Source organism: Syngnathus acus, chromosome 12, assembly GCF_901709675.1.
Source record: "Syngnathus acus chromosome 12, fSynAcu1.2, whole genome shotgun sequence".
Lineage (NCBI taxonomy): Eukaryota > Metazoa > Chordata > Actinopteri > Syngnathiformes > Syngnathidae > Syngnathus > Syngnathus acus.
The window spans coordinates 10435992-10551794 of record NC_051097.1 but is presented as its reverse complement, the minus strand read 5'-3'; the positions used below and the strand labels follow the sequence as shown (position 1 = coordinate 10551794).

Genomic DNA, 115803 nt, shown 5'->3' with positions numbered 1-115803 from the left:
AATTTACTTTTGATATTATTGGTATTAAATAAAGATTTATGTTAAAACTTGTCTGGTGTATTATTCCTTGTTTTTATATTTGCGGGTGTGGCACTTTTCACTTTCAGTTATGCTTTGACCATGATTTTTCCCTAATGAAGTGGCCTGAAAATGGCGGTGTACCTAATGGAGCGCCCGAGTGACGTCACAGATCAAACAGCCAATCAGAAAGTGGGGGTGAGGGCGGGTGTGGCACTTTTCCCTTTCACATAAGGTTTTTCCCTAATGAAGTGGCCTGTGATTAGGGACACCTCATGGACAGGTACACTACACGAGGTAAAAATAAATGAATAAATAAAGTGTAGCGAACGATTTGGTGAACGATTCTTTTGAACATATCTTTTGAGTGAACCGATTCTAAAGATTCAGTTCTTAACTGGAATGCACATCATTAGTACAAAAGAGTGCAGACGGCTGAGGGTTGACAAGTCGAAATAGCCGACTGGTTGGTGACGCGGGTTCTTGCTCCGTAGGAACCTGGTTCGATCCCAGGTTTGAGCATATAGTCAGATGTGATTTTATACCCAGTGATTTTACAATTGGAACCTCGCTTTGTATGCGTACGCATATGCAAACAAATGCAAGTATTTATGTGTAAATACATAAGGTGGCTCCACCTCCAAGTTGGCGGCGCAAACCAATGGATCACGCCCACTACCTACCAGTGAAATCCAATAGTGTAGGGGGCAGGCGAGTTAGGGTTTAAAGCTAGGGTTAGGGTTTCAAAGTTTCAAACTCTAACCTCAACCCTAACCCTAATAACAGGCCACTTTATTAGGGAAATATCATGGTCAAAGGTGTCAAGCTCTAGTCCTCGGGGCCGCGTTCCAATATGTTTTCCAAGTTACCCTCGTTAAACACACCTGCGTGAAAAGATTTTGGTCATTTTCACGTTCCGCAGGAGCTAAAACTTTTCACGCAGCTGCGCTTAACGAGGGAATCACACGGACACTCCATTAGGTACACCGCCATTTTCAAGTGTACCTAATAACAGGCCACTTTATTAGGGCGATATCCTGGTCAAAGGTCACAGGTGTCAAGCTCTAGTCCTCGGGGCCGCGATCCAATATGGTTCCCAAGTGACCCTCGTTAAGCGCACCTGCGTGAAAAGTTTTAGCTCCTTTCACGTTCTGCAGGGGCTAAAACATTTCACGCAGCTGCGCTTAACGAGGGAATCACACGGACACTCCATTAGGTACACCGCCATTTTCAAGTGTACCTAATAACAGGCCACTTTATTAGGGAGATATCATGGTCAAAGGTCACAGGTGTCAAGCTCTAGTCCTCGGGGGCGCGTTCCAACATGTTTCCCAAGTGACCCTCGTTAAGCGCACCTGCGTGAAAAGTTTTTGGTCACTTTCACGTTCCGCAGGAGCTAAAACTTTTCACGCAGCTGCGCTTAACGAGGGAATCACACGGACACTCCATTAGGTACACCGCCATTTTCAAGTGTACCTAATAACAGGCCACTTTATTAGGGAAATATCATGGTCAAAGGTCACAGGTGTCAAGCTCTAGTCCTCGGGGCCGCGTTCCAACATGTTTCCCAAGTGACCCTCGTTAAGCGCACCTGCGTGAAAAGTTTTAGCTCCTTTCACGTTCTGCAGGGGCTAAAACTTTTCACGCAGCTGCGCTTAACGAGGGAATCACACGGACACTCCATTAGGTACACCGCCATTTTCAAGTGTACCTAATAACAGGCCACTTTATTAGGGAAATATCATGGTCACAGGTCACAGGTGTCAAGCTCTAGTCCTCGGGGCCGCGTTCCAACATGTTTCCCAAGTGACCCTCGTTAAGCGCACCTGCGTGAAAAGTTTTAGCTCCTTTCACGTTCTGCAGGGGCTAAAACTTTTCACGCAGCTGCGCTTAACGAGGGAATCACACGGACACTCCATTAGGTACACCGCCATTTTCAAGTGTACCTAATAACAGGCCACTTTATTAGGGAAATCTCATGGTCAAAGGTCACAGGTGTCAAGCTCTAGTCCTCTGGGCCGCGTTCCAACATGTTTCCCAAGTGACCCTCGTTAAGCGCACCTGTGTGAAAAGTTTTAGCTCCTTTCACGTTCTGCAGGGGCTAAAACTTTTCACGCAGCTGCGCTTAACGAGGGAATCACACGGACACTCCATTAGGTACACCGCCATTTTCAAGTGTACCTAATAACAGGCCACTTTATTAGGGAAATCTCATGGTCAAAGGTCACAGGTGTCAAGCTCTAGTCCTCTGGGCCGCGTTCCAACATGTTTCCCAAGTGACCCTCGTTAAGCGCACCTGTGTGAAAAGTTTTAGCTCCTTTCACGTTCTGCAGGGGCTAAAACTTTTCACGCAGCTGCGCTTAACGAGGGAATCACACGGACACTCCAGGTCACAGGTGTCAAGCTCTAGTCCTTGGGGCCGCATTCCAACATGTTTTCCAAGCTAATAAAGTGGCCTGTTATTAGGTACACTTGAAAATGGCGGTGTACCTAATGGAGTGTCTGTGTGATTCCCTCGTTAAGTGCACCTGCGTGAAAAGTTTTAGCTCCTGCAGAACGTGAAAGGAGCTAAAACTTTTCACGCAGGTGCGCTTAACGAGGATCACTTGGAAAACATGTTGGAACGCAGCCCTTTGAGGACTGGAGGTCGGCACCCCTGGTTTAAGTGAAAACTGCCACACCCGCCCTCACCCCCACTTTCTGATTGGCTGTTTGATCCGTGACGTCACTTGGACACTCCATTAGGTACACCGCCATTTTCACGTGTACCTAATAACAGGCCAGTTCATTAGGGAAAAATCATGGCCAAAGCTTAACTGAAAGTGAAAAGTGCCACACCCGCCCTCACCCCCACCTCCTGATTGGCTGGTTGATCTGTGACGTCACACAGACACTACATTAGGTACACCACCATTTTCAGGTGTACCTAATAACTTTATGTATTTTTTGTACATGTCAAGAATGTGTATTTGACTACTTGCTCTTTATTTTGGGGGACACCAACACGTTACACAACGTAAAACACATATACATATCATATAAAGCAGTTAACCAAATGTCAAATTTTGGTTTTCATGCCCCAAAAAATAAAAACAAGGAATAAAACACCAGACAAGTTTTAACAGGTTTTTAATGTTTATTAAAATAATAATAATAATAAAAGTAAATTTCAAACCAGCAATCTAATGTGAAATTGCAGTAGATATACATACACATATTGTCATATATATGTCAGATTTTTATGTTTTAATTGGCGATTATAAAAACAAGGAATAAAGCACCAGACAAGTTTTAACATATATGTTTATTTAAAAATAATAATATTAAAAGTAAATTTCAAACCAGCAATCCAATGTGAAATTGCAGTAGATATATTGGAAACAATATTTAGGCGCATATATGCATACACGTTATTTAAAAACTACTATAAGTGTTATAAAATCAAGATTACCTAAAGAGAAGCATAATCTCCCCGTTGTTGCATAACGGCGCATCCCTTCATGCAATAAAGTTAGCCGTTAGCTTGGAGAAAACATGCATAAAAGTGGTTAAAAACCCAATGATGCTGAGTGCCAAGCAAGGAGGTAATGAGTCCCATAATTCTATAGTATGACTCGGTCGGGTTTTGAACCCACAAGCTTCCAGTCTCAGGGTGGACATTCTACCACTGGGCCACTGAGATGTTTCAGTGAGCGGTTCTTTCTTTCCTTGGAAATCGTAAATCTACATTCTGGCTTACACAGTTCACGCCAGCAGGGAGACGCAACACGTTCACTGACTGACGCACGAGAAGGAAGGCAGTTCACCCATTGACTCGTTCGCGAACGGGAAAGTCCGGATTCGTTCCCTCACTGATCCCTTCTCGCGATGAACTGGAAATGCAAATCACTCACTGACGCGTTCACGCATAGATCCGTTCGGTTAATGAACGGGAAGTGACGTCATTTTCTTCTTCGTTTTGTTTTACGGCAAGGTGGCACCAGCTTCAATGCGCATTACCGACACCTACTGGTTGAAGTCGTATGAACTGAAGAAAAAAAAACCGAATCACTTTAGGAAGTGATTCGTTCACTCTCGTTCACTGAAAAGATTGGTTCCTTTGAACGAATCGTTCACTCACGAGTAGCCTGAGGAGAAGCTGCTTGCGTGGCCTCGCACGCCAAGCAGAAATCAACATATGTTGTGTGTTCTTTTCTTTCTAGGAATCATCGTGCCGAGAACCATCTGTGAAGTGACGGTACATAAATCAACACATTCCTGAAGTGCATAAGAATAACCCACTTTGAAACCTGAAATCTGATTTGGAGCCATAGTTTGAAACCTTAACCACTGCTTTGGCACACTAACTTCAGTGTAAAACAAACGAATATAATTCTTAGAAGAGATAGTAAAAATGTAGGGTAAGGGTCTTTTTAGTGAAATAAAAATGACCAAGGCTTTTTTTTAATGACCTATACCCCTGACCCTTGACCCCCCCAACCCCTACTTTTAACACGTAACCTTAACCTTAGTTTAAAATCTAATGTATTAAATCTTATATATTTTGATTTACATTGTAATGTGTAAAAACAAAACAAAATTGTGAACATATTGGACACGTTGCAATAATGGCACCAAGAGTTTCTTAAAAAGAAAAGGATTTTATTTTGTAACGGAGCCCAAAACAGGTTTGAAGCAACACTGGTAAACCATCAAGTTAATCAACCAAAAATGGGACCTCCCGCCGAAAACAATTCCAATAGTCGTACAAAGCCGGAGAAGAAAACAAGAATGGTGATGCTGAGGAAACTAGAAAAAAAAATCATCATACACCATAACATGAAAGAACAAAATCAGCAGCTTGTTTAAAAAGGTGAAACATAATGTCACATGTGACACATCTAGTAGCCTTGATGAGCATTTTTTTTTCTCAGTCAAAAAGATTTTAAAACAAAATAAATGTACACGTGCTATGGTTAGCAATGACATTCTTGCATTCTATTAGTTAGCTTATGACTTAGCTAACACAGGATGTTGGAAATGATCCAATTTTGCTTTACTTGTTGCCTGCCACTTGTACATCAAAATTTCACACAGTAAGTCAACTTGTAAGGGAAATGAGCTGAAAATTGAAATTGTGACAATTCTTTCTCGTGGTGTACAAAAAGTTAGAAGTACTGTATTGGTATTTTTCAGAAATTGATTTCCAAGGATGTAAGCTTGCATTGCTTTCTTTGAATGCTCCATCCAGTCTTGCACAATGTGCTGTCACACTCTTGCCATTGTGCAAGTAGACATCCTTGGAATTTTTTTTTTTAAATACGCATAACTTTTTGTGAGTCTTTAAAAACGAATGTGGACGGCAGATGTGATACGTCATTTCAGAAGATAACGCTAATAACGTTAGCATGGAAACGGTAGGCGAAATGAGCTAATCCACGCGGTCTACATATGTCTATTTCTGATACAGAAAATTACTTAAGTGAATGGTGAATGTTAATCTTAATTTGCCACTCTTGTCTCATGTGGGGGCACGTATATATTTCTATTTATATATATTTGTTGTATGAAAATAAATCTATACTGCGGTGTTCCGCATCAACTGCAATTGCGAGTGAAGCGGACTGGACCATTCTGAAAGTTCTGCCTGAGAATGGGAGCAGTTTGAAGCAACGCAGGATTAATAAAATATCTTTTCCCTCCGCCCGTTGATAAATTCATTCAAAATAAAGTCGGACTATTATTATCTTTTCTAAAAACTAAATCATACGTTGACGGTAGGTTGGCATTTGTACATTAAAAATACCGTTGTGGATATTTACACAAGCTTATATCACGGTTTGCAACAGAGTGTGAACAAACAATTGCATAGCAGATCAGAAACCAAAAAGAAAATCAAATCAGCTGGAACTTTTTTTTTTTTTTTTTCAATGGGATTTTTTCTTCTTTTTTTTTTTTTGCTTTGGTGCGCTTGGTTCATAGTTTCATCACTTCTTCTGCCACCAAAAAGTCCATAGGACTCATCCAAAATGAACCAAAAAATACAAATAAAAAAACTTTAAAAAGTGCCATTATGCTACATTGATCAGCTGATCCACGTCTGCTATTCGACAGGTCATACGAGTGAGTACCTCAACACGCACGCACACGCAACACTCTTCTTTCGTGATTTCCCGAGTTTTGGTCACATGGACAGTGTCTCCAACACATGCATTCACACGCACACTCTCACCTCTACTCTCATACGTACACACGAACACCAAAGACAAACAAGAAAAACACACATTACCCCAAACACACTCTCCCGTCGATACTGTCTTGCACACGTGCTCAAACACACACACACGAACAACAGAGGAGTCGAGTTCCATCACGGCCGGTAAAGCGTTATAGAGTCCACAAGCACCGTTTAGGAAAAGGCCTCAAAAGTGTCCTTGGGCAGGGGGTCCAGGGTGGGGGATTGGGGGGTGAAGCTCCATCCCGCACACAAACGCTTCAACCAAGATCGGTCGGGTGTACATTCAGACTCGTCAGGCAGTCACTGAAAACGCTTCAAGTGTCCTTTTAGTCGTTTGGCCCGCCCCCCCTGGCCAATGAGGCCTCGTCACCCCCCCACCCGCCTCACCGCCTTTGCTGCGCGTAGACCGGGTAGGCAAGCGTCACATTCAGAGAGTCGTTGTGCTGCACCAGAGATGTGTGCTGGTAGTGGAGGACCAGTTCTTTCAGTGAGCCGTACAGGTTGTACGGCTCGGCAAAGCCGAAGCCCGACGGCGTCTTGTTGATGACGCAGTGCTTCACCTCGCCTTCCACGCTGCACCACAAAGAATACGTTAATGTCACGTCAACGGGAAAATAATTCAGTGCTTTCTGAGTAAGTGGGCGGGATACTCACACGACGCTGCAGGCGTAGCATCCCGCCTTGCTGCTCTCGCGCACCAGAAACGTTCCGTCTCGCTTGTCCTGGAGGAGCGCCTCGGCCTGCAGCCGGTTGATGTTGCCCAGTTTCCAGGAGCGCTCGTCGTGATGGGGGAGGTCTTCGTCGTCATCCACCATCGAGTATTGACTGCGGGGACAAAAAGGATGACCGTTAGCATGTTAGCCATTAGCGTGAGATTTCTTGGCGCAAAGTTGACGCTTACTCTTCGGTGTTGTCGTTCTTGATTCCCAGCCAATCGTTGAGCTTCTTCTGCCGGACGCCCTTCTGGGTCAACCACCTGCAAGACCACACTTGGATGTTAATCGCAATGTACACAAATCACGCGTCAGATTACAACAGTAGCGCAAACAAAGCTTCATGAGGCGGGTCCACTTACATGAGGTACTGGTCTCGGGTCTTGCGCAGCTGGATGAGGTCCGGCTTGATGCTGTTCATACGCTTGTCGATTTCCCGGTAGTCGGCCGCCTGCTTCTTCAGGTCCTCCTCCAGGCGGCTCTTGCTGTCCACAATCTCGCTAATCCTGGATTTGAGCTTCTCGTAGTTGCCCATGATCCTGAAAGCACAGGTTGCCCCCGTTTAGTTCTACTGTTCACAGCTCCTGGCGGAGCAGTGGCTGCTAATGCCAATGGCTTGTTTACCTCTGGATCTCCTTGTCGTTGCCCTCCCTCCTGAACTTCTCGATGTACTCTTTGCTGTAGCGCTCTTGCGTTTGACACTGCTCCTCGAAGATCTTGATGGTTTCATTGAACGCCTCAATGGCGGTCCTCTTCATTTGGATTTCCTGGACGAAGACGAGGACGCGTTTAGCCCAACGCCTTCGGCTCCGCGGATGGAACAATGCCAAGAGGACGCGGCGCTTACTTGCGACGTTCTGGTGTACTCCTCGTACAGACGGTCGTACTCCTTGTTCTTCTCCTGGTACTGCTGGTGGTACTCGCACAGCTTCCTGCCCACGGCTTCGATGTTGTCCTCTTTCACCACTTGATCCTGAGAGCGGAGCGCACGGCGTCAAGCTTGGCGTGGCGGGATCCCACCGGCGGCGGCGGAAGCACAGCGCTAGCGGCGGAAGCACAGCGCTAACGTCACCAACCTGCTGGTGCTTGGAGACCGGATAGAGTAGCTTGACGTCCAGCTTGGGGTTGTACTGCGCCAGCGACTCGTTGCGGTAGTGGTTAATGAGCTCCACCACGGAGCTGAAGGTGAGCGGGTCCGAGAAGCCGTACTTGCCGTCGCGGTGGAATATCTTGATAAGCTTGTTGTTGCCGCCTTTCCTGTCAAATGGAAGAAAAAAATAAATAGAGCAAATCAATACTAGCCGCTAAATGGAAACGGCCAAGACAGGAGTGAGTGCTTACCTCAGCGTTAGCGTGTAGTCGCCGTGCATCTTGGTGGACGCGTCGCGAACCAAAAAGGTACCGTCCGCCGTGTCCCGTAGCTTCTCGTTGACCTCCTCGCGGGAGATGTCTCCCCAGTACCATTCGGCGTCCTGAAGCGCCATGCTGCTGTTCTGAACGTTGTTAGTGACGGGGGCGGACTTAGGCGGCTTCGGAGGAAGAGCTGGAGGAGACAAAGACACACAGCTGGTCAAGTCAAGTCGTTTTTTCTTTTTTAATAATAAAATCATTATTAATTCCTTTGAAGTAATACTTTTAAAGAAAAAAAAACAGTATGCAAAAATGCACGGGACACGGAGCAAACAAAGTTTATGTGCCAGTCATCCATGCAAATATTCAATTGATCTTGAGACATCCCTCCGGTCGCCGCCCCCGGCGGAAAGACGTCGATTCATGAGAGTGAATTCCATTGAGAAAAGCCGCCCATGAATCCACAAAGCCGTTCATGCTTTCATTGGCGGAACATTCCAGACCTGAGTCTCATTTTTGGAACGGTGCGTGCGGACGGGCGGCTTTTAGGCAACAGCTGGCGACAGCGATGGCGTGTGACCCGTCGGAACATTGCGAACGGCGGAAATAATCTTAAATCCGTGACGGTGCCCCTCGCCCGTTGACAGTTTAACGGGTGGTGCTAAAGGTGCCGCTCTATTTATAACCAGCCTTTGCGGCGGTGGAGGGGAGGGGGGGGGTGTCTTCCTGCCTCTGCACAGCCTGAACACCACTTTTACATTTACATGCCATTAAAAATCCAGTCCTTCCATTTTCTTTAACACTCCCATGTGGGACTGGTCGCCAGGCAAACACGCCACTTTTTCATACTCTGCACAGCTAAAAAGCCTGTCCATGTATTTTACACCAGCTACACAACTATTGACATCGTCCAATGCAAGAGTTTCCAACACAGAACCTTTTGCCACACACGCTATCTTATAAAATTACCACAGAGGGAGAAAAAACAAAAAAATCCATTAAAGAGAACCTGCTCGGTAACGCGTTACATCACTCACCGCAGCCAATCAGGCGGGAGCTGTGTCACCGGGCGCTCCGGCATCCTTCATTTCCCAGCGGCATGAAGTCATCCCAAAAGCTTTTCCCTGTGTTCCCTTCTCGCTTTGATTTCCAACCAAAAACACTCAAGAGGATCATTAAATGACTCCTAAAATGTTCCGGGCGTCTTGCGGTGACGAGACCTCGCGTGCGTCTGACATCTCTCGTCCTCTGGCTGCCTCACACTCTTCCTCCCTCGCCATCCTCTCCCTCCCTCTCTCCCTCCCTCCTGTCCTGTTTCTCTCTCTCTCTCTCTCTCGCTCGCTCTGGTCCCCGCAGCCCACCCGGCCCCTCCCCTCCCCTTCCCTTCCCTCCCGGCTGTGGCCAGCACACAAAGCCAAGCTGGCTGTGCTGCGGCAACGCACGTCCACACAACCCCCCCACCTCCAAAATACGCTGGTAATCCCGCAGCGTGACACGGATAACCGCCTCCATTTCCTGAGCGCTGCTAAAATAGATGGAGCTTCTTGGAAAGGTGGAACAGCTCAAGTGGAATGCCGTCAGGTCGTCAAAGTGCAGCGACTCAAATAAGCGTCTGAAAATGCGACCTGGTTGAGGCCGCAATTTCAAACTGAAACGTTTGGATTTGTCGATCTGTCCAGTAGTCAATGAATCTGATAAAACAAAAGTTTGAGTCGCAAGAGTAACAAGAATGAATTACGGAGAACTTAGGTTGCTGTTGAGAAGCTGGAATTGTGAGGATGAGGACCAATCAAATTTGATTATAAAATAAAGTTAGGGACTCATTTGAGAATGTAATTCTCACGGTTACTTTTGCTCAGGCTGCAAAGTTTCGATCATTGATTGTAATTGCTGCCCGTGGGCACCAGTTGCTGTCAGGAGACTTACGTTGCAAGTTGTGCATGCTTCTCTTGTCGGCGTCTTGCCTTTCCGACGGCAACAAAAAAAATGGCATTAAATCCAAATGGAGTTCACGTCGCGTAGTGTTCCATGTGCTCCCTCTCTGCTAGAATCCGGATAATCGCCGGCGCGCGAGGACAGGTGCGGCGTGCCGAACGTTGCCACGCTAATAATTAGCCTCCGTCGGGGCGCTGAGAGCTGCACTCTCGCTCGCTCGCTCTCTCTCGCAGTCCCCGCCCTCTCTCTATCTCTCTCGTGTGTTTGGAGAAGAGGAGGTAACTTATGATTAACTTGCAAACTTTCAAATATTTGCTGAGCTGGACACTCAGGGCGGGTGGGGGTGGCGGCTGGGGCTGAACAAGAGGCGCTCTGTGGCAGCTCCGCTTTCCAGCCAACCAAATCTAAGTGGACCTTTTGTCGCAAGCTTAAAATAGATGAGCGGTCGTCGGGAGGAGGCGTGCGCGCACGCACACACACACACCTTTCACTTAAAAATGTGTGTGTCGAACACTTCCTGAGCCGAGTGGCGCTGCTTTAAAGCAAAGCTCCCCACCACCTTTCCCGAGACTTTTATCTAATTTAAGCACTCTTGTTTACAATACACGACCAATGTAATCACGGAAATTAATTAATTATTGCAATTTTATTCTGCTAAATATCAAAATCGCCCGCCCCTTCGACACAAAAAAAAAAAAATATCAAGATTTGAACACAAAAAATTGAGGGCTACTTTTCAACTGGGTGAAAAGTATAATTATAGCCCTCATTTTGGAATTCCAAAGCCGCTCACGTCTCCTGCGCTCGCCTCTTCATGAAGTAACACGGCTATAAATAAAGCAAGCAAGCAAACAAATGCCAGTGAAAATGGGGAAAGTTCACTGCGTGACATCAACGAGTGGCGTAAAAGCATCATTGTGCCATGCGCCACCAACAACGGACAGCAAAGCAGCAAAGAGCCAGCCTTAAAAACCAGCGCGACATCGGAACGCCAATTAACATGCACACGTGTGCGCAAACCGCTTGGAAATCCCCGTGTGCAGACTTTGTTCGCAACCCGGACGAGATGCTATCAAGACTTTTTTTTAAAAGCTCTTAACGATCCATATCTAGGCCTACTTTTCACACAGCCTGTGCGAGAGATGTGGCTGTAAAAAAAAAAAAAAAAAAAAAAAAGTGCATTTGAGCACAAGACACATTTTAACAACGTGCCACAGAAAACCAATTCGGAACCATTTGTCAAATTTGTGAGCTAAGCTTCTTGGAGATAGTTGAACGGGTTTAAGTTCAACTTTGCACGATAAGAGGGGAAAAAGTACCTGGAGCCGCCTGACTTTCAGTATTTTCGCTGGCTATGAGAAGCTCGATGATCCTGACGTGTGCGTCCAGGCTGGGCTCGCAGCTGAAGAAAAAGAAAAGGACAAAGAAGACGTCAGCAGGCGTGTTGGCTGCCGCCGTGCTTGTTCCTGCTAAGCAACGGCTAGCTGCAGCCTACGGGAGGCATTTCTTCGACTGCTTTGAGACCTTTCTGGGCACCGGAACGACAACTAAGAGAATGCTTGTGTGTGACTTTTTCTACTCCACTTTTGTGAATGACGAATGAAGCAAAAGTGCATTTCTGCGACGACGCCCCTCCCTCCCTCCCACCTGCTGCTCTGCTGCCTGAAGAAAACCGGGCTGAAGATCTCGCCCAGCGCTCGGGCGTTCAACAGGTTCTTGGCGGCGTTCTGGCAGACGCGAGCCAAGTGGCGCAGCACGCACTGGAGGGCCAGCCAGTACTGGGGGGGCAGGGCGGGGCTGTTGGCCGCGCGACGCAGCTGTTGGCCACACTCGTCTGCATTGGACACCTCTGTCCCAACGAAAAAACAAACAACAACGTGTGAGAACATAGCAACCGGACTTGAGGAATGGAACAAAATGAGCACGCGTATGAAGTTTTTTTTGCAAGCCGCAGAGGGGACACGCTTGACAGAGAGTGAAAGCTACACTAGCGGCTGATTGGCTGCCTGCCTGCCTGCCTGCGAGCGACTTGTTTTAGTCGCCTTCAACCGCACATATCCTGTTTCGGGCCATGTGACAGCCTGTCGAGCAACGCCGATGATTTTGCCCACAAGCACAAGACGGGCCGCCATCACAATCGTTTGCAATGAGTCGACGAGAATTTCGCCGCTGCCTTTCTTGCAACTTGCCATTTGTAAAATTGTCTCTTCACTGGCTCAACGTTAGACGCATTTTACAAAATAAACACAAACAACTCACTGTGCATTGGAAGCGGCCTGCACAATGGCAAACAGACTATTGAGGAAACTGTGCAGCAGATAGGAAATGATTCTCGACAGCGCCGGAGTGTTTATGTGCGGCGGAGAGAAGATTAAACAGTTTGGAAAGGTGTCTGGAAATTCAAGCGTACTCGGGCGGTCTGGCGGTTTGCGCTCAGAGTACTCCGTGTTCAGCACAGTTGTACATGACGTCAGCGAGGAAAAGAAACACATGTTCACCTTTGGCGGTGTGCACCAGCTGCGCGTAGACGGCGGTGGGGACGATGGGCTGAGGGAGGTCCTGAAGGTACCGGCGCAGGCTGTCGCACAGGGCGGGAAGCTCCATCTGCTCCAGGTCGCCAGAGGACGGATCTGCAAACATGGCACAAACCGCAATGTTTTTTTCTCAAAAGCAGGTGCCTGAAGCGGACCTGCCAATTTCCCAGCGAGTACTGGAAGCGGGACGCTAGCTGGGGCTAAAGGAGCAGCGGAGAACAGGTTTTGGGATTTTAACATCTGACAACGATTTAAGCCACAAATTGTTGCTGATGGAAAGGTTTATGTATGCTAATTGATGCTAATTACCATTAAGCATTTTGCAATTGATTTAATTTTGCATTGTGTCAAATCTACTTACCAGACTCCAAATATTGCCTGACTTCATTACCGCCCCCTGCAGTAAAGGTCCGGTACAATGTGGGGTTCTCAAGACCTATAAAAAAAAACAATCGGAGGCTTTGTTTATTGAGGCCAGTATTATCCCGCAGGTTGTTTAGATAACGATAATGAGTACATAATGGACGCTGTCCAATCAAACGCACCTTTTTTCTCGATGGCGTCGAGCAGACGGGCCAGGTGTGGCGGCGCCGTCTCGGGGAGCGAAAACTGCTCTGTCAGGTCCAGCAGCCACAAGCCTTTCAAAAGAAAAGAAAAGAGAGAAAACAAAAAGTGAAGATTTGAGAAGAAATAGTTAAGTGGCAAAAAGCCAACGGGAGAGAAGCGTGCTTTGCGGTTACGGTTCGAGTTGACTTCAGGCCTATCTGACGGCGGAAAGCCGCAGCGGTTTCCGAAATTCCGTTTTACCGATATGCGGCGCGAAAGGCGCTGCTGCGGATTTTATGCTGTTGCTTTCACGCACGGCGTAGAAACAAAAACTCTAGCGGGCAAAGCTCAAGTGAGGACAAAGCCACAAGCCTCTCGGAATGTTAGGAATGAAACTGTTATGAGTCCATTTATCTTCAGCAACAGGAATTATTCGCTTGAAGGCAATTATTCGCTTGTAATTCTTTAAAGGACTTGAGTGTACAGTCGTTGGGTGTACTTTGGGTTGGCTGGCAGCGCTGTGCCTTTCAGCCAACTATTAAATAAAGCAGCACGTTGCTCGACAGCTGCCGTGCTGAAATATGCAGCAATAAGAAGAAAAAAAGCAGAGTTGTGGTTGGAAGCGATGCACAGGAAGCGCCGCGCTCGGCTTACAAGCTGGCAGGAAGTTGAAAAAGTCGCGGCCGGCCCCCCCAAAAAAAAGTGGAGTATTTACAAGGGCGTGAGGCGCTGAATAAATACGTTTGCCGTGATGAGAGGTAAGCCAGGTCGGCAAATTTTTTCCTTAAGCGCTTTAGTGCCAGGTGTGGACATGAAAGCGCAGCGCTGAAAGGCTCCACTGTCTCCGCTTTCAAAAAAGGCCAACAGACTATGAATGGAAGTCTTTCTTGAAAAGCATATTTTGCTTTCAAAATTCTTTTTTTTTTTCTTCCCCATCCTACTTTTTAAACCTGGCCAATTAAACGCAAGCTTTGCTAGCTGCGCCGCACGTGTTCAAAGAATGAAGCGCTTCATCCGAAGCCACTTCCTCTTTGGCCACCATCTTGCGTGTGAAGAAAACGCTTGGCGACCGAACTCAAATACTTAAAAAGTGCATGTCGGACAAGTGCGAAGGGGGGTCTCAGAAGCGGTGAACTCTGAGACGGAATATTTCCCGAAATAGCGGCACAGACATGATGTGCTGCCACGGGGCACCTTGACTCGATATCCAAAACGGATGACGGCTTTTTCTCGGAAATTAATTCACAAGCTATATTTGAAGCCCCACCTTCCCAATTGCAGCCATAAAAATGACTGACTGCAATGTCTGGGCTCGCCTTACCGGAGATAACGTTTCGGACAAAGTCGAGACGTTGCCGTGCTGTGCCCGCCGACGCTGCCCGGATTGCCTTTCTTCTTGGTACCGCGGATGGGCGGGAACTTTTAGCACGACTGAAAAGTCCAGCGCATGTGTGTAAAAAAAATAAATAAATAAATAACGTGTTCTCTCATCACATTGCCACCACGGGTTTGGACAGGCCGCGCAAAAGGGGCTTTCCGTCCCAGACAGATGGCAAGGTCAACATGTCTGCAGATAATTGCGGACCTTGACGAAACTTAAGCACCCATAATGGAGGCCGTCTCTATGCAAAGAGGCGCCCCCGGACGGGTCCGAGCAGGTCCGCGTGGTTGACTGAGTGAGCCCGGAGGCAGCTGCCGCCGCCGATGCTACACGCCACATCTGAACCGGGCGAACTGCAGACCGTGTGGGCAAGACTGGGCCGGACGCTAAAGATAGTGCGCGCCGAGGTAAATATAGAGAAGCTGCTCAAGTGACGGCCATTTTCACATTCTAATGTTTCTTCTCGTCTGGGGAGGCCAGGCGGCGACAAGCGGCAAAGCTCACGTGGTGGCCGCATGTTTAGAGATATTTTGCCCGACGTGCAAGCAAGTTTGGGACGCGGCGCGCCGGAGCGCATTCCACATCCTGGTGAGACGCCGGGCCAGCGGAGACAGCAGCTCGCCCTGCAGGCCCAAGTGTGAGCGAGCGACCAATGAGAGGACTGTTGCCGGACGGCGCCGCTCTCTGCTCCCGTCGAGGTCTGCTCAGGTCACAAACATTTTATAGAGAACCTTCAGTATTTCACGGTCCTGTCAGAGTGACTGGAGCGAGCGCTGCCAAAGTGTGCCCTGTGGTTATGTTATTCAAAGTATTTATTCGCAAACAAAACGCAGAGAAACGCCCCCCCCCCCCCCCCCCCACACACACACACACCCTTGAGCTCTTGCAAACGGCGTGTCATGCGCTGGCCTGAACAAACAAACCATTTTCATGTCTTCTCCGGGGCCTGGGCTCGACTTCACCCTTTTGAAGGCGCGCATAAAAGCGACGTTGATCAAATGGGCGCCGTGGACGGACGGCGCGGCTCGAGAGCTCCGCCGGGGTTTCTTTTTTTGGTGAGGTTTTAGGGCGTCGCCGCGCTGTGAGCGTTACCAGATGTGCCCGGCCAGCGCTGTGCGGAGGAGACAGGATGTCGATGGAAACTTAACCATTTGAGCATTTAGCGAGGTCCATCCGTGTACTAGTGTGCGTTTTGTCTTCACTGTTGCGGGTGTACTGGTGAGACGATGCCGTCATTCCACAACTGCACTGAAACATCAGAGCTTAAAGTGGCTATCAAGGCCGTGGTGTAAAAGCTTCCCATTTGCCGTCCAGCGACCTGACAGCCAGTGATGGATGTCGGCGGAGCGGTTAAGTGAGGCCACGCCCCCTCCCCGAACGTGTTCCGCACGCTCAAAAGCCGTCGCACCTCTCGTCTGCGCGGCGCCTAATCCCGCTCTCAGACGCCGCCAAAGAAGCTTTGCTGGTCCAGTCTCTCCGCGCCATCCGCTAATGAGGCGGATCCGACATCTTTGTTCAGATATGGCGGCGAGGCTCTTTGCCGTTGGTGCGCCGCACTTTGACCGCGCGGTCAACAAGGCGCTCTACTTTGAGCAATGTTTGTCTACTCGGAATTTGCTTTTGCGCCGAAGAGTATCAGGTTGCTCCCGAGAAAATGAATCAGTAACTCTCAGATGACTGCGTACGGGCCCAGTTCAGCAAAAATATATTTGACTGTTTTATGGAAGATCCCTTGGACAGCACGCCAGGCTTGCTTTGGGGAAACGCCAAGGTGATGCGGCCGATGTGTATTTTGCAAAATATTCCCTGGCACACTGAACCGTATCGCTTGGAGGAAATGCGCTTTCAAGCAAAACTATCATTTTCTCTGTCAAAATTCAGTCACCAAGGAAATCATGAAAACATTTGTTGTTGTTGAGGAAATCTAAGAAACAAAAGCAAAGCTTCTCGGCAGAGGCAATCCGGTGAGACGTTTACGGTGGCCGCTAAATTGTTACGACGATGCTTCAAAGTCGCCAAGCAGTACGCTTGCCACCAAAGAAGAACATTCCGGCAGCTCGCCACATCACACGTAGAGAGCCGCGTTATGCAAACTCTGCCCATCCGGCGGATTTAGTAATCTGGGCTAAATCCTTTCCCGGCCAGTTTCAAAGCTTCACGATTCAAACCAGAAACGCGAGAGATGTGCCGAGCGGCGGATCTCGATGCGGGCTCCCTCGCTGGTTGGCAAAACCTCAACGCCCCCCCCCCCCCCCAGCCTCTACGAGATGCAGCCCGGGGCACTTTATCTCAAACATGCATTGACGTGTTTTGCAGCGATAAGTTACACTAAAACGGCTGCATTCCACCAAGCGACACAAACACACAACGGCGCAATCCCGGCTCCAAATCGGACATCAAGAATTCCGCCCTTCAAAAACGTACAGTTGATAAAGTACAAGGCAAAACAGTAAGTTCGGTGAGCGTGGGCGACGTTTTCACTTGGGGGTGTGCTCGCTTTTTCTTCGGAGTTGTCCCACGAAAAGAGATCAGACAATATTTACACAAGTGTCAGGTGTGCGCTCACTTTTTTTGGAGAAAAAGCAAATAAACTTTAAGCACTTGAGAAAACATCGCACATTTCTCCACTCGGCTCCAAAAACAGATTTCGCAAGCGTCACGTCGGCGTGGCCCCGCGGAGAAGACATGAGCGGGCCTCCTTCATTGTTCGCCAAGCGGGCGAGCGGGAACGACACTTTCGTGTTTTTGGGAGCTGAGGAATGAGGCGGAATGCTTTCTCGGCCTCTTCACATCTGCTGCACTCATGTAGGCTCCCGTGGCCCCCTTTTCCCAGCCTCAATCATCCTCCTCCCCCTGGCAGTCCAACTGCAGGAGTTATCCAAACATGCAAACTGTAGAGGAGGATGGGGGTGCTGGGCGATAAATCAAAACGCCCTAACCCTAACCCCCCCCCACCCGGAGCTGGAATGGTCCTCCCGAGCCTGTCGCTCAGGGCCCTCGCTCCACTTGTGTGCTTATCCTCTGTACACACATTAGCCTTTTAGCTGAGCTCCCCCCCCCCCACCCAGATAGACGAGGACAGTGAGACTTTTCTTCTCTCGGTGCTACGTTTGCCACAACGCCACTCGTGCGCGCTGCGGGTACTAAACGCCGCCCCGCCCGGACACTGCTCCTGCTGCTGCCCGTAAAACCGCAGCAAAAAAATGTCGTCATCATCGGCCACAAACGGCTGCAGGAAGCTGAGGCCACACTCGGCTCATTCTGATCAAGAATGTCACTTAAAGCCCCTCGCAGTCTCAACACGCGAGATTACTTTTCACCAACTTAGCACGAGATGTTAACTAGCACAAAACGTCACAAGTAACAACCAAACGCTGGGACTCACCTTGTTCCGAGTCGGAATCGGCTTCGGTCCTGAACCCGGCAGGGGCGACGGGCAGCGGGCGCAGAGGGCGGGGCTTGGGCGTGGGCGGCGAAATGCGCTTCTTGCCGATGTACTCGACGTACGTGCCGGGGAAATCGCCCTTCTCCTGCGTGGTCTCGTTGAAGCCGGGCAGCCAGCCGATCTCGTCGGGCCTCTGCTCCAGGCCGTCCGTGTAGGCCAGAGACGCTAGGCCCACCAGCGCACCTTTGCTCACCAGAAGCACGTCCCCCACGTGAAGGTCAATGTCCTCCTCGCGCTCCTTCTTGTAGTCGTACAGCGCTCGATACTGGTAGCCTTCCGTGCTCATGTTGTCCAAAAGACGTTTCCCAAGGGGAAAATAAAATAAAAACTCAAACTGCAATTCTTTTTGGGAGGGACGGGACACGTCTAGCTGGTCTTCATTCTTTCGCACTTGTCATCTCGGTTGGGTGATTTGCGGCTGTTTCTGTGTGTCGCCTCCTCGCAGTGTGCACCCATCAGGGAAGAAGGAGGCCTCGCGGAGATGCTGCAGGGATGATGCTATGTAGACCTGCGGGATGACACGCTGCTTTTAATATGGCTTGCGTAATGTACACGAAGCACGTACGAGGCACTAAACTATGTATTAAATGCAAATGGAATTGATTATATGTGCCGGCATTGGATTTATTACAATAGTGATACTTTGAGATATGAGTGATAGCCTAAGTTCCCGATGGGGTCGCGGACCAGTGGTTTGAGACCACTGACTTACACTACCTGTACTTCAGATGACTTTGAGAAGATTTCAAAAAAGACACTCACAATTTTCTAATATTAAAAATTGTGTGAATGAGCCAAACTGCGAGTATACCGTCAAAGTTATATAACTTCCGCGGGGGCGGACAGGGGGCGAATACTACGACGTCGGCCGAAAGTCGTGCGGCGTTAAAGACCAGGTGGGGCACTTTGGACTTTTTCCCGTTGCGGTTTTTGAGGGGTTAAAAGTGAAAATTAGAGAGTGGCTGACGAAATGCTAACAGTTAGCAAGTCGGGGGTGGGTGGGGGTGTGAGCCCCCCCTGTAAAGAATTACAAATTGACTTACTTAAATGATCTTAAGTTCACAATTGAAGGGGAAAGTTGACGTAAAAGTCGTAAATAAATTCAAATATCTTCGCATTTTAAAATCGCGTCGAGTGCGGTCGATATACATTAAGCATTAAGCATTTTGCGCATGCGTAGTAGCGTACACCACCTACCTACCGAGCCAGCATGAATGCCCCTCGCTCCAAGTCGTTCTTTTCCGTCCCGTTTCCTCTTTTTTCCACTCCACGAAGTGCTTCAATATCGTGCTTGACCCGCGCGGAGGGCGTCGGAAGATGAACTCCCCCCTCTCGAGTTGACGTGCTTCACGAATAGTACGAGCAGCAGCTGCACGTCGACGTTGCGGTGCTGGCTGATTCGGAGTCCGGGACAAGCGTTGCCCTGTGCAGCCAAACTGGAAGGGAGGGCACGAGAGGAACGAACGAGAGGGGGCGAGCCGTACACGAAGGCGCTGATTGGTTCTTTCTTCTTGTCAGTCACACTCCCGACCAATCGGCGCAGCGGCGCCGCCCTTTTGTTCTCGCTGTCCTGGACGCGTGCAACCCGAGCTGCTTGTGGAAGTTACGTAACGACGGCAAAGTCCTGCCGCGTTTACGACGCGCTTCTCACTTACGCGCCATTAAATCGTGCCCACGTATTCATAGTAACACAACGTTAAAATGTGTTGCGTAATCGCAGCATACATATTCCGTTCAGGTGTCAATACATCAACAGTTAATTACTTGTGTGCAGGGTGGGAACGTTTGTGTGTGTGTGAAGGGGGGGGCGTTGTAAAGAGCGCATTGCATGCTGGTTAACGCGGGTGGCCTAATTACGGCAAAAAAAATCCCCATCAAGAGTAAAGCTCCGTGTACTGCTAAAGGAGGCCGTCTAAGCAGATTTGCAGCAGGCCGGACCCACGCGGGACGGCCTAACAGCGTGGGAAGTGGACGTTGTGCATTTCTAACACACTGCTGAATATTGACAAGATTAAAATGCGTCAAGAAAAAGGGTTGCGTGGCCAAAAAAGTTTTGCGAAAGTCCAAAAAGTTCCCTCCTCTGCTATTGCGTGCGTATGGTAAAGGTTTTTGCATTTGTGTGTTGTTAGGCCGCTTCCTTCCTCTCTCTACCTCACTCAATGATTCATGAGCAACAATTCCCCATTTGGACATGACCACGACAGTCTGACCGACTTTGCCAGCTCGTTGGGCGTCTTCTCCCTGCATGATTCATATGCTGGGCTCCGATGCTTTTCTTCCTTACAGACCAAAAAGAAACAACAAATTTGCTTAAACTTATTATTATTGTGACCCCCCCCCATCACCACTCCTCCAAACTGTACGTGTATGAAACAATACACTGTTTTGCCCAAGCCTCGTAAAGGTGTTTACCAGCACGTCTCTTTTTTTGTCTAATCATTAACTGGAATGTGGCGCTTTGAAGACACGGCGTGAATAATTCATGGCGCTTTCGTGTACTGTGAGGTTCCACTCAGCGTCCTGCCTCCGTCCTTTTGCTATGCAAATGGGGCTCATGTGCAGACCACCAAGCGAGGGGCCCATGTTGCACTTGACTCATTGGGGTCACTAAACATGGCGTCGAAAATATGAAATTTGCACCCTCGCACTCTCTGCGGGAGGTGCATTAGACAGGAATAGACAGACCCAGCCAAGAAAGGAAAAGAGGAAAACTATGGGAGTGCTGAGGGGGGGGCCTAATTTCCAAAATTCGACTGGGATGAACAGCTCTGCAGAATTGATTGAGTTTCACAGTGTGGTAAATCCGCGTTGGTGTTAGAGGTCAAAGGTTCAAATGTGTCAGGTGTCCCGGTATCTTAAAAGCCGGTGGGGCCCCTTTAAACTTTCAAGCTATCAGACTCTTTCAAAGTACTAACATTGAACATTTTGCTTGACGTCCACAAACACAAAAAAACAACAACATTCAATTATTCTTTCACGTACGCACGTTTGAAAACTGTCAAGATGCGTCCATGTCAAGTCGTGATGTCTTTGAGAGGGGTGCTTCAAAGAAACGATGGAGGCTGGGGGGCATGAGGAGATGGAGGAGGAGGCCATGCATCAGCCATAAACATGTCACATGAAGTAGGTCACGCCAAGAGCAGGAGCAAAACGGGGCCTCCGCCGCCAGCTCGGCAGGCACCTTCATCATGTGACCCATTTCCCTCCTTTGTCTGCAAGACACGCCCACCACCATCATCATCAATACCATCATTTTAGAATAGAGAGTTTACTGTAAGTAACCAAAGTGTTGCAATTATATTTTTGGTCAGTGTCAAAGTTTAGGCCTTGGCAGAGTTGTCGTTTATTTCTGGCTGGTTGGTCACTAAAATAGGACAAAAAGCAAAGTGTACGGTGAGAGGAAAAGGAAAGCCAACGGTCGGGACGCTTGTCCAGTCAGTTGATGCCAAAGATGTGGGACAGCCTCAATCCCGCTCTTAACGCTAATCTTCCACCAAAGCTGATTTGTCACCACTCGTTCCGCCAACTCTTACGCAAGCTGCAGCTTTTTGGGCCCACGTTTACGCTATGCTGCCAAAACTCACAACGGCCCCTTTCACACTGCCTGGCTTTTCCCCCAATGTCACCTTTTGAGTGAAAGGTACCAACAAGTTTCCACCTTTGGAATCAACAAATGGAAGTAAAAATAAAAGTAATTGAATTAAAAAAAAACACACAAACCAGAACGAAATAAAACCTATGATGGAAACTCCAAAACGATTATCACCCAGGGACAGACTATATTGACTAAAGGAAGTGACCCAACGCTGAACCCTGTGGGACACCATAGGGGGGGGGGGGCATTTTCCCCGAGGTAATAATAGAGGCAAAATGTCCGACTGTATGTGTCCACTCTTGTTGTTGTGAGCATGGCGGGAAAAATAAGACACCCACCCGGCTGTCTTGCAGAGTGGATGGTGTGCGTGGAATGTTAGTGTGCTGCAGTGGAACACAGTGTGACTTGGGCCCGGGCCAACGCTACCGCTCGCCAATCTCATGTTCCAAAATTCACGGCCGCTGGATGAGCTTTAGCCTTCGCCGGGGGAGGGAGGGAGAGGAGGACGGGGTGGTTCAGTCATAGGTTAGATTTGTGTTACTGTGTATTTTGTTTTTTTAAATTAAAGTTTGTACATTGTGTTCATGTGCTCTGAAAGGCATCTACTATATATAAAACACACGAGGCTTATCAGTCGACCAGACTGATAGCTTGATGCGGTTACCCAACATACTGGTGGCTATAGACTAAGTAAATGACTGACAGGCAGGCAGATACGCTTACATAGTTTTTGATAGCATCAATCATACCACACTGCAACAATTTGCAGGGTGAGGCAAAATGGTGCCCAGAAAAACCTGTTTTATTTGATCTAAATGTCCATCGTGTGAACATGCTCACTGTAACCAGTCCAGGGCATAACTTTCTTTTAACAAAAATCAGGAAGAATTGTTCATGAAATGGAAGATAATCTTTTGTCAGTCTTGGCTAGACATGGATAAACACCGCCACCTAGTGGTCACCGGTGAATCCTCCGCTATTGTGACTGAGAATAAGAGCCAAAGGCCAACGTGTCATCTGATTCAGTTTTATTCTCGTTATGACGCAACATTAGAAGTATATAAATATCTGTTTTCTTTTTTTTTTTAATATACAACATCTATGACATCCATAGAGCGTTTCTCCTCGGGCAAAATACAAAAACTCAATAACAACTTTTTATTGCACATCTTCTAAAAGACAAAAAAGCAAGTGGGAAGCAAACGTGGCTAACGCTAGTGTTTACACAATGGAAATAACAACGGCACAGTGGAGACAGGACGGGCTTCGAGACGACTTTTTTTTTTTTTTTTTTCTTCTCCACGTCAAACCCAGTGGGTGACACACAACAAACATTTTGGCAAATGAGCACTATAAAAAAATAGACAGCGGCGAAGGCGAGTAAACAAACATCAATGTGCTTTCGACTGGATGCTTTAATGGCTCTGTTCAAGACAAACGACGTTTTTTTTTGTTTTTTTTGTCTCGTCATTCATTACGCCCGAGCTGTGAGCATTTAAGGTGCGTTTGTTTCTTCCTATGATAAAATGCCCAAAAAATCAATCCCAAACTGCTATTGACTCGTGCTTATTTTTTAAAGGCCTCAAAATGCGCAAATGACATGAATCCTCCTAACTCGAGGTAATGTTACATCTTTTTTAACCAATTGGAACAACTAGTCGGGCGGCACCAGTGCAGTGGAGCGTCCCTCGCCAAAAAACATGATGTCCATCCAGTACGTTAGACACCGACCACATTCTTAATCCGTTTTATTCGCAAGATGCTACATTATCACGTACTCACTCTCGCCTCACTTTCCCGACGAGAAAGCCATCCGCGGTGAACGCAAAACTCCGAAATGAAGCAACCAATCCAAACCACACAGAAGGAATGTGAGGACGACTTTCACCGTTGGTGGACGCCAAGCAACGCGACGGAGGCTGTACTGCATTAAAACAACAAACAAGCTTTTTATGGCACCTAACCGGCGAGGCGTCTCACGATTGGCCGGGCTCCGGCGTAACAGCTTGTCCGGTCCTTCGTTTAAAAACAAAATGTTGATGAAAACGCACCAATGTTATTTTGTCGTGACAGGAAGTCACACACGACGCCTTCCCTCGAGCTGAGTCTTTGTCCGTGCGCCTGCACGGGTCTCATTTGTGGTTTCCCGGCGCGCCGGTTTCTTCTTGGCCGCCTTGTCGGGAGGCAACGTTTTGTCGGGGGGTTCCGAGGCGTCGCCGCTCGCCTTGGGTTCGGGGTGTTTTGGCTTTGAGTCGTGATACTCCTTAACGGGGGGCTGCTTTTTGGGCGAGGGATCTTTATGCTTGGGCGGCACCACGGCTGGCTTGTGTGGCGCCCCCATGGGGATGCTCTTCAGAAGTTTGCCCTTTGAGTTTGTGCTTTCTTTGACCGCCGGAGGGGAGGCTGCTACTGGACATTTTGGTTCCGGCGGCTTGGCGGCGCTGGGCTGCGTTGATTCCTCACCAAAGGGCAATGTAGGCTCCCTGCATTTGGACTCGAGGGCTACGCGAGAAACAGGAGGGGCTTCTCGAAATGAATGTTTTGGATCGAGGACTGGGGTGGATTGGGGGCTTGACCTGGTTTTGTTTCTATGGACCAAAGTGCTTTCACTAGGACCTGCCGTGGCATCGGCGCCTTCCTGCTGATTCGAGGTGCAAATGTCTGGAATCCTCAAGACCTGTTCTTCCAACAGCTTCGAAGAACCTTCGGCCTTGGAATAGACTGATGGCAGATGCTCTTTCTTGGGCATTGGTGTGACACCCACTGACATGGCGCCTAAATTAAACACGGACACTGCTTGTACACCACCCAGTTCCACTTTTGGATCACTAACCTTTTTCGAGGTGGACCCGTCACAGTGAACGGGAAAGCTCTGACCGGAAGAGGTTCTGACGAGCTTAGATGAAGCAACATTTGGGCCGGAACTAGAATTGTCACTGGGTATGCTTTCTTTGTCCAGACCCAACCTCGCAGGAGAACAAGCATCTGCTCCCACAGGGGAAATCCTCCCGTCGACTTGCGGCTGATCCGTTTCGTCATCCTGGTCTTCGTTGCTGACTTCCCGAATGGAAGGTGTCTTCCCGCAGGAGAAGTGCGAGCTGTGACGGGAAGCGGCCACCTTCATGCAGGTTCTGCTCTCCTGCTTGGGGCTGTCACCGTCATGTCTGCTCTTTGTTTTCTCTCCGATCGAGTGCTCCTTGGGAAATGGAGTTGGGGAAGCGGCGGTGTCGGGACTCGTGGGGCACGCTAGAGGACTTTTGGGTTTGTCGGGAGCTTTCAGCTGTCGTTCCGCCACATTCTGGAGCCACTGGGGAGGGACGGCTAATTTGCTCTCTGCCATTTTGGATAGACACGAGTCCGTTTTGGAGATTCTGGGGCCCGAGAGGAGGCCGATGTCCAGGGTGCCCTCCAGAGGCTTGAGAGGGGACACGTGCCGGCCCTCCAGTTTGTAGTCCGACGACGTCTTCCTCAGAGGGCCCTCGCCTGACGAAATGAGCTGCAGTTTCTCCACGGCGCTCTCCCCTCGTCCCGAAAACATCTTAGGGCCCATCGGCCCTTCACCGCCCAGGCCGGCCTTCATGTGCTCGTGAGCAGCCACGGCCGTGTCCAGCTGGAGACTTTTGGAGCGGGTGGCGCCGAAATGGAGGTTGTCATGGATGGTGGGGGAAAGTCGACACACAAAGTCGTCTCGCTCTTCGAAGGAGAGCCGCTTCCTGGTGAAGTCCATGCTAGAAGCCTTGAGCTCCGACCTCTCCATTTTGTCTTTGGGCGCTCGAGGATGCGAGCGATCTCCGTCGCTCGCAGCCGAGTCGCTGACGACGTCCGAGGCGCGGCTGAGTTTTTTGTACAGGACGTCTTTCAGGGCCACGCTGGCCGTTTCGGTTTTGCTTTGAGTACGGGAAAGGAAGTCATCGGCGCCTGATGGATCGGATTCCCGCTTGGTGCTGGTTTTGTCGAGTTCGTCCAGCGACTCCTGCCGTTCCCTGCGGCCCGCCGGCCTTTTCAAGCAGCCCTGCTCGACGGGCCGCACTCGGGGGACGGCCGTTATCGCCACCTCGCAGGCGCTCCCGTCCGTGGCGTTGCCCTCGCCGGTGTCTCCGTCCTCCTGATCCTGAGCCTCCTCCTGCGTCACCTCCAGGCTTTGCTTGCGGGCACACAGGTGCTTCTTGTCCGCCACGTAGGAGGGCGACAGCTTCTCCTCGGACTGCACCCGTTTCAGGAGCGGGGAGCGCGGCGGCTCAGCGCTTTTAGGCCGCACAATGTGGCGGATGATGGTGGGTGGCGAGTGGATCTTGGTGGGGAAGGCCTGGGCGCTTTTGGAAATGGCCACAGAGTGTCCGCTGAGCAGCGGCGAGGGCGAGCGCTGAGGGGAGGTGGGCTGCGGGGTCGGCGAGGGTGTGCGCGCCAAAGGGGAGAGAGGAATGCTCCCTGCGGACTTACGCCGCCCCTGACGGAGCCGCTGGCCCGGTAGCTTGGGACCCAGGCCGTGCAAGGTGCTGGGCCGGATGTGAGTTGAACCGGCGGGGGAGTTTGGCGTGCTGGAGCTGGGTGAGCTGCTTTGGGAAGAGTTGCCACCTGCAATCCCCCAAAGAAAGTCAATTGAACAGACTGCCGGCTGTGTAAGCAAAAAGGCGTCAACTTTCCAGGCTTGCAGTCCCGCTATTTTGCGTATTTCTTTTGTACTTTTAATAACTATTTTGGGCTTTTGTTTTAATTGGGTGTAATTCTCCTCTTGACCAAGAGATGGCGGCACACTTAACTTTAAGACTTAATTTGTTAATAATGAAAAAGGATGTACTTCAGCATGGCCTGTTTTTTTTTTAATGATAGAATGGGGGACATGCAACCTTTACCTGAGAGGGTGAAGTCAGGAGGTGGGCGTAAAGCGGCGGTGGGCGAGCGGGGCGAGAGGCTATGCGTGGGCGAGCCGGGCAGACTCTCACCCGATGACAGCGAATGGTTGAGCGACGTGAAGCTGCGACTGGTGTGAAGCAGAGGCGACGGCTGCATGGCAAAACGCCGGAAGAGGGAACGCCGCCTAAGGGGAAAAAAACAAAAAACATTCAGGGGTTTGGAAATTTAAACTCTGGACAAAAATCCTTGCCGACTTACTGGTACCTTTCCGGTGTCTTCTCCTTTTTGGCTTTCTTGGCGCATCGCACCATCTTGCTCTTGTAGCTGTTCCTCCTGGCGGGGCCTCTCTTGATGGACGTGTTTTCGAAAGGGGTGGTGGTGATTGACACCTTCCTTCCGCTCTGAGGACGACCAACAGGCAAAATGAGAGGCAATGGGAGAATGTTCCAGGACTGATTTGATAATAGGGTAGTGTCAGTGCACCGACCTTAACTAGAAGCTCCACCACCTCGGTGTGGACGAGCCCGTGGACCGCCTCGCCGTTGACGTGAGTGATGAGGTCGCCGGCTTTGAGTCCGGCTTTCTGCGCGGGGCCGCCGTCTTCCACGTTCTGTCAGGCAAAAGGGGTGGGCGCTCGTCATCACGCCGCTCCAATCCGAGGACGAGCGTAACGGAGTCTGCGTCCTTACCCAGACCATGTGGTAGACGGTGTAGACGTCGCTGTCGCAGGCGTACACGCGGATGGCCCGCAAAGTGAAGCCAAATTTCTTGCCGCTGCCGTGGATGACTACCGGCTGCCGCGCCAAAAGCGAGGAGGAGAACGAGTCTCGGCTGGGCGAAGAGTCTCGCGAGGAGGAGGGATCCGACGACAGCGAGTAAGGGGACAGTGGGCTGGCCAGCGGTGAAGCGCCAAACATGTCTGGGAGGATCAACCAGGGAAGACTTTCAGATCATTTCAAACAAAACTACTCGAGTGACTTTCGTTGCACTAACCTGAGGGGATCATGAGCGACAGTGCACCGGTGGAAACAGACTTGGGGACTTTGGATATTTGCGGCTTCTCGTGCCCACCGCCTCCGCCGGGTCTGGGAGAGAGCGCAGACGTCCCCTGGTCTCCGACCGGGCTCTGCACGCCCTCGCCCCGGGGCGTCAGCTGGTCTAGATGCTCAGAGAAACTCCCTGATTGGATGCGAAAAAAGTCAAGCGTGAGACACTTGGCTTGCTACCAAAATGAATTAAATCGGGCAAAAAAAAAAAAACGGGTAGCTGGTCCGTTGTAGTTTTTTGGTTGTTCACTTTACCAGAGAGCGTTGCCCCACTGCGAGTGCTCCCAGGCGTGGTGGCATCGTGCTCGTCCCGCGGCAGCTCCCCGACAGACATGGACGTCTTGCCGGACGACTCGTCTACTTCGTTCTCCGAGGCCGAGATGGCGAACTTGGGGAGCGAGCCGGCACCTGGACTCTGCGGGAGCGGCTCGCTGTCCGCCGGCAGTGATGGCCTACGAGACGGAGGCAAATATAAATTTAGTCCTACTTGGGAGGTACGTGGGTGTATTATTTGAGGGAGGCATTTACATGTCTGTGAAGTCGGGCGTCCAGCTGAGCGTGTCCAGCATGGGCGGGCTCTCGCTTTTCTTGTCTTCCGGGGCGTCGCCTTTCTCCTCGACGTGGCCGCGAGACAAGTCCAGACTGCTGTACACCTGACCACCAAGGACACATTTCAATAATGATCACAGCGGTGTCTCATCCAGTGGTTCCATAAAGACTGTTTCCTTTTTGATCCACTGAAGAGACGGTGGCGACAGTCACCTTGGAGAAGCGGTGAGAGCAGGAGGAGAACTGGCGCAGTTCCACGTTGAAGTCCTCGTCGTTGGTGTCGTCCTCCTCCGTCTCCAGGTGGTGGTAGCGCTCCGAGCGAGCTGTCGAGATGAGACAGAGTTCGTTTTTTTGGCCCAGTTTTCAGAAAAAAAAAATCCCCCAAAAGATGCCCAAGCCTACTCACTGTCGAAGTAGCTGGTGTCATCCTCGGACTCCAGCTGGGGGATGAACTCGGCCTTCTGCCGGAGGAGGCCGTTCCAGTCCAGGTGGTGAAAGAAGGAATGCTGCTTTACTTCGGCAGCGCCACCTACAGGCACACGGTGGGAAACCGTTTGCGCTTTTTCCCGGCTATCAATGTGAAGGTGTTCTCTACCTGCGCCCATCCTCTCTAAAGGATTCTGCCTGAGCAGAACGCTGATGAGCTCTTGGGCATCACCAGGCGGCGCTTCTTCTCCGTCGGGCCAGTTGATCTCATCTGCGCACACGTTTATTTTTAAAATTCACCTAAAATGTTGTTGCTCCTTTCAATTGTTTGCTTTCCACTGACCGCTGATGACCTGCCCAAAGAGCTCCTCGGGCGTGTCCCCGAAGAAGGGCACGCAGCCCACCAGGAATTCATAGAGGATGATGCCCATGGCCCACCAGTCCACCGGCTTGCCGTAGCCTTGCCTCAGGATCACCTCGGGAGCGATGTACTCTGGCGTGCCGCACACCTAAACGCAAACAAAACAAAAGTTGCAACCAGGAGAAATCCGAAACAGAAAGTAAGCCGTGACGATCGCTCACCTGCTTGTCGGAGAACTCGCGAGCGTCCTTCTCGATGTGGCCTTCGTACAGGTTTGTGGTCATGTTCATCAGGCCCACTTTGGACAGGCCGAAATCCGTCAGCTTAATGTGGCCCATGGACGTCACCAGCAAACTGAGAAACAAAGAGGACCGAGCCCTGCCGTGGTTAGCGAGAAATAACAGAAGACTTTCACGGAAGGGCGGTGGGAGTCGCTCACTTGTCTGGTTTGAGGTCTCGATGCACGATGCCGTAGTTGTGCAGGTACTCCAGTGCCAGCACAGTCTCGGCAAAGTACATCCGGGCCATGTCCACGGGAAGCGGGCCCATGTTCTTCAGCAGGGTGGCGCAGTCTCCTCCTGGGAGGTGGGATCAATCATGTCATCATCACCATTATTGTCATATACCATCTCAGAATCATCATTTATTTTTGTGTCATTTCTGTGGCCGCCCACCTTCCACGTACTCCATGACCATGCAGAGGTGCCGTCTGGTCTCAAAGGAGCAGTACATGGAGACCACGAAGGGGTTCTCTGCAAAGGTGAGGATGTCCCTCTCCACAAAAGCCTGCTGGATCTGGTTCCTCAGCATCAGGTTCTGCTTGTTGATCTTCTTCATGGCGAAACGCTGCTTGCTCTCCTTGTGCCGCACCAAGTACACCGCGCTGCCCGACAAACACGTCTAATTAGGCTCACTTTGTTTTCATATATCTTGTTTGCATTTGGTGGCCTTTATTTTTATACAGACAGATGTTTGGTCTTACCCGTAGGCGCCGTTGCTGATGAGTTTGGTCAACTCAAAGTCCAATTCGCACGGTTTGCGTCTGGACCTCAGGGCGCCGCTCAAACTTTGGGACTGAAGCAAAAAAAAAAAAGATATATTGATGTATGAAGAAAAAGAAATATTTAAGCAATCGATAGGCTTATTTGGAAATCTTACGCAGTCGTCGGTTTCTGGAGTTTGTGCAATGCCGCTGTCACTGCTGCTCAACTGAGCCATCTCTGTACGAACAAAGTACAAATGAGCAAAATGCTAATTTCAGTCGGCCCATCTATGGCGTTTCGCATTATACGCTAGCAATAAGCTGACAGCCTTTCATTAGATGAGATTTAATGAGTTGGAAGAGCATTTTGGTGTTCAAATACACATTCTAGTTCCATTTTCATTATTGCCTAAGAGGGCAAAAATAAAGTTTTTTTTTTTGAGTGAAACACAAAATGGCAAGCGGTAATGGCGCTGACTGAGTTGATCTGGAGTGAAAGTAAATGAGGTGGAAACGAGACTCATCTAAAAGTCATTAGCAGCCACCTTGCATCATAATAAAACACACCAAGGTCCATGTGCGCCCATTACGCCAGGGAGCGCACAACACGCGTCTGCCGCCATTTAACATCTGTCCGTGTGTGCGTGTGCATGCTATTCCTTCTTCATGGACATTGTGGAATGAGTAGGGTCATTGGGGAGACAATCTGTTCACGAGCAACGTTTCACTTTTTTTTCCCTTTACAGCTCAACCGAGACATTACACACCGTTACCTCCGCTAGGGAGCTTACGTTTTCATCCCAGCGCAGCTCCCCGTCTACATTTTCCCCCCATACGTCAACATGGATTGGTCAATGTTTAGTGTGATTGACTTTATAATTGTGTTGCATCTTAATTGTTTATTTTTTCTTCAATATTTCTTATATTTTTCAATTGGATTGTACAGGTTATAGGTCATATCAATGGTGGAAAAATTTGATTGGTGATATTGGTCTGTTATTTGAACAGGGGTGCGTAGACTTGTAATGAATACCATGTGGGTGAGATAAGAGAATGGAGTTGCAGACCTTCCAAAGGATCTCTGGTCAGGCCCAGCTGGCTGATGATGTAACGCGGGATGTCCGTCTTAATACCCTGACCCTCCTTGGCGTGGCCCTCGGCCGCCTCCAGGAGATGGTAGAACTCCTCGGGGTCAAACTCCTGCACAGGGGAAAAAATATTTGACTCGAGTCGAAATGTACAAAGCGTGCTTCCCGAGTGACATCGGAGGCAGCGTACCAGACATTCCAGCAGTCGGGCCGGTCGGGCGATGACCATGAGGATCTTCTTGGCCAGCTCGCGGATGAAGTTGACCTCCTCGCTCTCAGAACGCTCGGTGGACTGCGGCGAGAAACGCGGTGGAAAAGTTACATTTGGTGGAGCGGAAAAGGTCCCCCCCGATTACGAGCGCACTCACCTCCTGCACGAGCCTCTCCAGCTTGTCGGTGAGCTCGCAGAAGTAGCTGGACGTGACCAGGCCCAACCGGCTCTTCTCCAGACAGTCGCGTGCCAGCTCGATGATCTGGTGGTGGGCGAAGCCGAGCACGCCGTCGGCCAGCGGCAGGACGCTCTCGGGAGAGTTGCCGCGGATGATCTCCTGGATTTTCTCTTCCATCTGAGCGGTGGCCTAAAGACGAGAAGTAAGGTCACGTGAGGTCAAGTGACAAAGACGGCGCGAGAATGTCGGCAGCCCACCTTGGGGAAGCGCTCCTTGTAGACGTGATTCATCATGATGATCTCGTGGTCGTAACAGGACGGAGACCTCCCAGGGCTGGCCGAAAACAACACAGTCATCCACACGCGAGAGTGTGTAACGGGACAGCGTGGCGTTGGTACCTGAGGCTGCGCGAGCGCGGGCGCATGCCGGCTGCCCGGCGACACTCGTCGGCGGAGATGTTCTCGGTGCAGAAGTGCTTGGAGAGGAAATGCAGCTCGTCCGGCGTGGGCTGGAAGGGCAGCTGGTGCAGCTTCTCCTGTGATGAACAGGATGACTGGAAGTGAAACAAATATACATTCAACAAGAAAACAACACAAAGGAAAGCAATGGCGTTAGCGTTAGCACTTAGCATGCACTGAAGGAAAATCTGACTATGAAAATATTTAAACAAAAGTTTTGGGATGCTCACAGAGACGGTGGAGTTGGGCGTGTTGGTTCCATATCCAGAGGAGGGAAGGGAGGCCAGCGACCAGCGGCGACCATCGCTCCTGACGTCACAAACACCAACGTCAAAACAATAATGCGCAATTCGTCTTATGAGCCACGACAAAATAAATTACCTTCGTGCAAAGGAGAAATGAGCGGAGGCACTCGGGGAGAAGTTCCTCGGGCTGTCCTGTGGACTCGTGCCTGCGGGAACATATAGTGATGAGTTTCGTTGCTCAAAAGACATCAACTGCACTTTGACTGAAATTTAGCATCAAGTAACACAACATGGATGCCAAAAGGGATAAATGCTCGCAAGGGCAGGAGCCAAATAGCTAATTAGACAATACTTCCCCCCCCTGAGTGCAACGTAAACAACAAAGGCCGTGTCCATATATGGGCATAACAACAAAAGAAGTCCACCAATGAGAAGCAACGGCAAAAAGCTCCCACTCATCCAGTTCCTTACCTCGACTAGCAAGACCGCGCCTGAGCCACACAGTCAAGTTGTCGGAGAAAACATTTTGCGGATCCGAGCGCATCTTTCCCCCGCTGGGCTCAGACTAAACACTGAGTCGCCAGTGGCGACACGGCTGCTTTTTGCACCGCCAATGGCAGGAAATAAAACGCCCCACGGTCAATGAACGAATCCCTCCCTCCGCCGTAGCAGCACTTCCTCTCTGGAGGGTCTTGGCTTCCTCAAACGACACAATCGTTTTGGTGGCGGCAAGCGCCTCTCTTGCATTTTCGTAACAATAATAATTTAAAAAAAAAGCCTTTCTTGCATTTTAGTAAAAAAATAAATCGAATTGGAAGATTTTTGTTTCCAAATATTTCAAATTGTTTCCCCAAGTAAAAGCAGTAAAAAAGAAAAAAATAATAATCACCTGTGTAAAGCTTTCAGGGGGGGGGGGGGAAAAAACCATGAATGAATGACTGCGGTACCTGTGAAAGACGAGAGTGGTGAGTGGGGTCGGGGTAAACCTGTGGACTGGCTGCTTCCAATCAGGCTTTTCCTGTTGCTTGTCCGACAGCTGGAAGAACAGATTAACAGTCAGTGACACAGATCCACACAAAAATATGAAGACTGTACTGGGAATCACTACCGCCCGAGTCAGCCATTTTAGAGTGAATCATTCTTGGTCTCATTTTGTTATGTTAACCCAGTTGCTACATTTACAATCATTCACTTGTTCCCTATTTAATGATTTTTTTTTTTGTAAACTATATTGCCCACTACTTAAAATCCTTAGGTAGATGGATAAGATGATGACGTGATTGAACACAACGAGACGCGTAAGAAACACGTCTGGCGGGAACAATTCAGCCACGTTGGCGACCTTTCTGTACGGCCAGGACCGATCAAAAGAACAATGGGACGCTCTGTGTACGTGCGTAGAAATGCCCGAGTAGGCAGACTCGGCGTGGTTGTCAACGCATGGCTGCAGAGGTCACGCCGAGGGCCCGTGACACGCTAATGTCACGTCAGCGGCCCTGCTGAGCTCCACACTTTTATGACATACATATCATACTACAATGGTACAAAACGTTTGAAAATGATACTCTTTCATTATGTAAAGGACAAAAAAAAAAGTCAAATTGGACTAAATTTAAATGAAAATAAAATTTCACAAAATTCCCACGTATTTAAATTCGGGACAACACCAAGCGAGGCGCTAACGTGAGCCGGTTAGCTCGCTATCTTGTTGGCTAGGTGTTGTCGTCCTTGTTTGGCTTTGGCGAGATCCATCCTTTCTGCGCGTTCATTCACGGTGACGGCGTGAAAAAGCATCTGGTACACAGGTGCGGGCGTCAAAGCGGATCAGGTTTAACGGCATCTATTTATACGCGCTCGCTGCGGATTAGGCCAGCGGATGCCACGCCGCTGCCCAATCAGCCCTCGGCACGCTTGATCCTCGCGCTTCCTGCCGCCGCAGTGTTTGGATCAAAGAGTTGTTGAATGGTTAGCGTTGACTTACACTTACGGGACAGTGAGTAGCGCCCATTCACGCTGGCGTCCGGGTAAAGCGCCGCATAGATAGAGCTCGCCAAAGACTTCAAACCACAGGCCCAATGCTAATGGTCATAAACAATTAAAATCAGGGGGAAAAAAAAAAAGATTTTATTTTTAGACCATACAAAGTAGTCTCAATCTGTCAAAAAGACCCTTTTAACTTATTTTGGGAATCAAGCGAGGCAAAAATAGACGAAGATGAATGAAACAATTTTAGCCTGGCGCAGAGACTTTTGCGTTTGTGCTGTCAGAGCTGTCAGGTGCGCCGACTCGCATCAACGACAAAACTACAACTCGATGTCACAAATCTGACATTTACCGCTTCTATTATTAGTCTAAAAAAAATAAAAAAATAATCAAACACTCCCAGTCAAAATTGTGCATGTTAAATTCATACAATACAAATTATTGTAACTGTAAATCTGTGTATGTAAAAAAAAAAAAAATTCTTGTAGACTTTTTTTTTTTTTAATTTTTGCTCCTTATTGCATGTTTAAAAACTCCACGTCATGTATCTCCACAACCAATATGAAACACGAGTGTTGGAACGCAACATGGAGTGCAACAAACCAGCCGCTATTTACTGCTAAGCCGTTTTCTAAGTAGGTCATGAAGAGGATTAAAAATGAAATGAAAAAAAAAAATGCATTTCTATAGCAGTTCAAACCATTTCCAAAGACCTTGCGGGTGTCGCGCTGTCGATTGGTCGCTTCACTCTACATATGACAAATGAAAAGTGAGGTTATACGGGGATGCTGGCGTATGCAAGACAGCACTTTTCACATTTTCAATGGAGCGAGAATTTCAAGCGCTGAGCTCCCTTTGAGGGCCAACTATCTTCAACAGAACCCAGCCAGCATTGAGGAATGAAAGCACGCTATCAGCGGGATTAGGGAAGCCAAATTTAAGACTCGGCAAATGTCTCTCAGGTGTCTTCAAAGGGATTTTTGTTGTACTATACCGTCATTAATTTCCTTGTTTTCTTTTTTTAGATTTTGGGGAAAAAAATACACGAGTGTTAGCACAATTTATTTTGCAAAATTATTTTTAAAAAATTCTCTCAAAACACCATTCTGATTAACTGTTTAAAAATCATCATTATGGTCATATTTAGACAATTTTCTTGAAAACGATTATTCTCCTTACAACAAATCGGATTTAAGTTTTTCATATTTCAATTATCTGGGAAAAGTATAACTTATCTTGTACATTGTGACTAATCAGCGTGATGACTCTGACTTTAGCCGACTTATTTATAAAATTCTCTTCCGTCACCTCCCCGTTGTTGTTTTTGCAAACGGAAACCAAAACTCTGATCTCAGTGCGGGTAACATGACACATGGCAACGGGATGTAAACACTCCCGAGTCCAGAAAGCCCGTTGCGGCACGCTCCCGTGTCAAGTTGAGTCGCTCGCGGGTGGCGTGGTTACTTTTGGGAGCGACGCAAGCGAGCTCTGCCCGAGAAATGCGGCGTGATCAAATTTGGACGAGCGCTACAATCCCACATGACGTCCGAGTCGGGCCACATGAGTCGGAGAGTAAAAGAAAATTCATGTACAGTGTATGACATTATTCTCAAGTCATATAAATTACAATTTTGGATCAGGACATTTTGTCATTTCCCGTTTCTATTGGCGAGCAGTCCCGCACAGGTGCCCGTATGGTCCCGACACAAGTTCTGACGAGCTCTCACGTTCTTGTCTTTCCTTCAAATGGGCCAGATTCAGCTCGTGGGAATGCAATGACTGTTTAATAATGAAAGTTTTCTGTCAACAACTAATTCACGAATCCATTTCTTCTATCAAAACATGCAAAAGAGCCTGTTATGTAGACACACACAGTCAAGTGGACTTGACTCAGTAACTACGACTTGACAAAAAAACCCGTCTCCAGTTCCTTCCAGTCAGTAGAACATAACACTGCCCTAAAACACAAGCAATAACCGAGCGGCTGTAAACACTCCCGAGAGCAGAAAGCACGTTGCGGCACGCCTCCGCGTCAACTTAATTCCAAAGCAATCTTTCCCCCCACGAGACGAGGGTGGAGCGGGCTACCTTTGGGAGCGTCGCAGGCGAGCTCGTCCCAAGAAATGCGGCGTGTAAAAGTTGCCCATCGGCGTCCACAAACTACAATCCCACATGCCGCCGTCCGAGTCGGGGCAGAGGAGCGGGAGCTGAGCGGCGGGACCGCTCGACTCAAAGCGGCGGCGGCATCGGCGTTCCGTGTTCGGCTGCGCCGTCCTCATGCCGCGGATAAAAGACGTAATCCTGGGAGGATCCCGAGGGGACGATCCAGGTCAGGTTGCAGCGGAGCTGCGATGTGCCAGAGCAGCTGACTCTTTGTTTGCACGTAACAGGCACCTAGCGCTGATTACGCCGGAGGAGGAGGAGGGAGGAGGAGCTGCTGCTGCATCATCCCTCCTTTGGGTCGCCGCCAAAAATTTGACAGGTCAGCGTATTAATGTGGGAATTCCTCCAGTTGTGCTGTAAACACGAGTGGCCACTCAAAAGATGAACAGTAAAGGAGAAGGGTAAAAAACAAAAAAGATACCAAACAATCTCCATGACACGAACTTTGACCTTTTGATCCGCCTGGGATTTGGGACGTGCCGATTGGCCGCTTGGCGCCAAAGTGCGTGCACGGTCGCACCACGGCGAGCATTGTGTCAGGACGCCGATGAATTTGACGGCTGGGAGAAGCTCGGGCAGGGAGGGGAGAACTTTAGGAAGGAGGCACGACCTCACGGATGAGAGCAAAGTCCCAGCTGCGCAAAAATGAAAAGTCACCCGCTCTGCAATAAAAGCGGAGCGAAGAGACTCACGTGACTTTTTCTGAACTGCCGCTTTGCGTTGTTTTGACATCCACATACAATAAATGGATGACATCATAAGACCAGATGGGTGGAATGTTCATATTAGACCATCTTTAGATTTATTTAACATCCATGCATTGTTAATTCCCTCAAACGTCCTCACACAACTCGGTCGTCTTTTGGGATCATTACGACTGGAGAGAGAGAGAGAGAGAGAGAGAGAGAGATAAGCCGTGTCGTTGACTTCGGTTTGACCTCGGCGTGGCGGAAAGACAGACAGTAGGGGAGCCGTTGCTGCATCAAGGTCTGACACGAGCAGACTTATCGCGGGCTGATAAGACCGGAATATTCGTCTGTGAGTTTCCCTTGTGTGTGCCGTGTGTGTGTGTCCCTGCTGGCCTTCACTCTAATTGTGGCTGTGCTCTCCTTTGGTGTTCCAGTTAGGACGTAACGCTTCACATGGGGCCAAAGTCAAACTTACAGCAAGAACATGGACGTCACTGGCTGGTAGCACCAACTGGCTAACAACTTAAGTCTCTGTCAGCACGACAGCAAAGAGCAAATGTTTGCGAGTAATAAACGCACCCAAAGGTTTCAAATTGCCAGTAGAGGCCACAAGATGGCGGCAGAGCATTACTTTTTCTATTCAACCGGGGTGACGGCCTGTCTGAATGAAACTCCTCTGCTCACATCAACATAGCTCGCTGGCAGCAAAGTGGCGCCAAAGCAATACTTGTATATTAGACTTCTGAAGTAGGCTATAGCATCAAACGAGGGAAAATGTCAAACGCGGCGAGGAGTCTCTGGATACACTCTATCACCACGTGGCTATTTTGATCCCATGCGGCAGGTGGTCGGTCTGTCGGTCGCGCGTGGCGACACTCTCTTACCTCCAGAAGTGAAAGGCGTGCAGCGGGCTACACGGACTGCAAGGACTAGTGGGAGTGGGGCTCAAACTTCGGGGCGTGAGGCTGCAAGTTAAACGGAGCAAAGTGAAACGGAGATGTTTTAGCACGCACACACACACCGAAGCGCATTAGATATCTAAAATCGGACACGTGCACTCGGCCGAGGCGTTTGTCTCTCTTCTGGAGCCAGATAAATGGCTTTGACATTGTGTCTCCTCTGTCGTAGAAGAGAGCGGAGGAAAAAAAAAAAAAAAAAAGACGTCACACCGTGTCGCTGCAGTGCTGAGGTCACGCTGAGGTGAGCAGATTTTACTGCAGTGGGTTTAGGAGCTCATTAGCATCAGTTTATGCCTGCAGGAAAATGCCTCAAAGCCTAATTTGGCATCTTTTGTAACAAGTTTAAGGTGTGTAACAAGTAACAAAACGTCCAATTGGAAAAGATTCAAAGGGTCACATTTGTCATCTTAGCAAACGAATTAAACCATTTTTGGACTAATAGCTCTCACTCTCTTTTTATTGAAAAAAATAAATAATAGTAATGACCTCCAGATGGAGTTCCTTTCCCTTTCACTGATGATTCATCCACAGATTCGCATGCATCCCGACCCAGTTACTTGCATAAGAGGAAACTGGAACTTCCCTCCAGAAACAAACAACAATATGTGCTTCATACACTTATTCACTGGAATTTTGACTAGGTTAGCGAAAGACTATGACGCAGTGTCCCGTGACTCAACTGCGTCGTGATCCATGGACCACCTGTGCTATGGATACCTGCTGTTGCCGTGTCGATACGGTCTCGCGAGATAATACGACACTGCGTGTCGCAGCCTGATTTGAACTAGTTGACCGTGCATGTGTACGGTAATCCTATTAACGCGGAAAGTGAAATAACCTTGACGGTGTGTCCGTGAAAAACAGCGCACACACACGCACACGTTACAAGTGCAGAAAGAACTGCATCCAAGAAATATACCCCCCCCCCCCCCATTGCGGATTAGAAACGGTGGAGACAACAGAAGGGGGACAAACGCCTCAACGATGCCGACAAAAGGACGGCGGGGAGCAACCACCGTAGCCGCTCGCGCGCTAACACCGAGGTCGTTTGGAACGTTTACATTGCGGCATGGGGCATCGCGCGCACACGTGCAGCAAGCACACAAACACGCACGCGTGCAGGCAGAAGATAAGAGACTTCCTGCTGCAGATGCTAAAGCTAGCAAGGCAGCATACTCACTCGAGCGTCAGACCAGGAATTCGCAGCCGTTCCCGTTGGGCTTTCATGGCTGCTGTTTTGCTCTATTGTGATCATCATAAGCGCTCCCTGCTTGGCTGCAACGCATGCATGCCGTCAGCCAGACCAGCCCCCCCTCCGTCCCTCCCTCCCTCCCGCTGCTCGCTCTCCCTCGCACACGGACAAAGAGCAGTCAAAACAGTGCGATGAAACGACGAGGGCGACAAAAAACCCCACTCCCCAAAATTAGAGGGGCTTAAAAAGAAATAGACCCCACTCCGGGGCTTTTCGCGGTTGTTGTTTTGGTCCTTCCACCTTGAAGCTGTCAAACAAGACCCTCGGCTGCCTGCGGAGGGACAATAGCCCCTCCCTCCCGTGCCTTCATAATCGACTGCGCCCCCCCCCCCCCCCCTCTTTTGACAGCCCCCCAACAGCAAGTGACACCACCATCTGGTGACGAGGTGCAATGACTGATTATTCTAGGACATTTTTTTTTTTTGTATTCTGATACATCATATTGACGTCCTATAAATGGGTGTTGTCTACACACAGTTGGGTCTCTGTAACGGTGTGGAAAGTTTCCGATAAATATTCATAACTTAAGATGGGGATTTTTTTCTTCTTTCAAATAGTGATTGCCCCCCCAACCACTCAAAAACAATAGTGACACTTTCATCCATGTTCAACCACAGCAGTTCCTCAATCTAAATGCATTTGAGGCCGCCTCATCAAAGACCTGACACCATCGCCATGGTTACCGAGGTCATTGGAGGCTGCGGCAACCTGTTTGCACAAGGAATATTTGTCCAGGAGGTAGGTGACACCCAAATGGTGTCGCTGGACGAAAGTCCTTTGTGACTCAAAATTGATGTTTAAAAAAAAATAAAAAATGTATACGCAATAGAAAGAACTACAATTATGGTGGACTAATAAGATAAATATAAACCTGTCAGATTCACAGGAAAGCAACCATTTGTAGTCAAATGTTTCTTTTAACTTAATATTGTTTTTGGTGTGTACTGAAAAGATGACAGACAACATCTGAATCAATAACAACAAATTTACCACACTTGTTTCCTCATTCACACTTGAGACCTTGCAACACTAACAAGTCACATGACACCGGAAAGGGGGGGGGAAAAAAAGGCCGACATTTTGGACATTTTCACACAGGGGTGTACTCACCTTTTTTTCCAGTGGTTTAGACATTAATGGCTATGAGTTGAGTTATTTTTAGGGGACAGTAAAAAAAAAAAAAAACTTTTCATAGGACATAAAAACTTCACCACAGCAGGGTGACCAGCAGAAATTTGATTGACGGGTCACATCAGTCATGAGCGTACTTACAGGCTGCCTCTCCGGGGAAGACTGAGCTCTTTCTGTGAACAGAAAAAAAAAAAGGAAGCGTTAAAAGAGCAGCATTTAGACCACGTAGTGCACAAGGTTAAACTGAGGTCAGCCTTGTCGTGAAAAAGTCCAACAAAGAACTCACAGAATCGCTCAGGAATTAAACGCCCGCGGCACTCGTTACGGGAGGGATAAGGCAAAATCCTCACAGCCGTAATCACCTGCGACTCACTTTGATTTATACAATATTGAAAACCTTGACTATAGAAAAGGGAACATGCACGACGTTAATTAGCTTTTACTTGGAACAATGCATATGCAATGCTGCTAAAAATTGTTTTTTAAAAAAAAAAGTGTTAGAGGCAACTTGCAAAATTGGCAGGCCTTCACTTGACTAAATGTAATTGTTTAATGGCCCGTGTAATTATCTCAATTAATACAGCATGAATCATTTGTTCAAACATTTTACTCTTAAGTACTTCACTGGATGTTTATATTGGACAATCCTCCAATTTACTGGCCTTCAACACAAGGTTCTCTTTGGGTTGAAACCTTTGCCCTTGAAGCAAAGAAATGGACGTGTTAAGGAGGCGCTGTCCCTTTGCTATCAATTACCGTCACGTCCGGTCATCAGACGAGCATCCCTGTTTCTTTGGGGAGACGAGACGGAGACGCGCGAGACGCTAATTAGCAGCGGGAGGTGATTTACAGCCGCGACATATCCACCAATCACAGCTCGCCGGCTCACAGCGGGAAAATCTGCTGCCGAGCATCCCTGAGGCAATTTGAGGGGGAAACGTAAGCCCGTCTGTCTATCCCAACTGTTATTGAGCCAAGGCACATATTTTGAATTACTGAGCAAAGATGGCGTAAAAAGTAGCTACACTGAGTCTGATGTGGCTAAAAAAAATCCTGATTCTGCAACAAGTGGCTACATAGGTCGTCAACTATTGGAAAAAAAATGTTGGTCACTAGACATCCCAGGCATAGATCAAGTAGAAAAACAAAAAGATTATTTGTCATGAATGAATAATTTTCAGATGAGAACCTGAAAATTGTCACATATACGTAACTTAGACTCAGCAAAATCCAAGACAAGCAAATTAGTGTCCGAAATCTATACAGAATGATAACGATACTAACAGACAAGGGATAAATTAAAATTGTTCTGCAAAGACACAAGATATAGTACCGCCGCTTAGTCTTTGTGTCTGTACATCAAACCTGCGTATTATCTACATATGAGCACCACACCACCTCCTAGAGGCCAAGGCACACACAACAGAAACAGCACATACAATATAGCAAAACCGCTTCAATCAAGTGGCAATAGGTAATTTTTTTTTTTTCTTCAATTTAATGTTTTGTTTGCAAAGATATTTGGGTGAAAATTATATTTACATTTTATGAGCAATACTTAAAACATTTTCATCACTCTGCAAGACCTAACACCATTAAAGTATTGGAACTCTGCAATGGCTTAAATACAAGTATTTGTACTCGAAACATGTCGGGGGGGGACAAGTGGTACTGGCGCATCCCTAGCGATAACAGATCGTTTTACTCGTTAGTGTGTGAGCTTATTCGTTATCATAGCGTCAATAAAGTGTCAATACCACAGCAATTCTTGCCGCTTCCTTTCGCGCACACACGGGAGGATGTAAAGTCCCTGACTGTGGTCAACACCAACAAAAAAATGAGTGCGGTCTGCTCGCCTACCTGTAGCCCCCGCCGCCTCAAAATGCTGGACTCGTCCATGGCAGAGTCACGGCTCGCCTCCGCATGCACGCAGCACCGGACAGCTCAACTTCCAGCCCGGCTACCTCGCTAATATCGGATTTGTGACGCCGCTCACTTGTCCCGTATGCCTCTCCCGGCTGCTCTTCTCTGCGACTTCCCCCCCGGCGGTAGAGGAAAGGGAGGCAGGACGACGACGGGTAAGGTGGGGGGCGAGGGGATGGGAAAGGAGGAAGGTGGGGGCTTTGGGACGATTCTCTCAAGGCATGAAAATGAGAGGATGTCCTTCCGTGCATTGTGGCGCTTCACAAGGCGGGTGAAGACACTCAGGGTTTGCGATAGGCGAGAGTTTAACTTGGCGTTCCGAATGCCGCACGAGGCGCCTGACGGGAGAGCCGGTTTCAGACTTAACGAGTACACGCGGCGGCGAGAGGATTATCAATTTCGGATTTTTCACACCTCTGGATGTGGCCTGCAACCATAATTCTGTATTCCGTGACTGTGTGCCCCCCCCACTGTTATTCATACGGTGTGGAAGCACTGCACGAATATTAAGTGTTCCTCTCACGTTATCCTCATCAGCAGCCAAATTCCCACAGAGGATGGCCGAGGGGGGTAGCGGGTGAGCGCGTGTCATGTGACAAATAGCTTGGTAAAGGAGTTAGCAATATTGGAGGGGAGCCAAAAATAAAGCCCCAAATAAATCACAATACTAAAAGTATTCAGAATAAAATAAATGAATACATTAATTCGAGTAGGATTTGATTCCTTTACAATCTGCCATTCGATAATGCGCAAAAATTTCAATACACTTAAATAGTTAGATATGCACGCCAATTCATGTTCACTTCTCAAAAAAACTTTCGAATAAAATGAACTGTCCAGCTAATTGACTTCCTTCGTTAAAAACCAAAGCAGCTTTTCATGCGTAACTTATTTAAAAAAAAAAAAGAATAATTCAGTTTCAAGCCACAATCTCAGAACGGATGATTAAGAAAATTTCCCCATCTGGCTCTGAAAGGAACGTGAAAACACAAAAGAGGCCAATTTTTCTTTGCCTGTGTCAGAATCCTCCAATTATCCTTCGCACCCACGCTGCCACTCAAGTCTTTTCTATTCATCCATTCAGAGAAACCGAAGGCCGAAGAAAAAAAGAAACTGACATACCACTTATCAAATCTATGCAAAGTGGTTTGAAAGTTTAACATCATTTTGCGCAACATGTTAGCATTAAGCTAGGAACATACCCCCCCCGATTTATCAGAACAAAGCAACAATGGACAATATATGTCATTGTGGCGTTATCTTGCTTTACGCCTCCGCCCGTGTCAGCCAGCACACCTTGGCGCCGTGGCATTATTGCGCCCCGTGGGTGCCGCGTCCTGCTCGCCGGCAGCAAATCAATACTCCACTTGTGCTGCGATATGGAGATAAGACTGTCATAATCCCCGCACCACCATGTGGTGCCTTCTCCCCTTCTACTGTTGTTGGGAGATGTCCTTGACTGATAACATTGACGTGTGCACGGTTTATTAAGGAACCTTTCAAATTGACCACTGACCATTTGCACTTGGCTCAGACAAACACTTTTTCTGTCAAATATTGCATTGCTCACAAATGTTTACTTTTTTTAGCTCATGTTTACTGATATTAAAGTAAAAACTTCGGTTTGACATTGTTCAATTCTCTTTTAAAATGAACTTATCCGGTCTATTATGACCATTCATGATCTGCCAGCAGTTGCACAACAGCGCCCCCTGGTGCGCACAAGCAGACTGGCACTTTTGTATTCACCATGGAGCACGAAGGGGGCCTTTCTCGGCTGTTGTTTAAAATGTTTCGAATTTAGCCTTGTGAAGATCTGTACTTTTGTTTTGTGCTTCGTTTGAGTGTATAATGAGAGATAATGTTATTCAAGAAAGGATGATGTCATGAGCCAGCAGGCTCACCTTTAGCGTGTCCAATGAAAGCAAACACGCAAGCGGCACGTTTGAGGCGCGCATTAACCTTTCCTTCGCCACCGACTCATCGGATTAGCCGCTGCTTTTGATCAAATCTCCCGGGGAGAGAACCAGATCGCCGCATTGATCCAAGGAGCGTTGAATGTCACCTTTACACCGAGCTTTGTGTTTGAAGCCCTGGCTTGCAACGAGCATACATGCCATGTTTTTAAATAAAAACGTTTAAATAAAAGTCATAAAAGGTCTCATTCATGTCGGTACTGCACTGAATATTTTTTGTATGCCGTTAGAATGTTCCAATTCAGAAAACGTGAGGAAAAAAAGAACATTTGTTGAGTTATTTTTTGGACTCTTTATAAGGCTCATAACCTCCTTGATGCGGTGTGCGACTCACCTGGCTGGAGGTGAGGGACGGGTCCGACTTGCCGAGGTTGAGCGCGCGCATGCGGACCAGGTTAGAGGAGGTGTCGGGAAACGACTGCGGCGGCCATGATGTTTGCTGGGCGTGAGCTGGGAGCAGAAGGTACTTGCCTGACATCACACATGAAGCAGACAACATTTTAGACTTGTGGCTTAGTAAGCAGTATTTCCCTCACGAGGCCCTCGCATGTCAACACAGAGGAAACATGCTTGGGGGCGCTTTTAAAAGCGAATGCTAACAACGGAAGCGCTGTAAATCCCCGTTTACCTGTCAAACCGCCGCCCAAACTGCGTCGTCTTATGTTCTTGCCGTCGTCGCTGAGTTGGCGCTTGAAGCGTGGCGGCAGCTCGGGGTGGCTGGACTTCCTGAGCCACGACGCGGTCGAGGGTGGGTAGAGGATGTGGTCCAGCTGCACGGAAAACAAGGTTATCAAATTGAACGTATGTAAGGTACACCAGAGGCGTGCGCATGATAACACGGTACATTAAACATGTATCAACATTGAAAATGCAAATATGCTTTATTAGGTGTACAAACATAAAATGATACATTTGGTTGCGCAACACTCAACATGTGAATAAGCTTTGCCTTCTTGACACGGTTTAAACTAAAAAAAAAAAGGTTTGACCAGATTTTGACTGCTGATAAGCTATCGGAGGTTTCCAATAAAGAGCACTGCTAATGCTAGCCTGGCTAACGCCATCAGCTTACAGGCGAGACACACACACAACCTTCCACAGGGTAAGTCTCAGGTGACTTTTGACCTTCCCCGCAGGGTTCCCGAAACCTAAGCGAGCTCTCTTTCCTTCCTTCCTGGCTGGCCGGGCCGCCTGCTGTGGACACTGCCAACAAGTCTTTATTTCCACAGCAAACACCAGCGGGTCACCGTGGGCAACCTCTGCTGCTGTTAACAAGACACACGCGCATGATCGTTTCGCGACAAACAAAAAGGGCCTCCTTTGAAAGCCAAGAAAATAAACATCATTTTGCATACGAAGAACTAGCAAACAATATCGACAGCCATTAATATTCCTTCCGATGATTAAAGCTCTTTGTAAGGACGCCCGTTCGTGTATGGAACTCTTCACGGGTCGGACGGTAACGGCAATTTTGTTGGCGTTTCTTTCAGACTGTTGCTAGGACACGGCGAGTATACACAGGCGCTTAAAACGGGAAGCGAAACGGCCGATCACGACTAACCTCTCATCTTGCTCTCCCGCCATTGTCTTGCGCATATCCCTTCATGTTTCCTGTACGCCTGGGGCGGGGGGCATCTCTCGGAAGAACGCAAATCATCCCGATCCGAATACAAAAATGAATTTTGCAATGATTGAAAATGTCAATAACGTATAATCTGATGGCACAAGAAGGTCATAACTGTTTCTTGGAGGCCAAACTGACTTCCAACCTACTTTGCTGCCCAAACGGGTCACAATAAACATGAGTGATAATGTAAGCTAAGCGTAATTGACATGCTAAATACGACTAGTCAATTCAGTGTGCGCATAACTACATCAACATGGGCTGACTAAAGGTCCTCAGGCAAGCCAAGTTAGCAAAGCGAATCTCTGCAATAAACTTGACTTGAGTGTCGTAATATTCACTGCGTGACATAAACATCATTAGTCTCACTTTCTGGGCCCACGGTGGTAAAGTAAACTCGAGTTCCGCCAGACCTCGTCTGTCTTGTTTAACCCCCAAGAGAGATTTTTTTTTCTTCCTTCAGTGTGAGGAGAAAAATAACATTTTTAAAATCAAACTCTCGCAGCGGGAACCCAACCGGCTCCGAAACGATGAGCCGAGCGGACGCCGACACTTTACGCCATGTCAACTGGCCGCGGCCTCGGGTTGTTGAACTCTGCGAGCGGTCGCGGGGGGATTGCGTTTCCTGTGTCGACATGATTTAAAGTTGGAAAATACAGGAGGCTCTTTCCAACCGTGACTTCACGCTGCAGCAGAACCAAGTGTCAAGAAGCACAGAGAAGTGCTTCAACGTTTTTTTTTTTTTGCCCTTCGCTAATTCTGACCCAACATCTTGAAGCATTATTCAGAAAATTGAATATAATTTACATATATCAACATTCCCAGCAACTGAATTAAGACTGCAGTTCAATTCAAACTCCGCCTACCTGGTTTCCCTCCGGCAATTGACTGCAGGGTAAATTCCGACCAAGCGCCATGTTTGCCGATGTTTGAGCCCAAATGGGCCTCCGTCGCGTGTGTCCGAGTATCAAGACAGGTGTCAAAAATCAAAAAGATGGCGCGCCGGGGCAGCAAACACTCTCGGGTAAGATGAGCGTTAATCAGATTGCGGTAATCCTCTTAGCCGCTAATGCATACACAGAAAGTGGACGCCCGCCCGGCCAATGGCGATAGAAAGTTAAACATTGTCCAGTGTGAGCAAATACTAGCGTGAAGCACCGATGGCCGGCAATCATGCAACTTGCTGGAATAAACAATTTGATCGGCAACAAGTAGCAACATTTTTAATGACGGCCATCTTGGTGCCAGCCAAACAGAGAGCCCAAATAAAAGGTCGAGTCGATTTGGATCTATTTCCAAAAATGTTTTGATATGGTCTCTACCACATTTTACTTATTGCGAGTGGGCGTAGAACGTATCCTCGTGATAAACGAAGGGTCACAGCGTATTTTTTCAGGATTCGCCTTATCAGACGCACGCAGGTCACACCGAGGCGGTGCAATCATTTACAGCCAGTTGCTTTACTTCCCCCAAATGTAAAGTCCACACATGCTTGGGGACAGAAAACACCCAACAAGCCCCCACTGGAGTCTGTTTTCAGACGCACGAGCCGCCCGTCGTCATCAGACGGCGGCGGCGACAGCCCCAGGATGCTTGTTCAGCTAAGCAGGATGCTCACGCCTATGAGACCAGCAGACAGGTTTTTGATACTTCAAGCCCTCCGCCGAGCAAAGTCAACAATGTCGGCTTTGGTGGAATAAGAGGGATTTGAAAACATATTTTTTAACATGTCAAAAAAGCTGAAGTGAAGTTTTCTTGTTCAAAATTCACTGACATTGAAAGAGTCTGCATGAAAGCACTTCACAGTCTCGCAGGTACAATTACTTTTCTTGTATGCACACCTGAACCCCGAGGCCATCTTGAACAATCCATTTGTATTTTTTTAATGGAATAACCACAGCTGGAATTCTCCACATTCACAAGCAGCCTGGTGCTTGTCTGAGCCGGTCGCGATCCAAAAGTTCCCTATTTTCCCACCCGTCTATTTCTGGAATAAATGTCAACTAAACATTGCAGACACACACGTAGGCATAGAAACACACACTTTGCAATCTGGAGGAGAACACAAAAAAACAGTCCTGCCAATACCCACAAATTTAAGAAAAATAAAATATGCTAACTTCATATTGTGGGCCTGAAATGTATCATGCATTATTACACTCACAAATCAGCTTTAAGTAATGACTGTGAAAGGATCTGATTTACATTTCTGGTGTTCAAGTTGTCAAATAATGGTCCTTTGTGGCATGTTGTCATACTGTAAACAATGCTTTTGCACCTGGGAAAACTAGGGAAGAGCACACACGTGGGAAAAAATGACAATATGCAGATAATAACCTCAAAGCACTTTGTCAACTTGACACAAGCTGAGGAAGCGCCAAGTCACTGTTGGTGTGGCTCTGGGAATTCTTTTTTACCAAAACGAGTTTTGCTTCTTTGAATGTTTGCGCTAATAAACATGCCTCATGTTTTCAGCCAGCTTGCTGAATACATTTGCATTAAATCAGTGAGCAAGTAGTTCATCATACATTATTTTAAGGGGGACATATTGGGATTTTTTTTTTTTTTACACATCAATAAAGTACACGTGACCTGACCAAATTTGAATGTAAACAAACTGGTTTTGTGAAGTGTAATTAATTTGAAACCTGATTGGTGCTGCCCACGTTAAAACTTTGTTCATCGAGGCGAACTAAAAGTGATGTGGAGGACCCATGCAGTGACCAACAGGCTTGCTGAGTGAAACACGTGGAGGGAGATGTTGTCTTTTAGGTTCAAAAAAAAAACTCAAGTAAGCTACTTATTTGTTTTGTTTACCTTCTCGTCTTCGTCACACTCATCTTCGGTACTCTCTGTATTTTGGTCCTCTCCCACTTTGGACTCGCTCCCGAAATCCGAGTCGAAGCGGCTCAAGTCCACTTCGGTGGACCTGTCTTCACACTCCTCCATAGTCGTCTCATTCGAGGACGAATAAAAAGAGAAGAAGAAGAAGAAGAAGACCCCCCCATGGAGGACTTCTCGAAAAATGAGCGTTAGCCGCTAATTAACCTACACCTGCGAATTGACTTCATTCTCCGCGCGGGGGGTACAAAAACAATAAACGACCACGGAAGTAAGTAAGTAATTCTGGCGTCTCCGCACCGAGTGGCGACGACGACTCTCAACGACCGGAGGAAGAGTCCATATTTCAGAGAAAGTTCTTCCCTCGGCCGCCGACGTCCTCGCCACTGGAACCCTCACTACCTTGGCGTCAACTAGTCCGGAGAACGGCGCTCAAAAGAGCCAAATGTAAACCACGCCCAAGGAAACAGAGCCAACCAATTGCGTCGCGGCTAGTTTTGACCAACTTTCGTGATACGGAAGTCATTGCGAGTTTAGCGTGTCACGTGATTAACAATAATGTACTTTTGACTGTCTGCCGTAGTATCTAAATAAATATCGAATCCAAGAATTTAGATTGTTTCTTAAACATTTATTAAAACTGGTCTTATTAAATCAATTAATCTTCGAAATGTCACACTCGGACGTTTGACTTTTTGCAGCAGCAACAGCGGCCTCTGCCGGCTTAAGTCTGAACTGTTCACTCCATCGTGCTTTTGCTGATACATGCTGCGCCTCAAATTGAGTATAAAGTCGATGGTCGGAGGTTTTGAGACTACGGCAGTGGTAAGTGTGAAATATTTAAGGCAAATGAACATTTCGCCTTAACTTTTTTAGTGGAGCTAATAGTCGTTAGATAGCCACCGGGTAGCATAGCACTTCTTCCTCCTGCTTGCCCCGCCCTTACCCGTGCGCTCCCCTCAGGCCGCGCATGCGCACAGTGCCCCGCTGTGCGCCGCTCTCTCTACTGTTTGCATTGTCTGAGCTGAACGGAGAGCCGGACCGGCGAGCCCGTCCTTCGAATATTAAAAACCCCCACCGCGGCAATGTCGGGCAGGTCGGTCCGAGCGGAGACCCGGAGCAGGGCCAAGGATGATATCAAGCGAGTTATGGCCGCGATCGAGAAAGTACGAAAATGGTAAGCGGCGGTGGTGGAGGGCAAGGCGGGCGGGGGAGACAAAAAGCCGTCTCTGGTTATCTAACGAGAGAAAGCCGTGTTGGGGGAGGAGAGGAAACCGAATGAAAAGAGACAATCGGGGGGCTTTTTACGGTCGAGCGAGTTCGCGGCGCATGTGTGTACCGGCGGAGGGCAGCTGTAGCCCGGCCGCCGAGCAGCTTCTCCTCGCCGCGCGGTGGAAGCCAGGAGCCATTTCGAAAGCAGTCACATGAAGCCGCCTGACGCCGAGCACACACGGCTTTGATCGCCCCGGAGAGCCGCGGTACTCGACCCGGCGTCGTTTGGACGACGAAGCCCTCGACTCGCAGCACTTTTAAACAGTTTTGGGGGTTTAAACCAAGCGCTTTTTGATCGAAGTGAGTAAGCGAACAAGGCTCCGGGGTGACTGTGGGGGTGGGGAGGGGAGCGGGAAGTAGGCTGCTGGGACGGGCGGTGAATGGCTTGACAATTATTTCAATTATTTCTAATTTCTTACTATTACTATCATATTTAATTAGCATGTACACTTGTGTGTGTGAAATCGTCACCACATCTGACCACAATGTCATTTTTGGCTTGGGAGCATATACCCTTGGTCAAAAGGTAAAAAATAATAATAATTGTAAAAGGTCATGCTCAATTAGCATTTACATTAGTAATAGAAAACCAAATATTAAAAACAAGATTTTGCTTCATTTCTCCTGACACCCATTAAACTTTAAAACCCTTTTCCAGCCATGTTGTCAAGGCATATTTAAACTGGGCTTAGTATTGTGCAGTTTTTATGAATATGTATTGCTAACATGGAATTCTGATGTGTCCAGGGAGAAGAAATGGGTGACTGTGGGAGACACGTCCCTTCGTATCTACAAGTGGGTGCCCGTGACGGAGCCCAAGTCGGATGACGTGAGTAGGCTTGCAAAATTCCTGGAATTTAGAAAATGGAATGGTTGCTTAAAAATAGTTTATATCCAGACTAAAACCACATTTTATGCAATGTGTCCCCCTCACATGTGGGCAAGTTCTTGGTTTTACATGGAGGACAAAACAAAATGTTTCTATTTATGTACACTGTTGATAGTAATCAATGAAAGCAATGACAAGGAGTTTGATCGGTGTTTTGACTCTGTTTTTTTCTTCCTTTTTAATGTCTTGAAGAAAAACAAGAACAAGAAGAAGGGCAAGGATGAGAAATACGGTTCTGAGTTGACCACTCCAGAGAACAGTTCCTCTCCCGGCATGATGGACATGCACGGTGAGCGAATCATAAATGCTTTCCTGTTCTGCATTTCACCTTTAGAAAATGTCAAATATTTGTTGTCGAATGTTTAAATGGTCTCCAGATGACAACAGCAACCAGAGCTCCATCGCCGACTCGTCGCCCGTCAAACAGGAAACAAGTTGTAGCACCAGCCCAGCACCCGAGTCCACGGGGGCGTCTCACCGCGAAAACAGCGACGTCAAAACCGAGCAAAGTCCTGACGCTAAGAGGGGTGAGACGGCCCAACAATAATATGCCTTGAAGCAGCAAGAACCAAATCAGTGCAGAATAGGGGACAGGCACAAAGTCAAGAACCTACTCTGCCGTTGTTCCCCAGCACCAAAATACATTTTCCTTCAAGGAGCTCAAATTGGCATTCTTAGCTCATGTCTTGCTTCTGTTTCTGCCATCCTCTCAGTTAAGAGCGTGGCACCGGCGGAAGCGTTGGAGCGTAGCGTCAAGCGAGACGCCGATAAAGACTCCTCCGACAGCAAAGCCGCTCAGGTAACCATGACAACAAATCATCTTTTAACTGCAATGGATGACAAAGCCGCCAATCCAACGTGTTTTTGTTTGGTCTCAGGACGTGGACCAAGAGGCTCCGCCCACCAAGAAGTGCAAAGTGGAGTCTCCGGACTTTGAGGAGAGTTAAAGGTTCCTCGACGCCTCCCCTCCATTAACTCTATTAGGGCTAATGGACTCACACAGACACCCCCCCAACTCTGCCCTCAAACCCCCCCTAGTACCAAAGGGAGACTCAACACCCCCTCCCCAACTAATCCCCCTACTGTCCACCACGGATGTTAGAAATTCGATGCCGCGCTTCCAGTCCACCAACAAGAAGCATCCGCCGGGATCGGGGAGGATTCCGGGGGCTTGGGGGGGTTCCTGTATGGTTCTGCTAGACTGATTTTAGGATTTCTTTTCCTCAGGAGGGTCAACGCACTGTTACGAAAAATGGATCACGGGAAAAAAAATCGTGCTGCTGTTAGTGGAAGTCTCTTCTCTCTCGCCATGGGGACGGTGTCCCGCTTTTTTAATCAAATGCGGCTTGGGGTGCCATCTTTTTAGTTTTGCCTTAAAAATTCACCCTGGACGAGCACCATACAAGTTCAGTTAGCTTAGCGAAGTCAGGAAGCAATACCCCGCTTTTTATCGTCACGCCACCTCATAGGATGAAAGGAAGCCAATCTATGTTACCATCTATTATTTTTGCCTTAAACTCTATTCCATATGAAATAAGGATGATGTCGTTGCACACTACAGATTTAGTTGGTTTAGCATTAAATCCGGAAGCATGTTTTGGGGGGTACGGGTTAATGCAGGAAAGCCAGAAAGATTTGTTCTGCTCTTCCATGCTTGATGGCAACTTCCTGCCCTGTTTTTTTTACAAAATAACCCGGGTGACCTAATAAGGTTAGTGCAGTCCTCACACAGTAGGCAACCAGAAAATAGGACAAACTGAGGCCTGTTTGGCTTGATGCGAAATTTCCGGTCCTGCTTTTTCTTAACAGAATTTTCCAGATGACCATCATCTCTACTTCTGAGAACCTTAGCTGTTTTTGACATTACTGTTTAGTTTTTTCGTGGATTTATCCAGGTGACCGTCATCCTCACACTCAATCCGTTTAGTGTATCTTAGAACGAAGGAAACAATGCTAACTTCCCACTAACATTTTGTTGTTTTCTGGTGCTGTCTAATGGCTCTCTACTTGAACTTCCCGCCGGTAGCAGACTGGCTAGCCGGCTAGCTAGCGGGTGCGCACACATGGTTGGAGAGAAGAGACCCAGTTCAGAGGATGGATTAGCATATACCTCATTCCCAGTCCAGCCGTGCTGGAGTTTCCAATGCTATTCTGACATTGACACAGTGTAATTAATTAGCATTAATTAATAAGCGCGCTCACTTTTTCAACACGTTGTAGCTTTTCACCCATTTGAGCCCAGGAGTCGCTTCTAAGTGTGTTCACAGTGTGAAATCTTTTACCCATTTTTCTCCTTTTCTCTCACACCCTCTGGACCATTTTTGTTTGTTTCACTTTAGAACTTGTACAGCTTTGGTTTGACTTATTTATTCCATCAGTAGTGCTCGGTTTTTATCGTCCAATGGTTTTTGTTTTCTTAATAAAATTCTTAAAATGGACTCTGTTGTCATTGTCATTGCTTGCACCATGTGGATCTTTGAGAATTGAGCTCCCAATTAGTTTCCCTTAGCAACGGGAAATTTGGTTAACATATTTATCACGAGTTGACCCACAAAAAAGTCCTGAAGATGCCCCAAAAGAGTGGACTTGCTGCTTGTATTGGACTACAGTACAGTACAACATAGAAAAGGGGACATTGGACAAGTTGACAACACATCCATGGAGATCCCAGCCACGTATAAAACATGAATCTATAACGTACAAAGAGCATAATTTTTTTTCCCCTGTACATTAAATGGGAGGGCATCTTATAAACAGGGCAGAAAAATAAACTTTTTTTTTTTTACACTTAAGCTCCATGATGGCAGTGTGCGCACGTTGGTCACATAAGCGTCTGATTTGTATTATATACAATTTTTCAACATGTGAGTCACATTGTGGATAATAGAAACACCCAGAGATTCAATATGATCCAAAAAAGTTGTGCTTCACGATGACATTGATATGTAAGCAAGTTGTTTGGCTTTGCATAAAAGCAGGGGGAAAATGTTTGCAAGCTAAGATAGCGCGTTTCCATTTTCGTGTTTTGTTAAGGTATGCTAATCGGCGGTACTTCATGATAATGCTAAATTATTTTTTTTCCCTTTTTATCCCAGGCTTAACTTAGCAAACAAGACAGACTTTATACTAAAGTGAATAATAAAGAATAAAAAAAAAATTCATGCAGTGATTAGAAACTTTTTTTTTTTTTTTTAAAGTGATTATGTTTGGAATCAATTCTTCCGACAAAAAAAACAACATATTTGTCAAGAATGGTTGCAGACAGCGTTAAAGCTGTTAGGTGTGGTTAAAGTGATCAGTGCAAAGACGTCGAGTTCGTAGAGCTGCTACAATAGAACGAAACTGTGATAGCTAGCTTATGCCGCTGAGGAAAGCCACAAATATCAGGGGGGAAAAAAACTCGTTTTGTTAGAAATAACGCTAAAGAACAATAAAAACTATTATTAAATACTAAAAGTGTCAATGCATAAAATGTGTTTAAAAGCTCAAATCACTTAGCATAGCAATAGTTCTTTTCTTTTATAAAGGGGAAAATTAATAAAAGCAGGAAAGACTAGTTGAGTAATAAAATCAGTCAAAATTATTGACGTTACTAACGCGTTGGATTCATGGACGTGCTTCGTTCCAGCTAATAACATTTTTTGTTTCCTGGATGTGCTGTCGATGTCAATTAAACTCGAAAATGGAGGAATTGCATAAAAACATTTTTCCAAAGAAAATATTTTGTCCGATTGCTACCAAATGTTCACCTCATATACGAGACAGATCAACGACACCATATTACGAAAATGTTTTTTTGTAAATGCATATGGGTGGCAAAAAATAAAGGAAGCATGCCATTTTGGTTTGAAGCAGCCTCTTCAGGGCAATTATAGCCATTTCCTTCAAAGATATTCCACCTCTTGATTTGATCTGAGTACTACCAAATTTGAACCTCATGTACCAGAGAGATTTGAGTTTTCGGCATTACATGTTGGCAAAGCATTGCGCCAAAGTCTGATGATGTCAAACATGAGGTGACCTTATTGGTTGGTAGCTTAACAGGAATGTCAAATACTTACGTCCATATTGCACCATGGTAGAAGACTGGATCGGTGGACTTTAGCATCTGGGAAAGGTCTAGAAAGTGCGATCGTCGTTGCAGGACTCGGTGGGGTGGCCGAAGACCTCGCAGACGTCGCAGTAGGGTCGCTCATTGTCGCGTTGGCCGCGGTAGCTGGAGTGCGGCACGGCGTCGGGACTCTGCGCCTGCGTGGGGCAGTCCTCCGTGTCATGCCGGTCGAAGCAGTCGCAGATATCGCAGAAGGGACGCGGCGGAGCCTTGTTGTCATGCTTGGACTCCGCCGGCTCCACACTGACCAAATGAGGACAACATTATTTTCCATTCTACCCACTAGTCCACCATGCTACCCGTAAATTATTTTAATTTAGTGCGGTGCGCGCTTACCCGTCCGTGCCGTCGTTGCCAATGAACTCGGCCAAAGCTAGCTTCTTAAGTTTGATCTTCAGTTCTTCGTTCTTGCGCTGCAAGTCGACGATGACGCTGTTCAGGAAGTTGATCTGACGGGTGAAACGTTTGGTCAAACATTTTGTGGGGTGACAAAGTCAATGGCAGCGGGGATGGGCATCCACCTCACCTGACCCTCGGCGAACTCCTTCTCCTCCCTGAGCTGCTCCATAGCCTTGTCACCTGCAGGGGGCAGTGGCGAGTTAGTGAATACGATCAAACAGCGATACAAGAGTGACGAATGTAGATGGGCAGCTGAAAATGTTGTCTTCACCTGGAAGCGCCTTCTCCTGCTTATCGTCCTCCGAGGCCGACCGTCCCATGAGCCTTTGTTCCAAGCCGCGGACGCGCTCTCGAAGCTGAGCTTTGTCATGCTCCAGCGTCGCCACAGCCGATCGAAGAGTCTCAGCCACGGCGTTCTGGCCCCGTAACGTTGCCACCTGATGGGGAAAAAAGTGGAGGGATGTCATAATGATGAGGATGATGTCATGGTCCTATTTCTTGGCAAGCACCTCATTCCTCAGAGTCTCCAGCTCGCGCTCTTTGTCATTAGCAATCAAGTCCGAAGAGTCCTGGACACCAGAGTCCTCAGTGGACATCTCTCTGTATAAAAAAATAAATAAAAAAATGTAGTATTCATATCTATGTATATCACCATTATATTGAATATGAATCAACGTCTCCATTTGGATTCTTATTAGTGTCTCAATTCAGATTCAAAAGCCCCAAGACATGTTTATATCAGATTAAAATAATTCCATTTTATTTTTAATTGATATTTTGATACATGTTTGTCTAAAAAATGAGAGACAGCAAATTTGAATTGGAACAAACGTCTGAGCTGCGGAGACAACAGCTGTTCTCTCACCACAAAGCCACGCTAACACACTCACACACACACGCAATAACGCACACTCAGTGATGTCATTGCCGGAGCCAGGCGGCGCAAGGAGGACAGCAATTACATAACACCAGCAGAGTGATGGGAGGAAGCAGGAAGTGTTTGATTGCTTTTATGTGATGATAACTCAACCAATTACATCCATCCGCAGCTGTGACATCATGGCAGGGGGTGCACGATATAAAAACGTGCGCACATACACACACACACACATTCTAAAAATAAAAATGAACATCAGGCAGAAGAAGAACACAAAAACATGACTCATCTGCTACTTTGAATAATTACTGCATTCTTCGCACACTTCGCCTCTAATTTGGAGGGAGGGGTATACTCCCCCCCCCCCATTTAGCAGGTGGATTTGGAACATATATCCCACAATGAAGAAAATCTACCAAAACCTGTAAAATAGTACTTACACGTTCTTGTGGATGAGGTGCTGCTGCTCCCGAGCAAGACTTAACTCCTCCTGGTATTTGCAATTCTGCTGCTTCAGCGTGTCCAGCTGAACACAAAAACACAAGCGGAGGTCAGGAAATAGAATACGTCATGAATAAACCATACACGATAAGCAGCGGGAGGTCCCAGGACAAAACGGAAACAACATTTAGGCGTACTAATCAATGCATATGAGTGACTGCAAATCTCGAACGCGTCTAAATATAAACTTTCAAACACATGCAGCAGGAGTCAATAATTGATTCAGCACTTTCACATTCGTGTGCTGCGTCATACACGTGCACGTTTGTTTCATGACACGCCCTTCACTTAGTAGCATGAAATTTGGGAGGCATGTGTGTCAAGGACATTCGAGTTATTTTACTTTAATAAAAAAAATGCCACCCAATGTTTCTGTATGTCGAGCTGCTGACTGACTTGCGGGGGTCCTTAGAGGCGAGTTTAAAGAGGCAAGAAGTCGTACCTGGTAGCAAGGCGAGTACACGCCTCCGGAGTAAGCGTGATGTAGCGCCGCGACATCCATACCTGTGTTGTAGCACCCCCCACGCTAAACACAGAGCGCCGCTACGCTGGCATCAATAAAGTGCTCACCCCCTACGAGCACCGCCAGTACTGTACGATCGACTGCGAGGGAGATCAAACAGCCTCTCTCCATCTCTCTCTCTCTCTCCATCTCTCTCTCTCTGGTTCAATTATGTAAGCCGGACTAAGACTCCGCCTCCATCCTCCTCCTGCTGCTGCTCAGCCTTTTAGTTTCCACGCCGGCGACGACAAGCATCACGCTAGGATGGAAGCATCAGCTGATGCTCACACACGTCATAAACACTGGATGTCACTTGTGCCCGCCGTTAGAATAAAAATGCATTAGGACTTTGGCTGTGGCAGCACAGTAGAAGTTATGGTTGGTCTCTCAACTTGACACCGCCACGAATGAAAATAATGATGGCCGCCCCAAATAGTCACACTTTAGGCACAATTAAAATATTTTCACTTAGAGGTGTCAAGGGAACTTGGAAACTATTTTAATTTGTGAAAAAATGTTTGTAATACACCTCCTTTGTAATGTCACTAATTCCGGTTAATTGAGGTTTACAACTGCAACAATTGACCCAGGGAAAGGATTATTTCTCTTTTTATGAATCAGAGTGTCACATGAAGTGTGCCACGTGAAGATTACATCAGCACACGCCGCGGCGAACAGATTTGAGAGCGCCCGCGGCTGCTTTTAAAATGTGCGTAATGACTTCCTGTGGGCACTGTTTCCAACAATTTCTAACCTGCGTCTCCAGCGCCTTCTTCTCATTGGTCAGCTTCTGCAAGGACAGCAATGTCCCCTCCGACGTCTCGATAGCCTGTGTCCAAAAGATGGCAAACACGTGACTCGCACACTGATGTAACTTATGACGAGTGCGCTGGTCGCCCGAGAACATGAAAGAATGCGTTTTATGCTCTGCGTCCGCTGGAGCGTGCACCGGAACGCAGCGTACGCAGATCCCTGGGGGTGAAGGTGCTCCATTTAAAGAAAGGCTACCCAAGCATCAGGCCATTTGGTACCCGGCCGCAGAAAGGGAGACGACTAAATATATTTTAGGACTACAACTATTATTTTAATGATTGAATGATCTGTCGATTACTTTTTTTGATTAATCAATGACTCGGATTTGTTTTGGGTTTTTTTTTTGTTTTACATCCCTTTATTAAAAAAAGGAAATTATTTCAAATTGACAGTAACTATGATTTCACTTACTGGTTTGTATTCAATTCACACACAGTGGAATCCAAAGTAAAAGTTAACCTGAGACAGCCGAGCTTTGAGTTCCTGTTCTCGACACTGACTCCCCTCTTTCAGCTCCTGGAAGTCCTTTTTGCACTGCTCCGCTTCTAACAAACAGCAAAAGCCGCCTTGTTAGTAGGACATGGGGGGAAAAGGTAAGAGCTGGTGTGTTGTTTACCTTGCGTGGCCTTTGTTATCTTGGCGCTCTCTTGCTCGGCCTGCTCTAGCTGCTGTCTCTGCGGAAGAGAAGATGACTGCCAAGTTGCGGAGACATTTTTGTCCTTTGATTGAACAGGCGGAAATGAGCTTTGTGAAGCAAATGCTTCCTAATGATGCCACAAGGTGGGGTGAGGTAAGACTAACATCATATTGTAATCCCCTGACACCACACAATTAAAAAAAAAAAATCCTGTTAGTCAGGCGGCCAACTGTAACTGGGATGACTTTGATGTAAGCTTTGTACTTTTCTTTCTTACCAAGGTGCCCAGTTGCTGTTGCAGCGAGTCCTTATCATCCTGCATGGACCGAAGTTCCTTCTCTTTGCTTTCCAGGTCCACGCTCAGCTCACTGATCTGCGAGTCAACATAAATGCAACATGTTCACCGATCCTGGATAAATGACAGAGCTTAGGTACTGATGAGCCAGAACCGACCTTCTTCTCCTGGGACTGGGCTTGGGCCTTGAGGCTGGCCAGCTGCTGCTGGGAGAGTGACGCCGCGTCCTCCTTTTGTAGCGACGCTCGAAGACGCAGCTGCAGGTCCGACACTTCTCGCTCCAGCTCCATGATGCGCGAACGCTCTGACACCGTGGCCACCTGTACGGCAAAGAGGAGAACAAGTTCTCTTTTACACCGATGGGCCGGATGTGAGTGACCTGCTAGCATTAGCAGTGGCTAACACTCGGAGCTGTCTTTCGATAAGCACAAAACGCAACGCTAGCTTGCTCTTATATGACATCATGTTATTTTATTGTTGAAGTAGAGTTAGTATTTAAGTCATAACAGAAGCAGGACAGCGTGTGATTCACCGGGCTCTGTGTAAATGACAAAGGCGGATGCGGGAGCTTCTGTTACGGTTCTGACGAGGAGGAAAGCAAAATCTGACAACCCTACTTAGCATCAGTGTCATACCAGCATTATTATCCCTGTAAAGGCTTTTTTAATAACTTCAGTATGAGCCAGCCATTTTGAAGTTTTACCCTGGTGTCCTCTAAATCCCGCTGGAGTTTGTCGGCTTTGGTCTTTTCAAAGAGCAGGCTCTGCTCAAGCTCCTTAATGCAGGCGTGCTCCAGGCGGATCTGCGTCTGTTAGTGCGAGAGAGAGAGAGAAGCGAGAAAGGAGCAAACGTGCATGCTTTAGGTCACACGAACGCACGAGAGCAGCGCCGAGAGGAAGCTTTCTGTCATACAATAAAACATTGCGACAGGGTGACGTAAACAAGGCGTGTGCCAGCGGCTAATTCAGCACAGAAGACAAAAAGGGAGGACCGTCTGGTTAGGTGACAGGTTAGACGGCAAGTGAGGTGACATGAAGGTAAAAGGTCAAATGAAGACCAAACAGTGCATCTGCCTTTGTCTCCCCTCGTCAGTGCTAAATTGGCTTTGAAAAGACAGAAAGGTGGCAAGGGGGAGGACGTGCGACACTCTCCATGCTTGTGAGTCAAGCGGCAATAGACAACATAAAGAAAGTACGGCTAAAAAAAATTTATTTAGAGGAGACATCGCAATGCAAGTGCAGCTGAAATTGACAACAAAATTCAATGAGCCTGTTTTTTTTCTTTAATAACAATGTGTTTTGATTGATTTTAATTTTATATTACCATTAATTAGCCAATAATTCAATAAAATAAACTCAAGTCCCAATTTGACATGTTGTAAAAGTTTGTGTGTGGAAGAAGATGCCCATCAGACAGCTTTGATGATGATGATTCCCTTCAGTCATCTCGAGGTGGATTCATGTTTTATGAGGCATAACTTTTTAAACTGGGCTTCATGAAAAACAGATGAATTACGTAAGCGTAGAGTTACCTCCAGGTCGCCTTTGGTGATGCACGCCTCCTCCACGCGGAACTGCAAGTCTTCTACTTTCCTGTCAACGAAGTCAGAATAGTCAAGAAGACTTTTATGAGTATAAAAGTTTGAAGCGGCATCACTCGAGAGTGCCGACCTTCTTTCCTCCTCCAGCTGGTTGAGTAGCTCCACTTTGTCCCGGTCGGCTGCTTCCACCAACGACCTCAGCTGGTCCAGCTTGGCCTCTGTCTCCACGGCGTACTGACACACACACGCGCATGGTGGTTCATTTTTGTTTTGCTATTTTTGTTACGCACATACCTGATCACGGCCCTTCCTCAGCAGGGCAAGCTCCTGCACCACTTCCCCCGCGTGGCTGGTGGCCTTGGCCACCTCGCAGCGCTCCAGGTCGCGCTCAGCCAGCAGCTGCTCGATGTGCTGCTGCTTCTCCTTGAGCGCCTCCTGCAGCGCCGTGGTTCCCGAGATTTTACGAGCATACCTGGCTGACGTCTCCGTCAACTGAGCAAGGGGGAGAAAATGTACATTCACTGAAAATTCACGTTGACACATCGCGGAAGTGTTGCCGCCTCACCAGTCCCGCTCGGCTGGGTTTGCCGCTGACGGAAGAGGTGGTGGAGCTGATGGAGCTGATGGAGGAAGCGCTCGGGCTCCTCTTGAGGAGGGACCTCCGGTGGGAGCTCCTGGCTTTGGTCGGCGTGGTGCACGGGAAGCCGATCCGGGTCACTTTGTGGACGGGGGCGAAGAGGCCATACCGGGGCATGCATTGAAAGTATCTGAGTGGGTTGGAGGGAAGGACACGTAACTCAGGATCTTTGCAAAGAAGAATCTACTGACCTTTTGTGGCATTATTGCAGAGTCAATTAAAGTGCGCATGTCCAATACAAGTGGGTGCGGACGAGCAGGTGTACCTGGTGCCAGCTACCGCGCCGTCGTTCTTGCCCAGAGGCTCATCCAGCTCCACGCCGCACCAATCCCCTTTGGCGAAATCCGTTTCACCCAGGAAACGCACCACTCCTGCCTTGGTCCCGCCAACCTGACCGCAACAGGCATAACGTAATGCTCAAATGGCTTTCAATGGGGTGTAGATGGAAGAGTTTGAGATTTTTACTGGGAATGTGTATTTTACCAGGACACGATCTCCTTTCCTGAGCTCTCGCTTGTTCTTTTTTATGGAGTCCGTGTCAGAGAGGTTGGACGCTGACTCCGTTGATTGGAGTGTTCGGGTGAGCGTGCCAGGTATCTTTCCGCAGGGGGGAATGGTCCCCGTTGACGGCGTCCCACCTGGCGCAGTCTCGCTTCCGCCTTGTGTGGGCTTAGCCTGTGCCCCGTTGGCTTCCTTCTCTGGCAGCGGCGTTCTGGACAGCTTAGAGGGCCGCGTGAAAATCCCCCTGCCGTCATCGCACTGGAAGTAGCGCACGCCCGCCACCGAGCCATCGTTTTTGCCAATGGGCTCGTCCAGCACGATGCCCGCCCACTGGCCCGGGGCGAACTGCGTGCCGCCCACGAACTGGACGTGGCCGGGCTTGTTGCCATTGACCCAGACCCGTTCCCCAGTCTGGAAGTCAGTGACGCCATCTTGGCCAAGGGGGGTGACGCCACTGCTAGGGGGCTTCTCGGAAGCTGGGAGTGCCTTTGGAGTTCCTGCAATGGTAGTTTTCAAGATTTTTATGAGACTCTAGGGTTCAACTGTTGTCACACTAGCACCCACAAATTCCTCTTCTTCTGTTCCCACAGAACAGAGAAAATATGACTGAGCATTGTTATCTGCTCTATTAAATAGAGCATTAACACATACAAAGAATACATTTAGTTCACCTGAGGAAAGGGTGGTCTTCATGGTCACTACAGGCGGACGACCTATTTTACTGGGGGGCTTGAGACCGCTAACTTTGCCCACTGCACTCATGGCTCCTGTTTTGTCCATATTATGGATTGCAATCCTTCCCCACCATGTGGTTGGCGGGCCCTGAAACATGTGCATTAAGTTTCTTTACATTGTTTTTTTAGGCGTGAAATATACAATAGGATCATCAAAACATCATTACGCCTTTATAAAGTGAACCCCCATCACTTTTTTAGCATACCATGTTCTATCAACACATTGCCAAGCAGTCACTGATCAAGTGTATTGTGGGAAATGTGAATGAAAAATTCACAATTCTACCCATTTCTAATATGGAGTGAACGTCACATCCGTACCTTTCTTTCCATTTTTATTTTCAGCGAACAGGAGTTAGTCACGTTCAAGTAAGCCAGTGAACCGCGAAGATATACAACACCGCAGAAAACGCAAACTCCATCGACAAATCTCTGCTCGTTTACCCCGCCCAGCCGGCGCGCTCGCACCAAAACAACGAGCGGCAGCCCTGCCCTGTCAAATGGCCCTGATGTCAGCCTCCAACTACTTTTACGAGTCCAAATATGTTTCCTTACGTCAGCCATACTTAGACCATAATAAAGGCATGTGTTAGTGTTGGTGTCTGGAGTCGTGTTGGACTGACTTTCCAGAGTTAACCGCCAAACAGGCTTCTAGGCTTCCACGCAAAACTGTCATTTTTACAATTAAAATGGCGTCTAAATGCGGCGGCGTTTTTAATTCATTTTATGCTATTTTTAGCATTTTTTATGTCAGTGTAATTCGCGGGCTAGCTAGCAACAGATTAGCAATATAAAGGCGTAAACCAACATGGGGACGACTTGAACATAAATGACACCGTGTCGCCGCTTAGAACGTGACAGCGACGTTAAAGGTGGACGCGTGTGTGGGAAAGTGCCGCCGTGGACACTTACTTGCTGCCAGCTGGGGTAGATGCTGCCGAGAACCGTTACATGACATGTTTATCCAGACAGGCAGCCTTTTTCCTCTCCTCTTCTTCCTCCTCCTCTTCGGGTCCCGCCTAGCATGACGTCACGAGTTTACTCCACGCCGCCTTCAGTGACCTCGCTGGAAGCTCGGTCATCTGGCAACTACAAACTCGGAGGCCAAATGCACCGCGAATATCTGCGCGGTACTAGTGACATTCTAAAATAGTTTATAGAAATTCACTAGTAGTTCATCAGTTTAAAACCATTGAGAGTGAGTGATTTCCACCTCTGCCAACTGGTAATTGTAATGACCAGGAGGCACAAAAGGCAAATAGTAAATGTAATATCATTAACAATCCCACAGACAATTAAACTCAAAGGCAGCAGGTAAGGACAGATGAGCGATCCCGAAAAGAAATCTTTTTAATGGTTTGAACAAGGGAAAATCGAAATGAATGAGACTACGCTTTCATTGGAGGGACCAGCAGCGTGTGGAGGGGCTGACACCTTTTGTTAAGGAAAAATGAGCAAAACCAAAAGAAATTTCAAGTGAGTGGCCAGGTGCTGCGCAGCGTTTTATGTACAGTAAATAAAATAGGTATAAAATGACGTTAAGGTGTACATTTGGCCGAGTTGTCGTTGTTGCAGATCACATCCATTTTTCAGTAAAAGTGCACATTTTGGTCTTCACTTCTTCACCTCGCCCAGATCGTCGATGCTGTCGTCATCCACCTGAAACATTAGTTCCATCAGTCAGCTGATCGCTAATTTGTTAGATTGAAGTATGTCATAGATTGTACTATTTTTTCCCCCCAATCCACTTATTTTGTATTATTATCACCTCTGGCCACTTCTCTTGAATGACGTCGATGACGTCGTCGGTGAAATCTCCCTGAATGATTATCTCATCCTCGGCCGTGACAGAGGCGCCACAGGAGAACTTCTGAGCAAAGAACCGCTGAGCCTCTTTCAGCTCAATATCTGTCAAACAGCCCCAACAAATAATGTGCTTCAGTGCTAAAACACACGCAGTGTGCATGCAGTCATGTGACAAACTCACCAAAGGTTGCCAGGCCACACACCCGCGTCACGTATTTCTTCTTGGCACGTGGCATTTTGGCTATCGTCACCTTTTGAGGGACAGTCTTCTTCTTCTGTTTGATCTGACCTCGCCCGCCTGAACAGTACAGCAACAAGTGAGCACAATGGATTCAGCCGAGGTCACAATTCACTCTGCCTTGGCTGCAATGATGCTGCACAAACCCCTCTTCTGCTTCTTCTTCTCCTCCTCCTCGACGGCAGGGGGAACATCTCCAGCCTCGGGATCCTTCTTGGGGGCTTTGACTGCGGGACCAGTTGGACAGAAGGACACAAGACAAACTGTTAAACACCAACATCACAATAAACAGAAATGACTGTGAAACACTCACCTAGAGTCATCCGAGCAAAAACATCCGGGAAGTTCTTCTCCAGCCACTGCCGACATTTGGCTGGCTCGGGCATGTACTCGCAGTACTGTCCACATAATAGATTACAATTACTGATGTGACAGACATAGTATATATTATTTAACGTATGTGACACTCACCTCTGAGGGCAGAGAGCAAACTGCAGAGGGGGGGAAAAAAAAGAATTAATCTAAACTAGTTTAATGCTAATTCCCAATGGAAAATGCCATAAACAGGCTAACAAAACAATTGTTGTTAGTATATATACATACCGCCGCAGTAAAGAACTTTCAATGGGTACTTTGAATCAGGATCGACCGTTTCATGTTCTGTCGACTCCATCTCAGTAGTAGCCATCACAAAATGTCTGGGGGGGGAAAAGAGATATTAATAATCCATCCATCCATGAGATGAAGTGTAACCTTAGCTTCCACAGTAGCAGCTACGGCTAAATGAAAGCACTTGAGCCGGCTAAGACGCGTCCGTAAAACAAATGACAAAATTGATCAGTATTTATCATAACGGACAATGGCAGAGTTGTTTTCGTGCTGCAAGTATGGTAAATTGGCTTTGCAAAACACATCTAGTCACGTTAGAGCGTTTGTGTCTTCAGCCTACTGTTGAGTCACACAGCTGTCACCGTTAGCATTTCGCTAGCTTAGCAGGCTAGCTACCGTGCCATAAACTCATGGGAAACAACCGGGCCACGTACCCCGCAGAATATCCGTTAAAAGCGATTTCCTCTCGATAACAACGTTGGCATTGTTGGCGTTAATGAACGCTTCAGAAAGTCATTCTTTGTTTCAGTCGCTATCGTAGTTTAGTTGGCGTACTTTGAGCACGCCTCTCTCGCAGCGCTTCTCTCGTTCGCGTGATGAAAGAGTGGCGATAGAAGAAGAGCTCGCTGGCAGTAGCGCTCCTGCAGCCTTGGAGTACAACTACACATCCAAGTGTTGGATGAGACCTCTTCTTGCCCAGCCCTACTAACTTCCTGTCAATATTCACCCGATCGCTTCCTGTCACAATAATTAATTTCTTTGTGTAGAACAACCCGGAATAAATCAATTGTCGATAAAGAAAAGTGACAGCTTTAATGACAAGCTAGCTTGCTCCAAACAAGACCATGCTATGTGGGAGCTTCAATGCCAGCAACAGGTCCCCAAAACGACCTCTGACATTCTCTCACCCTCACCACAAGGGAGTGAGGACCAACGGCGTTTGTGGGCGACGTCTTTCTCGTTGAGCCGCATTCCTCCAACTCGTTCCCGCCTGCAGAACACTGTCAGCCAAAATTAATTAAGTTTCCTTTATTGTGCCGCACATGTCGTAAAATGAGTTTATCGCCACCACGACAATGTCAGTGTCTAATTTCCTGGAGAAAAAAAATCACTTGTCAGATAAAAAATCACTGTCAGAGTCATTCACTTGACCAGTCATCCAGTTTATTCAACTTCATTGTTCATTTCCCACCCACACTTCTTGTGCCCCTCAGATGTGCTCTGTCCTGTGAGTGAGTGTATGAGTGAGTGAATATGTAAATGAGCGTGTGTGTGTGGGTCGTGAAACCAGTCTTGCAGGGTTCACACTGGTTTCCTTGTTTTGGCATACCAGTTTCGCTGCCTTCACTTCATTTCCCCGAGGTCTGGCCAGTGACACTCTCTCACATTTTTATAATTTTACTTTTTATCTATTTATTTTTTTAAAAAAAAATTACATTTCAGAGAAGCTCTCTGCTGTTTTTTTTTTCAGTTTAAAGGGATTTTAAATTAAGAGTGTATCCTTAATTCTTTTGTCCTGGAAGAGTCGATCGGATTAAAGGCCATTTAATGGACTAATTTTTTGGTCGTCTTGGTTGGACGTGCTTAGATTTTGCTTCACAGGAGAGACAAGATGAGCAAAACCAAGAACAAAAGCGAGAACAAGACGGAAAAGGCCTTGGCGGCGGAGAAGGAGCAGTTTGGCAAACAACAGGTCTATTTTTGTGCTCAATGTCACTATGCATACCTAATGAAGTGTCCATTTATCTGGATCCAAGTTGTTTTGTTGTGTATGTTTCAGCTGCAATACATCAGCAAGTGTCTGACCCCGGCCGAAGCACCGGCTAAATCTAAATATGTGCGCAGTATCCTTTTTAATCGGGTTTAGAACATAGTCTTGGTTTCTCCCAGACAATTGATTTCCCTTTGACAGCAATGAAAGATATCCTCCTGGGGAGTCACAAGGAAGGTGGAGCGACCACCATGTGGTCGTACATCCTCAACCTGCCGCTGTCCAGCAACGCCATCATCAGCTGGAAGTTCTGCTACTTGCTGCACAAAGTTCTCAGGGACGGACATCGCAACGTAAGCACTAAAGGCTTCTCAAATTTGGGGGATTCAGAGCGTTTAATGAACGACATCATCCCTTTCACTTGCATCAGGCTGTGAGAGACTCGCATAAATACTGCCGCAATGTGAAAGACATGGGCGCCTTGTGGGTGAGTGCCACTGTTTTGATATTTTATGATGTCACGTGATGTATTATATCAGTGTTGTTTCTCTCGTAGGGCAACCTGCACGATCGCTACGGCCACCTCGTCGCCTTGTCGGCGAAATTCCTCTGCCTCAAAATGGAGTTTCACAACCAGGTAAACGAATGGCTGTGACTTGTAATGTAATGTAACTTTATCTTATTTACTTGTATTCAATTGATCCATTGGATTTGAAAGCACAAAGTCATTCCGGGAAACTTGGAGGCATCTGACGACACTTTGGAGCGAGAAGCCGGAACCGACAGGAATAGAGTGTAAGCGTGAATGAATGTTGTTGTTTTTGTTGTTCTCATTGCTGAGTTGTGTGATGGTGAGTGTTTGGATTGACTGCAGGTTGGACATGACTCAGGAATTGTTGGAATACTTGGACGCTGGGCTCAAGATGGCCGACACTGGTTTGTTTACCTACATGAACATACACGTAGCCACGGATTGTACCATTTAACGGCTCTGGTCTTGACAGTTTTCCGTCAGATGGAGACCAACGGAGCCAAGCCCAACACGCCGGCGGGACAGTGCCGCCTCATGCCTATGATACCGCTCATCCCCGACTGCAGCTTCCTGTACCACTTCTGCGTCCGTCTGCTCTTCAAACTCCACAGCTGTGAGTGACGCCGGATGAACTCTGGACAGAATGGCCTCTTTGAACCAAAATGGCAGATTTCAGTTTTTGTTGGTCTGTGTGCCTTGTAGGCATCGCAGCAGATGTTCTTCTCGGCCACAGAGAGAGATTCCGGGAACTATTTAACAGGTACCGTCAAGGAACGACAGTATTTTAGATGCTTTGAAAGTTGCCGTTTGCCAACGATGGATTTGTCGATCAGCCTCAAGCAGTTCTTCAACAAAGCCAGAGCGATTGAGTTCTTCAAAACCTACATCCAGATCCCAGAACTCCCAGATGTGCGTAATTGAGCTTTTCTTTGATTTGGGGTTGATTTTCGAACTCATTCTTTCGCTACTTTATGACCCCCCCCCCCAAAGGCTCCTCCCAACTTCCTGCGTGCGGCCGCCTTGGCCGAGTACAAGAGGCCGGTGGTGGTGATTCAAAACCAGGACCGCTTTGATGACGATGATACTGAGTCACAAGCTGACTTACGGGATTCACAGCAGGTTTGTTATTTGTTTCCAAATATACGTTGGGAGTAACGTGAGCGGAAAACAATAATATTCAAAGTACTGAAAAAATGAGAAAATACAATAAAATATTTGCAGTACTGGCTAGCCTTGTTGCTAACATGCTATGTCTTTTGGTAGTATTACCTGCTGAATCAGATGGGAATGCCTGATGCAGACCAAAGGGATCACAACAATGAAAATGCGAGCCTGAAGAGAGAACTGGATGTCCTAAAACCAGAACTTGAACTCATCAAATCTGAGGTACGTTGCAGATTTCTTCAAAACAACAACAAAAAGTGTGGCCCTAAATGGGAGCCTTGAGGTACACCACAATACAAGATCTGATAATAATCAATGTGCGTCACGCAGGCCCAGCGGTGTGTAACGGAGCTCCGAGCTCAAGTCAACCACCTTGAGGCGGAGGTGGAGGAGCAGCGCACCCACAGGCAAATGGCGCATGCAGAAAACGAGCACCTGCGCAAGGAGGTGGAGGCGCTACGCCATGCCAATGTGGCTAACGTAGGCGCTCAGATCGGATTCAAGGAGGCCGACAGTAAGCCAGGCGCAACTCATTTGATTTCTTTCAAATCCCATTCAACATGGCGAACCTTTCTTCACCCAACAGGTCGTGCGCAGGCGGCTGAAATTCGATTCACCCAACTCAAAGAGAAACATGCCGAACTGGTCACCAGTCACGCTGACCTCATGAAGAAGGTGTTCACGTTTCACAAATGTATCTACTGCCACAGTCGTATAATTCCATTCTGGTTTTGTAGAACGCGGACACGACCAAATATCTGGCCCACTCCAAACAAGACCAGGAGGATATGCTGAGGACCAAACAGAGGCTGGAGAGCGAGCTGGAGAACCTTCGTCGGGAGAAGGCCAACTTGGTAAGACCTCACGGGCTAACACCACTAAGACAAAGCGCTAACGCTTGCGTTACAGATGCACCAGCAGCAGAATGATGCAGACCACCTGAATAAAGAACTCTTGGAGCAAAGAGCCGAGTTGGCGCTCCTTCGCAGCACCCTGGCGAGCAAAGAGATGGTAAGATGTTAGCATAGCATAACCTTAGCATTTTGGTTAGCGACCACCATAACTGAATCTTACATATGTATTTGTAATGTGTGATTTTAGACAACAAACGTATAAAAAAAACAGGAGCATGTAGCTAGGTTAGCATTTCATGTCCTCCAGGAAGGCTCCCAGGCCGGCAGCAGCCTGGCGGCTCTTCAGGCAGAGCGCGACGCCCTGCTACGTTCGGCCCAGCAACGCGACGTCGACTTGTCGTCAATGAGGCAGCAGCAGAGCACTGGTGACCTTGAGAGGGATCGCCTGAGTCGCGAGCTGGAGGCGCTCAGGGCTCAGCTGCAGCAGCAGGTAAGAAGAAGGGTGAAGAAGGAAGAATGTTGGAGATGGGAAAAGTACTACACTTGACGTCAACGCTTTTGCCACAGCTCAACATCAACGCCCAGCAAAAATTGGAGATTGACAGACTGCGTCGGGAGTTGGACACCACCCGGGCCGAGCTGGCGCGCGTCAACAACAGCTTGCAGAGCAAAGAGCTGGTATGTACGGATGCGTTCTTCTTCTACTCTGGCATTATCAAATCACTTCTTTATTTCCAGAGCGGCTCGCAGCTGAGCAGCACCTTGGCGGGCCTGCAGGCGGAGAAGGAGACGCTGCTGCGCTCGGTGCGGGAAAAAGAGGCCGAGCTGAGCTCGCTCCGGCAGCAGGCGCAGCTACAGCAGAGCTCCCTGGAGCAGGAACGCCAGCGCAGCAACATGGAACTAGGAACCCTGCACGCCCAGCTGCAGCAGCAGGTACGGATTTGCCGCCTTCGAGTTTCCTCTCGAAGCTTCAGGTCGCTGATTTTGCGTGTGAGCAGGCCAATCGTGAAGGCGAGCTGGCTCACAAGCTGCAGGAGGAGCAGTTCTGCCTGCTCCAGTGCGCCGTGGTGGAGGCGGAAGGCATCATCCTGGACGCCATGGCCAAGTTGGACGACCCCATCCACGTCCGCTGCATCTGCTCGCCCGGTACGCTGAAGAAATCAATTCAAAAAAAGAAACTTCACAAATCCAGCATGCATCTTCTTTCTTCTCTCTGTCAGATTATTTGGTGAATCGGGCCGAGACCACTTTGGTGTCAGTGGACAAAATGCAGCAGAGTCACGTGATCTATGTGGCAAACAGGAATGGTTAGTTTGTGCGTGATGTTGTGCCTTTTCTTCGCTAACAACCACGCCATTGTTCCCAGACGCCAGCGGCTTGCTTCGGGCGGTCACTCAATTCTCCCACTTGGCCGCCGACACCATCGTGAACGGCGGCGCCACGTCGAACTCGGCCCCCACCGACCAGGCCGACCGTAAGTCCCCAAGACTTGAAGTCCGTATGCTGCCTTGGCCGGGTTCTGTGACAAACCACAAATGTTTTTGCTTGGTTCAGGTCTGACTGACAGCTGTCGGGACTGTGCCAATAACTGCCTTCAGTTCTTAAAGGACTTGAAACTGCAGGCCAGCTTGCCGAGAGCCGACTCCACCGCCATACGCTACGCCATCCAGCGCATCCTCGCCCTGGGACAGGTGCCACTGGATTCAAACCGTTCCTGCGTCAAGTCTTAGACTGCCCGGTTTTTAAACTGATTATTGATGTCTTCCTCTAGGAGCTGCGTCCCAAGGGGCAGGACGTCCTCAAGGAGGAGCTGGGAAACATGGTGGACAAGGAGATGCTCGCCACCTCCACCGCCATCGAGGAAGCCGTGCTGCGTATGGACGTAAGTTGTCACTCATAGCCTCCACGCACGCCTGTTGCGATCTGACTTTGGGGGCTGAATTCTCATCATCTTTGTAGGAGATTTTGTCCCAAGCCAGAAGGGACACAAGTGGCCTGAAGCTGGAAGTCAACCAGAGGTGAGATTCCCACACCGCTCATCACTTTTATTTTTTTATTTCAACTTCACTCTAACGTTGGTGTCCCGTCACAGCATCCTGGGCTCCTGCTCCGACCTCATGAAGGTACTCATCGCTTAGGCTGCGACTTCCGCTTGTTAAAATGTTAAACAAGAGAGTCCATGCAATGTGCTGTGCCTGCAGGCTGTTCACATGCTGGTGACGGCCTCGACAGATCTCCAGAAGGACATTGTGGAAGGAGGGAGGGTGAGTTGAATGTGTGCTCACCGGTCATATTTATTTTCATATTGATTTTTATTTCATGGATAATGATATTCTGTCTTGATTTCCTGCAGGGAGCCGCTTCTGTCCCCGAATTCTACGCCAAAAATTCACGCTGGACCGAAGGTCTGATCTCGGCCTCCAAAGCAGTGGGCTGGGGCGCCACGCAGCTGCTGTGAGTCTCTCATCTCCAATTTAGTCAGCACGATTCCACAATGAATGATTAATTAGCCGCCTTTGTCTTCAGAGAGTCTGCCGACCGCGTCGTGGGGGACAACGGAACGTACGAGGAGCTCATCGCGTGCTCCCACGAGATCGCTGCCAGCACTGCCCAGCTGGTGGCCGCCTCCAAGGTGCCCCCTGGCCTCCATCTTTTTGACGAGCTAACATGTAGCTAACACATCAATCTTCTCTCAGGTGAAGGCGGAGCGCGGCAATAGGAAGCTGTCCACATTGCAGCAGGCTTCGCGCCACGTCAACGACATGGCCGCCGTGGTGGTCACCTCCACTAAGCACGGACAGCAGCAGATCTCAGAGCAAGGTGAGGAGCCAAATATCGTCAGACTGTTACGAGCTTCAACTGATCTTTCTCGCAGGAGCGATGGACTTCTCCGGAATGTCGCTCATCAAGCTGAAAAAAGAGGAAATGGAGGCTCAGGTGAGGTTCACTCACCTCCATTCTGGGTTCCGGGTTTGTGGTCCTACCATTTGCAGATTATTTTTTGAGCAGTTTTATTACACAAATTTGTCTTTGTGATGTAATTTCACTGTTGGCCGCTAGATGGTGGTACACAGTTTTACAGTATGTACATTTGAAAGAAAAAGATTGAAACTTATTCCAAGCTCCAATGGCTGAATTGAACTCCGGCGGTTTGGTTCCTAGGTGCGGGTTCTGCAGCTAGAAAGTCAACTGGATCAGGAGCGCATCCGCCTGGGCGAGCTGAGGAAGCGCCACTACGACGTGGGCGCCCTGCAGGAAGGCGACTTGCCGGACGGCGACGAGAGCTTCCCGCCGCCGCCGCCGCCCACTCTACTGGACAGCACCTCCTTCCCTCCGCCACCTCCGCCCGAGCCCGCTGCCGTTCCCACCTTTGCGTCCACGAACCCCTTCGCACCTGCCGCGTCGCAAACCTTCTCGCTGCCGTCACAACCTTACACACCGTGTCAATCTTACTTGCCATCTCAGGCTTACACGCCGTCGCAACCTTACCCGTCCTCTCAGCTTCACACGTCGTCCCAAGCTTACATCCCAAACGCCAGCCAGAATTACTTAAAAACGTCCTACTCCAGCCCGCAACCCTCATCGGTGACACCTAGCACCTCCCAGCACTCACCGCAGTCCCAGAGCACCGACTCCAAGACCACCGACTCCAAGAGCATGGAATTCGGAAAACTCAACCTGAGGAAACCGAGCATCTTCTCCAAATCCGGAAACTTGTTTAAGAATGCGGTAAGAGACAAATATTTCAGTAGTTTGTGTGCTTTCAAAACTAATTTGCATGTTTGTAATTCCCTTTGCAGTTCAAACGAGGGGAAACGGGAAGTGGGACAGGGGAGTCTTGAGGCCAGACTGAAGGTGGACTCACAGATAATGAAAATGTAACATTTTAATCTCATGTTTCTGTTTGCAAATTGGTCTAAAGAAGGATGGAAAGTCTTTTGTCATCTAGTGTTTGGGTGTTGAAACTGCACAAAGCTTACAATAAAGTTTACTGTTTTAAATTATGAATCATTTCAATCTGCAGCCCAAACAAATTCTGCCAGCTACCTCACGTGCTATTTTAGTACTGTGACATAACACACTGGAACATGGACGGAGGCAGGAAGTTCACACTGTTGGCCAGCAGTGAAACACGTCACAATAAAATCTAATGAGAACGCGACATCCTTAATCCATCCTTAATCTTTTGAAATAAAATCGAATAGTAATGCTGCATCTGTAAAAATACGGTATCCTTCAAAATAAAGCAGAAAAAGATCCACTTCAAATTAAAACCTAATGATGATACTACATCCTTCAAAATAAAACCTAATGAGAAAGCTACAGTCTCATGGTTGCAACATTGACATTGGGGTTTTTGCCTTGCTATTATTTTGAAAGGAAAGCGGAAAAGATGCGCCTATCATGGCGGCCAGCTTTGCTCCATGTCAACGCGACAGAGGGGACAGGACAGCAGGACAACGACCGACATTATGTCGAAAAAATCACTTTTAATATCTTTGTTTACGACTTCATAATGGACGTACGATAGCCAGATACTTTTAGGGGGTCTTTTCAAGTTTAACGGTATAAGTTAGCGGACTTGGTGTCTCGCGGAGGGAGGGGAGGAAGGAAGTTTGTGTCACGCAGCGGGAAGAAGAAAGAAGTCATGGAGGGACACCGATACATCCCAGATGACCGCGGCGGTTCGGCCATGGAGAAAAACCCAGCCGACCTAACGGTGATGGACGTGTACGACATAGCCGCGGCGGTGGGCCACGAGTTCGAGCGGATCATCGACCAATACGGCTGCGAGGCCCTGTCCCGGCTGATGCCCAAAGTGGTGAGAGTACTGGAGATCCTGGAGGTGATGGTGAGCCGCCACAACATCGGCGGCCCTGAAGCCGACGAGCTGCGCCTAGAGCTGGACAAACTTAAGCTGGAGAGGAACGAGAGGCTGGAGAAGGAGAAAAAGCACAGGAAGGTACAATAAAAACACATAAAGTGTGGTTCACGTGACTGTGACACTCACCGGTTGACTCACAGACTCATGACTCTGATTAAGTGACTAAGAATGTAATAATAATAATAACATTAATAAAAAATATTAATAATGATAGTAGTAATAATAATATATATTTTTAATTGGATTGTGGTTCAGGAGCTGGAGCTGGTGGAGGACGTGTGGCGAGGAGAGGCACAGGATCTTCTCTGTCAAATCGCTCAGCTGCAGGAGGAGAACAAGAGTCTTCTGGACAACGTGCCCACGCGAGACCCTGGGAGCGAGGACGACCTTCAGAGGAACGATGGTGAGAGCATGTGCACAGTTTTTTTTTTTTTTTTTAGACTTTCCACCTTTTTAAAATGTGTTTTATGTACAATGTATACAGAGTTTTAGACATATTTATGCATTTGTTTTTATCATTATTTTATACATGTCTCCAGTCATTCTTGGGTTGATTATTTTGATTTTGATTCTTTCCATTCAAAAAGGAAAAGCAAAGGATGAAGATGTGCATGCAAACATAAAGGAAGCCTTCTTTTTACTGCTTGTACACAGAAGCCGCAGTCAGGCTTGAGCACACACACCGGCCTCAGTATGCACTCCTGCTACACACGCTTTTTGCACGCTAATCTCTTTTAAATTATTCCTGTCTGGTAAAGTCAACCACAGTTGAGATCTTGATTGACTGAATGACATCTTGGGGTCTCCTTCTAAGGAGGCATGAGCGATCGTGAGCGTCAAGTGATGAAGAAGCTAAAAGAGGTGGTGGACAAGCAGCGGGACGAGATCCGGGCTAAAGACCGCGAGCTCACGCTCAGGAGCGAAGACATCGAAGCGGTAAGTAAGGCTGCGCAAACAATTATGTCTTTTTTACACAATAAACTCACAAGCTAACCCTTTTTTCCCATCTTTTAAAAACGTTTTGGTCATAAATATATATGTCGTGTCAGGATGGAGATGACTCCGACTTTGTTTGTTGCAGCTCCAGCAGCAGCAGTCCCGTCTCATGAAGATAAACCACGACCTGCGCCACAAGATCTCGGTGGTGGAGGCTCAGGGCAAAGCGCTGATTGAGCAAAAGGTGGAGCTGGAGGCCGGCGCGCAGACCCGCGGCCAAGAAGTGGGAGCCCTGCGGCAAGAAGTAACGCGCCTGCGGGAGCGGCTAAAGGGCCACGCCCAGGAAGCCTCGCCTCAGCCCCCCTCGCCGGCAGAGGTACTATACACCTTCTTCACGGTCGAGATTTTCAGTGAATAACGGAGGATAGGTTCCCAAATAAAAAATCTCCAGCGTCAAACTGAATATGCAGATTTCACTTTGTTAGCTTAGCAATATTGTAGCAAAATGCGTTGTCATTCACCTTGGTCTGTCATCTATCCATCAATCTTCTTAACTAGCGTGAAGTGAAAACTGTGGCGGAGGCGGAGGCTTGGTGGGAGAACCCGACCCCCCCGCCTCCGCCGCCCGGCTCGCTCGGCCCCGACGAGGACGAGGATGAGGAGGCGGCGTTGCTTTGGGTAAAGTGGCCTGACCACTAATGTTGATTAGTGACCGCATGGCGTGCAACTAACTATCATGGCGGGACGGGCGTGTCACGTTTAACACAGCGCTGACGTGCTTGTCTTGGTGCCGTGTGGAATTTGAAGGCGCTTCTGGCCAGTTTGCAGGGTCTTTGTGTGAAAAAACTAATGACGTATTATGCCACTAGGTGGTGCCAAAACACTACTTTGGATAGGATTTTGGAACAGCACTAGAGTTTTTTAGTTCAAAAAAACAAGATGGAGAACACTGTCATTAATTGTGCTTAAAGTAGTCATAGCATGTAAAACATTCTGAAATCTTTAAATATTAAAATAAAGTAGCATGATCATTTCCATTTCTCTCATAAAGGCCATTATTGGAGGGAAAGAGCTCATTGTGGTGTGTTGTTTGCTAAGTACAGTGAGTTTCAAAGAGCAGATGTCCAATAATTAAAAAAAATCCAAATGGCAAACAATGAGGCGTGCTGTGTTGGTGTGCCACCAGGAGGCCATGTGCGATGACGACATGCCTGCTGTGTACCAATATTTCACCAAGGTATCCTCACTTCCTGTCTCGCTTATGGAAAGCCATTTGAGCATTTATTCAATTTTCTTGACATTCCATCTTAAGGTCTAGTACTGTTTGCCTTTGTAAGTGAAGCCTACCACATGTCTTCTAGACACAATTCTGTTGTCAATTGTCTAACCCTAACCCTTTTCTCTCAGGAGGCGCTGTGCCAGGAAGAGGAGACAACTAAGGAGGCCCCGGACTCCAAGGACCCCAACCGGGCCCGGTTCACCCTGCAGGAGCTGCGCGACGTCCTGCATGAGCGCAACGAACTCAAAGCCAAAGTTTTCATGCTGCAGGAGGAGCTGGCCTATTACAAAAGGTCAGCAGATAATGATGTCATAGTCACAAGATGCTTATGAGGTGGCACTAAAATGGCCCATACCCTTGTAGTGACGAGATGGATGACGACACGGCCGCTCCCAGTCCCGAGCCCGAATCCAGATCGCGCTCACGTTCTTCTGTGCAGCCAGAGTCCGGAATCAAACGCCTGTATGTTGTGTACACGCACTCATTTCCCAAACATACACACTCACAGACACACACTTAAAATGAACTCCCTCTTCAAGTAATACAAGTACAGAAAAATGAAATATTAAAAATATATACAAATATTACAATATACATAACCGAAAAATATAAAACTGAATAAACACAAGAAATAATTAGGTTACCTACTGAGATGTTTAAAATACAACAGACATGATTGTCTGGGGCTAAAGCTCAGCCACTTCCCAGTTTGAAATATTGTGGTTACTTTTGGAAAGATGAAGACTTTGACAGGGTCCCTGTTGGCCCCACTCCCCCTCCCCTCCCCTCTGTGTGACAGGATCTTCACGGCCTTCATGCCCATGGTGGCAGCTGGTTTGATCCAAGACGATCCTACTTTACAGCCTGCCAGAGGCTTCGCGGCGCTCGTATGACCCAGTATTTTTTCACCCTAACCTTTTTTTAATTCCCCAAAAAATCCCAATCATATAACTTAATGGTGTGGTTTGACACTAAAAACTAATATAATGTGTCCACAAAGATGATCTTGGCAAAATCTCAGAGGTTGTCATAGAAATAACTACTTGTCACAGACATGCCGACCAAACTAGGTCTGACCTTACATAAATTATTTTTAATTTTATTTTCAGCGGGTTGTCAATCGTTACCACACGCACACAAATGATTGGCGATTGAATGGCGGCGATCCGTCTCGTATACGGGATTCAAAATCAAATCTGTCGGATACATTTTCCTTCTATGACCTAAAAATGACAGCTTTCAAAGAAAATGGTTGACTTCCTGTTTTTTCAATCATGGCCTGTTGAATTTTTTTTTTTGTGGGTCGACTCGTGATGCAAGTCGTCATCGTCTACTCATGATAAACATTCACCACATTTACCAAGTGTTACCAAGTGAAGTGGTATTTTCAAAGAGCTCTTTATTTGTGTTCTCAGGTTTAATTTGTTTTCCCGTGACAAGCAGCGGAGTTGGCAGCGGAGCATGGCGCACGATGACGCGTTCACCGAACAAGCCCAGGAGGCCTTGCCGCACTTTTAGCCGTCACATCTACAGACCCAACCCTGCCCTCTCGAAAAAAGGTTTTTATTTATGCATGTTTCACATGAACGGATCTCTTCGGGAATAACCGTGACATATTGTGCGTTAACGAGGCATTATTTAATTCCCTGGTGTTTACTCATACAGCTCAAAAGATTCGAGGGGGGGGGGGGGGTGTGATTTTGGTAGCAAGTGGGGGAAGAAAATGGCTGCTTTGACCCAAAATGGTCAGCGTTGTATTTTTGGAGAGAAAAAAACATCCTCTCCATCTGCATTGAAGGGAAGCTATGCATACAACTAATAGCAAAGCTAACAATCCTATGGAAGTAAACATTTTGAACACTGCGATATTTTAATTTAACCCTTCGATTGAATATGGCCTTGTTTTTATCTTTCTAACTTATTTTAAGTTTTTGGTTGTTGTATTTGCATTTTTTTTTCATCACGGTTTTGAGTAGCCCGGTACCAGCTTTATGGCAGAAAAGGAATGTTTTCTTTTTTTGGTGATATTATTAACTGCACACAAGATAGAAGACTGACTGGATTTCCAAGTCCTATTTTTAGTATACTGGTTATTTGTAATGTATGCCAACTGCAATAGGAAAGAAAAAAGACAAATGTATTTTTGCATGGAACAAAAGGAAAAACAAGTGAAGTGTTATTTGCATAAGACAACTTTATTCCTGAAGGCCAGCATTAAGATTTATTGGATGCCATAGCACCTCTTATTTCCCAAAATGGCAGATATTATTGCAATAAGTTAATGAAAAAAATTCAAATGAATAAAAAAAACTTTAAGAGCCATGTGATGCTAACAGGAAACTTGTTTCTTTTTAAATGAATCCAAAAATTCAAATAATATACTGAATATGTTGGAAAATATGTTTTTCAAATTCTTTTTTTTTTTTTACACAACCCTTCCACTGCGTATAGAAATAACACCACGACCTAGACTACTTCTGTTTAGCAGTTAAATCGGCAAGTCTACGGCCAGCAGGTTTAGCTTAGCACTAAGACTGGCGGAATTCTTTTCCAATAATAAAACTTATTGTTTAGCCATATTTTTAGCCAGACTTGTTGACGGCACTTTATATATATACACACTCATGACATTGTAACATTTTCCTGGTATTTCAACTGATTTATTTTATTGTCCGTGTGGCCCAAATGTAGACTATACCGCTGCCCCAGCTAGTTAACTAAAAAAAAAAAAGCTATTTTTGCTAAAAATATATTTTAAAAAAAAATGCAAGCGACTATACAATGTGTTTGGCATTCATCGAAGTGTTAAAAAAAAGCAGAAAATACAAGTGCCCAAAATTTAACAATGATGGAGAATGTTCTACATTGAATCCAATGTTCTTTAAAAATGTGTGCGCAAATTTGGGGGGAGGGAAATAGTAAAAAAAAAAAAAGCGCCAACTTGTAGAAGCATGCCCAAGTGTGTCGTCACCACAAAATGTGCCTCCCGCTCAAAAAAAAAAAACAAGAATCCCACCAGAATAAATCCTCCCCATAAGTTAGGAATGCTGGGTGAAATTTTAGGATGAACCTTTGCAGGAGACCTTCTGTGTTTCTAAATCAAAGACCTCCTCGCCGTTAGTGTTTGAGCCATGGGTGCGCGGCGATGGACGCCTTGCTCCGGTCGCCGTAGTCGTAGAGCAGCTCCTCGCCCTCCTCAATATCCCGTGACGCCACCAGGATGAGATGCGGTGCGCCGTCCATGTCGTGCAGTTTGGTTTGCAGGTTGCCACTCTTGCTGTGATTGATCAGACGCCCCAGCCGATTGGTCTCTTTGGTGGCGTCCACGCTAGATGTGGAGTGAACGTTGTATAAGAAGTCACGCGACAAAAACGGGATGCAGAAAGTGAGTTCGCGTGTACCAGTATGCTTTGCAGAGGTACTGAAAATAGTACATGTAGCAGCCCGTCTCCGGGTTCTGGGCGTACTCGGCCTCTCGCTTTTTGGCATCTGCCATCTCCAAGAGATCACCGTGGTACTCCACCACGTACTCGCCTTTCCGGAAGCGTCGTGCGGCAAACACTGCTCGGCCTTTTGCCTCCATGTGCCGCACCTTCACAATAAGATTTTCACATGATGCGTTTACATTGCTTCTAAATTCAATATCTGGATCAGTTATCAGAATTTGTTCTACATGTTGAGTTGTAGGGAGTCAAGCAGGATCGTTCCTTACCTGCATTCCTTCCTCTATGCCGTTTGTGATGAGGTGGTCAATGAGGTCCTTCTGTTCACACTGGACACAAAAGAGAGCGAGTAGTAGCATTAAGCAAACATTGTGACCTTCTTTTATAAGACTAAGTGCAAAAGAAATTCTAGATCAGATCTGGATTCAACTTGATTTGACATTTTTTAACAATTATTACCTTGAGCTCCGTTTTACTTTTTCGTGAGCTGCGCCTTATTGGAAAGAAGTCCGTAACTTTTCGGTTCTGTGAATTTTTCCCTCCGGCACTATTCAGGGAATATAAAAAGAATTGATGAGAAATGTGCTAAATCAACAACAGAAGTGAGAAAAACAAATTCACGTTTTGGGTGTGGCTCTCTTCTGCTGGTGGCGGCGGGGCACGGCTGAGCTTCGGTTGCTGCTGTGCAAAGGAGTCGGAGGCCTGTCGGGAGCGAGCTGCGAGGGCCGCTCTGCGGCAGGCTGAAGGCGACATTGAAACTGTAGAGGCGATGCACACTTGTCCGACCAGCAAGAGGAAGGCTGCCTTGCTGCGTCTGAAGAGTTGCAATCTTTGGTCATCGAGCCGATACCATTCGCTATCCGGCCTGGCGGGAAGGGAAACAAATCTTTATCAGAACTTCAAATGATTTGTTTTACGTCTACAAGAGGTCAAGTTGTATGATTTATTAGAATTGATTGAACTAGAAAAAGACCTAGTCCATTTCTTACTAAACCATTTCAACATGAATCATACCTTCTCCCTGCCTTTGGATATCGTTCCTCTGGCAACATAGGGAACGACAGCTTCCCTCCTGCGCCATATTGTCATTGTGGACCGGAGACGTGGGCAGAGGGCAACTTGAAACGGTGACACAGTGTTGATTGCATGTTGATTCCTGTGGGTGCAGAAACAAAAGTCACATCCTTACAAATCCCCTCCTGTGCATGTCATGTTTTTTTTCTGGGGGTATTCTCAGTGGTTTATTTCTAATCAAATTCAAAAATAAAAATTCACAAAAATATTTTAACACATGTTCGGTATGAAAAATAATGCAAATCCAATAAAGAGGAAAAAGGTTAGTCTAAATATTCCCATTGCTTTATCTACAGTAAGCATAAGTGGTGGTCTAGCAGCGCACCAGTGCCACATTCAACATGGCGGCGCCGTTTACGTACGATTCCATGCAGGCTCGAGGGAGAACCAAGCCCACGTCTACTGTTCCCTTTAAACGTTCAAACTACGAGGTGAATGGCCAGCAACAAAAAAATGATAGAAAACCACTTTGCACGTATTTTAAATGCTGTTCTTGGGTTTAAATCCACGTTTCTGTTTTTACGCTCATTTAAACGTGAGGAAATGAAGCTGTCAGTCAGGCACGAGTAGTTGCTCCATTTCGTTTTGACGAGCCAAAAACTATGCAACCATTCCCAACGATTCGCATTTTGGAGTGTAAAATTGAACTCTATAGGTTCACATTAAACGACTTCATTTGCGTCTCGTGAGAAGCTGGAACAACATTGTGTTGTCTCCAACTTACCCCGTTCATGTCCGACGAGTGGTTCCCCGAGGCTCCACGCTCAGCTCTCTCCTGACGCTCCCGTCTGTCCCTCCGAGGGTCAAAAGCCCGGGTCCGAGGAGACAACACCGTCTGCCGTCTTCACCTTCACACCCAAGCGGCGTCCACTGCTGCTACGAGTTCGCCATTTTTTTCGACACGGATCGTACCAGTAACAAAAGGGGGAAATATCGCTCCCTGTCGTCTGTACTGTAATGTCCTGTAAAAATAATATTTCACCCTCTTCTGGAATAGCGGATACATGTTTAGGAGAAATACGTTTAACACAAATCTAGACATGAAATATTCATTTTATATTTTAAAACATGTATTTCAGGTGAAATCCTAACCTCAGAAATCATTGTCACATCGTTTCCACAATTACAAGAAGCCCTTTTAATACAGAAATACATGTACCTATATGATAACATACATAAATACATTTAATGTATTTTCTAATATTTTTTTAAATCAATTCCACAGTTTCTGTTCCCCACTTCCAGTTCGACAGGTGGCGCCAGGTTGCGAAGTATCAATTCAAGTCAAACGAGAAGAAGAAGAAGAAAGAAGACTCGCCCCGGGGTCACGTGATGCTTTGCTACTACGTTTGGCCGATGCGATGTTTGTCGTTTTCGTCAAAAGCATCAAAGAGGGCCATCTTTGTCCTTTGTGCCGATGCGTTGTCGTGGCGGCGCGGCGGCTCCAACAGCCGCATTGGTGCTGGTGGAACGACGCCGGGACGATCCACTCGACGACGGGAGGAGCGGAACCAGAGGAGGCTAAGCGAGGCCTAGCGCACGTCACGTGACCAGCATGCGGCGGAGAGCTTGATTAAAAAAAAGAAGAAGAAGATGGCGTGAGAGCAGCGGCGCGGACAGGACAACAACCGAACCCTCGCGGCGAGGCACCCTCACTGCGGACGTAGAGTGCCCCGTGTTCCGCCACTCAAGTAAGGTAACTCTTCTCGAAACTACGTCGGAAAAACAAGAATTTGCCGCACGGTTGGGATTATCGTGTGTGCTCTTTTTAAGAACTACCCGGTGTGCGGTTGCTGCCTCTTGCGATTCAACGTCGCCAACGTTAGCTTAGCCGCAGCAATGACACAACCAGGCGAGGCAACCCCGCCAACTTAGCCGCGTTTAAGTGGCCCTATTACGGGGCGCAGCCGGAGGGGACGCCCGCCGTGGTTCGCCCTTGGTGAACTCGCGTCTTCAGTTATCTAACACGTCTAGCTAGCTGGCTCGCTTGCGTCTGAACCCCTTTCAAGTTGCGGCTAATCTCATAATATTAAAAGGTTAAATATGCTAAACAGGATCAAACAGTCCAGATGTTGCGTTCAGGTACCAGCGTGTTCCGTTCAGGCGTACGACTGACATTGGGATCTCGGCGGGGCTGTTTACCAAGTCATGATGAGTCTTTAATTTTCATTTGGTCCGTACCTGGCGACCGGTCCAGAAAGTAGATCTCATCTTCTCGCCATTAGTCCTCCGGCATACGCTCTACCTCATCCAGCGACACAAATAATAATAACGATAATAATAATAAAGATATCGAAATGTGTTGCATGGGTTGTTGCGTCCGGGCACTGTCATTGCAAGCTCAATGGAGATGTTTACTACAAGAATAATGACTGCATGTTTTCTTTATTCAACAAAATAAGGCTAGACACCACCAATTTCCTACTTTATATAGCGACTATTTGCGTCTGATCCTTTAAAAAAATTTTGCGAATTTGGGTTTGCTTTCGGATTCGTCTTCTTGCCTAGTAAAGCTAGCTAGCTTGGCCGGAGCTGTGTCACCCTGCCCGGGGACATTGGAGCAAACAAATTAAGCTACCAAATAACGAAATGAGCCCGACTACAAATGCTGAGTCTGATCGAGCGCCTTTGCGTGATATGTGCAGAGTAGTTTGTTGAAAAGATTGAAAGAGTGCTGTTATGAGTTGTTAGTAGCGACGTTGTCAAGAGGAAGCAGGAAGTCGGACGTAGCAAACACGTGTCTTGTTTGACCCGACCTTCTCATTTACAACGTCATATTCATATTTTATATTCGGAGTTATTTTGATAAGGTTGCGATGCCCTGTAGAAATGTGTGTTTACAAATTTAGCTAAAAACTGTGGGGGGGGGGGGAATATATAATTTTTCACTTGTCACATTTAGCATTGTAAATTAGGCTTCATTCCTTTAGTGTTGAAATGTTATGTCTTGCGGTGCTGATATTTCACTGATTGTCTGTGTCTTGCAGATGGATCCCGAACAGGATTTACTTCTCACTGCTCTCAGCGAGAGCGGCATTTGCCCCAATGACATTGGAGTATTTGACGTCGATTCTCAGGATGTCGCGCAGCCCTCCTCCACAGCTCAGCAAGTGAGATAGCCTTTCCCTCACTTTCCTTTTAGTTAAAGGTTTTGAACACAGAAAAAAACAGAACATTCTGAAGGACACTTCCCACCCTGGCCACTCCCTTTTCAAACTGTTGCCATCAGGCAGACGCTACAGATCAGTTAGGTCAAGGACTAGCAGATTCGCCAACAGTTTTTACCCTACAGCGGTAGTCACATTAAATGCTGCTAAAAAAAAAAGATCATGTCTGTGTATGTTCTTCTGTGGGTTTTTAGCTTGTATTTTTTTAATCTTTTTCTTCTATTTCTTCTATTTATTTTATGCACTGATCGGTTGGCACTTTTTAAATTTCGTTGTACATGTGTGACAATGACAAAGATCTATTCTATTCTATTTTCAATAACATTACTACTTGTCTTTCAGTCTATCTCAATCAGCGCCCTGGATGCCGGCTTGGGGAACGAGTCTGGGGAAGTTAAAACTGAATCGCCGACCCCAGGTCCCATCGTGACTATCAGGGTAAGATTTTATTTGATTTTTTTTTAAACTAGTCCTTAGCGCCATGCAAAAAAAAAGTATTATGCATGGTGAGGATGAAAATCATCACATAGCAAGGTTTTGCTGTTTTAAAATCAACTTTTCTTTCTGTCTTGCAGCAACACAAACCTCAGCCGTCGACCACCACCTTTGTCTTAAATCAGCTGAATCAGCTTCCGTCGCTCGGAACGGCCACTACCAAGCCGTTGTCGGGGAACTCCGTCAAACACACCATCACCGTCACCAAGGTGGTCCACGTCCCCAACGCCGCCCTACGAGGCTCGTCCACGCCCACCTCCACGATCACCACCCCCTCAGTGTCCACAGCCGTGCCTTCAAACCCCGACCAGGTTGGAATTTGCCGTTTTGCCGGTCTTCCCTCCGCTTTCTCTTACACGCGTTCTCCCATTGAACAGATCCAGTTAAAAGACCTCCTAAGGGCGGGAGGTGTCAAGAGTTCGAGCCTCAAGGGCAACAGTCTGGTGGAGCTCATGAAACTCAAGCCTCCGCCAGACATCGCCACGCCGGTAGCCACCGCCACAGGGCCCGGTAAGATCGACGTGTACCTCGTCTTTACGCCAAGTTAGCTCTGCAACGAAACGTAAACATCCCAACAATTTGTTTGGCCCGCAGGTGAGATGAACAACGGCATCAAGAAGGAAAACCCGGCAAAAGAAAACGTTAGAAGCTGGAACAACGACGAGGTCAAAATGCACGCTTTCTCACATTCCCTGGTGAGTCAAAGACGCCACTCTATTGTGTCTGCAAAGCGGACTGATGTCTTTACCGGTTGTCTATCACTGTGCAGCACGCGCCCGGGACGAGGGACGAGGACGAGCCTGAGGAGGAGGAAGAGGAGGAGTTGGGTCACGCCGAAACGTACGCCGAGTACATGCCGATGAAGTGTAAGTGGGGTGTCGTACCGACCTGCCCGAGGAGAGGTCGCTGAGTAGATGTTTGTTGGCCAACCTCTTGCTAAGTAGCTCTCATCCTGCACAGTGAAAGTTGGCCTGCGGCATCCCGACCCAGTGGTGGAGACCAGCTCCCTGTCGAGCGTCAACCCGCCGGACGTTTGGTACCGCCTGTCCATCCCGGAGGAGGTCATCGACCGCGGCTGCCTGTCGGCTCTGCAGCTGGAAGCCATCACGTACGCCGCACAGGTCAGTTGCGCTCCACTCGGTGTCACACTTGTCTGTCAAGAATGTATAATAAAATAAAATGCCATGGCAGCAACACGAGACGTTCCTGCCGAGCGGCGACCGAGCAGCCTACCTGATCGGTGACGGCGCCGGTGTGGGGAAAGGTCGCACCATTGCCGGGATCATCTATGAGAATTACCTCCTGGGCAGGAAGCGGTCGCTATGGTAAATACCTCCTCGTGATCTTTGCCACAGTTACAAACAGAAATGTTTACTCTCTATTTTCTGTGTTCAGGTTCAGCGTTTCCAATGACTTGAAGTATGACGCCGAGCGGGATTTGAGGGACATTGGCGCCAAGAACATCCAGGTCCATTCCCTCAACAAGGTACGATGCATGTCATTGGAAAGACAATTCTGTCCGTTTTCCATGATTTGTCCACTGGAAGTGTGAGGACTTGACAGCGTGGCTCATCACGCCACTTTTATTTTCCCAGTTCAAGTACGGCAAGATCTCCTCCAAACACAACGGCAGTGTGAAGAAAGGCGTCATCTTCGCCACTTACTCGTCGCTGATCGGAGAGAGCCAGTCGGGCGGCAAGTACAAGACCAGGTTTGAGCAACTGCTCCACTGGTGTGGCGAGGACTTTGACGGCGTTGTATCCTTGTGTTCTTGTGAGGATGTGGTGGATCAGTGGTTCTGAAATTTAACCGAGCCAAGGCAGATTTTATTTGACTTTTCCTGATCTCTGTTGGTTGGGAATCATTGGTGTCCTAGCAGGAGTTGTTTAGATAATTCTTCTTTTTGCGGCGTTTCCTTAACTCCACTGTCTCCAGATTATCTACGATGAATGTCACAAGGCTAAAAATGTGTGTCCCATCGGATCGTCCAAACCCACAAAAACAGGGCTGGCGGTGCTGGAGCTTCAGAACAAACTCCCCAAGGCTCGCGTGGTGTACGCCAGCGCGACAGGTGAGTAGAACGCGGGCGAGCAAGGGGGAACTACCACTCGAAGTTTGCCAAGCACTCAAAGTGTGCCCTCTCCTCTCAACAGGTGCTTCGGAACCAAGAAACATGGCTTACATGAACCGCCTGGGCATCTGGGGCCATAAAACACCTTTCAGGGAGTTTGGCAACTTCATTCAAGCGGTGGAGCGCAGGTGATTGCCAAAGCGTTAAAAAAAAAAAGTAGCTTCTTGTCATTCATGAAACAAAATGTGAAGCTAAACACATTTACGTGGGAACTCATTCAGGGGCGTGGGCGCCATGGAGATCGTCGCCATGGATATGAAGCTGAGGGGAATGTACATCGCCCGGCAGCTGAGTTTCACCGGCGTGACGTTCAAGATCGACGAGGTCCCGCTGACTCATCGCTACATTCAAATGTACAACAAATCGGTCAGGCTGGTGAGTCCCCCGCCATCCTTTACCACCTCCGAGTCTCACCTTACACCAAGGTGTCTAATTGATCTTGAAGTCCCGCTTGCTTCCCTTGCAGTGGGTGAGCGCTCGGGAAAAGTTCCAGCAGGCGGCCAACCTGATGGATGCCGAGCAACGTATGAAGAAGTCCATGTGGGGCCAGTTCTGGTCGGCCCACCAAAGGTTCTTCAAGTACCTTTGTATCGCCTCCAAGGTCCGGAGGGTGGTCCAGCTGGCCAGGGAGGAGGTCCAGAATGGGAAGGTGAGACTTGATGGTCGGCCTGCATGTCTCGCTTGATTGATGAATAATGAATGGAGATATAGCTGAAGCTGGTCTTTGTAAGAAATGCCGACTTTCCCCATTGCAGTGTGTGGTGATCGGCTTGCAGTCCACCGGAGAAGCGAGAACTCTGGAGGCCTTGGAGGAAGGTGGCGGGGAACTTAACGACTTTGTGTCAACCGCAAAGTAGGAACTCCCTCCGGCCAAACATGTTTCTTTTACACAAAAGGGCAATGCATTCAAACGTCTTGGCTGGTGTCGCAGAGGTGTGCTGCAGTCCCTGGTGGAGAAGCATTTCCCGGCTCCCGACAGACAGAAGCTTTACAGCCTGCTGGGCATCGACATCTCGGCCAAGAAGACCCCTTCGCCTACTGACTCCACGTCCCAGCAGAAGGGCAAGAAAAGGAAAGGTATGGCAACGAAGGTTATTGTCTGACTTTCAGACGGTAAAAATGATGTGTTATTGTTTCTCCAGCCCCGGAGATTAAGAAGAAACAGCAGAAGAAGAGGCCTCGCAATCACGGCGGACTGTCGGGCACAAGCTCGGACGAGAGCCAGTCGGACGAGTCGGACAAAGACTCGGGCAGGGACGGCGACAGCGATGACAGCTTCAAATCAGTCAGCTCGGCGGACGAGGACGACGACTTCAACCCGTTCAGAGAGGAGTCTGGCGAGGACGACGAGGACGGTGAGGGACACGTGTCCTCAAAGAAGCGCAATATACCGGGTTCACTGTGAAGTGCCAACGTGGTTTTCTTCTCTTTGTTCAGATCCCTGGCTTGTCCGAAAGGAGCCCAAGAAGAACAAAGAGAAAAAGAAGAAAAAGCGAAGGAAGAGCATCGACCCCGATTCCATTCAAAGTGCCTTGCTGGCCTCGGGCCTGGGCTCCAACCGGCCGACGTTCACCGCCCCCGTCGCCCCTACGCCCACGCCGACTGCAGGTATACGCCAGCGCTCTGATGGAATTGCACTTTTGGAGGGAACCGTTTTTTTCAACGGGCCCCGATTGGTTGCGCAGTTAAAGCGGAGCCCGACAACAGCTGCTTGACGAGCCAGGACGCCGTGGAACACGCTCAGAAGATGAAGAGGGACCTCCTGGACAAACTGGAGGAGCTGGCCGAGGAGCTGCCACCCAACACGCTGGACGAGCTCATCGACGAGCTGGGAGGACCTGAAAATGTTGCTGAGGTAGAAACTGTGGAATTTAAGCAATAAGATATAATGTATGATTGAAATTGTATGATTTTTTTTCTATAGATGACGGGTCGCAAAGGCCGCGTGGTCAGCAACGACGACGGCACCATCACGTACGAGTCCCGTTCGGAGCTGGACGTTCCCGTAGAAATCCTCAACCTCACGGAGAAGCAACGTTTCATGGACGGGGAAAAAGTAGACGACCACTTTGCCATAGCGGTGGTGTACTCGTTGGACTCGAGTCATGACCGTTCCTACTTTTTTTTTGGCTCAGCACATCGCCATTATCTCGGAAGCGGCCAGCTCGGGCATCTCGCTGCAGGCCGACCGCCGGGTCAAGAATCAGCGCCGCAGGGTCCACATGACGCTGGAGTTGCCGTGGAGTGCCGACCGAGCCATCCAGCAGTTCGGTGGGTGGTGGCTAGAGACTCGCCGCTGCCGCCGCCTCCTCTGTGACTTTGCACAATAGAACTCACTGTTGCCGTGTGACCTGCAGGAAGAACTCACAGGTCCAATCAGGTCACAGCTCCCGAGTACGTCTTCCTCATCTCCGAGCTGGCTGGCGAGCAGAGATTTGCCTCGATCGTGGCCAAAAGATTAGAGAGTCTTGTATGTTAATTCTTTTTTTTTTAAATCGGTTTTTAACAGTGGATGTCAGACTGACTTGGGCATTTCTCTCCAACAGGGGGCGCTCACGCACGGAGACAGAAGAGCGACGGAGACTCGAGACCTCAGCAGGTTTAACTTTGATAACAAAGTACGCACAAGATGCGCTTAAGCTCAACACATCTTGCAGGCATTAAATAGGCGTGAAGACAACTTTATTGACTCAGCCCTCCACCCTTCAAATTCTGCCTTAATGAGAAGCCGCAATATTTTTGTACTCCCCTGTGTTTGTGCAACTCCGCTGCAATCATTTTGTCTCGTTGCAGTATGGACGAAACGCTCTTGAAATCGTAATGAAGTCGATAGTGAAGCTCGACACGCCGCTCGTGTCGCCGCCCTCGGACTTTCAAGGAGATTTCTTCAAAGGTACGAATGACAAAGCATCGCGGTGAGCTCCTGTTTGCTGTGGAGGATATTTGGGCCTGATCGGACTTTTGTCGGTTCAGACGTTCAAAGGGCTTGATCGGAGTGGGCTCATTAATGTGGAGGATAGATACAACTCGCTCTCCCTGGACAAAGGTGAGTTCACAACCACCAAGCACGTCTTGCAGGATTCCTGCTTTTCAAAAACTACATTTGTGGTGATCCCACAGACTATAACAACATTGGGAAATTCCTCAACCGCATCCTGGGCATGGAGGTCCATCAGCAGAACGCCTTGTTCCAGTACTTCTCCGACACACTGGCGGCCGTCATCCAGGAAGCCAAGCGCAACGGCAGATTCGACATGGGCATTCTTGGTGCGAGGCGGCTCTGTTGACAATGGACTACAACAATGGAGCAATCCATTTTATTGTTGTTGTTTTTTTTAAAAGATCTTGGTTCTGGTGATGAGAAGGTAAAGAAGTTGGACTGCAAAAAGTTCCTGACGCCGGGCTACACGGCGTCAGGCCACGTTGAGCTTTTCACGGTAGGTCCCTGTCAAAGTATTTTGGGTGGCAAGTAACTCGTGTACTTCTCTTTTTTTTCCCTGAAGACTATTTGCTAAACGCCCTAGATTTATGAACATACTTGTACCTTGAGCTCTCTGCATTTGTGTGCTTTGGCAGGTGGGCGTGGAACGAGGGATGTCCTGGGAGGAAGCCACGCATGCGTGGGCAGAACAGAACGGGTCGGACGATGGCTTCTATGTGCAGGTATATTCAATCAGATGGTCGTTAAGTCGCATCACGTCTCGGCAGTTTGGCTTGGGAGGTGATTCAAATAGCGCGTGTGTGTTTGACTCTCTCAGTCACGGAACAACAAGAAGACAGCCATCTTGGTGAAGGAGGTGAACGCAAAGAAGAGGCTCTTCCTGGTCTACCGGCCCAACACGGGGAGGCAGGTCAAGCTGGAATCGTACGCTGACATCAAGAAGAAGTTTAAGAAGGTTGGCGCGAGCACTTTCTATGCAAGGGGTTTCCGTGCACTTAACAAGACAGTGTTTTATTGATGTTTCAATAATTATTTTAATGTTCCTCGTTGTCAGGTCTTATCAGAAGACGCCAAGCAACACTGGAACGAACAGCACACCTCGTCAGCGAAGATTTGCTCGCATGCGTTCTGGTAAGTATGCACAGTATGTTCGTCAAGCAACGTGACAAGATTTTTTTCAGGCCGAAGCCGAATCAGATGTTTTGGACTGCTCTGTATTACATATGGACGCCAACCTTCTGCTTTTGTGCGCGCAGGCGGGGCAACTGCAAGAAGGCCTCGGTGGGGCTGCAGTGCGAGGTCGGCCTGCGCTGCCGCACGTATTACGTGCTGTGTGGTTCTGTGCTGAGCGTGTGGAACGAGCTGGAGGAGGTGCTCACGCCTGTTAGCGGCACCAACGTCAAGGTGCAGATCGTACGTCTGCGCACCGAGGACGGCCAGCGAATCGTCGGTGAGCCACATACATATTATCAAAAATGATCTTTTTAATGTGTTAGAGACAAATAGTTGCGTCTCTGGATTGCCCGCCCACGCTCTTCGCTAAAGAGGACGAACCCTGAAATTGCTTAGCAACCGGTGATGATGACTCAGTCGTCATTTGAAATTGTCGCCACCCCTCACCCATGTAGGACTGATCATTCCGGCCAACTGCGTGTCGCCGCTGATGCACAAGCTGTCCACGTCGGACCAGTTCCAGCAGCTGGCCGTGCAGGAGCAGTACAAGAGGCAGCAACTGCACCCCCAAAGTCTGAGCCACGTGCCCAACACATAGTGATGGCAAGACGGACGGCGTCAACGCGGACTGGTGTATATACAGGAAAAAAAAAAAAAAGAAACGTTTCAGGGTTATTGATGTTTTTTTTGTTTTTTTTTAAATTCTCTTTTAATTTGGAAGACTCGCCATCACCCCTCATTCCGACAGGGGTGATGTTTTTCGTCCTCTGACATTCAGAGTAGAAGATGTGCGACGGACCCCTGCCACACTGGAAACTGACCGCTACGTTACAATCCAATAATAAATCCTTCAGACTTTCACTTTTCCATCCGTGTTTCATTTCCCACGATTGTCGTGAGGGATCTTTGTTTCGACTTGCATTACTCGAAACTCCAAAAAAGTTGGAGATTTGTGATTTGATTGACCCGCATGACGTCTTTTTTTGTTTGCTTTGAATGGTCTTCTCAGGTGTTTGACCACGACAGCTCATTCCGTAATCAAATACGTCCTTTTCGTCTTCCATCATGTGACGTAGGATGGCACCACTACAACCGCTAGTGGAGAAATAAATCAATTATTCTTGGTTCAGAAATGCCAATCAGAATCATGCAAATGTTGATTTTTTTGGACATTGATATTTTTAAAAAGTTGTATATTGAACTGGCCTGTTCATATCTTCAAAACTCTACTTTGAGTTTGCCTTTCATGGAAAGCTGTTTGAGCATTTCATGTCCACTCCGTGTACTTGTAATGTTATTAGTAAGACAGTCATTCTGCTAATGTACTGAATTGTTCATGAGTGTATGGAAAGAGCCCGTTAATCTAATCTGGTCCTTAATCGGCATATCTATGGAAACCTGTTTTAAGCGTTCATTTGATACTGATATCCATTTTAAGCTTTATGTACTAGTGCACTTGACCTAGTGTATGTGACAAATAAGGTGTCATCGACAGCAGGAAATGTGGACACAAGAACTTGTGTTTTGCTAGTGAGGTCAAAGGGCATACTAGCCCAGCCCTTAACATGGATATCAAGGATATTGAATACTTTAATTCTCAGTGCACTAAGAGGATGATGGGGAAAAAAATGCCCTAAGGTTTGGGAGATATTGCATTTGGGGTCTGTCGGGGCTTTGGAATGTCAGCAAAATCTTTTCTCGCTGACGTGGCCCATGAAATGACAACGCTCAATAAAGCTTGGTATACAGTACTTGTACTTCCTGTTTATTTTGTATGGATTTTTTTGTTTTGGACATCACAATGGGTAGAGATGGAAAGGTTATCAATAGTTAATGGACAGTCAATGTAATGTAGCAATAAAGACTATTTTACTAATTGGGTCAAACCATGAGGTTTTGGCATCTGCAGTAAACTATTTCATAATAAATGCTAATTTGATTCATTTTCATTCACGATGGACCCTGATGTCAAAATTGGGTCAAACCATTTGTCCGCGGCCCAGAGGTGGGCACTAATGTAATTATTTCACCCAAAAAGTGATTAGTGAAAAATATATTCATCCACTCATTTCTCTTTATTAAATTGGGAAAACAGAAAAAAATGTCATAAGAATTTTTTTTTCAGACAAGCCTGAACAAAGCGAGCTCGAAAATGACGTCAAAATACTCTTAAAAAAGCTCCTAAGTCGTTTAAAGTGACCCAAAAGCGCGGCTCAACTTTCCTTCTAAAGTGTGCCCCGGGCTCCGGTCAAACGTGCCGCTTTTGGCCGACAAAAGTGTCTTTTCTTCCACCGGGGCTCGCCTCGGCTGGCTGGGTGTCAACATCCAGTGACGGCCATGTTTGCCGGCGCCGCCGTAAACAACAAAAAAGTGGGAGACAGACGCCTCGCTGAATGTCGGGTCATTTGGATTTCTTTCATTTACAATGTCTCTGGGAATGTCTTACAAGCCCAATGCCCACCAGCACACTCCGGGAACTTCGGGGAACCAGGGTGAGCACAAAACGTCCGAGTGGGTCCCGGCGAAGGCGCTTAAATCGACGCTTAAATTCGGGGGTTCTCGGAGAATACCTGAAGAGAAAGCCCCGTGTGTGTGCGTGGAGTTTTTTTTGTCCGGTTACATATGTCGGGTCACATCCTGGGAGCTAGGCTAATTCGTAGCCGCCATTATTACGAATGTCGACAAGGAGGAGGAAAAAACTACACGGACGCGGACTCGACCGGGGCGAAGGCGACGGCGGCGTCTTGCGCGAGGTTCGCTGGCGTGCGGGGTCGCGCTCCCGGCCCGGGTGGGCGCCGTCTACGCGGCGACAGTAAAAAAATGTATCGGTCGTGTTTCGTCGAGGAAGCCTCGCTCCGCTTCCTCGTCCATGATGCTCCCCGGCTTCGAGCTGCTTGATTGATCCACGCCGACGAGAGGCGCCTCTTTGCGGACATCTGCTGACGGAGGCGCGCTACTGCAACCTTATGGAAGTACATGAAACTTTACTCCCCTCAAATACTTTGCTCGCAAAGTACTACAATAATGATCAACCTTAAAATACAGAAATGTAGTTAGGTGCTTCTTATATTTTAATTTCGAAAAAAGCCTACGGAACGGAAAATTAGTTTTGCCCTGGATTTGTTCTCACAAAAAAATCAGCACTTAAACTTTGACAGCTTTTAAAGTTTGAAATTGAATTGAAATTCTTTGTTTTAAACAGTTGGAAGCCTCCAGTCAGCAGCCAACCTGGCCCATTTGCAATCCTACAGGCCTCTGCTGAGTGACTACGGACCACCTTCTCTGGGATTCTCACAGGTAACACCAATTTTTCCAAAATTCATTGGACAGGTGTGGGCAAAATATACTACACGTTTGAAAGAGTGATTTTTTTTGGGTGGGATTGTGAACCATGTCCACCTTGCTTTAATTTCACATTTCTCTCAATTGGCTTCTCCAGGGCTTGACCGGCAGCCAGGTGCCTCAAAACAAATACGCCGAGCTGCTGGCCATTATTGAGGAGCTGGGCAAGGAGATCCGACCCACATACGCTGGCAGTAAGAGCGCCATGGAGAGGCTCAAAAGAGGTAATTTTTAGGTTGAGTAAGTAGGTAATTAAAAGTCCACAAGAAATCGCTATATAGTGAGTATTCATGTCCATATGTTTATCGGTTTTCTCTTGTTCTTGTTGACAGGCATTATCCATGCCCGCGGCCTGGTGCGTGAGTGCTTGGCAGAGACGGAGAGGAACGCCAGGTCCTAGCGACAATCACATTCCGTTCAAGGAGACTTCTTACTATGCGTCTTTAAACAAAAGGAAAGAAAAAAAAAATCAAAAATTCAACTTGCATGTCATTTCAGAAGTGGACTGAGACGTCCCGACTCCATGTTGTACGAATGAGTCAAACTCAACTTGTTTCCCACTGCCCACTTTTGGGGAACTTGGTTTCTTGTTTTTTCTCCATAAATTTTGCATGCAAAAAAGTGTAGACGCCAAATGTCTTGTACAGGGATTAGACAAATTTTTCATATGAGTGACCGAGTGAGTGAGTGAGTGAGTGAGTGTCAATTCATCCGTGTTCAGGTTGGTTTTGTTATCAAAAGAAAATGCTGTTATTTGCATCTTTGTATGTATTTATTACACAGTGTAATAAATTGTATTTTCAATACAGTTGTCCTGGTCAGTCCTTTCGTTTTGCAGCCTTGAAAACCACTCATATTGTTCCGTTTTGAATTCTGGCCAATGGGGAAACCAATCGATACTGTCCACCAATCACGTGACGAAACTTTTACTGACGTAGTAACGTTATTTCAGCAGCCAATCAGCGTCTCCCTAGCATATACCTGACAAATATGGATGACAGGACGACTCGAACAAACTGGTAAGGTTAACTCTTGTGGCGTCTGCTACATCTGCACTTATGTTTGCGTAATAAAACATCTTTTTAACTGTGTTCCGGTTCCTCCAAATTCATTTCAGCCTAGCCTGTAAGTTGGCTAGCGGCATTCATATGCGTGGCGTTGTTAGTTAGCTAGCACTTAGCATGCTAGCGGAGCCCGCCGAGCTCAAGTTAACCACAACAAGCTCGCGACGTCACATGACAGCGGTGACCGATTCTGGCGCACTGTGCCCGGGTGACATTTGTGCCGTCTACAGCTGGCGAGGGTGCAGCGTTTAACAGTCTGTCACCTTTTTTACATATCAGCTCAGACGCTAGTTCTAAGATGTATGGCCACTAAAGCAAGTTACTTATGACACGGGGGCGGGGGCACTTTTTATTAATTTGACTTTTTTCATTGTTTTAAAAATGGCAAATGATTTCAGTCAAAATCAGAAACAATGGATTCTAAAGCAGTATTGGACAAGTACCAAAAGAAAGGAAAGAAGAAAAAAACAGGTTTGAGATGGAAGGAAAGAGGCAAGGAAGGACGGATGAAGAGCAAGTTCAAGGGATGCAGGAAAGGATGTAAGGAAGCATTGATTAAAAAAAAAAAAGTCCATGTGATATTCACATAAAATTGAAAAACGACCTAAAACCTGCTCATAATGAATTGATGGTGTGTGTTTTTTGCAGCATGTTACACATAATTTTTTTGTTTGCTTGTTTTGTAGCTGTCAGAGTTCCCGCCACCTCTGGACAGGCCCTTAAACATGTCCACAGATGACAGCATCTCTGAGGATGTGTCCAGCTCAGGGCCCCGCAGCCACTGCCGGCCCGGTGGCGGCAAGGAGAGCGAGGCGTCCCCGCTGTCCTCCGAGGCCACCACGGCCTCGGGGCTGGCTGTCTCTGAGGGTAGACCTTCGGCCTCCCAGACCACAGGGGGCAGTGCGGCCTGCCAGACTGTCAAGTACACGCCGCCGTGCAGTAAGATCAGGTGCGGAGTTTGGCCTCTTTGCCCATTTTGACGACATATCTATACTCAAATGCAAGAAAATTCAGGTGTCATAGTACATAAGCAAAGTATGTGTTGCGTTTCAGGGGTCTTTGTATAAGCACAGAGGATGACGCGTTCACTTCAGGCAAGAACCTCCCGTTCATTAACCCAAGCTCCCTCGATACTCTCCGAGCCCTGGTGGAGGAGATACGCAGCGGCGGTGAGACCGACCCGCAGGTCTGGAAGGATTGTGAGGTGCGACAGCGCGAGCTGACTTCCCGCTCCATTAATCCAGCGTCTTGCTGAGCGCTGTCTTTTTTTTTTTTTTTTTTACCTCAGGGCCGATGGCTGCACCTGTTTCAGCTGGTGGAGAAGCAATACCAGGAGCAAATCCTTGCGCAGCAAGAACAGTATCAGTGCCAAATACAGGTAGCCCTGCACCAAAAGCCATTTTTTATTTCTAAGAACCAATTTACTCATTCATTCATTTGAATGTAAATACAACATATAACAAAAATGTATTATTTTTACTCTACTTATTAGTTTCACTTGAATTCTGCAGTTAATTCAGGACGAGATCAAAGCGCTGGTGCAGCTCCAGAACCGGCCGCCGCATGCAGACTTCACCCACAGCGCTGGCATCCAAACCAGTGAGGACACCACCATCACCACCACCAAGGACTTCCTGTTGCCGCTCATGGCCGGCGACTGCATTTTCCCTGCTCGCGCGCCCAGCGAGAGCGACAGCCTGGCCGCCCCGGCTGCCCTCTCCCCGTTCAGCTCCCCCTCACCGCCTCACAGGTCAGACGGCGCCAACCCACCGGTCGATGAGCAAGCTACCACGGGGCTCAGCAGCGGCTACGGCACGCTGTCCGCCTGGGAGACGGGAGAGGCGGCGGAGAGGCAGGAGCGCCGGTGGTCGGAAGACGCCGATGCTCCCGACGAGGAGGAGCCGCTGGCAGCCCACCAGCAGAAAACATCGGGGTGGGTCACGCTTCTTTCCTCTGTAGTGAGCGAAGAGTTGCAGTCGTAACCTTTTCGTATCGTGCTATTTGTGCAGTCAGATGCTGACCTCCTGGGCTTTGAGGCAGAAACTGCGAGCCAAGAAAATCAAGGCGAGACTAAATTCCAGAATCCCCGAGTACGAGGAGCTGCCACGCAGCCCGGCCAATTTGGCTCTCGGCCCATCGGAGAGCCCAAACTCCCGACATCCTGCTACCGCTTCGTCCTGCGCCTCTTTTGCGCTGAGGAGGAGCGACAGCCTCTCGTCTGAGGCCTCAGGTGACTTGTTATTGAGATCAGGCGTTTTCTTCAACTTTTTACCAGGACCCGCACATAAGCCTAACGCCAATAAAACACAACTACCGTTTTTCCCCAATGTTATGAAAAGAAAGTTGTCATTGTCTACTCTCAGGCCTGACCTACTGGCGTCTGAATGAGTGCGACCTCTATCGCCGTCTGCCGGACGCCCTGGACCGCAACGGCAGTGGAGCTGCTTTCTTCCTGCAAGAAACTTCCACAGATCAGGTGACAACACACTTTTGCAGCCATAGCCCAGCCCGGATTACCCTCTGAGGCTCTTTGAGCCAATCAGGAGCCTGACAACAGACATTTTGGGTCCTCTGTTGTAGGCTGAGAACTTAGATGTTTCTCTACGCGAGCTATACCAGCACAAGCACAGGACGGACCTCAAACGCTCCGACTGGGAACGCTCCGAGACTTCGACTCCATTGTCGCTGCAGGTAGGTCACGTAACCCCTCTAAATTTCCTTCTTGACTTTTTTGCTGCTGTTTGACTTTCTACTTCCACTTTTGCAGCCCCTGGCTGCAGAGGCATCCCAGCCTTTCTCTACGACCCCGCTGAGTCTCAATGGCGTCTCTGATGAATCCCAGGAAGTCCCGCCCACCCCGCGAATGAAGACCGGCGAGGAGGCGGACGCCACCCGTAGCCGCAGTACCACTCTGAGGCCTGGTTCTGGTTCTCTAGAAGATCCAGTCGTCTTTTCCCTGTGAGTCCAAACAGCAACGTGTCTTTTTTTTATTGAGTAACAGAACTGCAGTTTCCACGTCACTCCGCCGTAACTCCAGCCTTTCTTTTTTCGCACTTCTATTTGAATGTTTTTCTACATCTGTCCCATCTAGGCTGCGACGGAACCTGAGAGAGAAGCACGCACGACACGTGGCTGACCTGAAGGCGTATTACGAGTGCGAGATTCAACTATTGCGAGACAAGTTGAAGCTCCGAGATCTGCCCGGAGACCTGGAGAAGAGCAACCGCATGCTTTCAGAGAGGTCTGCTTTCTGAAAATTTGCATGGAGGCTGCTGGTTCATTTTGCAGTTAATTTTCCAGTTCCCAAGTTTGGATCACAAGACATTTTTTTCCATTATAGCCTGTTTAATCTTTTATTTTGATGGTTTCCAGGTGTCAGCATCTGGAGAAAGCCTTGGCTGAAGCCAGCCGACGTATCGACAAGCTGGAGCAGACTAACTCCACGCTGGAGAAACAGCTGGTAGTCTTTTTATTGTGGGAATGCCAGTCAGCAACTTCTTGGCTCATTATTCTGTCACTTTTTTTCTCCCTCCACATTTCTTAACTGCTTTAAACCAATTTCAGAATCTAAATGAATGAGTTTGTTTTTATCAGTAGTTCTACAGTGTGGTTAATCAAGAACAGGTCCTGTTTGGATTTACAGTATCCTCACAGTGAACACAAACGAAACAAGTAATGTGTCTCCAACGCCTTGTTCAGGCCGAGTGGCCCGAGCGTTACGCGGTGGCGGGCGCCACCGTCAAGTCGCTGCGTCAGCGCCTGGAAGACAGCAAGCGATCGGCCAAGGAAAAGGCAGCGGCCGTGAAGAAGGCTCGACGGCAGGTCGACGACAGCGAGGCCAAGAGGGAACGCGAGGTCCAGGCCAACAAAGAGGTGAAGGTCGAGAGCAGGGAATGCAAAGGCGATGTCCGCTGACTAACGTCTGGGTTTTGTTTCTGTCTTTTTCCAGCTCCTTGCACAATACAACTCTGTGCTGAAGGACAACGACAAACTAAAGGTAAGCAATGAAGACAATCGCCATGTTTGATTTTTTTTAAAAAAGCAAAAAATAAAATAGTGTTCCTTTTTGTTTGACAGAGCAACTTGCTGTCAATAGAAGACAAACTTTACCAAGCCAACGATCTCACTTCAGACCTGAAAAGGTGATTTTCATTATTGCTACAATATTTATTTGGAAAAAAAGCATAAATATTGCATTGTTTTTCCGCTTCCTTTGTTGCTATCATCTTCATTCAGAACCATTTCTAAGCTGGAGTCTCAAGTACGGCAATTGGAGCACGAGAACCAGGCCAGGGTCCGCCACACCCCCCAGCCCGCCGCCCAGCCCTCTGGAGCCGGGTGAGCGGCTAGCTTTGCTAATGTAGCCATCTTCGTCCACACTTGTGGAGGAGCGTGTCACCATGATGTTTTCAATACATCTTTCAGTCTTTTCCACCATCCTGACCTGCTGCACTCACCCAGCAGAGGCAACGCAGAGCCGGATGTCACCCGCAGGAGGTCTCCCCGGATGGAAGTCCAACAGCCGGCTGCTGCCACAAACTCTGGGTTCCCTTCCCAAACTTCAATGAGGCATGTTCGACTCTTGCGCTGATATAGTAGTGCGGTTCATGATATTTGATACTACTAGCCTAGCCAAACCTACAAATCACAACCATTGCTACTATTAGCATCGCCTAACTTGACTCGTGTCAAGTAGCCTTGATTTGCATTCTGGTTCTGCAGGTGCACAGCCGCCAGAGACCCCGACCAGACGCCATCGACGTCCAGACTCCGGGAGGAGGGCGCCGCCCACCTGTCGCCTATCATGAGGGCGCTGATCGAGATGGAGGAGACTCGAACCACAGAGAGCAGAGCCCCCTGTAAGAACGTTTTACATGCTAGTCCCCCTCCTCTGCTTTCACCCACCGATGGTACGTATGTGTTCACAGGGGTGGCCAATCACATGCCATCGCTGGGCGGCGTTGGCGGTGCGCTCAGAAGTCAGAGGAGTTTGTCTCCGGACGGCCATCGGTCGTCCTCGCTGCCTCCGCCAGGACTACAAAGCACCATCGCAACCACGCCAAGTATGAACATGTTTTCTTTTGTATTTTATGTTCTAGTCTTATATACCTCGTGCTGCAAAATTTTGTTGACTCTTGTTAATGTTTACTTTTACTGTCAGCCAAGAGAGAGACGTTACTTGCCTCATTGCCAGCCAAGGGCAGCCCTAAACGATGCCCTACCGAGAACTACTCCACCGCCTTTGGTCACATGATGCCACGGGAGGAGCACCTCGGCAACAGGTCAGTAGCTGTCATTATCAATGAAAGTGATTATTCATGCATTATTCCCATTTGTATCTTTCAGGCGTGACTCACCCGTCAATCACACGAGGCGCCACTCGTTCCACAGCGGCAGTCCCAGGACCAGGCTACGCTTTGGATCAGCCGAGCACCACGGTAAGAAAGTGGATCGAAAGAACGAAATAGTGTTCATGTGACCAAGATGGCGTGTGTCGTTCCCCACGAGTAGAGGCTGCTGTCGGCTTGGCGTCGCCCGACTATGGCGACGCACAGCTGCCGTGTGAAGATGGAGGAGGCAGCCCGGGAGGATACCTGGCTTCTGACAACAAAGTTCTGTCATTGGCGGAGGCTGAGAGGCTTTTTGATGAGCTCACGCGGGAGAAACTCGAGGCCAGTTCAACACATTGCCGCCAACTTCTTCTGTGTGTGTGTGTGTGTGTGTCTCACACTCTGTGTGCGCGTGGTGCAGATCGAGGCATCTCTGAGCCGCATGCCGACGTCGGGTGGTCGAGTGAACATGAAGACTAGGCTGGACCAGGTGAGCCACACTAAGATGGTCCACGTACTCCTTGGCGGAGGTAACACATGTAGCTTGACGTGTGTGTGTGTCAGGTGGCCTTAGAGGAACGTCTGGAGCGTCTGAACCGAGACCTTGGGTCCATCCGCATGACGCTCAAGAGGTTCCACATCCTGCGCTCCTCCGGCAGCATAGCGTAGCAGCATGCTAATGTTAGCATGGCCTCGCTACCATGTTTTTAACGTACTACCTACCACTCAGGGATACTTTTTATAAAAAATTTCTGGAAGTCTATATTTTTTGTACCATACAGATTTTTAGATTCAAAGCGCTTGTACATTACTAATAGTATTTTGACACAGCTGCAGTATATTTTTTTCCATTCTCTTGTTTACATCATTTACGGTGAAGGAAATATTTTTGTGTTACTTGACATTCCAACTTTTGCTTGTTTTTTCCTACATGATTTTTTTTTTTTTTTTGCAGCAGGACCAGAACCAGCACAATAATCTCTGCACTCACTTGTCCCTCTTTTTTTATTCCTTCCCCAAACCTCTATTTTAGCTACTTAATATGATCACCATTACACAATAAATTCTGCTTATTTTTTCTTACGAATGTGCCGTCTTTCCTTCCAATATTTATGTAATAACATGGAAAAAACAAATATATAAAAAAAACTTCATACTCACCAAGGATACTTATTATCAGATATATTATGTGCAGATCTGTAGGAATGTTTTGGTCGTTGAAGTTGGCTGAACAATTCTTGCTTTTACCAGGGTGTAAAAAGCTGACTGTGGATTTTCAAGTTACATTGGCCAGTACTAATTCATGAGGCCCTGTGCACATGAGCTTGACAACACGTAGAGGCTAAATCTGCCCCCCCTCAAAAAAACACCTAATATATGTAATAATAATATATATAATATTCACGTATTGTATGTATTCCTCCCATCCTTAGGTGAACGTGCTTGCAGTGACTCATTGTCACACTAGAGGTCACCATTTCCCTTTACCTGTGCTGTGACGTCAGCGCCAACCTGAACGCAACATCACGGACGGACAGACGGACGCACACCATCGGAGTCAGACGACGACACACCGGAGCGGAAGATGGAGCGTTCCGAGGAGACGCGCGACGTCCTGTGATTGCGGAGGACACAGGACGCAAAGGCGTCACACCCCCAGGACGTCGAACCTCTCCGTAGTCGATGTCAGCTAGCCGCCATGCCGCGCCACCGCCGCGGCGGGGAGAAGACAACCGAAGATTGACCATCACCGGCCGGCCGAGCCTCGGGTGAGCACAGCCGCGCGTTGGGTGGACAGATGCATTAATGCGTGAAAGATTGTTACATGACGTCAGCCATCAATCAGGTTCAATATTCGGTGGTGCTCCGTTTGGAAAGGGACGCGCACATTGAAAAAACACTTCCACGCGCACAAACATACTTAAAAGCAGTCAGACAGTCATAAACGCCTAAACACAAGCTCACGTCTAAAACAAACACAAACAGACATTTTATGTCGACTGATACACGTATGGAAACAAAGTCACACGCATAATCACACAAATACAGTATACAAAAACACACTCATACACACATTAACAATTAATATACTCACAAACATACTTGCATGTACACGTAATTGTACACTATACAAATACACACACCTGTACACAAATACATGCAAAGTCAGACAGAGGCACACACATGTACAAATACACTTAGATACACACACTAATATGTACACTTCGTACAATATGCATGCACAAACATACTTGCATGCACACACACAACAATATTATACTTGGGAGTCTTGACCGCCTTTCAAGCGATTGATTACAAATCTACCAACGTGCTGCAATGGAAAACTGCAACCCTGTATCACGTTTTAAAGTTCCACACACAAAATACTGTATCATATACATATTCTAACATGGCACGATTATCACAGAAGTGTTAACCCGAGCTTCAATCTGCTCATGAATGATCTGTGACGTCTTCACAATTGACATGGCGGAGGACGAACAGTCGCCCGTCCCTTGGCGTCACCTGAAATAAGAAGTGTGCATTTGGTGTGTGTTATCATGTTAGCAGTTAGCCGCCGTGCCCTTTTAATGATGAGCGGCTTATCTTCATTTCCTGGTTTGATGCCAACCAGAGAAGCGTCGGAGCCTGGCAGGATGTGATTATCGGGCCCAAAGATTGTGTTTGTGCTAATGAATGCTGTTAGGAAGTAGCCACAGCAGAAAGAATGACTCACACTATTGATTACTATTACCACACACACACACATGCATGCACACACAGGCACTTATGCATACACAAGCACAAAAAAACACAAACACCAAAAATAATACACACCAAAACACATTTACTAAAGTCAGACACACACATCCAAAGATTCACACATGGTCAAAGTTGCACACATACATACGGTATGTCAGACACACTGACGCACACATCCCTTGCATGCATGTAGCGGTACAGTAATGATAATGGGGAGTGGGGGGGCAATGCGGGGGTGTGCTTGACACGGGTTGCTACGTCATTGCATGCTATTTTTAGTTGGGTAAACACAGCATGTCAGTGAACACTGCAAAGACACACTCACAACCTTTGATTAGTCTTCATTATTTATATTGTCGCCCTTGTTTTGTAATCTTATTGCAAATCTATAATTAGGATTGATTTGATTTAAATGATGTTTTTTAGCTTTAACTTCCTTGTTAATTATTATGATTATTATTCACTGTTTTTTTTACCCCTTTTCTTGCCATTTTTACTGTTTTATTATTTATTTTTTGTTTTATAATTTTATTTCATTTTACACGACACTAATATTGTTTTACATCTTATAATAAGGGTATTTATTTGTATAATTTCCAGTATTTTATTGCTCCATTGTCACCATTTATTCATGATGTTCTTTCATATTGAAAATGTTTTATTTTGCAGTCATTTCTGATTCTTTTTTCCAGCAGAATTTGAATGTTTAGTATTGAAGGAGCGTGACGGTGAACCCCCACACCACCAGAGCTAAAAATAGCCCCTGCTCTCTGTCGTCACATGAGGGGGGGGTTGTCGCTGGCCTGCGGCATCCCGTCCGTCACTTGTCAAATGTCAACGAGAACGTTTTTACCTCTGTAGGACGGCTGGTCAGGTCAGCGGTGTCTTGTTGTAGGGATGACCTCATCGTGGCTCGGGGTATTGTTGCACACAAAAGGTTACGATAGTGTGTTGTGCTACATGATTGTATTCCGCTTAGACAGAAGCAAATGAGGCGTGGATATTTAAAAAAAAAAAAAAGCAGCATCTTTGAGGTATGTGTGTGTGTGCGAGCTTGTAAAGGCGTTAGTGACATTATGAACAAATGAATGGCCAACAGGTTGATATGCGGACAGCTTGATTGTGTTAGCGTGTGTGTCTGGCCATGATCATGGCTGGGCGTGTGCTGGGCGGAGCAGCCATCAACAAGTCGTGCAAGGTTGTGCAAAGTACCAATTTGATGTCACAAGTAACATGAAGACGGGAAGCAACGGGAGGGTGTCTCACATGCACGCACACACGCGAGCACAAAGCTCATTGTCATGCACAGCCGGCTCTCCCGCTGCTGTGTTGATGTTGTGTAAGTTGTGTTTTTGTGTCACACCTTCCTGTTGTGTCATGTTAACATGACGAGTAAAGTGAGTGCCTGTCGTGCCAAAATCATACAGAAGTCCATTTGCAAACGTTTAGCTTGGCCATTGACTCGATTGGGTAGCAAATATCAGGTTATTGACACAAGACGGGAGGAGGAGGAGGAGGAGGAGGAGGCCGCGGCCCGGCTCACTGCATCACAACAAAGTCCACAAATCAGGCTAAGGCCTCGTGCGTTTCCACGGCAACAGAGCCTGAGTGAGGGAGGGAGGGAGGGAGGGAGGGGTGGGGCAAGTGGGGTGGGGGTAAGAGGAGGAGAGCGAGAGATGCCAGCTTCTCGGTAATACGCTACCGGGAAACGAGGAAGAGGAGGAGGAAGAGCAGGGCGGGATGCGGCCCGCCGTCGTGAGCGGGATGTCTGCAGGCCCGTCTAGGCGTCACCGCAGCAGACGGCTGGCTGGCTGGCTGCTCGCTTGCATGGCGGGCTGAGGTTCGCGCTCGCTTTCTTAACATCGGGCTGGCACGTGTGTGCGTGCGGGCGGCATCGTCATGTTTTTTTGTACGTCCGTGTGCATGTTGTGAGTTTACTTTACGTGTGGTTGTGCGGGAGTTTCCGGGTTCTCGCTGCCTGTGTTTGTACGCGTTTGTGCCTGTTTGTGTTTGCATGGGTGTGTGTGTGCAAGACTTTATATATGTTTGCGTGTAAGAGACATGCGTAAGCCAGCACATTAAAAAAAAGGGTGTTCTGCACCGTTGTGGGTGTGGACCCAGCTGACTCTACTCACTGCCAATCAACGCATAATCAATTAGAACTGAATTTAAAAAGCAAAAGACAAAACAAAATGAGAAAAAACTATCATAAAAAAACCAAAACTATTCTAACTCTGATTGGCCGCTCGTTTTTCCTCCTTTATGGAGGTCGGCCTCCCCCCTTTTGATTTCCCATCTTCATCCGTGGGAAAAAAGTGTCGGCTCTCCTGAGGGAGAGCGCCTTCCCTTAGGGCTCATCACACTTGACCGAAAGAAAAAAAAGCCCTTCCTGATTTATTATTACAGGCACTGAAAAGACGTGACTGACTCACACGCAAAATTCACTTGATTCATTCTTCCTTCTTTTCTTCCATCCTTGCTTTCCCTTTTCGCTCCTTTTCATCCTTGTTGCCTCCCTCCCTCCCTCCCTTCATCATCCTTTTCTTCCCTCCTTTCTTGTTTCCTTCCATCCTCCTCTCCTTCCTGTCCGGACGACTGTGTGTGTTTGTTTAGGCTTGCTTGTTGCGTGTCACATATTTGCGGGCTTTTGTGTTTGTCGTCGCTGTGTGTTTGTGTCGTGCGCATGTTTGCGTGAGCCGGTCCAGAGAGTTCCCCCACTAAGTGATGGGGCTGGCCCAAACGTAAACACCCTCCCCCTCTATTGGTTCTTACGACGTGACGGCGTCGAGGGGGTTGCGCCCGCCGCCGTGTCTTTTTAAAGCCTCGGTCGGGTCAGGTCTTCGCTCTTGACTCTGCGTCAGCGCCGGCCGCGCGGGGACAAGAGCGGGGCCAAGAGCGGGGCCGCCCCGCTTGAGGATTTAGGTTGCCGGGGGATTTAGGCTCAAAGGATTACCTTGTAATAGATCTGCAGGAGGACGCGCACAGGAAGTACAGCGCTAAGGACTTTCTCTGTATGGCGTCTGACAGTCCTTCCCTTTTCTTAGGCGCCTACGATGACTCGGGTCCCGTTCTTCCTGACGCGCTGACCGTGGTCCGGGTGATCCAGCCATGCTGATCAAGGAGTACCGCATCCCCATGCCCATGAGCGTGGACGAGTACCGCATAGCTCAGCTCTACATGATACAGGTCGGTACAATCCGCACTTGCATGAAGGCATATTTACATCAGATCTGACCCATTTCGAAGTTTGGCCGAATCAAATTACGCGAACCGATTAATCGGTCCAATAATTTGAACAAATTAAATTGATTTTGTTTTATAGTTTGAGGTGCCACAAAAGCAAAGCAGTCACTGTTTCGTGTTTTTTTCTTTTTTCCGATGAAGCTCCTTTTTTTCTGCTTTTTGCTCAGAAACTGATGTTTTGGGGTAAAGCCAACCGCAGTTGCTGATGACTAAAAATATTGACATCATATTTAGTTTTCTACACCATCTATACATTAGATTTAATATTCTCTGCCTCTCTATACGTCTGTATATCGTATTTGCATCGCTTTTAATATCGCTCTCATGCCCCATCTCGTCATCATATTTAATGTTCCAATGTTTTATGGAAGTTAAGTGCAGGCAATGTGTTGACAAGCGTCCATGTGAGTGTGCATGCGTGCGTGTGTAGTAGTTAGTGCCTCAGTGCGGAATTAAATAAGTTACACGCCCCCCCACCCTCTCACCGCTGTCCCTCCCTTTTCCGGCTCAGCGTCACAGCCGTGTGCCGGTCGCCCCAGTAACGAGTGACATCAGCACGCCGTCGTTCATCAGCCGAGTCCATGTTGCCATGACAACAGGCCGGCCGGGCTGCTGTCATCTCAGACTGAACTTTAAAAAAAAAAAAAAAAAAAGAAGCTCAGGCTTTAGTGGATCTGAACGCAGCCGCCACCTGCTGCCTGTTTTCGGACCCGGGGGACGCAATTCTGTCTGATGTCATCAACAACTCGCTGAGATGCATTGTGCCACGGTAGCTTAGTCATATATGGTGAAAAAAAAATTTTTGTTTTTATTTTGTGAAAGGAAATGTTCATTTAACATGCTGAGGATCCCCTCCGCTATGATTTTCAGAAAAAGAGCCGCGAGGAGAGCTGCGGCGAGGGCAGCGGCGTGGAGATCCTGGAGAACAAACCGTACCAGGACGGGCCCGGAGGCTCGGGTCAGTACACCCACAAGGTTTACCACATCGGCAAGCACATCCCGTCCTGGTTTTGCTCCATCCTGCCTCAGGCCGCCCTGCGCGTGGAGGAGGAGTCATGGAACGCCTACCCGTACACGCGCACCAGGTGGGGGCGCCGTTTGGTTGAGGACTTTCCGACACCCGAGCCTCAAACGTTTGGCTGACCGCATGCTAGAAATTCCCTAAGCGAGCGGCTCCCCTTACACCGCAGGTACACGTGTCCATTCGTAGAGAAGTTCTCCATCGACATCGAGACGTACTACATGCCTGACACCGGCGACCAATCGGATGTCTTTAGTCTGTCCTCTGCTGAGAAGAGACAAAGGACAGTCGGTAAGTCACCAATGTTACTGGGAGTCCAAATGGAGTTGCCCATTGATGGTCCCCCCCCCCCAGACCCCATCGACATCGTCAAGGACTACATCGCCCCCCACGAGTACCTGGCAGAAGAAGACCCCCGACTGTACCAATCGCTCAAGACCAGGCGAGGCCCGCTGTCTGAAGACTGGATCGAGGAGATCAACCGGAGTTCCGGCGACCGCTCGGTCATGTGCGCCTACAAGCTGTGCAAAGTGGAGTTCCGCTACTGGGGCATGCAGTCCAAGATCGAGCGCTTCATCCATGACGTCGGTAGGGTGAAGCACAAAAGCCAAAGCTGACTTTTGACATTATTTGTCATTTCAGTCCCAAATGGAGTGATTTCAGCTGGACTGCAAAAAGTGCAACATTAAAGAGGCAGGCATGACTTTTAATCAAAGTTCTGGCTGCCTCACGGGTATCACGAGCATCCAAGCTAATGAACCAGCAGCTGCTCCATTTCTGGACTCCATTCTCTCATTTGCGGCAATTTATTCCGCTGACTCAGCTTCTTTCCGCGAGTCCCCTTTGTCCCGTCGCTCTAAGTGGAATGGGGCTCAAAGCATCTTGTAATATCCAACCTTTTTACACGCGCCATTAATTACTCTGCCAGCAAAAATCGTTTGCTTCATTTGCCAAAGTGGCGCCGGCCGACGCGGGAGGGACGCCAAGCGAGATGGTAATTAGAGCCATCACTGTCGCCGTCGCAGGTCTGCGCAAAGTGATGGTGCGAGCCCACCGCCAGGCGTGGTGCTGGCAGGACGAGTGGTACGGCCTCACCATCGAGGACATCCGACAGCTGGAGCTGGAGACCCAACTGGCCCTTGCCAAGAAGATGGCCCAATACAGCCTCAGCGAGGAGGGCGGCGGCCCCGACACCAACGGCTGCCCGGCCCCTCAGGACCAGAACAGGGATCAGGAGCCGCGGGTCGCCGCCGGATCCGCCGCCGAGACCGAGGCCGGTGAAGTGAAGCCGGGCGCGTTGGACAACCGGGGCGAGCTAACCAAGCAGTGGTCCACGTCGTCCAGATCCTCCAACAGGTCGTCCAAGAGAGGAGGTACGTTGCGCCGTCCCGTTTCGTAAAACATGGTTCGGGGATTGGCCAGGTTACCGGAGCACTTCTGCTCGAAGGCATATTTACGTGAAGTGATGTCATTCGACATCACAGAGCGACAAGCTAATTGCTGGTGTCATCATTTTGACCGCTAAAGTGGAACACGCTAGCGTGGAGCAGCCATGTGAAGGCCGGCTACTTTGGCGTCTCCTTCCAGGAAGTCCTTCTCATCACAGCCTGAGCGAGTGGAGGATGCAGAGCATTGCGCGAGAGTCCGACGACAGCACGGATGATGAGTTCTTTGACGCGCACGGTAAAGTCCTCGGTGACACACACCTGCACACGCGCAAGATGGAGGAGGAGCTAGCTCACCGCGGCCGGTGTGCTCTTCAGACAGCTTCTCTGACGGCGAGGACGCGTTCCCCAAGGAGATCACCAAGTGGAGCTCCAACGACCTGATGGACAAAATGGAAACCATCGAAGTGGACGAGGGTCAAGGTGAGGTGGCGGCCATCTTCCGCCTGGCGTATCTCCATCGCGTGTGACGTGGGCCTTTGTGCGTCAGAGTCGCTGTATCCCGAGTCGGCCGGGGAATTCGGCGCCATGACCAACGAGGAGACGCATGGCGAGGTGTCCTACACGCCCTTCTCGCCACACCAATGAAACCAATGAAATTTCTTATGTGTTCTTACGTGTCCTCGACGCTTTTGCCTCCTCCCGTAGGCATCTCAGCAATGTCTGCAGTCATCCAAAATTCACGTGCTAATTCTGGTCCTGCATGGAGGAAACATTTTGGACACGGGCTCAGGTACGCATCAAGTGTTAGCCTTTGGCTAGCAGCCTTAATTTGTTTGCTTTATGAGATGCGTGTACTTATTTGCTGGAGCAGGCGAACAAGCAAGCAAGCAAGGTGACGTCAACACGCTGAGCGGCGCCTTCGAGACGGTGATGAGGGTTCACTACCCGACCGCGCTGGGCCGCATCGCCATCCGCACAGTACCGTGTCCCGCTGTCTGCGTGGAAGCCTTCTCGCTGGTGTCCAAGTGAGTTGTGTGTCTTTTTTTCTTGCATGTCAAATTTGGAGGCGGCCACATCCTCCAGATTTCTAAAACCTTGGACATCAAAAAAGTCAATAGTTGGTTGGCGTGTCCTCCCTCCGCAGCCTGAGTCCGTACAGCTACGACGAGGGCTGCCTCTCGAGCAGTCAGGATCACATCCCGCTGGCCGCGCTGCCGCTCCTCGCCACCTCGGCGCCGCAGTACCAGGACGCCGTGGCCGCCGTCATCCTCAGAGCCAACCAGGTGTACGCCGACTTCATCAGGTCGCTGGAAGGAACCTCCTTCAACGGACAGGTCAGCACAGCACAAGAAATCAATTGTTTTTATAGGACAATACTTGCAATCGTGACGTGTTTTGCAGGTGTGCGTGATCGGAGACTGCGTGGGAGGCATCCTGGGCTTTGACGCTCTGTGCAGTAGTTCGGTTCTGGTGTTGGAAAGTCCCAACAGCAGCAGGCGGGGCAGCGCCGTCAGCGTGCAGGTACCATCCATCGTCTCGATTGCCGACGCGGTTAGCATCGGAGCTAACGGCGCGCGTCCCGGTGGCGTGTCAGGACACGGAGCTGCTTTCTCCCGGCATCGTCATCAACAGCGCCACGCCGTCCCTGGAGGGAAGTCGGCACCTGAGCCGGAGTAACATCGACATCCCTCGATGCTCGGGGCCCGACGACCCCAAGAAGCAGCTGCCGCGCAAACGCAGCGACTCCTCCACCTACGAGATTGACACCATAAAGCATCATCAGGCCTTCTTGTCCAGGTCTGGTATAACTTATTTATGGTTGGGTGGAGTGTTGTCCAGGTTCTACCACATCAACCACTTTGTTTTTGTTTTTATTTGGGAGCAGCCTGCACTCCAGCGTGATCCACGCCGAGCCTTGCTCTCGCCGCTCCAGCAACAGCACCATGCTGGAGGGAGGCTCACTGGGCAAGTTTGACTTTGAGGTGACAGACTTCTTCCTGTTCGGATCTCCTCTGGGCCTGGTGCTGGCGCTCAGGAAGACGGTGGTGCCCTCCTTGGACGGTGAGGATGCCGTAAATGTCAGGACTTTGATTCGTGTGGAATGCAACTGGCTGACGGCGGGCGTGTTTTGTCTTGTGTGTCTTCAGTGACGGCTCTGCGTCCGGCCTGCCAGCAGGTGTACAACCTGTTCCACCCGGCAGACCCGTCAGCCTCCCGCCTGGAACCTCTCTTAGACAAACGCTTCCACCTGCTGCCCCCCTTCAGCGTCCCCCGCTACCAGCGCTTTCCCCTGGGCGACGGACACTCGGCTCTGCTGGGTGCGCATGTTTTCCATCCGTCTCAGATGATTTCAAGCAAGCCCTTTTAACGAGTAGCTTGTGCCTCCAGTGGAGACGGTACAGAGTAACCCTCAGCTCCTGATGGAGCCGGCGCTCTACCGCAGTCAGGAGACTGGCGTGAACGAGACCTGCATCCCCGTGCCCGTCCTCAACTGGCCGCCCTCCAGTCAGTAACCATCAGCTTCTTTATTCTTTAAGTAGTATGACGTCTTTTTAAATACCACAAGACCTGGGAAAGCTTCAAGTCATATTTGTTTTGGCTGTTTTGCTTCTCACCAGCAGATGGCGGCACTCACATTTCAGTGGACGCGCCATACCCGCCTCCGTCCACGTCTCCTGGGGTGCCTCACATCCGTTGTCACCGCCGAGCGAGCGAGGCCAGCCTGGCGAGCCAGGTGTCGGGATTGGCCGACTCCTACGCGGTCTCCAACGTCGCCAACAGTAAGTCGGCTTCCAGCCTTTCCGCACAGTACTCGGGCACTGATACCTAAACGTCCCCTCAGCCGGCCCGGTGGGAAAAAGGCCCAGTCTTCTGTCCCAGCTGCCCAAATCCTACCATAAACTCGCCTCCCGGACGCCGTCGTTGCGCTCGTGCAGGAAAACCCGACAGGTGTTCCCGAGAGGCGCCGAGTCGGAACCCAGCTCGGACGCCGGCTCTGACATCACAGACGTCAGCTCAGCCGGGGCGCTAAAGAACTTGAAGCAAGGTACCCCCGGGGTGTGCAGTGTGAGGACACGAGCTCCTTCTTCGTCCCCCTGAGACGTCCTCTTCCTCCTTAGGATAGATAGCCATCCTCGGTTAGGCGAGCTTACACTTTTGGTGCCGTGACCCGCTGGTTCAATGTCTCTGGCGTCACTTTTCTACCGTGTGATTGGAAGAAAGCTGGAAACATGGCTTAAATGCGCGCTTGTCCATTTTCAATGTTGCAGTCGCATCCCGCTGGTGGGGCAGCAAGCGGATGGACTACGCCCTCTACTGCCCCGATGCCCTGACGGCCTTCCCCACCGTGGCCCTGCCACACCTCTTCCACGCCTCCTACTGGGAGTCCACCGACGTGGTGTCCTTCCTGCTCCGACAGGTTGCTCGCGTCTCGGCTCGCCGGTGCTTTTCAATCTCAAGCGGCTGAACGTGGCTTTCGCAGGTGATGAGGCACGAGAACTCCGGAATTCTGGAGCTCAACGGTAAAGAAGTGTCGGAGTTCACGCCGTCCAAGCCCAGGGAGAAATGGTTGCGCAAACGCACTCATGTCAAAATCCGGGTAAGATGTTTTTACGGTTTACTTTTGATTCTGGCACAAACACGTTTTTCCCCCCCCCCTCCTGTCAGAATGTGACTGCCAACCACCGCGCGAATGACGGCGTGTTCATGGAGGACGGCGCCCAGACGATGACGGCTCGCTTCATGTACGGCCCACTGGACATGGTGACGCTCACGGGAGAGAAGGTAAGCGTCCAAGTTTGCTGGCGTCCCAACCGTTCAACATCAGCTGGATAACGCCGGCATTTTTGCAACAGATCGACATTCACATCATGACGCAGCCACCCTCGGGCGAATGGGTCTACTTCGACACGCAGCTCACCAATAGCAGCGGCCGCGTCTCGTATGCGCTCCCCGACAACAAGCGGCTGGGCATCGGGGTGTATCCCGTCAAAATGGTGGTCAGGTACGCAGAATGAGAATCGCCTCAGTGGCGTGGAAGGACTTGGCATCAAAGGCGTCTTGGCTTTTTCCCGTCACAAGGGGCGACCACACCTTTGCCGACAGCTACCTCACCGTGGTGCCGCGCGGGACCGAGTTTGTGGTGTTCAGCATCGACGGCTCGTTTGCCGCCAGCGTGTCCATCATGGGCAGCGACCCCAAGGTGCGAGCGGGAGCCGTGGATGTGGTCAGGTAAGGACTCTCCATTTTCTTTCGTCGGATGATTATGATCCCTTAGTGTACATTTTGGATTTGTGTCAGGTACTGGCAGGACCTGGGCTATCTGATCGTGTACGTGACGGGGCGTCCGGACATGCAGAAGCAGCGCGTGGTGGCGTGGCTCTCACAGCACAACTTCCCGCACGGCGTGGTCTCCTTCTGCGACGGCCTGGTTCACGACCCGCTCCGCCACAAGGCCAACTTCCTCAAGTGCCTCGTCGGCGAGGTCGGGCCATTATCCGTAGTCGGAGAAAATGAAGAAATGAAACTCCGCCCAAAAGGTTGACCCCCTTTCTCTCTCTCTCTATGCACTCAGGCCCAAATGAGGATCTTCGCTGCCTACGGCTCCAGCAAGGACATTTCGGTGTACTCCAACGTCGGCCTCCCGCCGTCGCACATCTACATAGTGGGAAGACCCACAAAGAAGATGCAGCATCAGTGTCAGGTAATGATCGTGAAGCCACCGAGAATGAAGGGCCTCCCTCCGTGGTGGTCGAGAAGAATGACCTAAGTGAGCACCATCTTGCATTCAGTTCATTCCAGATGGCTACGCCTCGCACCTGTCCCAGCTGGAGTACAACCAGCGGTCCCGTCCCGCCAAGCCGGCCAGCGCCCGCATGGTCCTGCGCAAGCGCAGCTTCGGGATGGGCGGCGCCTCGGGGGACTTCCTGCGCAAGCGCAACCACATCTTCCGCACCATTTCCGCAAAGAAGCCCGGCGGAGCGCCATCCACCTCGCCCAAGCCTCCGGGCCGGACGGAGCGGACGCAGAGCCAGTGCGAGGCGGAGCGCGCTACGACGACGCCGGCGGCGGTGGTGGCGGCGCAGCGGAGCATGAGCTTGGCGGCCGGATGCTGGGGACGCGGTGGAAGCACCAAGGAGGGAGGTGCCGACTTGTTCGGCCCCAAATGAGCTGGTACCAAACCGGCTGGAGCCACCGTGATCTCAAAGAAGGAGTGGACTCGACATGACTGTGTAGCATGACTCTTTTACACTAACACTTTTCTATAGGACACGACAAGGGAACGTTTCAATTCATTCATGTAACGAGCCTTAAGCTAACGTGATACACAACGCATACAGTATAAAAACGTTTTCTACTGCATACAAGCAGAGCGCCCATTCAATGTAACAGCTCAGGTTCATTTCATTTGACAAACGTTGCCATGGTAATCCGCTCTTTGTTTCCTATGGAAAGCGGTTTGAGCGTTACAGAACGTTAAAAAGACTGAATAATGCTCCAATTGCTTTCCATACTTGTTGCCACCGTCCTACAACAATTTGTTTATCCATACAAGCCCTCCAGGTTCCTTCAATGTGGCCAACAAGACCTTGTACACAGCACTAATCCCTTTAGAGTGCTTTGCTTTGCAATACCTCTCATCGACCTGCTAGGGGCGCTGTGGTCCTATGTACTGCTGCTGCTACTGCTGCTGGGAGTTTCTACTTTTTGCTCCTTTTGAAAATATTTACTGCTTGAATGTTTAACGTGTATTTTTTTTCCACTCTTTTTTCCTGGTGGATTTTCGTGACAAGCTGGCACCATGACGTTTACACGCCTCACCAATAGAGGGCAGTGTAAAGTTGTTGCTGTAAAGGAAACTTCCTGTACTGTATGTCTGATGATACAAGGTGTAAGCATTCAAACCAACAAAAATTATGTCAGTAAAAGCATCTTAAGTCGATAAAGTGAGTGAGTGTAACAAATGTGTGGATGAAGTCAGAACTTAAAACTTTGTAAGGTTTTGCATTGCTTTTCTTCGTGGCTTGGTTCTGCTGTTTTGGTCAGCAAGTATGCTGTGGGAATTTGACGGTTCCAGACTGTGCCCCTGCGGTAATATTAGCGCTTCAGCTCACTTCCAAGGAGGAAAATGACATTACAAGTGAACCTGGTGCTAGCTTGTAACGAAATGTACTTTATTAAAGGCCTTAAAAAAAGGATACTATCGTTATAGCACTCCAGCGCAAAAGCCAAATGATCCTTTCACACTGTAGTTAATTAATCAACTGCATAACCTCACTCGTAGAAAAACAACAACCTCTAAATCCGTAATGCATGTCTTATTTATTGATTTCAGTCATTTTATGAGGATGAAGATAATTATGTAAATGTGCCAAAATAGTGGTAGTACATATTTGTTATTTTAGAAGGAAATGGGCTCTATTGTACATTACTTGATCTAGAAGAAAAAGTGATTAATGCTGCAAACGAATGAAGGTGACGTTAGAACTCGAATGTGTCACACGGTGTACACAATATAAAGGAATGATCCGTGTCTCCTTTTTGGCCATTGGAAATTTCGTTTGGAAGCAAATATTAAAAATAGACAAAAGAGTGGTTATTTGACTTTTGTTTTAAAATAGATACACGAACGTTGAAATACAGCTTGATTTCCGGTGGTTACCTCAGATGCTTTGAATGACTACCAAATTTTCTTTTCGAAATTTCTCTGCCAAAGTGGCCAAATAGAATAATATTGGTCTGGAGTACAGGAGAAGCGGGTCCGAATCCTGCTCCGTGTAACAGTTGGAAATTATACGGACTACAATGCAAGACTCACACAGTCATGTGTGAGA

General features: G+C 48.2%; 12 protein-coding genes and 2 long non-coding RNA genes across 39 annotated transcripts; 8 read left to right on the top strand and 6 right to left on the bottom strand.

Annotated features, from left to right (window-relative positions):
* Nucleotides 1-4638: 4638 nt before the first annotated feature.
* On the bottom strand, nucleotides 4639-19576 carry pik3r1 (phosphoinositide-3-kinase, regulatory subunit 1 (alpha)). 4 transcript variants are annotated; one of them, XM_037265368.1, is made up of 15 exons: nucleotides 19337-19576; nucleotides 18080-18647; nucleotides 13313-13405; nucleotides 13129-13203; nucleotides 12732-12863; nucleotides 11881-12082; nucleotides 11553-11635; nucleotides 8290-8491; nucleotides 8025-8205; nucleotides 7796-7921; nucleotides 7573-7715; nucleotides 7311-7487; nucleotides 7137-7211; nucleotides 6890-7060; nucleotides 4639-6808 (listed from the first exon to the last, which is right to left on the bottom strand). In XM_037265368.1, exons 2-15 carry the CDS (start codon nucleotides 18423-18425, stop codon nucleotides 6619-6621), a joined length of 2196 nt encoding a protein of 731 aa, XP_037121263.1. In that variant the 5' UTR covers nucleotides 18426-18647; nucleotides 19337-19576; the 3' UTR covers nucleotides 4639-6618. The 4 variants fall into 4 exon arrangements, with proteins under 4 accessions (XP_037121263.1, XP_037121262.1, XP_037121264.1 ...); XM_037265367.1 differs by having other exon boundaries at nucleotides 19341-19576; XM_037265369.1 differs by lacking the exons at nucleotides 11553-11635; nucleotides 11881-12082; nucleotides 12732-12863; ... (2 more) ...; nucleotides 18080-18647; nucleotides 19337-19576 and adding an exon at nucleotides 10225-10428.
* A 3169-nt stretch (nucleotides 19577-22745) lies between these two features.
* Nucleotides 22746-49097, bottom strand: mast4 (microtubule associated serine/threonine kinase family member 4). Of its 5 annotated transcripts, none has more exons than XM_037265322.1 (30): nucleotides 48650-49097; nucleotides 44837-44978; nucleotides 44543-44679; nucleotides 40451-40482; nucleotides 37852-37932; nucleotides 33080-33168; nucleotides 32269-32338; nucleotides 32118-32196; nucleotides 31828-31982; nucleotides 31687-31762; nucleotides 31409-31618; nucleotides 31231-31332; nucleotides 31020-31152; nucleotides 30129-30190; nucleotides 29953-30044; nucleotides 29645-29853; nucleotides 29410-29548; nucleotides 29192-29324; nucleotides 28953-29118; nucleotides 28779-28880; nucleotides 28590-28712; nucleotides 28397-28506; nucleotides 28163-28287; nucleotides 27890-28086; nucleotides 27582-27767; nucleotides 27278-27507; nucleotides 27076-27198; nucleotides 26853-26989; nucleotides 26588-26772; nucleotides 22746-26309 (listed from the first exon to the last, which is right to left on the bottom strand). In XM_037265322.1, exons 1-30 carry the CDS (start codon nucleotides 48779-48781, stop codon nucleotides 23812-23814), a joined length of 6255 nt encoding a protein of 2084 aa, XP_037121217.1. In that variant the 5' UTR covers nucleotides 48782-49097; the 3' UTR covers nucleotides 22746-23811. The 5 variants fall into 5 exon arrangements, with proteins under 5 accessions (XP_037121217.1, XP_037121218.1, XP_037121219.1 ...); XM_037265323.1 differs by having other exon boundaries at nucleotides 31828-31964; XM_037265324.1 differs by lacking the exon at nucleotides 37852-37932.
* Nucleotides 36304-37044, top strand: LOC119131154. The gene is made up of 2 exons (XR_005099602.1): nucleotides 36304-36444; nucleotides 36506-37044. It is a non-coding gene; the product is annotated as an uncharacterized LOC119131154 (long non-coding RNA).
* A 556-nt stretch (nucleotides 49098-49653) lies between the features above and the next one.
* bcl7a (BAF chromatin remodeling complex subunit BCL7A) lies at nucleotides 49654-53272 on the top strand. The gene is made up of 6 exons (XM_037266270.1): nucleotides 49654-49850; nucleotides 50693-50774; nucleotides 51027-51123; nucleotides 51212-51361; nucleotides 51548-51633; nucleotides 51713-53272. The coding sequence occupies exons 1-6, from the start codon at nucleotides 49759-49761 to the stop codon at nucleotides 51779-51781; spliced, it is 576 nt and encodes a 191-aa protein (XP_037122165.1). The 5' UTR covers nucleotides 49654-49758; the 3' UTR covers nucleotides 51782-53272.
* A 138-nt stretch (nucleotides 53273-53410) lies between these two features.
* Nucleotides 53411-63418, bottom strand: clip1b (CAP-GLY domain containing linker protein 1b). Of its 3 annotated transcripts, none has more exons than XM_037266252.1 (20): nucleotides 63294-63418; nucleotides 62319-62469; nucleotides 61630-62144; nucleotides 61412-61536; nucleotides 61075-61276; nucleotides 60804-61001; nucleotides 60640-60743; nucleotides 60501-60561; nucleotides 59673-59777; nucleotides 59128-59289; nucleotides 58952-59047; nucleotides 58654-58711; nucleotides 58497-58582; nucleotides 57979-58053; nucleotides 56662-56747; nucleotides 55854-55944; nucleotides 55616-55781; nucleotides 55472-55524; nucleotides 55282-55394; nucleotides 53411-55188 (listed from the first exon to the last, which is right to left on the bottom strand). In XM_037266252.1, the coding sequence occupies exons 2-20, from the start codon at nucleotides 62425-62427 to the stop codon at nucleotides 54954-54956; spliced, it is 2640 nt and encodes an 879-aa protein (XP_037122147.1). In that variant the 5' UTR covers nucleotides 62428-62469; nucleotides 63294-63418; the 3' UTR covers nucleotides 53411-54953. The 3 variants fall into 3 exon arrangements, with proteins under 3 accessions (XP_037122147.1, XP_037122148.1, XP_037122149.1); XM_037266253.1 differs by having other exon boundaries at nucleotides 53411-55189; nucleotides 55292-55394; XM_037266254.1 differs by lacking the exon at nucleotides 59673-59777.
* A 278-nt stretch (nucleotides 63419-63696) lies between these two features.
* On the bottom strand, nucleotides 63697-65659 carry denr (density-regulated protein). 2 transcript variants are annotated; one of them, XM_037266269.1, is made up of 8 exons: nucleotides 65469-65659; nucleotides 65029-65124; nucleotides 64897-64916; nucleotides 64739-64823; nucleotides 64572-64652; nucleotides 64369-64485; nucleotides 64150-64289; nucleotides 63697-64040 (listed from the first exon to the last, which is right to left on the bottom strand). In XM_037266269.1, the coding sequence occupies exons 2-8, from the start codon at nucleotides 65111-65113 to the stop codon at nucleotides 63996-63998; spliced, it is 573 nt and encodes a 190-aa protein (XP_037122164.1). In that variant the 5' UTR covers nucleotides 65114-65124; nucleotides 65469-65659; the 3' UTR covers nucleotides 63697-63995. The 2 variants fall into 2 exon arrangements, with proteins under 2 accessions (XP_037122164.1, XP_037122163.1); XM_037266268.1 differs by having other exon boundaries at nucleotides 64572-64661; nucleotides 65469-65657.
* Nucleotides 65660-66359: 700 nt separating this feature from the next.
* Nucleotides 66360-73300, top strand: LOC119131642 (huntingtin-interacting protein 1-related protein-like). Of its 2 annotated transcripts, XM_037266249.1 has the most exons (33): nucleotides 66360-66727; nucleotides 66815-66878; nucleotides 66956-67098; nucleotides 67176-67232; nucleotides 67302-67382; nucleotides 67464-67540; nucleotides 67620-67681; nucleotides 67750-67890; nucleotides 67980-68037; nucleotides 68111-68186; nucleotides 68268-68396; nucleotides 68541-68663; nucleotides 68772-68955; nucleotides 69028-69116; nucleotides 69179-69295; nucleotides 69351-69452; nucleotides 69603-69785; nucleotides 69863-69973; nucleotides 70034-70228; nucleotides 70294-70441; nucleotides 70516-70602; nucleotides 70662-70769; nucleotides 70850-70986; nucleotides 71067-71177; nucleotides 71255-71313; nucleotides 71388-71418; nucleotides 71497-71559; nucleotides 71649-71749; nucleotides 71822-71927; nucleotides 71992-72115; nucleotides 72171-72232; nucleotides 72458-73024; nucleotides 73096-73300. In XM_037266249.1, the coding sequence occupies exons 1-33, from the start codon at nucleotides 66647-66649 to the stop codon at nucleotides 73135-73137; spliced, it is 3819 nt and encodes a 1272-aa protein (XP_037122144.1). In that variant the 5' UTR covers nucleotides 66360-66646; the 3' UTR covers nucleotides 73138-73300. The 2 variants fall into 2 exon arrangements, with proteins under 2 accessions (XP_037122144.1, XP_037122145.1); XM_037266250.1 differs by lacking the exons at nucleotides 69863-69973; nucleotides 70034-70228.
* A 382-nt stretch (nucleotides 73301-73682) lies between these two features.
* Nucleotides 73683-78547, top strand: rilpl1 (Rab interacting lysosomal protein-like 1). Of its 10 annotated transcripts, none has more exons than XM_037266256.1 (10): nucleotides 73683-74258; nucleotides 74436-74583; nucleotides 74995-75116; nucleotides 75262-75492; nucleotides 75675-75794; nucleotides 76303-76353; nucleotides 76524-76687; nucleotides 76759-76857; nucleotides 77811-77923; nucleotides 78020-78547. In XM_037266256.1, exons 1-9 carry the CDS (start codon nucleotides 73944-73946, stop codon nucleotides 77911-77913), a joined length of 1353 nt encoding a protein of 450 aa, XP_037122151.1. In that variant the 5' UTR covers nucleotides 73683-73943; the 3' UTR covers nucleotides 77914-77923; nucleotides 78020-78547. The 10 variants fall into 10 exon arrangements, with proteins under 10 accessions (XP_037122151.1, XP_037122153.1, XP_037122152.1 ...); XM_037266258.1 differs by adding an exon at nucleotides 77195-77282 and having other exon boundaries at nucleotides 77811-78511; XM_037266257.1 differs by having other exon boundaries at nucleotides 74998-75116; nucleotides 77811-78511.
* A 22-nt stretch (nucleotides 78548-78569) lies between these two features.
* On the bottom strand, nucleotides 78570-81836 carry kmt5aa (lysine methyltransferase 5Aa). 2 transcript variants are annotated; one of them, XM_037266267.1, is made up of 7 exons: nucleotides 81637-81836; nucleotides 80853-80956; nucleotides 80460-80703; nucleotides 80298-80385; nucleotides 80108-80167; nucleotides 79797-79987; nucleotides 78570-79723 (listed from the first exon to the last, which is right to left on the bottom strand). In XM_037266267.1, the coding sequence occupies exons 2-7, from the start codon at nucleotides 80917-80919 to the stop codon at nucleotides 79513-79515; spliced, it is 861 nt and encodes a 286-aa protein (XP_037122162.1). In that variant the 5' UTR covers nucleotides 80920-80956; nucleotides 81637-81836; the 3' UTR covers nucleotides 78570-79512. The 2 variants fall into 2 exon arrangements, with proteins under 2 accessions (XP_037122162.1, XP_037122161.1); XM_037266266.1 differs by having other exon boundaries at nucleotides 80853-80994; nucleotides 81637-81835.
* Nucleotides 81837-81947: 111 nt separating this feature from the next.
* Nucleotides 81948-83654, bottom strand: LOC119131236. Its single transcript, XR_005099616.1, has 2 exons — nucleotides 83094-83654; nucleotides 81948-82480 (listed from the first exon to the last, which is right to left on the bottom strand). It is a non-coding gene; the product is annotated as an uncharacterized LOC119131236 (long non-coding RNA).
* On the top strand, nucleotides 82475-92576 carry sbno1 (strawberry notch homolog 1 (Drosophila)). Its single transcript, XM_037265499.1, is given in 32 exon segments — nucleotides 82475-82608; nucleotides 83900-84022; nucleotides 84422-84517; nucleotides 84655-84885; nucleotides 84952-85084; nucleotides 85169-85269; nucleotides 85344-85440; nucleotides 85535-85695; nucleotides 85766-85899; nucleotides 85970-86060; nucleotides 86170-86331; nucleotides 86510-86645; nucleotides 86728-86833; nucleotides 86927-87080; nucleotides 87172-87354; nucleotides 87461-87558; nucleotides 87637-87782; nucleotides 87848-88060; nucleotides 88143-88313; nucleotides 88391-88560; nucleotides 88630-88761; nucleotides 88841-88976; nucleotides 89063-89175; nucleotides 89252-89323; nucleotides 89499-89751; nucleotides 89826-89972; nucleotides 90048-90142; nucleotides 90282-90368; nucleotides 90464-90601; nucleotides 90701-90777; nucleotides 90903-91096; nucleotides 91275-92576. Coding segments are annotated over 31 exon segments (4293 nt in total). The 5' UTR covers nucleotides 82475-82608; the 3' UTR covers nucleotides 91418-92576.
* Nucleotides 92577-92986: 410 nt separating this feature from the next.
* LOC119131235 (cyclin-dependent kinase 2-associated protein 1) lies at nucleotides 92987-94969 on the top strand. Of its 2 annotated transcripts, none has more exons than XM_037265501.1 (4): nucleotides 92987-93334; nucleotides 94036-94116; nucleotides 94259-94385; nucleotides 94494-94969. In XM_037265501.1, the coding sequence occupies exons 1-4, from the start codon at nucleotides 93245-93247 to the stop codon at nucleotides 94559-94561; spliced, it is 366 nt and encodes a 121-aa protein (XP_037121396.1). In that variant the 5' UTR covers nucleotides 92987-93244; the 3' UTR covers nucleotides 94562-94969. The 2 variants fall into 2 exon arrangements, with proteins under 2 accessions (XP_037121396.1, XP_037121395.1); XM_037265500.1 differs by having other exon boundaries at nucleotides 92997-93311; nucleotides 94022-94116; nucleotides 94494-94965.
* A 152-nt stretch (nucleotides 94970-95121) lies between these two features.
* On the top strand, nucleotides 95122-101260 carry LOC119131461 (M-phase phosphoprotein 9). Of its 2 annotated transcripts, none has more exons than XM_037265915.1 (23): nucleotides 95122-95180; nucleotides 95912-96174; nucleotides 96279-96429; nucleotides 96514-96603; nucleotides 96737-97158; nucleotides 97235-97455; nucleotides 97589-97701; nucleotides 97806-97916; nucleotides 97993-98183; nucleotides 98317-98466; nucleotides 98598-98685; nucleotides 98925-99098; nucleotides 99175-99222; nucleotides 99303-99367; nucleotides 99462-99563; nucleotides 99651-99794; nucleotides 99948-100084; nucleotides 100154-100288; nucleotides 100387-100507; nucleotides 100572-100663; nucleotides 100710-100897; nucleotides 100977-101045; nucleotides 101120-101260. In XM_037265915.1, the coding sequence occupies exons 2-23, from the start codon at nucleotides 95951-95953 to the stop codon at nucleotides 101222-101224; spliced, it is 3141 nt and encodes a 1046-aa protein (XP_037121810.1). In that variant the 5' UTR covers nucleotides 95122-95180; nucleotides 95912-95950; the 3' UTR covers nucleotides 101225-101260. The 2 variants fall into 2 exon arrangements, with proteins under 2 accessions (XP_037121810.1, XP_037121811.1); XM_037265916.1 differs by having other exon boundaries at nucleotides 97565-97701; nucleotides 100737-100897.
* A 772-nt stretch (nucleotides 101261-102032) lies between these two features.
* LOC119131360 (membrane-associated phosphatidylinositol transfer protein 2-like) lies at nucleotides 102033-115564 on the top strand. 3 transcript variants are annotated; one of them, XM_037265729.1, is made up of 27 exons: nucleotides 102033-102324; nucleotides 106363-106504; nucleotides 107432-107646; nucleotides 107752-107873; nucleotides 107937-108170; nucleotides 108608-108955; nucleotides 109170-109265; nucleotides 109346-109450; nucleotides 109518-109582; nucleotides 109676-109760; nucleotides 109842-109995; nucleotides 110115-110304; nucleotides 110372-110491; nucleotides 110565-110767; nucleotides 110856-111031; nucleotides 111118-111288; nucleotides 111359-111475; nucleotides 111589-111750; nucleotides 111813-112016; nucleotides 112240-112388; nucleotides 112452-112568; nucleotides 112637-112753; nucleotides 112825-112973; nucleotides 113051-113200; nucleotides 113270-113453; nucleotides 113544-113672; nucleotides 113761-115564. In XM_037265729.1, the coding sequence occupies exons 2-27, from the start codon at nucleotides 106427-106429 to the stop codon at nucleotides 114136-114138; spliced, it is 4218 nt and encodes a 1405-aa protein (XP_037121624.1). In that variant the 5' UTR covers nucleotides 102033-102324; nucleotides 106363-106426; the 3' UTR covers nucleotides 114139-115564. The 3 variants fall into 3 exon arrangements, with proteins under 3 accessions (XP_037121624.1, XP_037121627.1, XP_037121625.1); XM_037265732.1 differs by lacking the exon at nucleotides 111813-112016 and having other exon boundaries at nucleotides 102035-102324; nucleotides 111592-111750; XM_037265730.1 differs by lacking the exon at nucleotides 111813-112016 and having other exon boundaries at nucleotides 102035-102324.
* The last annotated feature ends 239 nt before the right edge of the window (nucleotides 115565-115803 follow it).

Coding starts and splice junctions, on each gene's coding strand:
- pik3r1 (XM_037265368.1), bottom strand. CDS start 18,425: ATGAGCACGGAAGGCTACCAGTATCGAGCGCTGTACGACTACAAGAAG. Junction 8,206..8,289: donor GACTACACGCTAACGCTGAG/GTAAGCACTCAC, acceptor TCCATTTGACAG/GAAAGGCGGCAACAACAAGC. Junction 6,809..6,889: donor TGCTACGCCTGCAGCGTCGT/GTGAGTATCCCG, acceptor TTTGTGGTGCAG/CGTGGAAGGCGAGGTGAAGC.
- LOC119131642 (XM_037266249.1), top strand. CDS start 66,647: ATGAGCAAAACCAAGAACAAAAGCGAGAACAAGACGGAAAAGGCCTTG. Junction 67,099..67,175: donor TCAGGGACGGACATCGCAAC/GTAAGCACTAAA, acceptor CACTTGCATCAG/GCTGTGAGAGACTCGCATAA. Junction 69,296..69,350: donor GTCGGGAGAAGGCCAACTTG/GTAAGACCTCAC, acceptor CTTGCGTTACAG/ATGCACCAGCAGCAGAATGA.
- mast4 (XM_037265322.1), bottom strand. CDS start 48,781: ATGGAGGAGTGTGAAGACAGGTCCACCGAAGTGGACTTGAGCCGCTTC. Junction 27,768..27,889: donor CAGTGGGGCAACGCTCTCTG/GTAAAGTGAACA, acceptor GCATCCAATCAG/GGAGTTTCTCTGAGCATCTA. Junction 26,990..27,075: donor TGGTGGAGCTTCTAGTTAAG/GTCGGTGCACTG, acceptor GGTCGTCCTCAG/AGCGGAAGGAAGGTGTCAAT.
- bcl7a (XM_037266270.1), top strand. CDS start 49,759: ATGTCGGGCAGGTCGGTCCGAGCGGAGACCCGGAGCAGGGCCAAGGAT. Junction 49,851..50,692: donor ATCGAGAAAGTACGAAAATG/GTAAGCGGCGGT, acceptor TGATGTGTCCAG/GGAGAAGAAATGGGTGACTG. Junction 51,124..51,211: donor CGGCATGATGGACATGCACG/GTGAGCGAATCA, acceptor AATGGTCTCCAG/ATGACAACAGCAACCAGAGC.
- LOC119131461 (XM_037265915.1), top strand. CDS start 95,951: ATGTCCACAGATGACAGCATCTCTGAGGATGTGTCCAGCTCAGGGCCC. Junction 96,604..96,736: donor AGTATCAGTGCCAAATACAG/GTAGCCCTGCAC, acceptor TGAATTCTGCAG/TTAATTCAGGACGAGATCAA. Junction 97,456..97,588: donor CCTCTCGTCTGAGGCCTCAG/GTGACTTGTTAT, acceptor GTCTACTCTCAG/GCCTGACCTACTGGCGTCTG.
- kmt5aa (XM_037266266.1), bottom strand. Junction 79,988..80,107: donor GCATAGAGGAAGGAATGCAG/GTAAGGAACGAT, acceptor CTTATTGTGAAG/GTGCGGCACATGGAGGCAAA. Junction 79,724..79,796: donor TACCTCTGCAAAGCATACTG/GTACACGCGAAC, acceptor CTCCACATCTAG/CGTGGACGCCACCAAAGAGA.
- LOC119131235 (XM_037265501.1), top strand. CDS start 93,245: ATGTCTCTGGGAATGTCTTACAAGCCCAATGCCCACCAGCACACTCCG. Junction 93,335..94,035: donor AGCACAAAACGTCCGAGTGG/GTCCCGGCGAAG, acceptor GGAAGCCTCCAG/TCAGCAGCCAACCTGGCCCA. Junction 94,386..94,493: donor CATGGAGAGGCTCAAAAGAG/GTAATTTTTAGG, acceptor TCTTGTTGACAG/GCATTATCCATGCCCGCGGC.
- rilpl1 (XM_037266256.1), top strand. CDS start 73,944: ATGGAGGGACACCGATACATCCCAGATGACCGCGGCGGTTCGGCCATG. Junction 75,493..75,674: donor AGCCCCCCTCGCCGGCAGAG/GTACTATACACC, acceptor CTTCTTAACTAG/CGTGAAGTGAAAACTGTGGC. Junction 75,795..76,302: donor AGGAGGCGGCGTTGCTTTGG/GTAAAGTGGCCT, acceptor GTGTGCCACCAG/GAGGCCATGTGCGATGACGA.
- LOC119131360 (XM_037265729.1), top strand. CDS start 106,427: ATGCTGATCAAGGAGTACCGCATCCCCATGCCCATGAGCGTGGACGAG. Junction 109,996..110,114: donor GCCTTCTCGCTGGTGTCCAA/GTGAGTTGTGTG, acceptor CTCCCTCCGCAG/CCTGAGTCCGTACAGCTACG. Junction 113,673..113,760: donor AGATGCAGCATCAGTGTCAG/GTAATGATCGTG, acceptor TCTTGCATTCAG/TTCATTCCAGATGGCTACGC.
- denr (XM_037266268.1), bottom strand. CDS start 65,113: ATGGCTACTACTGAGATGGAGTCGACAGAACATGAAACGGTCGATCCT. Junction 64,917..65,028: donor GAAAGTTCTTTACTGCGGCG/GTATGTATATAT, acceptor CCCCCTCTGCAG/TTTGCTCTCTGCCCTCAGAG. Junction 64,290..64,368: donor GTGTGGCCTGGCAACCTTTG/GTGAGTTTGTCA, acceptor GCTGTTTGACAG/ATATTGAGCTGAAAGAGGCT.
- clip1b (XM_037266252.1), bottom strand. CDS start 62,427: ATGGACAAAACAGGAGCCATGAGTGCAGTGGGCAAAGTTAGCGGTCTC. Junction 56,748..57,978: donor AGAAGGCGCTGGAGACGCAG/GTTAGAAATTGT, acceptor TTTTGTGTTCAG/CTGGACACGCTGAAGCAGCA. Junction 55,189..55,281: donor GGCAACGACGGCACGGACGG/GTAAGCGCGCAC, acceptor TCATTTGGTCAG/TGTGGAGCCGGCGGAGTCCA.